The sequence below is a fragment of the Neofelis nebulosa genome, chromosome 5 (genome assembly GCF_028018385.1).
Source record: "Neofelis nebulosa isolate mNeoNeb1 chromosome 5, mNeoNeb1.pri, whole genome shotgun sequence".
Lineage (NCBI taxonomy): Eukaryota > Metazoa > Chordata > Mammalia > Carnivora > Felidae > Neofelis > Neofelis nebulosa.
Window position 1 is genome coordinate 71,577,789 of NC_080786.1, and position 144,179 is coordinate 71,721,967.

Genomic DNA, 144,179 nt, shown 5'->3' on the forward strand with positions numbered 1-144,179 from the left:
GTCAATTCAGTTAAATATCAAACTGAGTGACTTTTGCACTTCTAAGTATTTTTTTAATGCACGAGACTGTCATAACATTCTTTTATGTGTTGCAGTTTTTTGGGTTTGTTTTGGTTTTCTTTGGGGGTGTGTGGGTGGGTTGAGTTATATACATACACATAGTATACCTGTGATTGAAATACTTCCAAAATATTATCCAGAGTAGCTAAAGTTTATATTCCCATCAGCAGACCATATTTCCCTACATCCTCACCAAAAATTAGTATCATACCACTTTTTAATTTTCTGCAGATCGTAGGGGCATAAAGTAGTACATTATTATTATCTGAGTTTGCATTATCTGATTGCTAACAAGATTGGAAATGTCCGTATGCTTATGAGACATTTTGGTTTCTTATTTTATGGACTGCCTCTCCTGGTCGATTTTCAAAAGTTCTTTATAAATTGTAAATATCAGTCCTTTGTTTTCTATATACACTGCAAAAAAAATTCCCAGATTATTATGTTACTAATGTCTTTTGTTGAACAGAAATCTTTAATGTAGATAGATCCATTACATTTCCCCTTTACAAGTTATGCTTTCTGCATTTTGTTTACAGAATCTTCTCTAACCCCAGTGTCATAAAATTATTTTCCTACATTTTCCCCTAATAATTTTCTGGATATACCCTTCATGTCTACATCTGAGTTTCTTTGTGTGTTGGTATGATTCAAGTTGTTTGTTTTTTCATTCAAATGTGACAATTTCCCTAATACTATTTGTTAAATAATGCATCTTCCGCCAGTGATCATGATATCAATTTTATCATATATCAACTCCTCATGGGCATGACTGGTATATGAATCTTTGTACTTATTATATTCCTCTGTTCTAGCAACAGTATCACAGGCTTTAACAGATACAGGATGCTTACAATATTAGGGCTTTGCAATATGTCTTAACATCAGGTAGTGTGAACTTATTTCCTCTACTCTTTTTTTTTTTTTTTTTTTAATAATCTCTAAACTCAACGTGGGGCTTGAACTCACAACCCCGACATCAAGAGTTGCGTGCTCTTCTGACTGAGCCAGACAAGTGCCCCTCCTCTACTATTCTTTTTGAGAACTTTTTAGTTATTGGTGGACTTTTTTCTTCTTCCATGTAAATTTAGGATTAGTTCTAATTCCATCTAAAGTCTTGTTGTAATTACATGAAAATTATAAATCATTTTAGAGGGAATTAACATCTTTACAATGTTAAAATCTTTCCTTTTGTAAAAATTGTGTATTTCTCCTCTTATGTCTCTTTTTAACGTTCTTTTGAATTTTTTCATAAAGGTCATTTGTAGTTTTTGTAAAGTCAATGCCTGGATTCTTTACAGTTTGGGTTGCTTTGACATGTTTATTTTCTAACTGGCTATTACAGGTATATAGGAAGGCTTCTGGCTTTTTAACCATTGATTTTGTATACAAATACCTTGTTCAGGTTTAGTCTTCTTAGTTCTAATAGCTATCTTTGCTTAATTTGTAATGTAAATAATCATATAATCTGCTATAAATGACATAAATTTAAGGAATTAAATGTCCCTAATAGCTCTTTTTTTCTTATCACAGAATTTGGTAGTAACTTCCACTATTATTACTAATAAGCACCATTATTAATGAGGAGAAGTAGCAATAGCAGGCATTCTTTTTGTTTGTTTGTTTCTAGTCTTAGATGTAAGACTCCTAAAGTTTCCCCAGTAAGTATATTTAAAGGATATCTACTATAGGTTTTGGTAGGTAGTTTTATCAGGTTCCTTAGTTTTCTAAGAACTTTTATTATAAGTAGGTGTTAAACTTAAGCAATGACTTTTTCTGTACCTATTAAGATAAATATGTGAGGTTTCTCCCTTGCTTTGCTAATATAAATTACATTTGTTGATTTTCAGATGTTGAATTATCTACGTATTCCTAGGAAAATCCTATTTAGACAAAAACTTTGTTTTATTTTGTTTATTTTGAGAGACACTGAGAGCGTGAGTGGGGGAGGGGCAGAGAGAGAGGGAGAGAGAATCCCAAGCAGGCTTCTCACTGTCAGCATAGAGCCCGATGCGGGCCTCGATCCCACAAACTGAGAGACCACGACCTGAGCGGAAATCAAGAGTCAGAAGCTGAACCGACTGAGCCATCTAGGCATCCTAAAAGCTTTTAATCTAATGTTGGATTCAGCTAGCTAACATTTCATAGAGAATGTTTGCCTCTGTGTTCTTAAGTGTAATTTTTCCAGGAAGGCTGGAGGACAAGGGGAGAGAGAGTTGCTGAGTCCTGGACGACAGAGCTCAGCTTGGTGGGGAACAAAGACGCTCGCCAGCGCCATCTCCCTCGCCCATCCCCCAGCCAAGATCCCAAAGGGAACCAGTTCCTGTCAGGGAACTTGCTTAAGTGTAATTTTCCTTACTTATATCGCCTATCCAGTGTGGTATCAAGGTTATCCTTTCTTTTTAAGTTTATTTATTTATTTTGAGAGAGAGAGAGAAAGAGAAAACACACAGGCAAGCCAGGGAGGGGCAGAGAGAGAGACAGGGAGGGAGAGAATCCCAAGCAGGCTCCTTGCTGACAGTGAAGAGCCCTACCCAGGGCTCAATTCCACAAAGCACAACATCATGACCCGAGCAGAAATCAAGAACCGGACACTTAACCAGCTGAGCCACCCAGCTGCACCTCAAGGTTATTCTACTCTTCTGAGTTGGCTGTTTCTTCTCTTCTGTTCTCAGGAAAAAAAAAAAAAAAAAAAAAAAGTTTGAGATAAGATTAATCTCTTTTTAAAAGATTTGGTAAAAAGTCACCTCTGAAATGATCTAGGCCTGGCTTTTAAACACACACACACACTGGAAATTGCCATTTCAGTTTTTTGAATGCTTATTAACTTAGTCAATTTTTTTTTTCCCCTGGGACAATTTTGGTATTTGATGGCTTCCCAGAAATTTTACACTTCATTTAAGTTTTCAAATTTTTTGGTATTTATAGTATATATCTGGAGTTATTTCCCCCTTGCTTTATGTCTTCTCTTGTTTTTGACATTCTCGAAAGTGTGCTCACAAGTAGGGGAAGGGCAGACCGAAGGAGGGAGGGAGGGAGGGAGGGAGAGAGAGAGAGAGAGAGAGAGAGAGAGAGAGAGAGAGAGAGAATCTTAAGCAGGCTCCATGCTCAGTGCAGAGTCCAATTGCAAGCTTGATCCCACAACCCTGGGATCATGACCTGAGCCAAAACCATGAGTCAAACATTCAACTGACTGAGCCACCCAGGCACCCATTTTTTACATTCTTGAACAGATTGGCAGTGGTATGTCAAATTTGTAAGGTTTTTGAACAATTACATTTTAGTTTTTGTTAATCTGTATCTGTTTTAGCCTTTATATATATTTTCTTCTTTTTATTTATTTTTTTTAAATTTTTTTTTCCAACGTTTTTTATTTATTTTTGGGACAGAGAGAGACAGAGCATGAAGGGGGGAGGGGCAGAGAGAGAGGGAGACAGAGAATCGGAAACAGGCTCCAGGCTCCGAGCCATCAGCCCAGAGCCCGACACGGGGCTCGAACTCACGGACCGCGAGATGGTGACCTGGCTGAAGTCGGACGCCCAACCGACAGCGCCACCCAGGCGCCCCTATTTTCTTCTTTTTAAAAAACTGTTTACTTATCTACTTTTAGAGAGAGAGAGAAAACGAGCAGGGGAGGGGCAGAGAGAGAGAGAATCCCGAGCAGGTTCCATGTTCACCGTGGAGCCCAAATGGGGCTCAATCTTAAGACCCCAAGATCACAACCTGAGTGGATATCAAGAGTTGGACACTTAACAGACTGAGCCACTAGGCACCCCAGTTTTTGTCTTCTTTATGTTTACTCTGTTGGTCTTTGCTTACAAAGTCTGCTCCATTAAAAGAAAAGCAATGAATTAAATTATTTATTACTTATTATATTAAAACATTTATTATAATATAATTTATAACAATGTGATTTTTACTTTAAAATACAATAATTAGGGGCACCTGGGTGGCCCAGTTGGTTAAGCATCCGACTTCGGCTCAGGTCATGATCTCACAGTTCGTGGGTTCGAGCCCCATATCCCACTCTGTGGTGACAGCTTAGAGCCTGCAGCCTTCTTCATATTCTGTGTCTCTCTCTGTGCCCTTCTCTCTCTCTCTCTCAAAAATGAATAAACACTAAAAAATTTTTAAATATATATATAATACAATAATTACATTAAGCATGTAATTATTGTTTACAGAACTAATCATGATTTTTACTATGATGATTTTAAAAATTCAAACAATATAAATAAAGCGAAAGTTCCCTTTGAGATTCCCTATGCTCAAAAATGATTTTAGTAGTTAAGGATTTCACATAGCTATTAAGTGGCATAGTCTAGACTTGAACTACAGTCTTCAGATTTCAAGTTGCACACTTTACCATTAAAAGATTTCTCCTTAAATAGGTATTTGTTGAATGAACATATGAATAGATCTTAAAAGTGGTAAAGGCTTTCACCCTCCACATGCTGGTTGATGCTTGAAATTCATCCTTAAAATTTCATCCCTCTTTGGTTAATGCCTTAACACCATTGTAAACTATAGTACTTACGAGCCAGTATTGGTAATAGACATGTATATGTGTTATTAAGAATTTAAAAATATAAACTATGTGGGGTGCCTGGGTGGCTCAGTGGGTTAGCCTCTGACTCTTGATTTTAGGTCAGGTCATGACTCACAGTAGGTTTGTAAGTTTGAGCCCATGTCAAGCTCTGTGCTGTCAGCATTAGGACTCTCTCCCTCCCTCTCTCTCTCTCTCTCAAAATAAATAATTAAACATATAAAAATTTTAAAAATAAACTATGTATTATATTTTCTCATTATAGAAATACATGCTCAATATAGAAAATGTGAAAACCAAGAAGTACAAAGGAAAAAAAATCACATGTAATATCGTCATCCAGAAATAAAATATATGTATTACACATAATTTATGAAAATATTTTTATATACTGGTGAATAAGTCTGTGTACGTATTTTTCTAAAACAATCTTTAATGACTACATCATATTCCATCCTGTCCACATACCATAATTTATCTAAGCCCTCTCCTCTGGGGGAACACTTAAATTGTTCACAATTTTTCATGGTTTTAAATAATATTTTACTCTATATTTCTTTGTACTTTTAAATATATTTATAATATTTGGTTATACATTTCAAGGTTGTTTTGTTTTGTTTTGTTTTTTTATTTAAATAATCTCTACACCAGGGCGCCTGCGTGGTTCAGTCGGTTGAGCATCTGACTTCCACTCAGGTCATGATCTCGCGGTTTGTGAGTTCAAGCTCCGCATCAGGCTCTGTGCTGCCAGCTTGGAGCCTGGAGCCTGCTTAGGATTCTGTGTCTCCCTGTGTCTCAGCCCCTCCCCTGTTTGCACTCTGTCTCTCAAAAATGAATAAAAACGTTAAAAATTAAAAAAAAAAAAAGGGGGGGGCGCCTGGGTGGCTCAGTCGGTTAGGCATCCAACTTTGGCTCAGGTCATGATCTTGCGGTTTGTGAGTTCCAGCTCTGCATCAGGCTCTGTGCTGACAGCTCAGAGCCTGGAGCTTGCTTCAGATTCTGTGTCTCTGTCTCTCTCTGCCCCTCCCCTACTTGTGCTCTGTCTCTCTATCAAAAATAAATAAAATGTAAAAAAAAAAAATTTAAACAATCTCTACACCTAATGTGGGGCTCAAACACAACCCCAAGATCGAGTTGAATGCCCTACTATTGAGCCAGCCAGGCACCCCAGTTATATATTTATAGCTAAGTGTCTGTCCACATGTTTACTTTCCTGGGATTGCTACGTCAAAAGGCCTTCACATTATAAATTTTGAATAATTTCCCAAATAGACAATAACATTGTGATAGACAGTTTTACGTGTCAATTTGAATAGACGATGGTACCCAGTTATTCAATCAAACACTAATCTAGATGTTTCTGGGAAAGTATTAGTGATTAACATCTACAAGTCTTTGATTTTATATGAAGAAGATTATTTGGGGATAATCTGGGTAGGCTTGATCCAACCAGTTAAAAGTCTTTAAGAGAAAAATAGAGGTTTTCCTAGAAAGGAATGGTGCCTGTGGGCTGCAGTATCATCTCCTGCCCAAGAATTTCCATTCTGCCCTTATTGATGGCTTGCCCTACATATTTTGGATTTACCTAGCCAGCCGTCACAATCACAGAAGCTAATGCTTTGTGATAAGTTTCTTGCCCTGTGAACCCTGACTGATACACACTGTAACCCTCCTGCCAGAAAAGTATGCGACTGCCCTTGGTCATTTACATCATAATGTGAAGTTTTTTACATAAGCAGATCTTTATCTATTGTAGAAATAGAACTTTATTGGAAAACAAATTTTGATAGAGGACAATATAAGCATTCTTAGCAGAATGATTAGCTTACTGTATTTGTGTGTATTTGTTTATGGAGAGGTGAGAAGAGATAAGGGATTAAAAATCATAAAATACTGAAGTCAAATGATTCTAGTTTATTTTGCAAGTATGCCTAGGGCTTTAGTATATTATTAATATTAAAAGCCATTTTTAGTTTGTTTTAATAATTTTTTTAATTTGTATTTTAGAGAGAGATAAAGTGGGAGCAGGGGAGGGGGGAGAGAGAATCTCAAGCAGGCTCCAAGCTCAGCGCAGAGCCGATGCCGGGCTTGATCCCACAACCCTGGGATTATGACCTGAGCCAAAATCAAGAGTCGGACACTCAACTGACTGAGCCACCCAGGCGTCCCTAAAATCCATTTTTTAAATGAGAGGTCTCTAATTCCAGCCAGTGGACTGGGCCCTTTAATAAACATTGTCTGTGGAATCTTGGTAGAGTCCACTACCCAAGAGCAACCAAAGTGACCCTTTAAAAGGAAAATCAGATCATATCAGTCCCCACGTTTAAAACAGCTAGCCACTGCACTTACAATAAAATCCAAACTTCAGACCTTGACCTATATGATTCTAAACCTCCTGCCTCTCTAAACTTCCCACATTTTCTCTCCCTCTCTGTATTTCAGATATACTGGCCTTTTTTCTTTTCACCCAGCATACCACTCTCCTTTCTATGGGCCTTTGGACTTCCTGTCCCCACTATTTTGGGCACTCTTCCTCCAGATATTCCAAGGATTGGCTTCCTGGGAAAAATCAAGGAAATATTACCTTCTCAGAAAAGATCAACCTATGTGGCTGTTTTTCTCATTTTTCTTCATCTATCCTATCGTTATTTTTTTTCTTTTTCAGAATACTAAGCACGTCTGAAATGATGTAATTTATTTCATTTTTTGATATTCATCTGTTCCAATAGAAGATCAATATTTCTAACTATATTCTTAGCAATATTATAAGGACTTTACATGCTATCGACCCATTTAATTTTCACAACAACCTATAAGGTAAGTATTATTAATTAGTACTCCAGTTTTACAGGTGAAGTGCCTGAGGTTCACTTGCAAAGCTGCATCTCACTAGCTCTGGAAAGAAATCTCCAGGACATCTGTTAAGCTATGTACGGACCAGCAGCATCCAAGGATGTTAGAAATGCATGTTCTCAGGCCTCATCTCTGACCCAAAGAATCAGAATGTGCAGTTTTAACAAGATCCCCAGGTGATTCTTAAGTATAAAGTTTGAGAAGCACTAGTCACCAATACATCAGTTTCCTAAGTCTCACCTCGAAAGTAATTGAACACACACACACACAACACTGCTGTACTCCCAGCCCAGAAAGCAATTACACAACAGAAGAGAGTAGTGAAGTGGTGAAAAGGTTTTCCTTTATTGTGGCTAGTACAGCAAGCAGGAATCCCTCATCTGGCAGTCCTAACCCCACGTCATCCCACTTCACCCCAACTCCTTTTAGCTCTCCCTCGCTACGCTAGAAGCTACCCACGCCTAAACTAGACAGAGCTCTGAAGACTTTGAAGGGAGAAGAGACGGAAGGCAGAAATACGGGGGAAATGGAAAACAATTCCGGTAGCATTCCTTAACCTCAACAGGCCCTGCCTTCTGCCCTTAAGAAAAATGGCGCTCAGCGTAGATGCACTTCCGGTCACGGAACCAAACAAAATAGGGGAGGACAAGAGACCGGAAGTGATCGCCCTTTTGGCACCCCTCCTACCCCTTCTCCGCCTCCCAGCCCCTCTAGGGAGGCTGAGGAGGCCTAAGGGCTGAGGCTGGTCTGCGGTTGGCGGGTGACAAGCCGGAGCCGGGACAGTGTGAGTGCTTCCTGCCTCGGCTGCCGGCCGCTTCACTTCGCTTTGGGTGACCTTCGTGAGGCCAGGGACAGGGGGCGGAGAGTCGCGCGGGAGCTGTGTGACGAGGCGCCGCCGCGGTTCTGCGTGAAAGCAGCTAGCCGGCAGGTCTGCCAACGGGGCCATCGGCCGTGTGGGGCCGGCGGAGCCCGCGAGGCTCGGGCCTGAAGCCCGGGGGCTGGGGAACCCGGTCCGGGGCTGGCGCACTCGGGACAGCGGTGAGGTCCGGCCCTTAGCTCTGCGAGCGGGGTTCCAGCGCCCGGTGTGGAAGGCCTTTCCCCAAGGTAGGTGTTCACACCCGACTGAGCCGGCTCGTTGCCCTCACCCCGGTTTTCCCACGCAGCTCCTTCACTCAGTCATTTCCTGACCCTCGGGAAGGCTCGGCTCTTTTTTCATGGCCACTCCGTTTCATTCCACACGCATACACAGCAGGAAAGGACTGGCGTGTAATCGTTTTTGTTTAGTGTCTTTTTCGTGAGAAGTTGCCAGAAAAAAAATTTTGAACTTAAATTCCTTGAAGTTCTTGGTACTTTGGCTGGAAACGTTAATGGTCGCGTTTATTTGTTGTGATGAGAGGTGTTTGTTTTTTTTTTTTTAAAGTGTCAGTATTACATTATGATCTTGGAATTTTATTTCCTCACTCTGTATCCACCTCCACCCTCTAGAGCTCCAGGTTGAGAAACTTGTTGTTTGTGAACTTGCTCCTTCTTGCTAACCCTGTTCCTTGATGTGCCTAAGAGTTGGGAGTAGTCACAATTTAGCCACAATTAGTTTCATCTTCACCAAAGGGAAATAAAGTAGAAATTGGCAACCAAGGTTTTGTCCAATAGAGTTAACTTATTTTGGTGGAGTATCACAAGTTTAAAACACTTCTCCCCAAAATAAAATTATCTCAAAGTATTTTGGCAGTTTATTTTACTGGGGAATTAATGTGGCAGGAAGGTGTCATTCACTTGCATGTCTTTATCATATAGTTTAATTTGTGCTTTCTAACTTTTATTTTCTTTCCCCAGTAACATAATGGCGGAAACTGCTTCTCCACTGAAGCACTTTGTGCTGGCTAAGAAGGCAATTACTGCAATCTTTGACCAATTACTGGAGTTTGTTACTGAAGGATCCCATTTTGTTGAAGGTTAGTTTCTCTAAGTTTTTTAAATACTACTGTTGAGAATATATGAAAAATATGAAGGTGGGGCACTTGGGTGGCTCAGTTGGTTAAGCGCTCCATTTCGGCTCACGTCATGATCTCAATGTTTGTCGGTTCAAGCCCCATGTTGGGCTCTGTGCTGACAGCTCAGAGCCTGGAGCCCGTTTCAGATTCTGTGTCTCCCTCTCTCTCTGCCCCTCCCCCACTCATGCTCTGTCTGTCTCTCTCAAAAATAAACATTAAAAACAAAAAAATTTTTTTTAAAGAAAATAAGGTGTTTTATCCTTTTCACCCTTAGTTACAGAACGCATATATAAGGCATTGTGTTATAATCTAGGAGAGATGCCATAACAAAACCCATTTTTGCCCTCCATAAGAGGAAGATTAAATGTTATTAATAACAACTTAAGAAATAAGTGCTTGCATGTGAGGTACTATTCTAAGCACTTTATTATATCAATAATGCATTAAATATCAACACTGGAACAGATTTTAATTATAATTATTTTAAAGATGAAGAAACCAAGACACAGAAAATTTAAGCAACTTGCCCAAGAGCACCTAGCTAGTAAATGCCCAGACTTAAAAGTCAGGCAGCCCACATTTAAGCTATTATACCTCTCTTTTCCCCAAGTCAGCTGTCAGCCTAGATCTCAGACCTATCTTATCTTCTCAAATGAGGCTGGAATTCGGTGGGGAAAGGGCAAAAGAAATTTTCTTTGAGTGTCACTGTTCAATGTTGGTGAGGAATGTCTTATTAGGGAATACTGCTTTGGAGAGAACTATTGAAATATTTTCTGGTTCCTAAGATTACATGACCATCAACGGTACAATGAAAAGGGAGGGATTTTATAAACTTCTCCAGTGACTGTGAGGAAACATTTGGTAGGTTGGTAATATCAAACTTTGTCCTTGTCCCTCCTAACCCTCCCTCACCAGATTTTTAGCTTGAGGATAGGGATCATGCCTTATTATTGCATCCTTATCACCAAACCTGACACAATTCAAGTTTTGTTGAATGAGAGGGGAAAAAAGTAATGGTATCGAATCTCTGTTTCCAGTTTTGAAAGAATTTAAGCTGGCACAGTGACTTTTAAATTGTTTTTAAAAAGTTGATAGGTCAGCTATGTATACTCAAAACAAAGTTGATGGGAAGTGAAATTAAATGCAGTATCTTCTATGTATTGAACCCATTATAGATTGAGCATAATACTAGGAGCTAGTGAATGACAGCTTTATAGTCCGAGTTCAATTTTACTGCTTTTACAATCTCACAGAAAATCTCTTGCAAAAAAGAGACAAAAGGATAAATTAGGAAGAACATAGAAGAGAAAGAATAACATGAAAAACAAGGTGAATGTAATGATACTTAATCCAGTCTCATCTTTATTCACCTAATTGCATATATTTTACTAATGTGCTTGAAAAGGATGATGAGATTTGTAAAAGCTGGAGTTTAATTAGATGAGCACTGGGTAAGCTGTGTCAGTGTGTGTGTGTCTCATTAGTACCAGATAGCCAAACGAATATCCATGTTTTTACCTTTAAAATGAGATAATGAAAATGTAAGTTGTCAGTTCACTGGGGTGAAGTTAATACAACATTGTAAGTCAACTATACTTCAATAAAAAATGATAAAAAATAGAAAACTGTCTGTAATGGATACTGTAGTAACCACTTAAAATATATATGTAAATGTAAAAGTGTATGTTCCTGAAATATAAACAAAACTGAAAGGCTTCTGCTTTTCACACCCAAGTTTTTCCACCCACCCCCATCCTTGGAGGACAAGAGGTTATGTCTGGGATGAGCAGTTACCTCTAGCCTGACTGGAGTAGGATATAGTTGGTAATTCTCTTTTTATGTTAAATGAGCTGTTTTGCTCCATTCCTCTGAGAAGACAAGAAGTTTTAAGGTAGCGATGTCTTACCTAGCTTGGAGACCCACTTGAACCATATCTTTATTTTATAGGGGTGGCCATTCACAAACCTCGCTATTTCTTAGTATGTGGATCCCTCTTTTCCCTTTAGTCAGGATGGAACAATAATAGGTAGATAATTAGGTTCTAATTTCTCTGTTCAGAAAAACATTTTTGTCTTAGATGGGTATTTTTGTTTTTGTTTTTTTAGTTTAGTCATTTTGAGTGACAGTGTGCATGTGAGTGGGTGAGGGGCAGAGAGGGAAGGGGAATGAGAGAACCCCAAGCAGGCTCAACCCCATGAACCATGAGATCATGACCTGAACTAAAAACAGATGCTTAACCGATTAAGCCACCCAGGTGTCCCTGTCTCAGATGAGTATCTTGTATTTTTGAGACTTAGGTGAATAATAAATACCCTTTGGACTGGGCCTCTATAATTTTTAATAATTTTGAAGCTTTTTTGGGGCAGGATTCTTATGACCTGTTGCAATAAAGTATTCACCTTTTGCCAAATATTCAGATAGTATGGCATTTTTACTTTTTAAATGGCCACATTAATACAGAGCAAAGCCAAAATATATGCATACCTTAGCTATTCCTTTGTATAATTCACTTAATGTTCATCTTTACCACTTTTTCTAACACCATTTCAATTTTGTAGCAACATACAAGAATCCAGAACTTGATCAAATAGCTACTGAGGATGATCTGATAGAAATACAGGGTTATAAAAACAAGCTTTCCATCATTGGTGAGGTGCTGTCTCGGAGGCATATGAAAGTGGCATTTTTTGGCAGGTAATCCTTTATTATTTCTCTCAAGGGTAGTTTCCAGAAATCAGGTTTTCTAAGTCCTATCCACAACTTTGTTTCTGATGTTTCAGCAAGGGATGGTTCTCCCCCTTCTCCCTGTAAGAGTTTCTCCTTGTGTTAAATGCTAAAGCTATTAGCATCTAAAAGAATTTGTTCATTTTAGTTCTTGGTATAAAAGGCTTTATGAAGGTCATATTTTTATTTTTTAAGGATGCTCATCTCTAAGAATTGGATTCTTAGCCAAATCCTAAGCATAGAAATACGGGTTAATGATATGCATAATTTTTGACTTTTTAAAAGTTCTCTTATTACCAGGTATGTCTTCCGAAAGAATTCTCAGCCCCACGATTCCCAGAGAGAGGGAGAGTAGGAAGAGTCATTTGTTAACATAACTGTTGAGATGATAGTGTGATCTCTGCCACAGCTTATATGTTCATTTAGGAATCATTTGTTAACTTCCTTTGTGCCATGCACTGTATGAGGCACTAGGGATACAAAAACAAATGACTAGGCCCATACTTGTTTGCTCAAATATGTGCTGTGTATCAACAGAAGCATTTATTTACTCACTAAACTAACTTGTAGGCCTTTTAAATCCATCTTGGGGCTTTTTTTTTAGCACTTGGGATTTCCTGTACCTAGAATTCCCTTTGCCTTGTTTTATCTATGTCTGGCTCTTTCTCAGTTTTCAAACCTTTCCTAAATGTTACAACCTCAGAAACCTTTCCTGACCGCTGCATCTAAAGCATTTCTTCTCATTTATTCTCTGAAGTTTTTACTGTTCTATTTTGTCTTCATGATTTTATATATTCATTCTTCAGGACAAGCAGTGGGAAGAGCTCTGTTATCAATGCAATGTTGTGGGATAAAGTCCTCCCTAGTGGGATTGGCCATACAACCAATTGCTTCCTGAGTGTTGAAGGAACTGATGGAGATAAAGCCTATCTTATGACAGAAGGATCAGATGAAAAAAAGAGCGTGAAGGTATAATATTTTGACTGTTAGCAACATAATGTACCTGAAATAATGCCCTTAACTTGTTCTTTTTAAAAATTTTTTTGTAGGATGTCTGCATTGCTAGAGATAGAAGAACTACTGATGTTTTAATTCATAGGTTTTAAAGCCATCACTAATATTTTGAATTCTGTAAAATTCCTTTGCTTCAGAGCTAAATTATTAGAAAAATAAAATATGCCCTTAAAGTAAACTAGAATTAAAAGTTTATTACATTTTAAAAATAATGTTCTGAAAATAACATTATTGAAGTGTATTGTTGCTGTTTAATCTCATCTACTCTCATGTTTTAAAAAAAAAAATTTGTTTAAAAAATTGGGCCTTGGCATGTGTTTGATGCATGTCTGTGTCTTTAGAAACTGTTTTATCTTTGGAGTATTAATAAACACATTCGTGAATAAATGTAATAGTTTTATCAGATAAGGGTCAGTGACAATTCCCTACTTTTCATAAATTTCTTAAGTAGACTCCATGCCTTACATGGAGCCCAACATAGGGCTTGAACTCACGACCCTGAGCTCAAGACCTGAGCTGAGATCAAGAGTTGGATGCATGGGGTGCCTGAGTGGTTCAGTCAAAGATCCAACTCTTGATTTTAGCTCAGGTCATGATCTCAGTCTCTGGGATCATGCCCACATCAGGCTCCATCCTCTTAATGTTAAGCCTGCTTGGGATTCTCTCTCTCCATCTCTCTCTGCCCCTCCCCTCGCCTACTCTCTCTCAAAATAAATAAACAAACATTAAAAAAAAAAAAGGGATGCCTGGGTGGCTCAGTTGGTTGAGCGTCCGACTTTGGCTCAGGTCATAATCTTGCTGTTTGTGAGTTCAAGCCCCACGTTGGGCTCTGTACTAAAGTAGCTCTGGAGCCTGCTTCGGATTCTGTGTCTCCCTCTCTCTCTGCCCCTCCCCTGCTCATGCTGTCTCTCTCTGTCTCAAAAATAAATAAAACATTAAAAAAAATTTTTTTTTTAATAAAAAATTAAAAAAACAGATGTTTAACCTACTGGGCCACTCAGGTGCCCCTTTTTTAATAAATTTCTTAAGGAGTTCAGTGCCACTAAGTTCCTTCAGCCAAAAGAAAAAAGTGTTTCTCATTATGATCACTTTCTTTCTTTTTTTTTTTTTTTTTTAACGTTTGTTTATTTTTGAGACAGAGACAGAGCATGAACAGGGAGGGGCAGAGAGAGAGGGAGACACAGAATCTGAAACGGGCTCCAGGCTCTGAGCTGTCAGCACAGAGCCCGACGCAGGGCTCGAACTCACGGATCGTGAGATCATGACCTGAGCCGAAGTCGGAAACTTAACCGACTGAGCCACCCAGGCGCCCCTATGATCACTTTCTTAAGTCTTTTCTTTTTTCCACTTGAGTCTTTTATTTATTTTTATTTTTTTAACGTTTTATTTATTTTTGAGACAGGGAGAATCAGCACAAACAGGGGAGGGTCAGAGAGAGGGAGACACAGAATCTGAAACAGGCTCCAGGCTCTGAGCTGTCAGCACAGAGCCTGACGCGGGGCTCGAACTCACGGACTGCGAGATCATGACCTGAGCAGAAGTCGGCCGCTTAACCGACTGAGCCACCCAGGTGCCCCATCCACTTGTGTCTTAAGATCTCTTCCACAAGTGCAAAAGTTCAGTGTTTAAAGATCCATGCTGTTTTAATTTTTGCAAAACTGAGTTGAATTCATCGGTCTAGTTCTTGTTCTGTGAGTTTGTTGTTTGAGCTAGCTCAGGTAACTTCATCTGTGTAATACTCTTCAGATTAGTTAGAAGGAATAAAGGAGGTGATGTTTGTGAAAAATTTTTTTAATGTTTTATTTTTTATTTATTTTTGAGAGAGAGAGAGACAGAGAGTCTGAAGCAGGCTCCATACTATCAGCACAGAACCTGATGTGGGGCTTGAACTCACAAGCTGTGAGATCATGACCTGAGCCAAAGTCAGATGCTTAACTGACTGAGCCACCCAGGCACCCCTCTGAAAATATTTTCAAACTTTTAACCCATATAAATGAAGGAATCATTTATTTTGTGATCAAGTTTTTACCAAATCAAAATTCAAACTACCTGTGGCTTTAGATCCTTAAAGTAGTTACCTCCTATTTCTTGGTCTGTGCTCTCTACTTCTAATCCTTCATACTCTTTTCCTCCTCTCCCCTACTCCAAAATTTAAATTTGTTCACCTCAAGCAGTGGCCTGTGTTAAAGTATAGACTTTGAGTTTCATGCTGTAATAGTTTTCCTTAGTAAAAGAAATGCCTGGGGCACGCATCTGTGTCGGACTTCAGCTCAGGTCATGATCTTACAGCTTGTGGGTTCAAGTCCTGCATCAGGCTCTCTGCTGACAGCTCAGAGCCTGGAGCCTACTTCAGATTTCCTCTCTCTCTCTCTCTTTCTCTCTCTCCCCCTCTCTCCCCCTCTCTCTCCCTCTCTCTCCCTCTCTCAAAAATAAATAAGCATTAAAAAAGAAGTAAAAGAAATGCACTAATTACAGCTAATACTTTATTGCACACTTGCTAAGTACCAAACACTATTCTAAACACCTGCAGTAACTCCAGTCATACCACAACTATATCAGATAGGTGCTTTTTATTATCTTAATTTTATAGACCAGGCATCAAGACATTGGTACACATTTATAATTCTATCAAAAAGTTGAGGGGCGCCTGGGTGGCGCAGTCGGTTAAGCGTCCGACTTCAGCCAGGTCACGATCTCGCTGGTCCGTGAGTTCGAGCCCCGCGTCGGGCTCTGGGCTGATGGCTCGGAGCCTGGAGCCTGTTTCCGATTCTGTGTGTCCCTCTCTCTGCCCCTCCCCCGTTCATGCTCTGTCTCTCTCTGTCCCAAAAATAAAAAAAAAAAAAAAAAAAAAAAAAAAAAAAGTTGATGAAAGCAAACAAAACTAAAACCTAGCTAACATTGTCACTGTGAAGATTCACTTCAACCCTGATCAGGACTATTGTGCCCATTTGAAAATAGATGTTTCCCTTTAAAATTGGATACAAAGCACAGATTAATTGTAAAGATATGTGTGCTGGTGCCCTTTCCTTGAATATTAATTTTACTTTAAATTTTTTTTTTTTTAATTTTTTTTTTTTAACATTTATTTATTTTTGAGACAGAGAGAGACAGAGCATGAATGGGGGAGGGGCAGAGAGAGAGGGAGACACAGAATCGGAAGCAGGCTCCAGGCTCTGAGCCATCAGCCCAGAGCCCGACGCGGGGCTCGAACTCGTGGACTGCGAGATCGTGACCTGAGCTGAAGTCGGACGCTCAACCCTCTGAGCCACCCAGGCGCCCCTTAAATTTTTTTTTTAATGTTTTTTAGAGAGAGTGCGCATGAGCAGGGGAGAGCAGAGAGAGAGAGGGAGACAGAATCAGAAGCAGGCTCCAGGCTCTGAGCTGTCAGCACAGGGCTTGACTTGAGGCTCAAACCCATGGACCATGAGATCATGATCTGAGCTGAAGTCAGATGCTTAACTGACTGAGCCACCCAGGTGCCCTGGTGTTTTTAATGGAAAACAAAAAAATTTTTTAATGTTTATTTATTTGAGAGAGAGAATGAGACCATGGAAGTGTAGGAGGGGTAGAGGGAGAGGGGGAGGGAAAATCCCAAGCAGGTTCCTCGCTGTCAGTGCATAGCCTGACGCAGGGCTCGATCCCACAAACCATGAGATCACAACCTGAGCGGAAATCAGGAGTTGGGTGCTCAACTGGCTGAGCCACCCAGTCGCCCCTTGAATATTAATTTTATATTAAGCTCTTTGTATTTATTGTGTATTTAACATGTACACATGAAAGATACTAAAGTAACACATTAATAAATTAGTATATTTCAGAAGTTATCTTGAGAAATAGAAATATTTTAGTGAGTTTAAATGGAAAGAGAAGGTATAGTCATTGATGTTAAACATGCTTATGTGAGTAAGTGACTGGTGAGAAAAATCCTTTATTAAAAAAGTATGTATTGAACTTCTCATATTGCTTTGGGTGTTTTTTCTTTTTAAGTTTATTTATTTTGAGAGAGAGCCAGGGACAGGTAAAGAGAGAGAGGGAGAGAAAATCTCAAGCAGGCTCCATGCTATCAGTGCAGAGCCCAGTGTGAGGCTCGAACCCACAAACCGTGAGATCATAACCTAAGCCAAAACCCGAGAGCCAGATGCTTAACTGATTGACCCACCCAGGTGCCTCACTTTGGTCTTATTATTACTCTGGTGTTTTTAAACCTTTGTTAATAATGACGTTTCTTCTATTTTCACCCCTTATTAAGCAATACATTTTAGGGGCGCCTGGGTGGCTCAGTTGATTAAGCATCCGACTTCAGCTCAGGTCACTCATGGCTCGTGAGTTCAAGCCCCACCGGGCTCTGTGCTGACAGCTCAGAGCCTGGAGCCTGCTTCAGATTCTGTGTCCCTCTGCTCCTCCCCCACTCACACTCTGTCTCTGTCTCTCTCAAGAATAAGTTAACATTAAAAAAATAATTTAAAAAAAAGGCAATACATTTTAGAAGAGACAGAAAATACTAACGGTATTTCCAAAACTCACATGCTTCCCAAAACCAGTGGAAGTCCTTGCCTTTGGTATAGAGTTAAATGTGTGTTTCTCAGTATTTTGTAAACAAAATGGTTTCATATGTGCTATTTTGACTTCTTTTAATATATTGTGAATTTGTTTTCATATATATAATATCAGCTTCAAGAGTTGCATAGGATTCCATTGCCAGAGGTCATTTGTTGGACATTTAGAATGTTACCAGCTCTGATTATTTGTGCAGAATGATATGAGTAAACTGTTTCAAGGGTACCATTTTTTTTTCTACTTGGTAATTCTAAAACTCATTTTCTCAAGATTGCTGAGATGGTTTTATTTCAAGTTATTTAAACTTCTGCTTTTTATACATGTTTTGCAAAAGTGAACGCCCCAAATCATAGTGTTTTTTATTGAATTTTATTATAAGCACAGTTTTGTATTTTCTTTCTCTTCTACTTTAGACAGTTAATCAGCTGGCCCATGCCCTTCATATGGATAAAGACTTGAAAGCTGGCTGTCTTGTGCATGTATTTTGGCCAAAGGCAAAATGTGCCCTCTTGAGAGATGACCTGGTTTTAGTGGACAGGTAAAATTACATACATATGAATTGGTTTTCTCCTTTAAAGATTCATTTAATAGAATAATACTGCTTGTTTTAGCATGTAACACATAAAAATTTAAGTGCTCAATTGCTGCTTGGTTCTCATTTGCTAGATTGTTAAAGAACGCATAAGGTGTTGGTTTTATTTTTTATTGGTTACATAAAGTGCCAGTTTCCCAGTCTAATTCTATTACAAGAAATTTCAAGGATAGCCACTTTGTTTTCCCCCTCTATATTGACTGTAGTTTGGATAAATAGCTGGACCTTGCAGATTGTCTAATTCTAAATAACTAGAGAGATAAAGATAACTCTGATAGGTGAAGTTTTTAACTAGTAATAAATTCATTCTTGAGACCAAGTTTCCCAAAATAACTTTCCTGGACAGTTCACATAACTTTTCATGGTTCAAGAATTAAGTACTTTGGGAATTTTTTTTCAACTCTGCTGATTAGTCTTCATTTACGATGTGTTTTTTGCTACATTGGTGTTTAGTAAAATGATAATGTATATCTAAGTATATCTAATGTATATCTACCAAAAAAGGTAGTTAAATGATTTTTTTTAAAGTTTTGGTATGCTCTTTTGTTTTCTTCAGTTAAAATTTTAGCATTCTCTGGAAACCATGTTGGTTCTGGTGATGAGCTTTTAATTTTGCTTTATTTCATGACCAGACTATATCCATGACCCCCGCCTGTCATCTTGCCACCTTGTTACAGGGATACATCAAACCAGTGTATGGACAGTTGCATTATAATTTTTATGGTATCAATTATATATTAAACTTATGCCTAGCAGAGGGTGTTTTATTCTTTATGCTCACGAGCACTGCAGTATTTACTGAGCTGTACTGGACATGGGTGCTTGCACCTTCATTTTTGTTACCTATTTGCCTGTTTTTTTTCAGTACTTATTTTTCATCCTTTCAGAGCATAAAGATTTGAAAGATTAAAATAGTGACCATGTTACTTGCTTTATCAAAAATTACAAGGTTGTCTTCAGTAAGTAAAATTTTTTAGCACTTGTTGTTAATTGGCTAGGCTCTGAGAGTTCCTTGTCAGCAGAATAAATATAGAAGTTTTTAAAACAGAGACTCACCTTGCCACAAATGCTCTCTTATACATGAGAAAGTAAATCTCTTAGGCTTTGTGCTGAAAACTGGTAGAAATAGTTTTTAGACTTCAAACAATTTATAAAAGTTAAAAGAATTCTTTCTATAATCACATTTTCTTTTTAAAAAATATTATTATATAATACAAGTTTATCTTATTTCCATTAGTCCGGGTACAGATGTCACTACAGAGCTGGATAGCTGGATTGATAAATTTTGCTTAGATGCTGATGTCTTCGTTTTGGTTGCAAACTCTGAATCAACACTAATGAACACGGTAGGATTTAATCATTATTATGTTTGAATGGTAGGAAATGAAATGGTGTCTGTTAATTCTGAAAAGTAAGGGAAATCCAGATCCTGGATTCGAAAGAAGCTCTGGTATCAAGGGAGGGCAAAGGAGTTTGTGTTTCCATGGGACTGAAGAGCTGATTGTGGTCTTGAGTGTTCCCAGAGTATCATTGGGAATCTAGGGCATGATGGCTCTAGTTGCTAGTAAATCTTTATATTCAAGGTGTGATACATGTATGTTGTTGACATTGATTGTGGTTATTTGCCAGTTTCGGAAGGAATGGGCACGAGAATTGTTAGGATGATGACTTAAGCCTTTTGAATAATGTTTAACACTCCCACCTCACCACTGCCCCCCAACCCTCATGTCTGGCAGACAAGGCTTTTCATATTTTTAGTTTTGTCAGCCTTTTCCAGCTTTACCCGTGTACACACTAGGTTCCAGCTTACCTATATGCATTCTAAAGTGCTGTCAGACTTCACAGATTTTTGAGGATGTCTAGAGCCAGACTCATCCCAAATAAACTCGAGTTTATAGGTATCTAATATCCAAACCTATAGTATGATTTTCTTAAAATTGTTATTCCTGGAAAGTATATAAATGGGCAAAGATCATTTATAACCTAGGTGTTACCAGCCAGACCTCTGTTTTGTCACTGTTAGTTGTGTGCCCTCCAATAATCCGTTATCACATAGACCAGGCTACTCTGACAGCACAGACAGTTTATAGTCTGATGATTAAAAAAACAGATCTATGTTTAAAATCTTTGTTAGAGTAACTCCATTATTTGGGTAAACAAACTTTGATGTACATTCTGACTTCTCCGTCTTTGTTTATGCTCTTCTTTGCACACAGTTCTCCTGCTCCCAGCTTCTCATCTTTGAGAAAGCCATTGTCAGTACTTTTAAGCTCTTTATCTTTATCACCACTTTCTTAATGGAGCTTTTTCTAATTGTAGCTAGATATGGTGTCTCTTCTTTGAATAAGCATAGCATGTATTTGCAGCATTTATGGCACATACCTTTCTCTGTTGTTTATTATGATGTACACAGGTCTTAAATTGTTATTAATTTACTTAGTCTAAACATTGAAAGAGATTTGAGGTAGCTTTTTGAAAATATATGTTTATATCCAGCGGTACCTATTGTATTCAGCAAATAGTAGAGACAGATAAATATCTGTTAAATTGAATTTCAGAAAAGACTCATGGCAAGGGCAGAAAATCTTCACTTTTGCCTTCTTACAATATTCTCACCTTTGAGAATCTTAATGTTCAGAGTGCTTTGGGATCCTTTATCAGTGGGCATTAATCACTGTTGTCTAAATGGTTCAAACTTTTAGATTAGAGCTTCAGTTATAAATGTAAATATAAAATAGCTGTTAAAAGTGAACATAACACTGGTATTTGATGTTTTATAGGAAAAGCAGTTTTTTCACAAGGTCAATGAGCGACTTTCCAAACCTAACATTTTCATTTTGAATAATCGTTGGGATGCCTCTGCATCAGAGCCAGAATATATGGAAGATGTAAGTCATTTAAGTTTTGAAATATAGTAATGTACACTGTTATCTGAGAAAACAGTATACCTTATATAATAAAACATCATAAGCAGCTGTTCTCTTACTTGAGAAAAGACTGTAATTATAGAAACCCTGAAGTGGATACGTGATAGAGACCAGAATATTAAGCTACTTTGAAGGAAAAGTCTATTATAGAAGTACCATGTAATCATTTTATTTATTTTTTTTTTTTTTTAATTTTTTTTTTTTAACGTTTATTTATTTTTGAGACAGAGAGAGACAGAGCATGAACAGGGGTGGGGCAGAGAGAGAGGGAGACACAGAATCTGAAACAGGATCCAGGCTCTCAGCTGTCAGCACAGAGCCCGACGCGGGGCTCGAACTCACGGACTGCGAGATCGTGACCTGAGCCGAAGTCGGCCGCTTAACTGACTAAACCACCCAGGCACCCCCATGTAATCATTTTAGATCTTGAAACTTTGTTACAATTTTTTATTAAAGTATAACATACCAGAAAAGTATACAGATCATAAGTGTCCAACTCAAGAAGCAGAACATTCGCAGCACTTCAGAATGCACCCCCTCCATCCTCCGGCAGGGATGAGCACTTAACCATGACTTCTAATGCCCTTGATTAATTTTTTGGTTATTCAGCTTTATGTAATGGAATCATATATAGTATCTACTTTTGTGTCCAGTTTTCTTTTGCTCAACGTTACATTTGTGATATGTGTCCATACCTTTGTGCATAAAGTGCATTTCATTACTGTATATTTCAGCCTATAAATAACTACGTTTGAAATTTATCCAGTCTGCTAGTGATGGCCATTTGGGTAAATTTCCTGAATGTAGCTGTTATGAATAATGCTTCTGTGCACATTCTTATATATGTCTTCTTGGTGCACACAGGTTTATATTTCTGTTGGATATATACCAGTGGTTCTCAGTGTGAAGGATTGGGCATATTTGATCCCCAGGGAATATTTGGACCTGTCTGAAGACTTTTTTTTTTTTTTTTTTTTTTTTTTTTAACGTTTTATTTATTTTTGAGACAGGGAGAGACAGAGCATGAACAGGGGAGGGTCAGAGAGAGGGAGATACAGAATCCGAAACAGGCTCCAGGCTCTGAGCTGTCAGCACAGAGCCCGACGCGGGGCTCAAACTCACGGACCGCGAGATCATGACCTGAGCCGAAGTCGGCCGCTCAACCGACTGAGCCACCCAGGCGCCCCAAGACTTTTTTTTTTTTTAATTTTTTTTTTCAACGTTTTTTATTTATTTTTGGGACAGAGAGAGACAGAGCATGAACGGGGGAGGGGCAGAGAGAGAGGGAGACACAGAATCGGAAACAGGCTCCAGACTCCGAGCCATCAGCCCAGAGCCTGACGCGGGGCTCGAACTCACGGACCGCGAGATCGTGACCTGGCTGAAGTCGGATGCTTAACCGACTGCGCCACCCAGGCGCCCCAAGACTTTTTTTTTTTTTAATGTTTATTTTTGAAGGAGAGAGAGACAGAGCACAAGCAGAGGAGAGGCAGAGAGAGGGAGATACTGAATCTGAAGCAGGTTCCAGGCTCTGAGCTGTCACAGGCAGAGTCTGACATGGGACTCAGACTTACATGCCATGAGGTCATGACCTGAGCTGAAGTTGGATGCTTAACCGACTGAGCCACCCAGGCTCCCCTGAAGACATTTTTGGTTGTCACAGCTCAGGGACGGTGCTACTGGCATCTCCTACTGGAGGCTAGGGGTGCTGTTAAAAGTCCCGTAACACAGATCAGCCCCTCCCAACCAAAGATTTATCTGATTCAAAATGTCATTACTGCAGAGATCAGTAATCTGTGAGTATATATCTAGGAATAGAATCGGTGGATTGCATGTAAATATGCTGTTTCAGTAAACACAGCCCGAGTTTTGTAAAGTGCTTGTACCAGCTTATACTCCCAAGCAGTTTGAGAGTTCCAGGTGATTTATATTCTTGCCAAAACTTGGTATTTTTGTTTTTGTTTTAAATTTTAGTCATGGTGGTGATTTTAGAAACTGCTTTTTTTCTTTTTTAAAAAAAAAATTTAATGTTTATTTTAGAGAGAGAGAAAAAAAACATGAGTGGGGAGGGACGGAGGAGCCACAGAATCTGAAGCGGGCTCCAGGCTCTGAGCTGTCAGCACAGAGCCCGATGCGGGACTCAAACCCATGAGCTGTGAGATCATGACCTGAGCTGAAGTCAGACGCTCAACCCACTGAGCCACCCGGGTGCCCCTAGAAACTTCTTTTTAAAAACAATAGTGTATGTGGTATTTGGTCTGTGATCTATAAAAAATATTTAATTTACTTGATATTTCTTTTTCTGATTTTAATCAGTTTATGTTTATTTATAAAAATAGAAAATGCATAAAAAATTAAAATTTACACTGTCCCATCATTGTACACGTGTTAGATTATTTGCTTTCATTCTTTTCCCCCACCCCCAGAATTGGAATTTTGTTTAATATGAAGCTTTATATCCTTATTTATTTTTGTTTCATGTTTGTTTAATTTTTAGAGAGTGTGTGTGGGGGGGTGGATGCTGAGTGGTGAGGGGAGGTATAGAGAGAGAGGGGAGACACAGAATCTGAAGCAGGCTCTACACTGTCAGCACAGAGCCTGATGCGGGGCTCAAACTCACGAACTGTGAGATCATGCTGTGAGCCCAAAGTCGGGTGCTTAACCGACTGAGCCATCCAGGCGCCCCATATATCCTGCTTTTATTAACTGTTGTATGATTATACTCTTTTCAAATTGGGGTTTCATTTAATCAGAGAATTAGGAAATATCCACAGGTTCTTTTCCATTCCTATTTAGCTTTTTTTTTTTTTTTTTAATGTTTATTTATTTTTGAGAGAGACACACACGGAGTGTGAGCAAGGGAGGGGCAGAGAGAGGGAGACACAGAATCTGAAGCAGGCTTCAAGCTCTGAGCTGTCAGCACAGAGCCCAACATGGGACTCGAACTCACCAACTATGCTATCATGACCTCAGCTGAAGTTGGACACTAAACCAACTGAGCCACACAGGTGCCCCTTAGCTTAGTTTTTATTAAGTCTTAAGATAGAGATTTCTTATCGTAGCCACAATGCTAAAGGCTAGTACTAAACCCTAATTAGTTTCTAACCCTTAGTCCTATTTTTTTTTATTTTTAATTTTTTTAAAGTTTTATTTATTTAAGTAATCTCTATGCCTCCATGGGGCTTGAATTCATGACTCTGAGAGCAAGTGTTTCATGCTCTACTGACTGAGCCAGCCAGATGCCCCTCTTAGTCCTAATTTTAATTACCCAAGTGCTAATCTTAATCCTAACATTGCAGCTCTAATCCCTATCTGATGCATTCTCCCCAAATTTCTCATTTTTTTAAGAAGAAGAGACCGTTTGTGTTCTGATTTCACAATAAAAATGTCTTCATTGTAGCAAGTTAATTGTACTTATATTCTGATACCAAACTTTAATAGCTTCATTGTAGAACATTTGGAAAATAAGCATAAGGAAGAAATAAAATGCCACCTGTGCCTGCATGCCACCTATTAATTTTCACATATGTATACACGTATCATTTTTTGTAGTATAGTCATATCCATCATTAATACAAAATTAAGAACTCTTTCCTATGGCAGTAAGTGTTAATATTTGTCTATAATATGTTTTGTAATGGCTGCATATTTGGTGGTCCATCAGAATTTTAAATGGTCAAGGAAGGATCTTTAAGAGAAAAAGTCTGTCAGCAAGTTTAAAACTTCATTTATTAGAATTTTTGGATTTGTTAAGTATATGGAAACTATTACTATAATATCACTGTGAATGGAGTTTAGTATTACAGGCCTGTAGCTGTCAGCTATATTGTTGTTTAATTACTTGAATTATTTTAGTACCTTGTTTTCTCTAGGTACGTAGACAGCACATGGAAAGATGCCTGCATTTCTTGGTGGAGGAGCTTAAAGTTGTGGATCCTTTGGAGGCACAGAATCGTATCTTCTTTGTTTCTGCAAAGGAAGTTCTTACTGCTAGAAAGCACAAAGCACAGGGGATGCCAGAAGGTGGTATGTATTATTATGGATTGTCTTTCGAAATACAAGTATAGTTATTGAAACAGCATGCTAGAAATCTTAATGTTGCTGTATACTAGGTTTTAAACTCTTTACATAAATATTATAGGTGGGGCACTTGCTGAAGGATTCCAGGCAAGATTACAGGAGTTTCAGAATTTTGAACAAATTTTTGAGGTAGGAATTTTGCAAATGTATTGACTAATACAAAACCCTAGCATTGGTTGGAGAATGATCATAATCTTCTGTTTTTAGTGTTTATCTTTGTCAAATAACCTTTGCTGTTATTTAGTATAGTTTCTGCCACAGCAAGTGAAACAAGTTTGAAGAAAGGAGTTCCCTGCAAAATGGATGATCCGTAAGAATTTAAAACTAAAGATTGTAGTTTCTTATTTTTCTTATATATTTGTATTTAAATGAGAAACTATTTTCTAATATTGTATGTGTTGTGCAATGAGTGAAATTCTCTTTATTCAATAATTTGAGGCAAGATTAAATAAATGTTAATTGCCGTTGGGGTGGATAATAGAGCAAAGTGAAGATCATCTTTTTTCTTCTGTACCATACAGTTTATAGACAGAGAATGTAGTTAATGTCATATTAAGATACAGGTCTTGTACCTTAGGAATCTGGTAGGAACACCTGGGGCACATAACTAATGCGTTTGCAACATTGGGGAGGAAGGATACTGTCTTAATATTTTGGTGTTTTATTCAAAGACATTAAAACATCCTACATTTGACTGAAAAGTTCTTTAGATGTTTATCTTCTAAACTCTTATTTAGGTGTTAATCTTCTAAACTTTTATTTAGCCCTATTTGATCCAGCTCTGCTTAGATTGCATATCCCCTTCTCACCCATGAATGAACACAAAGACTTCAGAACTGAAAAAACTTGCATCTGCAGTTATTCTTCCTTATAAGTAATAACAGCTTTAATATAGTAAGGGTATGAATGTTGAACGTGTTCGGCAGAATTTTTTTAACTAAACATTTATTTGCTCACTATCCCCCATCTTTAATTTGGTGAGTTGGAGACAGACTATTAAGTAGATGAAGACAAAATATTTAAGAAGGAAAGCCCACTAGTAGTTATCAGAGGCCCCTGGGTTATCAGCATATGTCCTCCCAAGCTAAGCTATAGACTACATGAAGTCCCAATCACTCAGACCATTGTTTATATTCTTTCCCTTTCGCTTTCACAAGAGATTCAGTGCTCTCCTTACTCTTTAGATCAGTTATTTCATCCATAGGGAAAATATTGGGAAGAGGATCTATTGTTCTATCTCTTTTGTCTTACTGACCTTTTCTTCTGTGTGTATGTCATTTATTTCTCCTTTCAAATCATACTGTTCTGTTATGCATTTGTAATGTTTTTCATATTGATTCCTGCTACCCAGACAGAATCTCTCCTTGAAGAGGTGGGAATGAGAAGAATAAAAGCTGTGCTGTAGAGCACTAGTTCCTAAACCTTGGCTGATCATGAGAATCACATTAGGTGCCTTAGAGAACTGCAGACTACTGAATTATCCCAGAGACCGATCCAGTGGGGCTAGGATGGACCTAGGAATCCGTAAATATTCAAAGCTCCTCAAGGGATTGGAATAACCAGACAGACCTAGGAATTTTTCTTTTTAATGTTTTTAGAAGAAACTTGGCAGTTTGTTATAATGGTTCACTGGGAATATAAAAATTATGTATGAAAAACTATGCACGAGCTTTTACATAGAGAACATCAGACTTTAGACTTTGAAATTTTTGTTCAGTTAAAAGTATGATAGATTTAATATGAGAATCAGCTAGAAATTATTTGAACTTACCTAAAGAAATCATCAGATGTACAAAAAATTGTTTTGGTGGCCAAAGCATTTTTTGATGATTACATTGACAATTCTTTTCAGCTTTTTTCCCAGAGCTAACATTTGTTACTTCTTAAATCAATTTTGGTAATTTATGACTTCTATAAATTGGTGTATTTCTGAGAATTTATAACTTCGTAGGATAAAATTGTTCATTTTTAAAACTTTTATATTCTTTGATACATACACATGTATATATATTTTTTCAAATATTTACTTATTTGTTTATTTTTGAGAGAGAGCACAAGCAGGGGAGGGGCAGAGAGAGACAGAATGCAAAGCAGTTTTCAGGCTCTGAGCTGTCAGCGCAGAGCCGCCATGGGCTCGAACCCATGAACTGTGACATTGCGACCTGAGCAGAAGTCAGACATTTAATAGACTGAGCCACCCAGGCGCCCCAATGAGTATATATTCTAACTTTAACAGATTTGTCAGTGATTTAACTGCTCTGCTTTATCCTCCAACAACCTAGCCCCAGCCCTTGGTTAATTTTTCCATTCATAAACAGCATTTTTTGGTTTTTATTTAAGTTCTACATTAATCTTTAACCATAGTTTCCTTCTGCTTTTTTTATACTTTTTTTTTTTTAAGTGGAATTGTTTTTTGCTTTTTGTTCTTTAGGAAAGAATTTAGGGCTGTGAATTTGTGATGTAACATTGGGTGTATTCCATGGATTTCAGTATCCAGTTTTCATTGTTTAGTGATTTTTTTTTAGTTATACTTGTTGGTATTTCCTATTCATTACAGGAGATGTTAAGAATCAGATGTTTTGATTCTTTTCATCTAATTTATGGTGATATCTTAGTTTCTATGCATTGTGGTCACAGAATATGGCTTTTATACACATTTTCTCTGTTTTTGAATTCACTTTTTTTTTGGAAGTCTTTAGAAAATTATTTTTGTGGAAAGAAAAATTGTACCAAGTTAATCATTTTTAGCAATCTGATTCTTGCCACAGACTTTTTGAGATTCCCTTGTTTCCAAAGGATCAAAAAACCTTAGGAACATTTATTTAGAGTATCAAGTAAAATAAAGCCTGAAAATTAAACCACTTAAAATCAATCAAGGAAATCAATGTTAATTCTGTCAGTATGCTTTCTTATTGTTTTAAACCTGTATTTGAGCAAGTGTATATTCTAAAGATGATTTAGACATCTGAATTTCTTTGTTCAAATATTTGGCCATTCTTAATAGTTTGGTCATAAAATAGAAAAGAGGTATGTATAAAATAACTCTTTTCTAAAATGTCAGTGAATTTATTATAAAGCACATTTCTGGGACAACTGGTAAGATTTGAAAATTGACCGTGTGCTAGGTTGATAGTATTGACCCAATGATAATGTTCTGAACACGGTAATTATTTTGTGGTTGTATAGGAAAATGACCCAATTCTTTGGGACATATGTTAATATATTTAGTAGTAAAGCTGTGATGTCTGCAAAGAACGGTCAAATTGTTGAGTAGAAACAATATGTATAAAAATACATGTGTATTTCTGTGTCTTATATATAGATGTCTATGTCTTATATAAAGATATAGATATACCTATATCTATGTGGAGAGAGGGGAAAGGTAAACAAATGGGGCTGATTGTTAACACTTGGAATGTTTACTTGAAAGGTATAGTGTGTTATTAGTGTTTTTTCTTGTGTAGTCCTCTTAGTTAAAAGTATTTCAAAATAATAAGTTGGGAGTGATGAATAGCATATTATTATGAGCATCTGCAGTCTGTTACAGGGATTTGACAAATTTGTATGTCCTAATGACACATAAATGTTAATATTTACAAACGTGTAATTATAATTGACTACCAGCTGGCTTCTTAAGATGTTATTAGAAAGTTAGAAAACTATCTTAACTGATATTAGGATTATTGTTTTGGTTCCAGATCTTTAATAAGTTTTAAGATAATCTACAGGATACTCTGACAAGATAGAATTTAAATTGGTTTGGTGTAGTATTTTAACCTTCTCCTTGGAAAATTAGTGTTCCTGATAAAGTAAGTCTGGAAACTGCTGCTTACTGTATATGTTCCCTGTGGGGATTCATAAGCATATTAATGTAGCAAGGGTTCTGAGAAATAATACACTGAAAAACCCTGTATTTAAATTAGCATTTCCCACACTTCAGAATAGAATATTTCTTTTGCAGGTTGACTTGGTATTTTTCTGATCAGGGGGAGCATCAGTGTAGGATACTTCTTAATTGGAAGAAGATTTCCTGCTTTTTTCTTTATATTTATTCATGATTATATGTTTTTAAATCAAGGAATGACTTTTATATTGCCTAATAACTTTTGGAAATATTTTCTTTCTGCTCTAGCTCTAATACTGTGCTGTTATCTACAAATTTTGAGTCTTCATTGCTGATATCTAGATCTGCTTCATCGAGGAACATAGAATTTCTTTTAACCTTTTTTTCTTTTAAAATATTTTTATGCATGGGGCGCCTGGGTGGCGCAGTCGGTTAAGCGTCCGACTTCAGCCAGGTCACGATCTCGCGGTCTGTGAGTTCGAGCCCCGCGTCAGGCTCTGGGCTGATGGCTCGGAGCCTGGAGCCTGTTTCCGATTCTGTGTCTCCCTCTCTCTCTGCCCCTCCCCGTTCATGCTCTGTCTCTCTCTGTCCCAAAAATAAAAAAAAAAAATAAAAAAACGTTGAAAAAAAAAAAATTTAAAAAAAAATAAAATATTTTTATGCTTTTATTAAAATTTTTGTTGCAGTTAATTTGTCAATTTATGAGATACAGTTATTTAAAGAAAAAGCTTTGATTCAGTTAGAAATAAGCAGTTTATACTTTTAAACACTTAATATTGTGTAGTTATTGGTGGGTTTTCTGTAGGTACATACAGAAGGTGCAGGGGCGGGGGGAGGGGGAAATCCCCCCCCCCCCCCAACTTCCTTCAACTAATCTATTCAGGATTAGTGATGTTGAGTGATGTGTAAATAAGCTTAACCCTGAACAAAACTTAGGCTATGCGGTGAAGGAAAGTAATGGGCTTTGAGTTAAGGCTTTATAAACAGTTAACTAAATGAATTACCCTCATGTATCCTTTGGCTAAAGAAGTAAATCTCTTTTATTTTTCATATATCAAAGTACTGAAGAGGACACCTAAACTGGCAAAAGAAATTTTAAGAGTGTTCTCTGTCTTAGTGAAACAGATAATCACTTCAGAGATGTGAAGGCTAACCATAGGTTATAAATAATATATTGAGTGAATGTATAACATACTAATGATTCCAAGATGACAAATACTAGAGTATTAAGTGAATACCTTTTTAAAGTTTGAAAGCTATTTTGACAGAGGATAGTAATTACTACAGTTTTACTACTGGTTACATATAAAAAGAGGTTCAAGAAGATGAATTCATGGAAATTATGGAGATATATACCAGATTTTGAAAAATTCCTCACAGAAAATAAACGCGGCTGCCTACAAAACATCTATGGCAGTTATTGCTGCTGTGACCCAGACAAGCATTTCTTGATGGTTCAAAGACCAGATAGCCTTTCTCTGTAAACTCTTGTAGTTGTTTTTAAATGTTATTTCAGTACAGAATTTGACTTTCTATGAGGTAAAAATGAAAGGACAATTTTAATATGATAATTTTGCTAACATTTAATGATGAATCACAGTAAATATTTTAAATAACAAGTAGCATGCACATTGAAATTGAAACAAAATTGAACAAATTTTACAGTATAAATGTATCCATTACTATATGTGATGCATTCTAACGTATTCTGTTTTAAAAAAAACACTGGTCATGAAACAGATTTGTACAGTAAATGATTTATTAGCTACAATTAGCTTGAAGGTGAAACAAATGAGATAGGGCATCATTGGGACCTGTGTACACAAACTGTAGACCAAGGGCATTAACAGGGATTGTCTCTGAAATAGCTGTAGATATTTTTCTTTTAAAATTTTTTAAATGCTTATTATTTATTTTTGAGAGAGAGAGAGAGAGTGAGTGGGAGGGACAGAGAGAGAGGGAGACACAGAACCTGAAGCAGGCTCCAGGCTCTGAGCTGTCAGCACAGACCCTGACACAGGGTTCAAACTCTCAAACCGTGAGATCATGACCTGAGCCGAAGTCAGACATGTAACCACTGAGCTGCCCAGGCGCCCCGTTCTTTTTTTTTTAATAATTTAAAATATTATTTAGGTTGTTTGTTGCTAAAGAATATCCTTCAAGTTATTCAAGTTTTAATTGGTAGAATTCCTTTATAATAAATAACCTTATGTGAAACATGTCATTCAACTCATTTCTTAAAATGTAGAATTCTAATTCATAGCTCAGTTAAGAACTTTATTAGGTTATCTGTTGTAAGCATGAGAAAAATCAAGATAGAATAGAAGTAGATTAAAGGTAATCAGATAAAATTAGTAATTTTAACAGAGAAGCTTTAAACATTGAAAACAATACCCTGCTTATTTATTTATTTTTAAAAATAGTCAAAAAAACCATTGCACATTACTGTGTAAAATTACACAAAGATACGAACTTGCTGTTAAAGCCCTTTTTACTTTTGATTGCTTGTAGTTTTTTTAACCTTTGTTATTTTAACTTGTGTTTATCATGCATTTACTTTCTGCCTTTATTTATGTTTTGGTTAATGTTACATACAGCAAGTTTTTGTGTTTAAATTCCTGAAAATGTTGGGATGGAATTACAGTAATGTGTTATGGCTTGGGCCCCTCGCAGGAGTGTATCTCGCAGTCAGCAGTGAGAACAAAGTTTGAACAGCACACTATCAGAGCTAAACAGATACTAGATACTGTGAAAATCATAATGGATTCAATAAACGTGGCAGCAGCAGAGAAAAGGTATGAATTCACTTTATTGCAAAATAAAAGCCATTTTGTATCAATATGAATTCCTTAGACTAAGGTTTTAAATTGTTATATTTTAAGTACTTTCATACTAAAGTCAACAATTTACTTGCATGTTTTAAAATGAATATTTGAAATTATAAATATTTATTCTACAACCTCGCATACATCATTTACATTCCTTGGATCTCAGTATTCTCATGAGTAAAATCATAACATATTTCATAGTTTAAAATATGTTTAAAGCAGTGGAAGAACCATTTCTTCAAGAGGAATTTTTTGAAGAAGTCCAAAAAAGAGGTGACCCTCTTTTTTGTTAACATTCAACCTATGACCAATTTTTCATATATTCATACACTGATACCTTGAAATGCCTCTTTGATGCCAGTTGTGGTTTTTTTCATTAACTGGTAAACAAACAAGGTGATATTACCTGCCGGCCAGAAAGTCAGTTTGGTAAGCACTACCCTATATGTCGTATTGTACTGTGCTGTTATTCCATTTATTATCTTGTAAAGACAAAAATGAATGCATGAAATTGCCACCATTATTGAAGAAAAGGGTAGTTCTCACAAAGTTGGTACACTTGCAACAAAGATGATGTTATTAGATATGATGATAGTTAACAGTGTTCAGCCTTAATTATACCATCAGTGGGTTTCAGCCAAAGAAAGGAAAGTTATAAAGCATCAAAGATTAAGTTAAAGATGACATTAAATTGGGAATTTTAAAAGCATTTGATCTTACTGGGAAAACAAACACTTATACCTAAATCTATTGCCTAATGTTGCACTTTTAGTGGAATGCATTATGTACAGAATTAGAGATTTTCCAGCACATAAAACACAAGACTGAGATCTCAGGCTGACCTCAGGCCCTGCCCACTGTTTCTGTATGGGATTGTGTTGCCCATTTACACCCCTTTCAGCTCAATTGCTTTATTACAGTAGCCAAAGTGAGTATTTGGTCCACCAATTGACCTTAATATTCTTAATTTTAAAAATTCAGGACATTGAACTAAACATGCCACAAAGAAGATGTGATTTGAGGATGTTTTGTATCATCATGTCTTGGGAACTCTTAGCTAAAGATAATTTAAAAGTGTCTCAGGTCTTTGTTTTCCTATACCATCCGGTAGTTGACGAATCTCTATAAAAGCCAGATAGTAGATATTTTAAGCTTTGTGGGTCATCTGTTTCTTTTGCAGCTACTCAGTTTTTCAGTTTTAGAGCAAAGGTAGCCATGTATGAATGGTCATAGCTATATCCTAAGAAAACCTTAACAAAAACTAGCAGCTGGCTGGATTTGGCTTTCAGGATGTCATTTGCTAACCCTTGTTTATTAAATGAAGTCAATACTGAGTTTTGTTTTATTTTGACTGTTCATATCTGTGTTTGGAGAATCCTTCCTAATTCTTAGTGGGGGGGGGGGGTGGATTCTTTGTGGGATTCAGGTACTTCATGGGCAGAGAGACAAAGTAGTTTATATCCAGTCTTCTATAAATATTTTAAGATGAAATATTATTTGAATCCTTTTAGATGTTGAAAATACAAGATTATTTTTCTTGTTATCATGCTAACAGATTGTTCAGTGCATAAGTAAGTACCCTCACTTAACTGCTTTGGGACTTTAATATATCCTAAGAATTAATTACTCTTCATACTATAATAGGGTTTATTCAATGGAAGAGAGGGAAGATCAAATTGATAGACTGGACTTTATCCGAAACCAGATGAACCTTTTAACACTGGATGTTAAGAAAAAAATCAGGGAGGTTACAGAGGAGGTGGCAAACAAGGTGGGTTGGTGAATTTATGATTAAAATTTCTGGGAAGGGGGGCACCTGGCTGGCTCAGTGGGTGGGGTATTCAATTTAGTTTTTGGAGTAATTGGTAATCTTGTTTAATTTTTTTAACTTCGTATTTTCAGGTGTCATGTGCAATGACAGATGAAATTTGCCGACTGTCTGTGTTGGTTGATGAATTTTGTTCAGAGTTTCATCCTACTCCAAGTGTATTGAAAGTATATAAAAATGTAAGTTAAATTGTATTTAAAGTTATTTAGATACAGTTTCCTCACCTTATTGTACATTTATATTTAGTGGTATAGCATCTTCATGGCAACCAGCTTATGATTAAAGTGTTACACCTCCTGTGTACTCTTGTGATAATTACACTACTATGTATACAGAACACGCAGAAAAGTTATCCTCTAAGGATAAGATTTAGCATTTACTACATTTTTAAAGTTTTTGTAAAATCTATGTATGTTCTAGAGAAAAAATAATGGGCACATTTATCATGTTAACAGGAGTTAAATAAGCACATAGAAGATGGCATGGGAAGAAATTTAGCCGATCGGTGCACAAACGAAGTCAATGCTTCAATGCTTCAATCCCAGCAAGAAATTATTGGTAATATTTATATCTACAAGTTTATGTGTATTTTTTTATTTCATTGATAAAGGGTTTATTTTCCTTTAGGTTTTTTATACAACATAAAACATTATTTACTGTCATTTCTTAAATATAATTTTGTTTTGTCTAGAAAATTTGAAACCATTACTTCCAGCTGGTATACAAAATAAACTACATACACTGATTCCTTGCAAGAAATTTGATCTCAGCTATGACCTAAATTGCCATAAGTTATGTTCAGATTTTCAAGAGGATATTGTATTTCGTTTTTCCCTGGGCTGGTCTTCCCTTGTCCATCGTTTCCTGGGCCCGACAAATGCTCAGAGGGTGCTGCTAGGATTATCAGAGCCCATCTTCCAGGTATCCTTTTTTTTCTTTTTTTTTGAGTAAGCTTTTTATTTGATTATTGCTCTACTACACAGTTACGTATCTTTGATTCTATGAGTTGAGATTCTCCTTTTTATTTTGCTTATGTGATTTTCCCTAATAGAACTTCCTGTGTCTAATTTGCATATTTATGATTTAATGTCTATCAAATAGAGCCATTTCTGAATTAGGCAGACTATGCAAAGGGAGAGGTAATCCCAGCATTTTCATCCAGTACTGTTATAGGTTGTTCCACATTTGTTTTTGAAATGGGTTTTTATTTTCTCAGAAGTTTTTGTTTTCAAATAAAATTGAAGTTTTGACTTCAAATAAATTAGATTAATACAAACATTTTTTTAAAAAGTTTTGAATCTATCAATTTGATAATTTTTCAGAAAATTTATGGAGTTGTAAAACCGTCACCACAATGTAGTCGTAGAACCTGTCACCTTCAAATGGTACCGTTGTGCCCATTTGTAGTCCATCAGTCATACCTACCTTCAGCCCTATTGCTAGTTAGCTTTCTGTAACTATCATATTTTGCCCTTTCTGGACATTTCCTATAAATGGAGTCATTAAAAATGTGGCATTTTGTGACTGGCATCTTTCACTTAGCATAGTATTTTCAAGATTCATCATCATGGTACATGAATGTTGTAGCATATATAAATATTCCATTTTTAATGGCTGAATATTCCATTATAGATACCACACATTTTATTCATCCATCAGTTGATGGACACTTGAGTTGTTTGTACTTTTTAGCTACTGTGAATAATGATGCTCTGAACACTCATGTACTATTTTTTTTTTTTTAGCATTTATTTATTTTTGAGAGATTATGAGTGGGAGAGAGGCAAAGAGGGAGGGAGACACAGAATCTGAGCTGTCAGCACAGAGCCCGATGTGGGGCTCGAACCCACGAACTGTGAGATCATGACCTGAGCTGAAGTTGGATGCTTAACCGACTGAGCCATCCACGTGCCCCTCATGTACTGTTTTTATGTGGGCATCTGTTTTCATTTCTCTTGAGTATATACCTAGGAATGAAATTGCTGGGCCAATCGGTAACTCCATGTTTAACTTTCTGAGGAACTGCCAAACTGTTTTCCAAATCAGCTACGCTATTTTCTGTTACCAGCTATTTCTCAACATTCTCATCAAGACTTGTTATTGTCCGTCTTTTTTATTCAGTGGGTGTGAAATGGTATCTCATGTACCATTGATTTGTATTTCCCTAATGACTAAAGAGTTTGAACATCTTTTTATGTGCTTATATTAGCCATTTGTATATCTTATTTTGTGAAATGTCTATTCAGATCATTTGCCCATTTTTAAATTGGGTTATTTGGCTTCTTATTAACTTGCAGGAGTTCTGTATATATTCTCTAGATACAAGTCCTTTGTCAGATGATATCCAAATAAGTTTTTTTAGTCTGTGACTTGGCTTTTAAGCCATTTTCTTATGGTATATTTTGAAGTGTAGAAGATTTTAATTTTTAAGTCCAATTTTTTTTAAGGATGTGTTTTTGGTGTGAGAATTTTAAAATATGGTTTTAATTCCTCTTGAGGGTTGAGGGCCTACTATAGTGTGAAATATAGTGTGAAAATTCATTATTTGTCGTGATATCATTGGCTCAATATTGGTCACAGAAAATAATTTTCAGGCCATTTTTATTTTCTTAATGTATTTATTGGGAACTCATTGGAGTCATTCTTTTTATAGATTTACTACTGTAATTATAAAAGAAATACAATAGAACTTTATAAATGTAACTGTACCATTTATAGTGGTTTAATTACAATAATCCTTTTTCCCCAACCTTACCAGCTCCCCAGATCTTTAGCTTCTACTCCCACTGCTCCTACTAATCCAACAACGCCAGACAATGCATCACAGGAAGAACTCATGGTTACCTTAATAACGGGATTAGCTTCTCTCACATCTAGAACTTCTATGGGCATCATCGTTGTTGGAGGGGTGGTAAGAAGTCCTTTTTAGCATAATTAAAATTGGAATTTGTGCAGAGCTTTTTGTTAGATCATGAAAAGAAAGGTATATTTACTTTTATTTCCAGGATCTATAAAATGACACGAAAAGTTGTTGGTTAAATTAGTGAATAAAGAGGAATTTCACAGGTCTGATCTTAAGTTTTTAAAACTATATATTTTAAAATTTAACTACAGTTGACCTATAACATTGTATTGGTTCTAGGCATACAACATAATGATTTCATAAAAGCGGATATTGCAAAATGATTTCCACCGTATAAATTTTTACCAAATACTTCTTTAGGGAGAAAAATACCACCAACTAACTAGTCCTTTAAACAGTGCTTATTTTCACATTACAGCACATAAAGAAATGATATTTGTACATTGGTGTAATAAGAATGATCCAGGTTCCTTATCTAGCCTTCTCTGAATACCAAAGGGATCTGCCTTCACGTATTAAAGATTAGTAGTAGTACATATATGTAAAGTATTTTTTCACATCATTAACAATATGAGTTTGCTTGTTTTGGTTTTTTAAAATCTGTGACCTAAAAAAAAAAAAAAATTCACATGCCTTTTTGAGATAACATTAGATCAATTTACCAAATAAATGTCTGGCAGGTTATAAAAGTTCTTGTCTGATATTTGTTTAAAAATGGATCTGAGTCAAAGATCTTTAGGGAGCTGATGCGTTTGCTAAAATGCCTTAATATACAATGCCCCTAATGGTGATTTTCTTTCTCAAAGTAGCCTATGAATTTATCTTTACAGATTTGGAAAACCGTAGGCTGGAAACTCATATCTGTTTCATTAAGTATGTATGGAGCTTTGTATCTTTATGAAAGGCTGACCTGGACCACCCGTGCTAAGGAGAGAGCCTTTAAACAGCAGTTTGTGAACTATGCAACTGAAAAACTGCAGATGATTGTCAGCTTCACGAGTGCAAACTGTAGCCATCAAGTACAACAGTAAGTTGGAAGATGTGTCTTTGTTTCCTTTTTTTGTTTTAATTATTGAATTAAATTTATGAATTTAATATTCATAAATATTGAATAATTTGAAATATTGAATATTGAATATTCATAAATATTGAATCATAAAATAATGAATTTAATTATTGAATTATTGTGCATGTAAAAAATGCACAAGCAAAAGTACTGCTCAAGGAACTATCACAATGTGAACACACTTTGTAATCACCACCAAGGTGAAAAAATCGAATGATACCAACCAAGTAGGTTCAAAAATGCGTAACGACAAGTGTATTTATTTTTACTGTCACAGCCAGGTTTACAAGTTTAAAGGCATAACCCTTTTATTTTTTTATTTTTATTTTTAAAAGATTTTTTTTTAATCTTTATTTTTGAGAGAGACAGAGTGGGAGCGGGGGAGGGGCAGAGAGAGAGAGGGAGACGCAGAATCCAAAGCAGGCTCCAGGCTCTGAGCTGTCAGCACAGAGCCCGATAGGGGCTCGAACTCACGGACCATGAGATTATGACCTGAGACAAAGTCAGACACTTAACCGACAGAGCCACCCAGGTGCCCCTAAAGGCATAACTCTTTTAGAACTCAAGGGAATTTTATTATAATAATACTGGTGTCCACTAATTTCTTTTATGTGTCTTAAAATTTGTTTCATTGATCTAGTAAAAATATATAGAACTCCAATTAAATCAATGCAAAATAGCCAATTTTTGGATGCTACTGAGACCTAAATTAAGTTCTCTGAGCTGAAGATGATTGTAGTTTAGTGAAGGAAATAACATGTACATAATTATAATAAGTGAAAAGTGGTAAGTAAGCCTCATAATGTGAGGCTTTAGAATCTTAAATCAGGAAAGCCGGTGGGTCAATAAGGGTTTCCTACAAGGAAGGGTAGCCAGAATAGAATAAAAAGATGTAGGCAGAGAAAACACCCCAAAGCAAAGAAAGGGGAAAAGAAGTGTGTTCAGAAACATGAGAAAATTTTGATGTGACAGATATGTATATCAGAGGGGTACATTTGAATATAAACCTAACACTAGGACAGGAGCTTAGATAATTAGAAGTCTGGGGAGAGATGTCATTAACGTTTAGCTCTGGAACAAATAACTGCAGTGGTGTGGTATATAGAACGGTTTAGATTAAGGAGACAAGAATTGCAAGGAGATTAAACTTTCAGACACAAGGTCAAAGCCCGTACTAACATAGAGCTGTAGAGAATGGAAACAGGGCACAGATTTGAGATAACTGAATATTTACCAAATATTTATTGAACTCCTGTTTTATACAGTAGTTTTCATTTTATTTATATTAAGGAAGATCTTTTCTCTAATAAAGATACCTAGACCTCCAAAAGAAATCATCTCAGGTCACATATGTAAAAATAAAGTTAAGCTTTCCATTCATTTGGTCTTCATTAATTGCCTACCATGTGCTAATAATTCTGCTAGAGGGGGTTGTGGGAAATAAAAAGTTAGAGATAACTTGATCCTCTTTCTTAGAAGCCTTTACATTCTAGGGGCGCCTGGGTGGCGCAGTCGGTTAAGCGTCCGACTTCAGCCAGGTCACGATCTCACGGTCCGTGAGTTCGAGCCCCGCGTCAGGCTCTGGGCTGATGGCTCGGAGCCTGGAGCCTGTTTCCGATTCTGTGTCTCCCTCTCTCTCTGCCCCTCCCCCGTTCATGCTCTGTCTCTCTCTGTCCCAAAATAAATTAAAAATGTTGAAAAAAAAAAAAATTTTAGAAGACTTTACATTCTAATGGAAGCAACCTCAAATAATTATTCAGTTAATATGAGCTAAATATTAATGCAATATGAAATAATGCAAGATGCTTAATTTGTCTAATATTGATTTATGGTAGAATGGGGTGAGAATGGAGAGAAAAAAGGCCATGGGAAAGATGAATATGCACAGGAGAATAGTTGCAAAGAAAAGTCAGTTAATCATATTCCAGAGGTACACACCTACTAGACATCCTTCCTGTTGCAAAAATATGTTTGCCAAAGCTAACAGATTAGCACACAAATTGAGCCATTTGGTTGTAGGAACATGGTTAATGTTGCTATGATTTAAAGTTTTGTTTTGTTGTTGAGGTGCCTGGGTAGCTCAGACGGTTAAGCGTCTGACTTGATCAGCTCAGGTCATGATCTTGTGGTTCACAGGTTTGAGCTCCGCATTGGGCTCTGTGCTGACAGCTCAGAGCCTGGAGCCTGTTTCAGATCCTGTGTCTCCCTCTCTTCCCCACTTGCAGTCTGTCTAAAAAATAAAATAGACATTAAAAAAAATAGTGTTTTTTGTGCAAGTCACAAAAGCTCATGAAGTTTTCTTGCCTGTTCTCAGTAATTTATTTCTGTAGGCAAAGGACTCGTAAGTCTTATTGTGTTTCTGAGGAAATATACCCATCTTTTGCCTTTTTATAGCTTATTCATATTCACAACCATATAGTAGAGGTTCATACTGCCTATTGAGCATTTGTCTTGAGGCCAGATGAAATTAAGCCTACAGTGGTATTAAGCCTTAGTGCCATATCCTCCCTTATACCATTCCTAACAGTGTTCTTTGATACCTTACACTTTACGTATATTTTAAACTTGTGATCTTTTTATATAAGCTTTAAATTAAAGCTTCATTCATTTTTTTTTTTTTTTTAACGTTTATTTATTTTTGAGACAGAGAGAGACAGAGCATGAACAGGGGAGGGGCAGAGAGAGAGGGAGACACAGAATCTGAAACAGGCTCCAGGCTCTGAGCTGTCAGCACAGAGCCCGACGCGGGGCTCAAACTCACGGACCGTGAGATCATGACCTGAGCCGAAGTCGGACGCTTAACCGACCAAGCCACCCAGGCGCCCCAAGCTTCATTCATTTTCAAAGACATTCATGACTGCTGAAAACATCATTTTTTCTTTTAAGGGAAATGGCAACCACTTTTGCTCGCCTGTGCCAACAAGTTGATATTACACAAAGACATCTGGAAGAAGAAATTGCTAGATTATCCAAAGAAATAGATCAACTGGAGAAAATACAAAGCAATTCAAAGGTCTTAAGGTATTTGAACATTTTTCTTGATAATATGAATGTTTATTGGTCTCATTACCTAAATATAATTATATTAAAACTTTCTGCATTGGCTTAATTATTATATTCCATCCATATTTAATTCCATATGTTTTGCATTTTCAGTGAAAGCTAATTTCAACAAGAAAAAACAAATCTGAATTAGAAGGAATTTTTTAGGTCTTTATCTAGAACTTTATGTTGAGCTATATTAATCCCTGTTCACAGCAGATGTTCTAAAATTAAAAAGTGTGAGTTTTTAGTCCTGTATATCCAAGACCCATAACTTCCATTCTCATTGGGGGATGTGGATGTGCTTAAAATTTGAAGCAACAAGAGTAAACAAGATATCCTAATATGTGGAATTCTGGTTTAATATGATTTATCATGGATTCTGTGGGGTCTAACTAAAGTTTGCTTTTGGGGACCTAACCAGAAGTGTCACCATGAGGTGGCTGCTTGTTGGTAGTCCTGACATTCAGCTTTTACCAATTAGCTGGCTCACCTATGAGTATCATTAAGCATCATTTAATTCCTGCTGCTACTTATCAGGGCTTGTGTTACATAAAATGCCCATATAAGAGCAGCCTGCAATGTCTCCAAATCGTAGAGGCTGTCCTTGTGAGCTGAATTTTGGGACATAAACACCTGTGGTCGTGTCTATCCATGGTGTCTTAATCTGATCAGCAGTTACATTGTTATTGCACCTTGGTTTCATAATCTCTGCAAAAGATGACGGCCTATCACTTAGACCCCAGCCTCTTTTCATACACACACACACACACACACTCCCAAGTAAATTTCATTTATCCCATTGCAGCCCTTTTTTTTTTTTTTTTTTTTTTTTATTTATTTATTTTTGGGACAGAGAGAGACAGAGCATGAACGGGGGAGGGGCAGAGAGAGAGGGAGACACAGAATCGGAAGCAGGCTCCAGGCTCCGAGCCATCGGCCCAGAGCCTGACGCGGGGCTCGAACTCACGGACCGCGAGATCGTGACCTGGCTGAAGTCGGACGCTTAACCGACTGCGCCACCCAGGCGCCCCCCATTGCAGCTCTTTTAAGTTAGATCATCCCAAATACAGCCTTTAGTAAAACTATATCCAGTAGTTGTTTTTTTTTATTTAGGTTTTTTTTTTTAGTGTTTCATCTTGTTAGAGTAAAACAAATGATATTATTGGCACTTGCTGTAGCTTTTTGATTTTTGTAGGACTTAAGTATGAATAATTTTTATGTGCTAATCCTTTTTCTAAATAAATCCCATAATATTTAGAATCCCCACTGTTACTAATTAGGCTCCGCAATTCAGATAGAATTTAAGTTACCTAATTAAAAGACAATTGCCTGAAGAAGTATACAGTGTAGTTCATGTGTCCATTAACTTATATGACCTTGACTATATGCCCCCAGCAACAAGACCAAGAGAGAAAAGCTCACCCAAGTATGTGTGTGTGTGCCCTGGCATGGTATGAGAATGGGAGGCAAATCTGTGTTCTTTTGTCAGTTTTAGTTCCTGTTTTCATCTCATTAGGGTATTTGGCCGCGTCAAGTATGATTCTAGTATTTAAAAAGATTTTTGGTATACACGGTCCTTTGACATCTGACACCTACTTTATGTATACATAAAACCCGTTGTTCTAGACATTGTTTAACTTAAAGGGAATTCAGGGACAATTATGATTCTGTGACTTAGGATATAACTCCCATGTAAGGTAATAGGACTCCATGGTCTCTTAATGCTTTTCATTCTTTCTTAGGTTTTTGGTTTTTATCTCAGTATACCTTTTTAAGTTCTGGACATTGGATTCTGCGTTTACAGCAAAGCCATAGTAGCACATATACGTACTCTAAAAAGGTTGATAATATTTTAATAGGAGTTCAGATACATGTAGTAGCACCTGACTAGTGATTTTTTTGTTTTGTTTTGAAGATTGGATGGAATGCATTTCTTTCTCACTGGCCTTTATGATAATTAGATTGGTATTTTTATTCATTTTTTTAAATTAGAAATAAAGCCGTTCAACTTGAAAATGAGCTGGAGAATTTTACTAAGCAGTTTCTACATTCAAGCAATGAAGAAGAATCTTAACAGTAGAGATTGCTTTGGTGATCATCATAGGAGAAAATGGAACTTGGAAGATTGGGACAGTTTTTTTATGAAATGACTTTAAATATGAATTATACTAACTGTACCTAAATAGCAAATCCTTGTGTAGATTCTGATAATGATCTATCTCAGGGTGTTTGCATTTCTGAAGAGTATTATATGAGGTCTTTTTAATTTTACTTTTGGGTAAAGAAAAGGCTAAACTGTGTTTCAAATGAATTAAAAGCAACAGAACCAACTATGTGACCCCTGAGGGGTGGGGCCTTGTTCTTAATTAGGGCTCTCTTTGTTTTTGATTCTGAAAAAACTCTGCTTCCTGGCATCCAGGAGTTAGAGAATGCTCATTTCATCTTTTCTCAAAACTAATTTTTGATGCCTACTTCAATGGGAATAGTCATTTTTTTCTTTTATAAACTGCATTGCTCTATCAAGGAGAGTGGAATGTTCTTGAGTGTATTCTTTATGCAAGTTACAATCACTTTTGCCATCCTGGCAGGTATGTAAACCACTAATAAATACACTGTTTTTACTCTTTTTTCCCATTAAAATGGATGTAAAATAGTATAAAGATTTGTTATTATAGTCTCTTATAAAAGTATAAAAATTTCTGGGTCTGAATAGTTGCCTGATCTGTTTCTAAAGAAACATTTTCAGTTTCAACTATGATTACAGCGAGGAAACCTTTCTATCTCAGTTTTAGGAGCAAAGTTTGAAGTGATAAAAATAGCCAAAGATACGGGAGCTCTGACTTTTGGGTGGTTGTATTCCTGTACCAATGCCGTTGTTCTTCAGAAGGTACTTGCAGAGGATACTGCTGGATTGTCCCCCCGGGTGGCTTTACTTTAATTGTATGAATTTGCCAGGGCACTGTTAATATTACTGTACTTTTTAACTTAATGAAATGTTCGTGAGTTCAAGTATTGTCTGTTTCTGTGTAAAAACTAATTTAAACTTGTATGGAAACGTGAAAAAATGACATTCTAGGGCTTTGCTACACAAAATGTAGCCTTGAGGATCACCAAAGCAGCAGCATCTAGATGCTTGTTAGATGCATAATGGCTGCATTTGGCAAGGGGTACTTTGTGCTTTTCCGTAGAGGGATAACCTGTTAGGCTCTTTTATTCTTAATACTATTTCCTTTCTTGTGCCTTTAAGGCTTCTGGATGCTACTCAGTCTTTTCATAACAGGTGCAGCACTATTTTTCAGGATATCTTAAGGAGAAAATATTCTTTAGGCCACAGAAGCCTTTCAAAAATGTTTTTATGCAGAGCAGATACTAGGATGCACTATTCAAATCCAAATACTAGTTTATAGCTTGTTGTTGCTTTATAACCAAAAATAGTACAGGCTACCAACAAATGGGATTAGGTAACAAATTCCACATGAAAAACTAATGTCTAAGATTCTGGGTACTGCTAATTTAGGTTACAAGTTCAAGACCTTAATCTTTATATGAAAAGTACTTGAACTTTTGACACAGTGTAGTTTGGTATCACTGCATTAGAATGGTACAGTGCCTGTCAAAGTTTGACCTCTGGATTATCTGTGTATCACTTGTGAACTAAGAAATACATATTGCAGGGTCTCACCCCAGACCTATTAAATCCAGGACTAGGTTTGGAAACCAGCCATCTGTTTGAACAAGCCCTCCACGTGATCCTGATGCACACTAAAGTTGGGGTAATACTGGAATAGTGGTTCTGGTACAATTTATAGTAAGTTTTCCATCACTAGTTTGAATGCATTTCCACCTGATCAAGTTTGAAAATGCATGAATGTTGGAAACAGAACACTAAAATAATGAAACTCAACCTTTATGCCTGGAGATAAGTGCATCTATGACTAAGCCCGTGAATTATACAGAAATTATGTATTTCACAGCTGTAGTTCAAAGTTATTGCACATACTTGATTACTATACGTTTGCGAGATTATTTATAAACTTTGTATAACCTTAAACTTTTTATAGAACTACATTTTTATAAGTATGCAAGTGAAAATAAAACTTGTTTGCCTGATAGTTGATAAATGTAACATTTTTACTGGCATTAGTGAGTTTTAATCTTAAGTTTTGCAGCAGGGCTCTAGGTATCTTGGGTCATGGCTCATGTGCCTAGCCAAGTACTCAACTCCCTCCAACGGTGTGGAGATGAAATGACAACAGTGAATACTTTTATCTACATCCTATAAGCAATCAACTGGTTAATAAGTAAGCTGGCATTCATAATGCAGTAAAGTGAAGTACATTTATTCCTTGCTTCCAGCAGCCTATTTTTCATTTCATAATTGCCAATGTTTGGATAAAGGAAAAAAAGGCTGAGCATGAAATGACTAGGCTTGGAGTTTACTTCTGAGACTTAACTTTTAGTGTGATTTTTAAAATTAAAACATGGTGTATGCAGTCTGGTTAAAAGCACTTTATTGATTACAATATCAATTCACAGCAATATCTCACAGAGCTACTGTACAAATAAAGGAATGAATCACTGTGCAAGAAAAGATCCAAGAATACTATTAAATCATGGTACAAGTCCATAGTTTGGTTTAAAGCTTTTATAAGAGCTTTAATCTACTACGTTCACCTTTCCCCAAGTCATACTACTGACATTCAGAGTCAATTCACTACGAGTTTGTAGAATCCATTTTAAGTGGGAAAAAATAATCAGCTTTAAAAACCCACTTATTTGTGGATGCCTTTGGATAAGAATACACAAATCCAAGTGTTCAAATGCTTCTTTGAAAACAATAGAATAGAGCACCATTGTGTAAAAGACAAAAAGGCTTGAAATATCCACCAAGTATCACTGAAATTCCATTAAGTAAAAAATAAATACTACATGATGTAAGATTTTGTTGGGAACACTTAAAACCAGTTGAAACACATAACCAGTTTTTTCATGATGCTGCATTATCACTATTTTATAGGATCAGTAATTGGATTTAAGGAAAAAAGACTCAGGAAATTTTATCAACATGCAAATTGGCTAAATACAAGGTGTACCATCAATCTGTGACTAACTTTTAAAAAATACACTGCTAGCTTAGACATTCAACTACAAACCATCTTAATGAGTACCTATTGTAACCAATATTTTTAAATACACCACTGAATTTAAGACAATTCAAAATGAACGGGAGAAACACTAGTAAATAGGAAACAGTTCACCTTTTACTTTAAATTTCTCACAAGAAAGACGGTCTATCCTTGTGCATGTTTTAAATTCTCACAGGAGATAAGACAGTTTAAAATTTTGCTTTCCACAATGGCAAAGGGGAAATTTGAAGCTGAACATAGTCCTTAATTTAAAAGCAAAAATTTTTAAGCCTTATACTTACACCCTAAAGATGCTAGAAAGAATATTGTTAAAATGATAGGCCAATTTAGAAGATTGTTTAATCAGTTTCCGTAAGTTTAAATGTCAACAGATAAGCCGTAACTATTCAATATGTGAAACATTCAACAGTAATCAGAGCATAAATTTCCCTGAATGTTTTCACTTTTAAAAAGGTTAAAATTTTATTAAATCTAAGACCTCAATAGTGTCGGACAAAGTCAGTTATAATATTGGCACAGTATATTTTAGAAATAAAAGTTTCATTGTCACCTGGAGAAGTCAAGATCCATTTCTCTTAATAGGTTAACTTTAAAATGGCTCAACACATTCAGAAGCACCTACATCCATTGTGTCTAGGAGACTAGTTTACTATCATCGCAGTATGGGTTCAGCTGAGTCTAAATTACTAAATTAAAATAAGAATTGTCTATTAGACTCTTAAGATTAAAATATTAAAGCCAGATTTTTGCCTCTGAAGATAAAACTCAATATGGTGCATGTAACCATGGGATTACAACTATAAAAATCTGAGCTAGGGAGGGACCTTGGACATTCAGTCTAAACCTCTAATACAGCTGCCAAAAATGAGGCCTGTCCATCAAAGTAGAGAGGCCCTTAGTATCAGCTTTTGGGATGATTTGCTGAACCACATGGCAATCATGCTCACTTTTTTTTTTTTTTTTTTAGAAAAGAATGTTCTCTTAAAATATTCTTGCAGTGGGGCACCTGGATGGCTCAGTGTGTTGAGCATCTGCCTCTTGATTTAGGCTCAGGTCATGATCCCAGGGTCATAGGATCAAGCTCTGTGTCAGGCTCTGTGCTGAGCATGGAACCTAAGATTCTCAAAAAAAAAAAAAAAAAAAAAATTCTTGCCAGATCTGAAAAAAACACTTTACAAGGTGATTAATGAGGAGTCTACAAATAAAAATGCTGAGGCATATTATGTTTAAATGCTTCTTATAAGGTAAAAGAAAATTAATAGGCACCAAATAAATGCAACATTCTTGATCGAATTCTTTAAAACTGTATTTGGACATAATTTTAGTCTTGAACTAAAATTTATACAGTGCCTCTATATAGTATGTTATTCTTAACTGGTTATAGGAAGTCTTAATGCACAGCACTTAAATAGACCACCAGCTGAACTTGAGCTTCAGGAAACAAATATGTTTAGCAACTGGAACCTATATTACTGGAGAGCAAAGGTTTAACTAGAAAGTTAATGTGGTAATGAGGTCACCATTTGGTCATTATGTAGAAACCACAACAGTGGTTGGTTTTTAGTTGCCTAGTACATATTTAATTATGGGAGCTGCTTTTCAACTAATCTATGCAAGATTTTTTAAATCATTCTATCAAAATGCTTAAGACCATGGAAGTAGGCTGTGCTTCTGACGAAAGTATCTTATTAAATTTCAAAGTAGAAGAGATACTTCTCATATATGTGTGTGTGTGTGTATGTTACTTTGCTTCTCATACATATATGTTACTTGGCACATGGCAGAAATGCTTTCTTGAATAGGATTTTGGAATGAATTGCTGAACTACATGGCAGACCCTCACCTTTTGGGGAAATGAGTACATTCCTTTAAAATACTCTTGCCTTATCTCAAAGAACTGCTCTTTATGAAATGACAGTTCACAAACATTAACTGCAAAAGGTTCATAGAAATCTTATGTGTTTATAAATATACATTCATGCCTGCCACCTACACTGTATTTTTTTGGTCCTGTATCATAATCTTCCTGTATCCATTTTCCTTTTTATTATTATCAGCTGTTCTTAAAACTGATACATTATAGCTGATTCACTTACTAGCACATTCACAATATAAAAATGAAAATTCACAAGTACAGTTTGGGAGTATTTAGGTTAGGGTTACAGGTGATGAAAAGTTGAGACCTGTCTCAACAGTAACAGATGCAGTTCACTAAATCACAAAACAATGCACTTCTATATATCAGAATAACCCATGACTTCACCATCAAGCAAGACTAACAATCTTCTATTGTCATTTAGCTTCCTTTATAGAAGAAAATCCAAGGGGAAAAGTATCTTTGTTTAAATTTGACGTGAGGGAGGGGCGGGCAGGCATTCTAGTAACAGACACATTATACCATTTACGAACAGAGGAACTGCTTACTGTTTTCCTCTGATTCCTTAAAGAGCTGCTCTTAGAATTTTTCTTTTGGCTTTCAAGTGGAGTCACTTGGATCTAAGCATTCTTTGAGGCAAAAATCACTTAGAAACCAGTATTTTGTGCCAAAAGAAGAAGTACTACAGAAGAGCAAAAAGCTTTAATATTCCTTTCAAATTTAAGTCACAGAAAGTTTTTATCAATTCAGATTTTGTATTATCTGAACATAAATTCATAAAGCCACTTTGTTACACTACACAATTAGAACTAATCAAGTCTAGTGACTGATTAGATTTTACACTTCTTTCAACAATATAATGTCATCACATTATTTCCTATCTACGTGTAGGTCAATGGAGTACACTGGGGAAAACTCTTCAGATTCAAGGACAGTCCAATCGTTCATCAATCTGAAATAATGAGTGTACCTACAAACTCAGTTCTAGAATATCAAATCCATAGGAAAGTAAGCCCAACTATTTAGAGGTCTACTGAAAGGGTCTTGGTCATAACCACATTTTTAAAATGTCAATAATTTTTATGCAATTACTGCTATTAACATAGGAGTTTCTTATGTATGTCTAAAATTTCAGAATGAAATCTTGATTCCCTGGCCTTCAGATTATCTCCCCCTCCAAGGACTGAAAACAAGCACTTCTTTAAATTCACAGGATGGCCAAGGATGCACCAGAAACTACTGATACTCAAAAGGGTCTCCCCTCAGAAGTACCTAAGCCTGCTAGTATAAACATTAGGCAACCAAATGTCTTTTACATCAAAAAGGAAGGTCAGACTTCAAGAAGACTTTCTTCAAATACAGCACACATACATCTGGAATCACTTCCATCTATCACTGTGCCTACTTCCTCCATTACATAACTCAAAAATGTGATATTCTTATGTATAGAAAGTTAAAAATGTAGTTCTTAAAAAAATGCAAACACACAAACATGATAGACTGCTATAATGTGTACATTCTGTCCTACACAAAGAAAATAAAGAATCTGAGTACAAGCAAAAATTCATCAAAGTTAAATTAGCTCAACTCAAATTAATGCACTGGTCCTTTTGATCTCAGCAAGCACCCTTGCCTTTTTTTTTTTTTCCCCCCACTTTTTTGTTTTATAGTTTACTGAAAGCTTCTTTTTGTATATAATTATCTCAATAGAAAAATCTTCACCTGCAAATATAAGGTAGAATTTTCTTCTCACAGCTATAGGCTGTAGCACTGATTTCTCCAGATAGCAATGGAGAACAGAAAAACCTGCACATGCTATTAATTCCAGATTCTAAGAAAACTGTCCCAAGAGCCTGTTGCCACAGCCATGCCATCATCTGTTACACCTAAACAGCTGACCCGGTTATCGTGACCAGCAAGAACACCTGAAAAACAAAAAGTTCAGTAAAAAAAATTAGCAACAGGCAAGTTTCAGAATTAAACAACTATGTGCATAAAGATCTAAGAGAGTATTTAAAACCTAAATGGGGAGACTTGGTCCCAGGGGTAAGCTACATATGTGTACAAAATACAATTCTTTCCGTTATGTGAATTTTTGACATGTACGTTGGCTCATGCTTTTATCATTTCTGTAAAGTGATCTTATAATTATGCTTATATCTAAAACAGATTATATTTTACATTTCCAGTAAGTTCATGATACTCCAGATGCTGCCATTGCTCTACGCTATTTTCAACAAAAACAAAATTCCAAAGGAAGTTCAGTGAAGTAGCCTTTCACAAGAACAGAAAGAATGTAAGAACACAGGATGCCTGGGTGGCTCAGTCAGTTAAACCCTTGATATCTGTGCTGGACATGGAGACTGCTTTAGAGTCTCTCCCCCGCCCCTCAAAAAAAAAAAAAAAAAAAAAAAAAAAAAAAAAAGGAGGGGGTGTGGGAAATGTAAGAATGAAATTGCCTGACATTACCACTTCCAAAAATACCAACACAGTTTATATATTTTCGTTATTAAACAGCAAACACTGCAATATTTGGTTGTAACTTTGTGAAACCAACACATCTAGTTTTAGTTTTGTCTATTAAAGTTAAATTCATTTGAATAAATACAGTTAAATTTATCTGCTATTCACATCACCACATGGGCTATTCCCAAATAATTGGGAGGAAAATGAGAAATGTGAAGATGTAGAAAAAAATTGGAATATATCAAATTCAAGATTTTTTCTTTACTGTACTGTGTTTGAGTCTGCAGGATCTCTGTACAATGAAGCATTATCATTTTCACCCAACTTCAAGAACAGAAGTTCATCCTTTCTTAACTCCTAATATTCTCTGTAGTACTTCCAGTATGGCAATGTTTAGCAATGGGCAAATTTACAATTATAGGTTAAAATTACAAAAAACGAACAGTGACTAAATAGTCCAAGTCACGTTGGAAAGAAAAATGAATTAGCAATTCACAAGTCACCATTCAATTTTACTGTGAAAGTATACAGTTGAGCCCACTTGAAACCAAGCAGCTGTAAGCAAAGCAACACTCAAACTCAAATATAGGCTAAAACATGGAAAACAAACATTTTAAATTTTGTTATGGATACTGATTCAACCCAGGCAAAACACCTAATACCTCTTGAAAAAGTAATTGGCTTTGGACAAGAGTATCTCCAAATTTCTACAGGCAGAATGTGAAACTGTGAACTTTTCTGCCATCTCTTAGGAAAGGTTGTTATGTAGAAAGTTATTCACAGGAATGTTAACATTGCCCCTACTCCCTCGGAAGTCTCAACAACTGTATAGGAGTTTAAAGGTAAGAATACAAACCCACAAGGACAGGACCGAGCCGGCAGTGGTAACAAAACTATACGCTACATGGTAGTACTGTGTTAGTGGACCCCAAACAAAATGCTGAGTTCAAAGCAAATGCTGTGGTATGCCGAGATATCAATTCACACTATGGAACCTCTACAAGGGTTACATGCTAGTGGGACCAGCCATCTCTGGAAACAGAAAGGGGCAACGATGGGGAAATAAACTAAGACTACATGAGAAAGTGTTCAGGAATCGGACATCGCAGGTCTCTACTCTGAGTCAGATGACTGATCATCTTGTACCAGGGCATAAACCTAGAGACTTATTTGATAGAGAGAGAGATGATCTCTTAACGAGAAGAAAATGGATCTACTCCAAGATCTATTAAAACCAGCAAAAAGTTGGGGCGGCTGGGTGGCTCAGTCGGTTGAGCGTCTAACTTCAGCTCAGGACATGATCTCGTGGTCTGGGAGTTCGAGCCCCGCATCAGGCTCTGTGATGCCAGCTCGGAGCCTGGAGCCTGCTTCGGATTTGGTGTCTCCCTCTCTCTGCCCCTCCCCTGCTCACACCTCTGTCTCTCTCTCAAAAGTAAATAAACATTAAAAAAAAATTTTTTTTAAAACCAGCAAAAAGTTTGATGATTAATAAGTATATCAAAGCTAAGAATATAAGCCAAAAAATTAACGTAACCTAATATACACCAAGCGTATATTGCTCTGCAATAGGTACTGTTTAAAAAGTCCTAATCAGGTAAACACTGAATGATGGGAAGGATGTGGCTGTGGTGGGAGGAGCGATGTTAAAGCTGAACCCTCAACAGAGCATGCCATGAAATTAAAAAAAAAACAAAAAAAAACAATCATGACCCAATGGAATTGTTGTTTTTAAACTTCTAAGCATTTAGGGCCACCTGGGTGGCTCACTTAGGCGTCCGACTTCAGCTCAGGTCATGATCTCACCATTTGTGAGTTCAAGCCCCACATTGGGCTCTGTGCTGACAGCCCAGAGCCTGGAGCCTGCTTCGGATTCTGGGTCTCCCTCTCTCTCTGCCCTCCACCTGCTCACGCTGTCTCTCTTAAAAATAAATAAACATTAAAAAAAAAATTAAAAGAAAAAAAGACTTTAGCTTTAAAACAAACAAAACAAACTTCTAAGCATTTGGGGCGCCTGGGTGGCTCAGTCAGTTAAGTGTCAGACTCTTGATTTCAGCTCAGGTCATGATCTCATGGTTCAGTAGATCAGGCCCTGCATCGGGCTCCACAACCAACAGTGTGGAGGCTGTCTGGGATTCTCTCTCTGCCCCTCCCCTGCTCTCTCAACAAATAAATATTTTAAGAAAATAGCCTTATAGCTATTCGCTGTTGAGAGTTCAGCCTTAACATCACTCCTCCCACTGCTCCCCCATGTGGATACTAAATAATCCACACTGGAGGGTGCACATGTGTGTGTGCGCACACACACATCAAATAAAAGCGATACAGGCATGTTATTTAAAGATATGGAAATGAATACTTAGGAGCTACCTTTGGGAACAGAAAATGGGGGTTGAGGGCCAGAGGGCTGCTGTTTTGGGAACAAACCATGTACTTATTTGGTTCCATAGCATAATTTTGATTCTAAAAATATACATAATACCACTCTGTGTAAGTTGTTATTAATGACAGTCCCTAGGAGGACTTGATACTTTCACTAATATTCTGGAAGCTGCAGGGGAGAACTCAGAGCATGGGGCTAAGGGAAGAGAGTGCAGATCTAGGTTGTGTCCCAGACAGGATCTGCTCAGAAGGAAGATGATTCAGAGCAGTTAGTTTCCTGTTAGGTTAGAAGAAACTGTAATTTGGAAAACACCACGCTGAATTATAGTCACTATTTCTCTTTAGAGCAAAACTCACCAAACAAGAAGCTACTATAGAACTAGATGTTACTCTTCAGAAAACAGGAATGTAAATATGGTTTATGGGCTGGAAACGCACTCACAGGACAAGGACCATGAATGAGAACTGCCAGGTCATCATTCCCCACAGCTCTAAGGAGAGTCCAGGCCTCGACAACTGATAGGAACCTTGTTTCCTAACAAAATCAAAACCTACTGTGGACTTCTTTACTAACCTGCACGATCTCCTTTTAGCGTGTCCCATACGTTACAATTGAAGTCATCATAACCAGCTAACAGGAGGCGCCCACTTTTTGAGAAAGCTACAGAGGTGATTCCACAGATAATATTGTCATGAGAATACAGCAGTAATTCTTGGTCTGCACGGAGGTCGAAAAGCCGGCAAGTGGCATCATCAGAGCCAGTGGCAAAGGCATATCCATTTGGGAAAAACTAGAAAGAAAAGGAACAAACATTTATTCTGTAAAAGTACACAAAAACCACGTGCTAAGGTGGGATGACAGACTCTGGGTAAAACAGACCTAGATTTGAATTCCAACTTGGCTTCTTACCAGGTGAAAAGCTATTGGGCCCTGAAAATTCTTAAACACTTTGGGCCTTGGTTTCAGAGTGTTGGTTAGGATTGAATGAACTAACATGCAAGGTACATGGTTTAGCACATAGCAAGTATTCAGTAAATGCTGGCTCTGTTCCTCCTGCATATGGCTTATTAAAAGATTTAAATCGAACATTACTATTTGTAGAATTTATGTATGTGTACTCTTAAACATTCCAAAATCCCATTATGAGAAATAAATAGGAAACATTTTACAGCAAAGAACATAAATCATCCCAGCTAGGCTAGGCATAAAGTTAAGCTAGTTAGAAAGCTATGCATTATTAGTTTGTAAATCCCTTTTTCTCAGAAACCGGCACTACTCAACGTTTTTTTTTTTGTTTTGTTTTTTGTTTTTTTTATACAAAGGCTTTTTTCATATACCTGTTGGTCATCTGTATTACTTTCATAAACTGACTTTTCATGATCTTTGCTTATTTTAACTATGCTGTTAGTACTTGAAGGAATGAGATGAATATAAATTTTGGTTTTTGCAAACATTTTAGTTTTTTTATAGTTTTTTTAAAATATAAAGCAATGTTTTTTTAGCAATATTCATTTTTATGTAGTCAAGTTCATCTTTCCTTTTGAGATTTCCATTATTTTTATGAATAAAGTCCTTTCTCAGGATTATTACCTGATATTCAATTATTTTTTTTCTAATTTTTAAAAATAATTTCTTTTCACATCTTAATTTTTATCCATCTGGAATTTGATATACAGCATTCAGTATAAGGATCTAACTTAATTTTCTTAATAGTCAAGCAATTGTCCAGCTATTGACTAAATAATTTTACTGATTTTGTTGTTACACCTTTAATTCACTAAACTCTTATATACACAAAAACATTAGTTCTGTCTTTCTTGTACTTATACCACATGGTTTTTTTTAATCATAACTTAATAAATTTTTCTATCCGGTATGGCAAAATACTCATATTACTCTGATTCAAATCATTTTATTTTCTCCTTCCCCCCCCCCCTGAATTTCACAGATATTTGATCAAATTTCTTTTCTTCATATTCCTCTGACTCATCTCAAAAAAAATCCAGTTGGGTTTAAACTGAAATTTGTATTAAGCCTAAAAATTAGTTTGAGGAATAAATGATTGGTTTACAATATGCAGTCTTCTCATTCAGTAATAGGGAATTTTATTTACTTTTTAAATGTTTATTTTTGAGTGAGTGAGTGAGCAGTGGAGGGGCAGAGAGAGAGAAGGAACCACAAGCAGGCTCTGTGCTGTCAGTGAGGACCCCAACACAGGGCTCTATTTTACAAACCATGAGATCACAATCTAAGCTGAAATCAAGAGTCTGATGCTTAACTGACTGAGCCACTCAGGTGGCCCTTACTTTATTATTTTTTTAAGATTTTAAGTAATTTCTACACCCAAAATGGGGCTCAAACTCACAACCCCAAGATCAAGAGTCACATGCTCCAAATGAGCCAGTCAGATGCCCCACGAATATGGAATGTAAAAACCCCCACACTCCCAGATGATGGTGGAGGAAGGGAGTGGTAACAGGTTAACAGGTTCTCAGAAATCAAGTACTTGTATTTTAACAGTAATGTGAAACACTTCACCAAACCCTTACTGCTAGAGGTTAATGGTTTTGACCACTTCCTTCCATTCTACCAGCTAGCAAGATCCTCTGGTGTTGTTCCTTTGCTGGAAGTTCAGCAATGCCATTTGCATACATTTATCAGCATGTATGGATTCAACCCTGTTCTCTACCACAGACCAAAACAGAAGCTATAGGGCCTGCACTAAAGGACGCCTAGTGGAGAACACCCAATCAAGATGACCCTTTTGGCTCCGTGTTTGGGGGCCACAGCATGCCAACATTCTATGTTCAAGACTCAGGATGACCAGCCATCCCATTTTGCACAGGACAGTCTCTGTTTATGCCTTTCTCCCTGGCAAAATTAATAACTGCACTTTTTCACACTGAAAACTTCACATTTCCCAGTTTGGATGATATATGCTCACTCTACCAATACAATGAACTAGTTTTAACTGCTCTCAGAACTACAGGAAATTAGCCCTTAGGTAAGATAGCCTTTAGAACGACAGGAAATATATAGATTTAAATGCATCTGGCAGATTTAATATACACTCAAAAGTGTGTGTGATGTTGGCAGTTCATTTAAGTTGGGTTTTGTGGTGGGGGTTGTTTGTTTTTAAATGGCAGAGAAGAGCTTTCTGGTACTGAATTCTTTGTTTTTTAAGAATGGGTGTTTGGCGGCACCTTGGGTGGCTCAGTCGGTTAAGCATCAGACTTTGGCCTTGGCTCAGGTCATGGTCTCAAGGCTCCTGAAATCAAGCCCTGCACTGACTGGGCTCTGCACTGACAGTGCAGACCTGCCTGGGATTCTCTCTCTCCCTCTCTCTCTGCCTCTCCCCCACTTTCAAAATAAATAAACTTTAAAAAAAACAAAAACAAATAATGGGTGTTTGCTTTTTATCAGCCAGCTTTCAGTATCCAGAATACTGACAAACTGATACGGAAATTTTTATTAATATATTTCCTAATAATAAATCATTCTTTTTTTTTAAATTTTTTTAATGTCTTTTAATTTATTTTTGAGACACAGAGAGACAGAGCATGAGCAGGGGAGGGGAGGGGCAGAAAGAGAGGGAGACACAGAATCTGAAGCAGACTCCATGCTGAGAGGTCAGCACAGAGCCCGACACAGGGCTTGAACTCACGGACTGTGAGATCAGGACCTGAGCCAAAGTCGACTGAGCCACCCAGGCACTTATAACTATTAAATCATTCTTATAACTAATTTTTATTTAATATTTTTCTTCTTATTTTGACACATTGTTGGATTTGATTTGCTATAATTTCTCCTAAGATGGTTTTATCTAGTTTTAAGGGGTACCTGCTCTTGTGTTTTGGTGTAAGGGTTATGCTAGTTTGTCTGACACAATAAACTGGGAAACTTTGACCCTTTTTCTGTGTTTAGGAACAGATTTAATAGTGCTCAAATTTTCTGTTCCTTCAAATGAAGTATGAATTATTTGCCTAAAACATACATGGGTCTGTAAGTTTTTTTAAAGCTATTTTTTTTTGTTAAAGAAAATTATCAAGCTATTCAAGTTTTTACTTATTGAGACAGTTTTTGGAAAACTATTTAGAATGACCATAAGTTATACAGTATATATTTTAAGATTTTCAAAGTCTTTAAAAATTTTTTTAAATAAAACAAAATCTTTTATCTGTGAGTAATATAACCTTTACTATAGTATCTTCATTTTGTATATCTGCAATTTTTATCCTTTTCCTCTTAAGTTTACTAGAGATTTAGGGAGCAAAGTCTTAGATTATTGAATTTTAAAATTTTCTAATAGTTTTCTATTTTTGAAATTTTCTAAATGTTTATTCAAATATTCATTGAGCACCTACTGTTCTGAGTGCTAGTCAGGTGATATACAGAAGTCAACAAAACGGACAAAAATCTGGGGCGCCTGGGTGGCGCTGTCCGTTAAGCGTCCGACTTCAGCCAGGTCACGATCTCGCGGTCCGTGAGTTCGAGCCCCGCGTCAGGCTCTGGGCTGATGGCTCGGAGCCTGGAGCCTGTTTCCGATTCTGTGTCTCCCTCTCTCTCTGCCCCTCCCCCGTTCATGCTCTGTCTCTCTCTGTCCCAAAAATAAATAAAAAACGTTGAAAAAAAAAATTAAAAAAAAAACGGACAAAAATCTGTCTCCGTGGAGCTTATATTCTTGTGAAGCATACTATAAACACAAAAAGTAAAAAAAACAAGTATGTTAGATAAGTACTAAGGAGAAAAAAAATAAAGGAGAAAAAGGGAAAGGGAGCATGGCAAAAGCTTAGAGTGTCCAGGGAAGGCCTTACTGAGAAGTAATTAGTAAATACACCTCCCCTTGCCCCGTAGGAGGTGAACAATGGGCTTCTGCTGGGAAGACTGAGGGAGGGGGGAAGCAGTGAAGGTGACAGCCCCCATGGGGGAAATGTGGGGGTGGGGGGCAAGGAGGCCAGCGTGACCGAGGCACAGTGAGGACTGGGCAGATCGCAGGAAGAGGTAGGCAGCATGGGTAATGGGTGATCATAGGCCCACATGCCCTACCTAACAGTCTGATATAAACCCCTTGGGACAGTTGTTTTCCAGATTTTAGAAAAGTAATATGCTGTGTATAAAATTCCACTGGGTCCTGAAGTAGTGCACTGTAATAAATAAACACAACAGTGTGTATTGAGTGAGCAACACGGTCAGACTAAGCGGGGTAAGTAGAGACTACATACAAATAGCTCCTTGTCCTTCCAGTGAGGTTCTGCCACAGAGTAAGTCTACACTAAACTGAAGGGAAAGAATGTCTTTCAGAACTTTGCAGATGTGATAGGTGCAGCTGATCCAGGGCTGGATGGACTGCAGGTAAGGGGCAGAGGGTAGATCATGGAGAGCCAGTTGGTTCAGGTAAAGGCTCTCACTTCAATCTGTATTTCTGCTTTTCTCTTTACCAGCTCCTTCCTCTCACCCTCCTGGTGTGAACTGTTCTTTTTCCTTTTTCCGAAGTCCTGAGCTATTCAACCTCAGATTTATTCTTTCTTTTGTGGCCTACTATGTGAATGGTTATCCGTATGGTGCAGAGTGCAGTAAGTGTATTCAGTCAACATTATTAAACTGTATTATTTAATCCTTAGGGGTTTTTTCTTGACTACCTAGGATATCAATACCTCCAAGTTGTATACGAAACTCTCTTACACAATGGTGTTTTGGGTTCATTTCTCCCTTCATTTCTAATGGTTTTGGCTTTACGGGCATTTCAGTGTTATGGGTTCCCTACAGACCATCTCTTATTAACATAAAACTTCTTAAACAAAATAAAATTGAAACAAAAGTTAAATAGAAATATAGTAATATTACTAACATTTCTTTTAGTTTAAGGTGTGCCCACTTTTTCATCTTTACTGTTAGCCATCCTGGGCCATTTTGTTTTAGATGTAGCTCTTGTAAACACAGAGTTTGACTTACTCTGTTATCTTTTAATAGTGGCAACCATACACATGTATTGCCCTGAGTTATTCATATTTGGTCTTAATCTCTTATCCTATGTCATATTTACTGGAATTTTTCTCCCTACATTAAATATGACCTCTGATACTTAAAATTCTTGGGTCACAATATTTCTCCCTCAACACTCAGTGGATATTGTTCAGAAGCCTTTAGGCACTGTCTATTAGGGAAAAGTGTGAGGCTAGCCTGATTTTTTTTTTTTTTTTTTTTTTTTTTGTATCTAGGTAATCTACTTTTTCATTTTGAATATTTCTAGGATTTTTTGGTCCTTATGTTTTGATATTTTAAATTCAAGAGGATGGGTCTATGTTGGTACTTTCAAGTACTTGGCAAGCCCCTCAAAATTGGTTTCTTTCTTCAGCTCTCTTTATGCTTAAAAAATTATTTTTTGGCTATACTTCTGCTTTCAGCCAAAATGGAGTAATGCTGATCACATTTACCCCTATGCTGAAAAAAAGCAATTGAAGTGGACAACATATATGAAACATGGTTCTAAGGACACTGGATATGAGTCAACAAAGAAGAGTGGTCCCTGAGAGACAAGACACAAATGAGGTAAACTCCATAACTGACCCCCTTTCCTGCCTGGAGAAAGTTTACAGGTCATGGCGCCAGGAAGGGGAACCCAGATGAAGCCTGATGTCCCAGAGTTGAGGAGACAGAGCCAGGAATCCAGGGAGTCCAAGGCAGCTAGAGTTCACAGGCCAGAGCACCAGAGAGGACAATGCTTGGTAGACAGAAAAGTCAGGAGATGATGAGGGGCCTCTCAAGTACTCAGCTGAAAACTGATCACAGGTGTGTGAGGAAACTATTCAAGCAGGGGAGACACCCATGAGGATAACAGGAAACTGATGCCCACGCAGGGCCAGGAATGATGCTTGTCCAACTATAGCAAGAGGGAAACCTCATAATTCACTGGGAAGAGAGAGGTTTTCCCTCACTGGTGGGGCAAACTTAAGCATACACAAAATGCTGCTCTGGTCCCACCTAACAAAACTGAAATGTCAGGCCTGAAAGGATCACACTATTTCCAAATAACTATACCCTAAAACAAAGCAATATTTATATAAATAAAAAAATATCCAGCACCCAATAAGGTAAAATTTACAATGTCTGGCTGGCATCTAATGAAAATCAGACATGCCCTCCCCTACTTATGCTCTGTCTCTCTCAAAAATAAACATTAAAAAGAAATTTTAAAAGGGGGGAGGGGTGCCTGGGTGGCTCAGTCAGTTAAGTGTCCAACTTCAGATCAGGTCATGGTCTCACATAAGTTCAAGCCCCACATTGGGCTCTGTGCCGACAGCTCAGAGCCTGGAGCCTGCTTCAGATTCTATGTCTCCTTCTCTCTCTCTGCCACCCCCCCCCCCACTCACTCTCTGTCTCTCTCGCTCTCAAAAATAAGTAAACATTAAAAAAAAATTAAATTAAAAAAAAGAAAATCAGACATACAAAAAGGAAGCTATGACCCACAATTAGAAAAATCATTCAGCTGACACAAACCCAAAAATGTCATGGATGATAGATTAACAGACAAGGATGCAAGCAATGTCTGATTAAAACGTACACCATATGGGCTTAATGGCAGAGTAGACACTGCAGAAGAGTAGTAACCTGGAAGACCTAGCAACAGAAACTATCCAGAGTGAAAAACAGCGAAAAAGAAGGCTAAAAAATAAAAGTAACACAGCATAAGCGAACTGTGGGAACACTTCAACTGTGTTAATATATATGTATTTGGAGCCCCCAAAGGAGAGGAGACAAAAAATATATTTGAATGATAATGGCTGAAAATTTTCCAATTTTGATGAAAATTGTAACCCACAGATCCAGACACAAGAAATGTGAAGAAAATTACACAAGATACATCATAATAAAGTTGCTTAACCAAAAGAGAAAATATTAAAAGCAGCCAGAGAAAAACAAAGGACACACTGTATAGAGACCAAATATAAACATGAAAGCACATTTCATATTAGTACCAACATGGAAAACAATGGAATAACATCTTTACGGTATCAAAAGAAAAAAAAAGTGAAAATACCTTTAAAAAATGATGGCAAAAAAAACCAAAACAAAACAAAAAACTGTTTTAATGATTTTAAGTTAATCTGCACACCCAACATGGGACTCAAACTCACAACCCTGGGTTCACAGGTAACATGCTCTTCCGACTGAGCCAGCCAGGCACCCCAAAAATATTTTAGGCATACAGAAGCCAAAGGACTTTAGCAGATTTACACTATAAGAAATGTTAAAGGAAGCCCTTCAAGAAGGAAAATAGATGGAAATCTGAATCTATAAACAAGACTGAAAACAGAAAATGGTAGCTATGTAAGTAAACAAAGACTTTATTTTTTTAATGTCCCTTAAAGAGTATCAGCTCTTCAAAGCAAAAGCAGTTATCAATGTACTGTGGAGTTTAAAATATATAAAAGTAAAATTACAACAACTGCACAAAGGCTACGGGGGGAAATGGGAGTGTTATTACTCAGCCATCAAAAAGAATGAAATCTTGAGGGGCGCCTGGGTGGCTCAGTCGGTTAAGCGGCCGACTTCGGCTCAGGTCATGATCTCGGGGTCCGTGGGTTCGAGCCCTGCGTCGGTCTCTGTGCTGACCGCTCAGAGCCTGGAGCCTGTTTCAGATTCTGTGTCTCCCTCTCGCTGACCCTCCCCTGTTCATGCTCTGTCTCTGTCTCAAAAAAAAAAAAAAAAAAGAATGAAATCTTGGGATGCCAGGGTAGCTGGGTCAGTTAAGTGTCCAACCCTCGATTTCTTTATTTCGGCTCAGGTCATGATCTCATGGTTCATGGGAATACAGCCCCAGTTTGCGCTCTTGCTCTCTCTCCCTCCCTCCCTTCCTTCCTTCCTTCCTTCCTCCCTCCCTCCCTCTCTCTCTCTCTGCCCCTTCCCCAGTTGTGCACATGTGCTCTAAATAAATATATAAGCATTAAAAAATAAATAAATAATGAAATCTTGCCATTTGCAATGACGTAGTGGAACTAGAGTGTATTATGCTAAGCAAAATAAGTCAGAGAAAGACAAATACCAGATGATTTCACTCATGTGTAAAATATAAGAAACGAAATAGATGGAGGCACCTGGGTGGCTCAGTCAGTTAAGCATCTGACTTCAGCTCAGGTCATGATCCTGTGGTTCACGAGTTCAAGCCCTGCATTGGGCTCTGTGCTGACAGCTCAGAGCCTGGAGCCTGCTTCAGATTCTGTGTCTCCCTTTCTTTCTGCCCTTCCCCTGCTCACACTCTGTCTCTCTCAAAAATAAATAAACATTTAAAAAAACAGACAAAATAGATGAACAGAGGGGAAGGAAAGGAAAAATGAAATAACAAAAAAAAGACAGGGAAGCAAACCATAAGAGACTCTTAACTATAGAGAACAAACTGAGGTAGCTGGAAGGTAGGTGGGTTGGGGGATGAGCTAAATGGGTGATGGGAATTAAGGAGGGTGCTTCTTATGATGCACACTGGGTATTGTATGTAACTAATGAATCACTAAATTCTACTCCTGAGGGGCACCTGCTTGGCTCAGTCACTTAAGCATCCAACTTCAGCTCAGGTCACGATCTCAACGGTTTGTGAGTTCGAGCCCCACGTCAGGTTTTGCACTGATAGTGCAGAACCTGCTTCAGATTCTGTTTCCCTCTCCTCTGCCCCTCCCTGGCTTGCTCTCTCGCTCTTAAAAAAGAAAGAAAAATTTTTTTAAATTGCAATCATAATACTTTTGGAAATCCTAGTCACATCTATACAGTTTGGCATCTGACATACATAGAATAATTGTAACTACATATGACTAGTTCATTCTCATATGCACTGGGTACTTATTTGAGCTTAAACTACTTGTGGTTCCCGTTTGGAGTTTCTGTTGTTAAAATCATGTTGTAGACTTCAACAGTTTAAATGTACAATAAATTTTCCTTAGAAATTCTATTTACTTACACTGACAGCATTAATATCTGACACATGTCCAGTGAAAGACTGTCTACACATTCCATCTCGAATATCCCATAATTTTGAAGAGGCATCACAAGCACCAGAAACAAAAGTCCTCATGTCAGGACTCAGAGAAAGACTCATCACATCTCCAGAATGCCCAGTGAATGTGGTGGTCTGCTGGGCAGTTTCGATGTCCCACAAAGCACTATAATCAAAAATAAATTATTATAATGACAATTATATCTTGTTCTTATAAGATATAAGACTTATATAAGACTTATAATTCTTATAAGTAGTTCCTACTACCACCCTCAACCCCCAAATCAGTATTCTTGTGGGCCACACTTACCAAGTTGTATCTCCTGAACTTGTGACAATTTGGCTGTCATCTAAAAATCGACAGCAAGACAAGTAGCCTACAAGCATGAAAGCAACACGTTTTAGGTTGGCTGTGGTTAACTCAATTACCATGTGAAATAGTAATACTATAGATTTTTTTAAATCAATACACGGGCAACAAGTGTTAGTATAATCTGTAGTTCTACTTTTAGTTACTTCAAGTTCTATGCTGTCTGCAACTAAATTGTATCAAAAGCTCTGATATTTACTATGTCAATGGCATCTTATTGGACACTCTGAGAATTATAATTAAGGCAAGAGTCCCTTCTGTCTACTAGAATTACCTGAGAGATTCCTTTACACAAATATCTATCATCTATGACAGACTGGGCTGAGTACATAGAGAAATCCTTCAACAACACTGTGAGAAATTAGACCCACCTCAGGGAAGGCTTCATGGGGGGGGGGGGGGGGAGTGGGTCATGTGAATGTTCAGAATTCACCAGTATTTCAAATATGGAAATGGCAGAAAAATGACATTAGAGATTTTTGTAAAAAAAAAACACAGTCAAGGATTCAGAGAGGCAGAAACCTGGTGAGTGGAAATAAATTCCTTATTAACACCACTAAGCAAATGCTATACACTATTATATACACACTAGGGTGTACATATTGGCAAATAAAGCAATGCATTATCACATTTTTAAGTGTTTTACACTGTGTATCTAATACATACTTCCAGTTACATAACTAAGTACAGATGCCAAAATCCCATCATTGTTAGATGGTTGTAGAGAAAACAGAAAATTATTTTGCTTTCTTTTTATGTTTTTATTAAAGTTATGGTCATCATTTGTATAAGTATAAAGTATGTGTGTTCCTGATTCATAGTAATTTCTACTCTCACTTGATTGACACTCAACCTTCAGCAGCCGAGCACAATCTGTCACTCATTCCCCTTGATCGGTTTGGTTCATTCTTTAGGAGTCCTCCTACTTGGAAGGAAAGGACACTACTTAGTGAAGCTCACCTGTGTGACCTGGTAACTCTCGGCTCACTCTCACGTTTCCCTCTCTGGTTTTTAAGTTATATATAGAGCAGATGTTGTCCAGTCCTCCACATGCAACATAATTACCAGAGGGGGCATAGGCACAGGTCATCACCCAGGAGGACCTCAGAGGAATAGCGTGCATCTGTACAACAAATATAACACACAAAAACTGTTACCAAGATTACAAAAACAGTCCACTTTTCAAACCTATTTACAATGAAGCAAATATTACTAAAAATTAAATGCATCTAAAAATAAGCCGAGGGGCACCTGGGTGGCTTAGCATGGTTAAGCATCTGGCTCTTGATTTCGGCTCAGGCCATGACCTCAGCATCATGGAATCAAGCCCTCCATCTGGTTCCATGCTGAGCACGGAGCCTGAGATTCTCTCTCACTCTCCCTTTGTACCTCCCCCACTCAACGCCTGCTCTAAAATAAATAAATAAAAATAAACTGGATTAAAAATGCAATGGTTTAAGTGAACAATGAAAAATACTAATACATACTAAAATACCTATTTTTTTCTGTATTAACCTCAATTCATTCAGATTTAAGTGTTCTCATCAGAAATTCTCTTGGGGTACCTGGGTGGCTCAGTCACTAAGGGTCCAACTCTTGATCTCGGCTCAGGTCATGATCTCACGGTTCATGAGATAGAGCCCTGTGGTGGGGTCTGCACTGACAGCACGGAGCCTGCTTGGGATTCTCTCTCTGACCCTCCCCTAATCTCATGCGCGCGCGCTCTCGCGCGCTCTCTCTCTCTCTCAATAAATTAACAAATAAACATTAAAAAATTATTATTTTAAAAGAAGCAAGGACACAGGATGTTTCAATATCAATCTACCCATTCAAAATTTTAAATGAAAAATGTTAAAGAATAAAATTCTGGGGCACCTGGGTGGCTCAGTCGGTTAAGCGTCTGACTATTGGTTTCGGCTCAGGTCATGATCTCACGGTTCCTGAGATCGAGCCCCACATCTGGCTCTGCACTGACAGCAGCTAGCCTGCTTGGGATTCTCTCTCATGTCCTTTCTCTCTCCTTCCTTCTCTTTCTGCCCCTCCACCACTCTCTCTCTCTCTCAAAATAAATAAACTTCAAAAATTATTTAAAAAAAAAAAAAAAAAAAAGAATAAAATTCTTTGTTTTGGCAATAACACCCAAAAGAGGAATTTCCTCCACTATAGCACTGAACGACACAAGTCTCAGAAGCAATTAAAATGGTTCTTCCATGAAAAGATGGCAGTTATGTCCTTCTAATAATAGGATATACTCTGTGCTCAAACTCAAAAAATGGTAATAGTTTGCACTGATCTGCCCACACCATTCTGGTGCTTTGTTACCCAATACCAATTATTTCCAAGTAGGTGGCAAAATTTAGTGTATATGGGAATAGCAAGGCTAAGTAGTCCAGAGAATCAACACATTGTATTATTACTATTATGTTCTTATTTAAATCTAAAATATCTTTAAAACTCTATTTTTGTTCTAGGAAAATATAGTTGAAAGACATGCTGGATGGGTTGATTAATATAGAAAAACTGTTACAAATCTGTCTTGCTAGCTTTAAAATCTCAACCAGACTGAAGCTGTTTGCTTCACAAAACTGTACTTTTAAAACTTTAACAGGTATTTAATGTAAGTTTTCCTGAAGCTTTTCCCCTACCACTCCACACTTTTTCATCAAGGATTCCTTCCAAGGGACACAACAGCAAGACCCCCTGGGGTCTGCCAAAAGATGGGAAGAAGTTGTAATCTAGAAGTTGTAATCTACCTCTAATCTACTGCATCTTCTGAGCATTCCAGAAACAAAAATCAGTGCCTAGAGTACCAAAGAAAGGGTTCACAGTAGCATTCTGGCACACCCACACCTAGAAACAAAAGTCTCAGGGTCATTGCCACATTAGGAAATGGGAATTAAAAAAAAAAAAAATCATTTACAGGGGCACCTGGCTGGCTAAGTCAGAAGAGCATGTAACTATTATTTACTTATTTTTTTTTAATTTTTTTAACATTTATTTATTTTTGAGACAGAGAGAGACACAGCATGAATGGGGGAGGGGCAGAGAGAGAGGGAGACACAGAATCGGAAGCAGGCTCCAGGCTCTGAGCCATCAGCCCAGAGCCCGACGCGGGGCTCGAACTCGCAGACCGTGAGATCGTGACCTGAGCCGAAGTCGGACGCTTAACCGACTGAGCCACCAGGCTCCCCTACTTATTTATTTTTTAAGAGCATCCAACTTTTGATCTCGAGGTCATGAATTCGAGCCCCGCATTGGGTGTAGAAATTACTGAAATAAATAAAACTTAAGAAATAAAATAAAAAATCACTTATATTTAAAACTGATGCACACTCTTTTCTAATATTCAAATACAAAATATGAGACTCAAGTAAAACACACTGAACAATATTCCTGCGGCTGTCCTTGGGAACATAAAAGGGCTTAATATTAAAAACAAACACTAAGCCCAAAGAGAGGAACTAGATTAAAATAGAGAAAATAAATTTATCTTTGAAGGAAATTAAAGTCTGAAGTAACAAATAAAGGAAAAAACTGTTGGACACCAAGCCAAATAAAAGGTTATTTAATCACTCTCTTAAGAAATCCTACCTTATTTGTTGTATAGCTATCCCAAATAATTAATTTTCCATCTTGAGAAGCACTGACGAGTAACCTATAGGAACAAACACAAAAATAATTTGACACTTAGAAGAAAAAAATAGTTTAGTCATGCACTGCATTAATGTAGAACACTTCAGAAAAGAAAAATACAATTTTTCTAGTTAAAAACTTGATACCAGAAAATATCCTCTCAAATTTATTCTGCATGCCAAAGTTTTCAATAAATACAATTGAGTAAAATATAAACATTTTAAAAATGTCTCTGGTTACGATTAAACTTTTTTTTTAATGATTCAACTTTTTTATTGCAACATTCTAGTTCCTATTCAAGTTTCTGAAGATATCAGCTTACTGATTATTTACGGACTTAAATCTAAAGACAACAGAGTAGATATAAGCCTAACAACCATATTTCACTTCATATAAAAATCTCAACTGAGAGCCTGTGAATGCAACGCAGAATTACAGGTGTGGTACAGGATATGCCACCCACCCTTGAGGTCTCTAGCATCTAGCAGAGAAGAAGATACTCACACAAGTTCACAAGAAATTAAGTGAAAATTGTCAGAGGGGTGGTATATAATCAACACCACAGAAAAACAGAAGAGAGCCAAATAAGTGCTGGTTGAGTTAATCAAGTAGTCTTGCTAAAAAGAATGCACGATGAAAAATGGAATTCTGAGAGCTAAAGGCAGAGAAAAGTCTATATTCTGTGAGGAGGCTATGTTCAATGACAAAAGGTAGAAAAATACAGTGTTTCAAGAACTGTGAATTTTCCAGTTGCAGAGAGTGTGTGAGAAATGGGTATAACAGGTGAGAAAAGCAGACTGGGCTTCAACTGCAGAAGGCTTTGTTTGCTGGCTAAATAACTCTAAGTAACTATTAGCTATTGAACTTCTTGTTTTCCTTTGGAAATTTTTCACTATGGTATAAAATTTAAAAGGTACAAAAAAAAAAAATATCCAGTGACAAAAAGTCACCTTCCTATCCCTGTCACCAACCCACCCAGATCCCTCTTTCCTCCCCACAGGTATATAACATTAGGAGGATTTTATGTAGCAACTGCAGCAAATTCTTTATGAAAGGGAAGATCTAACTTTAGGACGCAAGACAGAACCAGAAATAGATTCTGTAAAAATCAATTGGCATCTGGAGCACCTGGATGGCTCAGAAGGTTAAGCGTCCAACTCTTGATTTCAGCTCTGGTCATGATCTCATGGTTTGTGACATTGAGCCCTGCATCAGGCTCTGCACTGACAGCAGGGAACCTGCTTGGGATTCATTTTCATTTTTCTCTCTCTCTAAATAAACTTAAAAAAAAAAAAAAATCAATTGGCATCATCAGCATCGTGGTGAGAAGAACTATTAAGTGATGAACTGATAAAGACAGTTTCCTTGATGTTTTTCTATGAAGAGTAATAGTCTTGAGAAATTCTGAGGAAAGTAATTATTCAATTATTTCAAGTGATTATATTTTGAGTGAAAAGTTCGCTGCAGCAATGGGCAGACTTTTTTTTTTTTATCTTAAACTTCTTTAAGAAAAACAGTAAAACATTTGGCCTAACTTTATGCCACCTGTCCATTATTTTTCCCCCTCCTAGGAGGCATTTTTTTTTTTTTTTTTTTTTTTTTAGAGAGAGTGGCAGAGTGACAGAGACACAGAGTGACAGAGACACAGAGAATCTTAAGCAGGCTCCACACTCAGCACAGAGCCCAGAGCCTGATGTGCGGCTTGATCTCATGACTCTGAGATCACGACCTGGGCTGGAATTGAGAGGCGATTGTTTAACCAACTGAGTCATGCAGTCACCCCATAGGAGGCACATTTCTATAATACTGTACCCAGGGGCGCCTGGGTGGCTCAGTCAGTTGGGTGTCTGACTTCGGCTTGGGTCATGATCTCACAGTCCGTGGGTTTGAGCCCCACATCGGGCTCTGTGCTGGCAGCTCTGATCCTGGAGCCTGCTTCGGATTCTGTGTCTCCCTCTCTCTCTGCCCCTCCCCTGCTCATGCTCTGTCTCTGTCTCAAAAATAAAAACATTAAAAAAATAATAATAAATATAATACTGTACCCAAGTATCCCATTTACACTGAGATATGCCAAGAAACAGGAAGACACCTGAAGTAGGCACAACCTTTTTAGTTTCTCCTGGGAAAGCATAAATGTGCAGCTTCTATTAAAAAATAATTTCTTGGGGCACCTGGGTGGCTCAGTTAGCTAAGCGCCTAACTCTTGATTTCAGCTCAGGTCATGATCCCATGGTTTGTGAGATCCAGCCCTGCATCAGGCTCACACTAACAGCACGGAGCCTGCTTGGGATTCGCTCTCTCCCTCTCTCTCTGCCCCTCCTCTGCTCATGCATGCTCTCTCAAAATAAGTAAACTTAAGAAAATAATTTTTTAGTTGGGACTTTTCCCAATGAGATTAATCAAATCAAAGAAACAAGTCAACCACTATGGCAGCAGGCCGATCTGCAATTGTAGTTACTCTGTAAGCCTATGACCAACCATCCAATGCAAACCAGACAGCAGCCATGTGTATGTGTGCACACATACACATGCACTTGCATACTGGGGTTAGGGAAACAGAAGATGTATGAGTATACTTGTATTATGTAATTCCATCTTTTGTGATTTTTAGGTAGTAATTATAGCAATATACAGTAACTTGTATATAGCAATAATATTCAAATATTGCCTATTAACTGAAATTAAGATCAATATACAATGAAGCTGCCTTTGGCACATTAAGAAAAACAGTAATAATAATACACTGCAAAGAAAAGAATTCCTAACCATTTTACATGGATCATCTGATAAAGGATATTTTTCAGAGGTAAACTTATTTTCCATTTTAAAGGCTTCAAAACATTTAAAGTGCCAATGAATGATTTTTAGTAAAAGCCAAATGTTCATATTTGAAGCATTTTCTATAAACACCTCATAATATTGCTTGTTTTAAAACAAAGAAAATGCAAATGAGGAATCTTAATGAAAATAATTCCAATAGTTGGATGATGCCAGGTACAAACCTTGAATCGTATCCCCAATGCATCGCATAGATTTTAGCTAGGTGACCCCTCAGCGTACGTCTCGTTCGCATCTGTATTCGACCCACGGAATCCATATTTGATGTGATCTTTAGAAAGCACCAAGAATGTTATTCTCTACCTTAGATGTAGCTCAGAAAATAAGATAGAAACAACAGGCATAAGACATAAAACAAACTGACAGCAACTGAAGGTAGTTTAAATAATTCAAGTCATTATAGATATAGGATCAGTAAATTCAAGAAAAAGTATGATTTGAAATTATCCTATTGGCACACCTTCCAGTGAGAATATCTACTACAGACTATCAACTTTTAAAAAGAATAGACATACCTCCCAACTTTAGTAAAAAAAAATAAAAATCAAATAAATGATCAAATGAAACATGTATAATTTTAACTGTCTATAGGAAAGCAAGCTTTAGCATACATTTCCTTAATAAAAATTATCAGTATTAGTTAAGCTAATGAAACCTTCCTAAGAGTTTATGTAAAAAAAAAAAAAAAAAATTAATCAGGGCATATCAAAACGAGTCAGAAGCTAACCTAAAAAATACATATGAATCTACAGGTTTTTATAGTATTTATTTTTCCACAGTCTTCTATTTTAACAAGTATGCTTTAAAAAGCATATATATAGCAACTGACAAATTACAAAGTGTTTTTAAATAGAGATCTCATTTTTTTTTCAATTAAATACTCATAAATACCATCTACATGTCATTTGTATCAGTGTTAAGCTATTTCATGTGAATTACTAAAATGAAGAAAAAAAATAACTTTACCTGAATAAGTGTTGCATCATTACATGCTTTCCTGGCATCCTGAAAGACGATTATAATACATTTAAACATAGAAATCTCTGAATAGGATTTAAAATGCTATTTTTCATTGAAAATGTAGACTTACAAATATACCTTTTACTGTACCACATAATCTTTACTTAAAATTCAGTGGTCAGTACATTCACAATGTTGTGCAACTGCCACCATCAATTCCAGAACATTTATCATTAAAACAAACAAAAAAACCCTGTGCTTCCCAATTCCCTCATTCCTTGATAATCACTAGTTTACTTTCTATCTCTATGGACTGCCTATTCTGGACATTTCGTATAAATGGAATCCTAGAATATAACCTTTTGTCTGGCTTCTTTCACTTAATGTAGGTTTTCAGGGTACCTCCATATTGTGGTGCATCAGTACTTCATTTCTTTTTATGGCTGAGTAATATTCCACTGTATGGATTTATCCTACTGTTTATCCATTAACTGATGGACATTTACGTTTCCATTTTTGGTTTTTAATGAATAACGATGCTGTGGACATTCACATACAAGTTGTGTGTACACGTTTTCAATTCTTCTGGGTATATACCTAGGAATGGCAGGTGATACGCTAACTCTAATTTTTTAATCAAATGTCAAATTGTTTTTATCACAGCAGCTGTACCATTTTACATTCCAGCCAGGAATGTATTAGGAGCTTTCCAATTTCTTCACATCCTCACCAATACTGTTCTCTTTATTATTATAGACATTTTCATGGTTGTGAAGTAGTAGTATCTTACTATAGTTTTTATTTGCATTTCCCTAATGATTAGTAATGGTTGAGCATCTGCACATATGCTTATTGGCCATTTGTAGATCTTTGGAGAAATGTCTATTCAAATCCTTTGCCCTTTTTTTTTTTTTTAAATTTTTTAACGTTTATTTATTATTGAAAGACAGAGTCAGAGCGTGAGCAGGGGAGGGGCAGAGAGAGAGGGAGACACAGAATGTGAAGCAGGCTCCAGGCTCCAAGCTGTCAGCACAGAGCCCGACACGAGGCTCAAACCCACAAACCGCGAGATCATGACCTGAGCCGAAGTCAGACGTTTAACCGACTGAGCCACCCAGGTGTCCCCTCTTTGCCCGTTTTTCAATTATGTTATTGTTGAGTTGTAGGAGTTCTTTATATACATTCTGGGTACTAGACCTTTATTCTGTAGAATAGTTGCAAATCCTAGATCTGATATAGTATTCTATACTATAAATTATTCTCACATTCTGTAGACTGTCTTTTCATTTTCTTCATTACTGTCCTCACATACAAGTTTTTCATTTTGATGAAGTCTGATTTATCGATTTCTTCCATTGCTTAGGCTTTCAGTGTCATATTCAACTGCTGCCAGGGGCACCTGAGTGGCTCAGTTGGTTAAACGTCTGACTTTGGCTCAGGTCATGACCTCACGGTTTGTGAGTTCAAGCCCTGCATCAGGCTCTGTGCTGACAGCTCAAAGCCTGGAGCCTGCTTCAGATTCTGTGTCTCCCTCTCTGCCCCTCCTCCACTCATGCACGCTCGCTTTCTGTCTCAAAATAAATAACAAAAACATTAAAATTTAAACTATTGCCTAATCCCAGGTCACAAAGATTAACAGCTATGCTTAGTTCTAAGAATTTTATACTTTTAGCGTTTATATTTAGGTACCATTTTCAGTTAATTTTTGTAAATGGTTTGAGGTAGGAGTCCAAATTCATTCTTCTGCATGTGGATACCCAGTTGTTCCAGCACCATCTGTTGGAAAGACTATTCTTTCTCTCTCAAATGGCCTTGTTATCCTCGTTGAAAATCAATCGGCCCTAGATAAATGGGTTCATTTAAGGACTCTCAATTCTATTCCATTGCGCAAATATACTTTTGGTTTATGATTAAAAGATTTTAAATTGTATCCCCATGAGTAAAAATGAACTAGGTTGGTTTAATAAGCCCACAGTATCCTGAGTTATATTTATTACTAAGCTTCAGCAAAAAGGTTCAGGGTTCCCTTTTGGTTTGTTCTGGCATTTAGAAGTTGAGGTGATGGGAAGGATATTTATAGCATAACCCAGGTCATTTCAGAAGTATTTTTTAATGTCTACAACACATCTTTAAAATGCTTAGTATCTATATACAGCATACTTGCAATTAGGAATAAAATATTTTAGCTCCAATATGAAGATAGAAAATAATTTATGTTAATAAGGAACAGCTGATACTGAGTCACATCTATATTTTTATATTAATAGCAAGGCCCTTCTATGTAAGCAGATGTTTATGCTTAAGCATTATATGATGGCATTTCAAAATGACCTTAAATCTGAAGGAAATTATCAAAAAGAAGATGGTGAAACAGGAATCAATATGACAAAATAACATTTACTAAGCAACAAAATGTTTTCAAAGGAGTTTCCCAACAAATTTAGAGGATTCATATACATGGGAAAATCAGAAGCACAATTCTTCCTACTAGACTTGAAACTGTTTTTTCCTCTCAAAAATTAGGGTAGTATCCTCTTTCAACTGCTTTTCCCTACTGAGCTTAGTCGACTCCTGTGCAAAGAGGCAAAACATGGTATTTGCTGAATAAATGCCCCAAATGGACAACTCGTTCCAGTCAGCCAAGGGGAAAATGCCTGCCTCTGCTTGCAGCAAAGACCAGATGGAACACAGGATCCTTTTAGCTGCCCTTTCAACCTATTTAGAACACTTAGAATATCTCTATGTAAGGATGTTCTTAAGCAGTTACACAAACACATGATTTGATTCTCTCATTCGTAGTCAAATTGTAGGCTGAGAAACTTCATTTGGCAAGGAATAATTTAGTCCATTTTCCGACAATGAAAAGAATTTCCAGAAAGGATAGTGATGGCCTGAGCCATGTTCCAAAAATGGTAGAGTACAAGACTATATTCTAAAAACAGGGTTCTCTGATTTTAAGCTTTATGAAAATCCTTGCTTAGGTTGTCTTTCTTAATTCAGTCATTCAGTAAAAAAAAAATCCATTGAACATTGTGTCAGGTACTATTCTGGGCACCACAGTTACAGCAGCAGACAAAACAAAAAATCCTGGCCCTCCTACAGGGCTTGTAATATTAACAGCACAATTAAACTGCACATGAAAATTACTAAATAGTGCAAATCAGTAAAAATCAAGATGTTGGAATATAAGCATACTACAAATAACAGTTACTTGCCAATCACGCAAAGACTCTATTCACATTCAGAGAACTTACTCTTATGAACACTTATCCATTATAAAACTGAATATAAAATTATTCCAAATAAAGGCTGAAATTCATATTGTCTACCGTAATACAAGACATCTTTGTACAAGAGAAAAGCGATATATTTCCCACTCCAACAAAGGAAAAATCTGTTTTTCTGTTTTTTAATCGGTTTTTAATTTAAAATAAATCATATTGCATAAAATTGCATACATTTCTATTGTGTCATGTGTTTATACCATACTTAAGTATACTGTTAGCTAATATTTCTAGAAGTGAGGGGGAAAGCAAGAGGGAAGGTCTTTAAATATAACATGTCATGATTTTGTCACTTTACATAAATGTGGTTAACTTGAAATCACAGGAGATGATTCAGTGAGCACCTGCACCCATGCAATTGTGTTTGGGAGGCTGGTGAGATATGAAGGGGATTAAGGCACAGAATTCTCCAGCCAAGTACAAGTAGCAGAGGCAAATGTGCACAAGGAGCTATATAAAACAAGGCCAGCTGTGATCAGCCCTATAACACAAGTCCAAAGTGCTACAGGAGTAAGGTTATAAGGTTCCCGCTTATTAGTAAGTTCTTTCCATGTCATTCCATTTATTAAATTTTTTTTAACGTTTTTTATTTATTTTTGAGACCGAGAGAGACAGAGCGTGAATGGGGGAGGGGCAGAGAGAGAGGGAGACACAGAATTGGAAGCAGGCTCCAGGCTCTGAGCCATCAGCCCAGAGCCCGACGCGGGGCTCGAACCCACGGACCACAAGATGGTGACCTGAGCTGAAGTCGGACGCTTAACCGACTGAGCCACCCAGGCGCCCCGCATGTCATTCCATTTAATCGTCTCCACCAACCTTTGCTTTACAGCAAAGCTACCAAGCATCAAAGAAGTTAAACTTGCTCAAGGCCACAGAATAATTAAAATGTGAAGCCCACGCACTTTCCACCACGCCATGAGGCCTTCCAATAAGTGGGAGAATAAATCCAACTGGAGGACTCTGGTGAGTCTTCAGATGATGGGGACTCAAAGAACTGGAGTCATAGGAGCAAAACTGGAGCAAAGATAGCATAATTCTAGGCAAAGGAAACAACTTGTAAAAGAGCAATAAACTGGGAAAGAGCAATGCATGTTCAGAAACTGGCCACCAGAAATATATGGCTACAACACAGGATGTAGAGCAGGATGTTGGTACAGACTGCAGAGCTGGGAGGCAGTGCAGCAGTGGTGTTGGGGCACAGGCTCTGGCACCAAAATATACCTAAGCTGAATCCTGAATCTGGACTTCAAAAAATCTGGATGAGCAGTTATGTTACCTTGGCAAGTTATTTAATCTCACTGAGGATCAGTTTCCTCAGCTGTGAAACAAAGCAACACCATCTACCTCACAGGGTTGCTATGAGGATTAAGTGAGATCAACATGTGACCGTGTGCCTGGCCAATCATTCCAGACAAGGACACCACAAGAAAATTACAGGTCACTATCTCTGATAAACACAGATGTAAAACCTCAATAAAATATTAGCAAACCAAATTCAACAATATATTAAAGCAATCACACACCATAATCAAGTCGGACTTATATCAGGGATGCAAGGATGGCTCAACATCCACAAATCAATGTGACATAGTACATTAAAAAAATGAAAGATAAAAACTGTATGATCATCTCAGTAGATGAAGAAAAGGCATTTGACAAAATGCACCATCCATTTATGATAAAAAACCTCAACAAAGGTGGGTATAAAGGAAATGTACCTCAACATAATAAAGGTCATAAAGGACAAGCTGATAACATCATACTCAACAATGAAAAGCTGAAAGCTTTTCCTCTGACATCAGGAACAAGACAAGGATGCCCACACTTCCCACTTTAATGTTACTGGAAGTCCTTGCCAGAGCAATGAGGCAAGAAAAAGGAAATAAAGGCATCCAAATTGGAAAGGAAGAAATAAAGCTGTCACTATCTGCAGATGATATGATATTATATATAGGAAACCCTAAAGACTTTACTAATAAACCATTAGAAATAAATTCAGTAAAGCTGCAAGACATACAAAACATACAAGAATCTATTGTGTTCCTATACACATATAATTAACTGTCAGAATGATATCAAGGGAACAATCCCACTTACAACTGCATCAAAAGGAATAAAATACCTAGGGATAAATTTAACCAAGGAGGTGAAAGACCTGTGTATTGAAAATAGAAAAAAATGAAAGAAACTAAAGACACAAATCAATGGAAAGCCATTCTATTCTAGTGGATTGAAGGAATATTGTTAAAATGCCCATACTACTCAAAACAAGCTATAGATGCAATGCAATCCCTATCAAAATTCCACAAAATACATTTTCCACAAAAATACAAATAATCCTAAAATCTGTATGGCTATTTACAGTCTTTTGTGGTTTCAAAGAAAACTTGAGACAAAAGAACAAAACTGGAGGCATCGTGCTCTCTGATTTCAAATTACATTACAAAGCCACAGTAACCAAACAGTATGGTACTGGCATAAAAATTAACATATGGATCAATAGAACAGAGAAACCAGGAATATACCCATGCATATGTGGTCAATTAATGACAACAGGGGAAAGATGGTCTCTTCAATAGTGTTGGAAAAACTGGAGAGCCACAAGCAGAAGAATGAAACTGTACCACTATCTTACACCATACACAAAAATAAATTCAAGACGGATTAAACACTTGAATACCTGAAACCATAAAAGCCCTAGAAGAAAACACAGGTGGTAAGCTCCTTGACATCTGTCTTGGTGATGATTTTTTGGATTGGACACCCAAAACAATGACAACAAAAGCAAAAATAAACAAGTGGGTCTATATCAAACCAAAAAGCTTCTGCACAGCAAAGGAAACCATCAATAAAATGAAAAAGCAACCTACTGGAAGGGAGAGAATATTTGTAAATCCTGTATCTGATAAGGGGTTAAGATCCAAAACAAAGAACTTGGACAACTCAAAAGCAAAACAATCCAATTTAAAAAAATGGAAAAATATACCATGCGCATGGATTGAAAGAATACTGTTAAAATGCCCATACTACCCAAAGCGATCTATAGATTCAATGCAATCCCCAGGCAAACACTAATAGCATTTTTCACAGAACCAGAACAAATTATCCTAAAATCTGTATGGAACCACAAAAGACCCTGAATAGCCAAAGCTGAATAGCCAATCTGAGAAAGAACAAAGCTGGAGGTATCACAATTCCAGATTTCAAACCATACTACTAAGTCACAGTGATCAAAACAGTATGGTACTGACACAACAATAGACACACAGATCAACAGAACAGGACAGAGCCCTGAAATAAATGTATGTTTATACGGCCAATTAGTCTATGACAAAGGATGCAATGGAGGGGGGGGGGGGGTGACAGTCCTTAAATAAATGGAGTTAGGAAAACTGGACATTTACATGCAAAAGAATGAAACTGGACACCTTACACCACAAACAAAAATAAACTCGAAATGGAGTAAAGACCTAAACGTGAGACCTGAAACCATAAAACATAAAACACCTTAAAAAAAAAAAACAAAACAAAAGAATAACCAGGGGTGCCTGGGTGGTTCAGTTGGTTAAGCACTCAACTTTGGCTCAGGTCATGGTCTTGCGGTGAGTCTGAGCCCCATGTATGGCTGTGTGCTGACAGCTCAGAGCCTGGGGCCTGCTTCAGATTCTGTGTCTCCCTGTCTCTTCCCCTCCCCACCTCGTGCTCTGTGTGTGTGTGTGTGTGTGTGTGTGTGTGTGTGTGTGTGTGTCTCTCTCTCTCTCTCTCTCTCTCTAACAAAAAACCTTAGCAACATATTTTTGAATAGGTCTCCTCAGGCAAGGGAAACAAAAGCAAAATAAACTATTGTAACTACACTAAAATAAAAAGCTTTTGCACAGTAAAAGAAACCATCAACAAAACAGTAAGGCAACCTACTAAATAAGAGAAGATATTTGCAAATGATCTGTCCCATAAGGGGTTAATGTCCAAACTATATAAAGAATTGATATAACTCAACACCAAAAAAACACAATCTGATCAAAAAATGGGCAGAGATTCACGACAACGTGGATGGAACTGGAGGGTATTATGCTAAGTGAAATAAGAGAAATACAAATATTATATGTTTTCACTCATATGTGGAATTTGAGAAACTTAACAGAAGACCATGGGGAATGGGAAGGGGAAAAAATAGCTTCAAACAGAGAGGGAGGCAAACTATAAGAGACTCTTAAACACAGAGAACAAACTGAAGGTAATGGGGGATGAACAGAGAAGAGGGGAAAATGGGTTATGGACATTGAGGAGGGCACTTGTTGGGACGAGCACTGGGTATTGTATGTAAGCTATGAATCATGGTAATCTACTCCCAGAAGCCAAGAGCACACTGTATATTATACACGGATGTTAGCTAACTTGACAATAAATGATCTTAAAAAAAAAAAAAAAAAAAAAAAAAAGGGGGGGGGGGCAGCTGACCTGGATAGACATTTTTCCAGAGAAGACATACAAGATGGCCAAAAGACACACAAAAAGGTGCTCAACATAACTAAATCATCATGGAAATGCAAATCAAAACCCCCACGAAATATTACCTCACACCTGTTAGAATGGCAAGTATCAAAAAGACAAGAAATAACAAGCGTTGGCAAGGATACGGAGAAAAGGGAACCCTTGTGCACAGCTGATGGGAATGTGAATTGGTGCAGCCACTATGGAAAACAATAGGGAGGTTCCTCAACAAAATTAAAAATAAAATTACCATATGATCCAGCAATTCAACTTCTGGTGTTTATCAGAACAAAAATACTAACTCAAAAAGATATATGCACACCCATGTTCAGTGCAGCACTATTTACATAGCTATGACATGGAAACAACCTAAGTGTCCATCAATAAAAGAGTAAATAAAGAAAATGTATGTACACATGCACAGAAATAGTATTCAGCCATAAAAAAAAAAAAAAAAAAAAAATCTTGGGCGCCTGGGGCGTTCAATCAGTGAAGCATCAGACTCTTGGTCTCAGGGTCAGGAGTTCAAGCCCTGTGTTGGGCTCTGCACTGGGACTGAAGCTTACTTAGAGAGAGAGAGAGAGAGAGAGAGAGAGAGAGAGAGATATCTTGCCATTTCCAACAACATGAGTAGACCCTGTCGGCATTATGCTAAGTGAAACAAGTCAGACAAAAAAAAAAAAAAAAAAAAAAAGCCAAGTTCATATACAGAGAATAGGATTTTTTAAATGACATGGTTGGTCATGTGACCATGTGCTTAGCCAAGGAGTCAGTCCTGTTCAGCATGTGGAGCAAGTGATACCAAGTAGAGATCACTGAGAATTCATTCTGGTGTTGGCAACATCATCTAATTTACAGATTATTCTATAAAGCCTTCGTTCATCATCACAGGCAAAATACATCCCTTCTTTGTTTGGACAGCTTTATTCAAACATCTACACTATCAAACTCAGAGTTCTTATTCACATCCAAATTCACTTCCTTGAATTCCTGGCAGTAACATTTGGTTATAATTTCAATCCAATCAGAAACAATGTTTTCTTGGCGCATGTTCTTCAGCCACCCCTGTTTTTCCTGCTCCTTTCCTCTCTTCTCTTGTTAATATCCTTCTATAGATCCTGTGCCTGTTCCTTTCTTCTTACTCTTCACTTTCAAACCAGAAGACTTCTTCTGAAACAGCCATTGCAAAAGGTTCAGAGCAGGGGCAGCAGGGTGGAGGGGAGCAGTCAGCAGTGTTCCAAGTTATCAGGGATTCTCCTCACTTCCCGCTGAAGTTCTTCATTTGTATCTGTTTCAGCCTTTGCTTTCCCTGCAAAAAGTAGGCAGCACCAGGCTACAGCTCAGTCTCTTTCCTCCACCCTGCTCACTAAGAGGCGTCCTAAACATGAAGGAATATAGACACGCCATCGTTTATCTCTGCTCCTTGATACCCCTCTGTCCAGGAAACATCTGTTTCCACTGTTCCCAAGAGGATTACTGGTGTTGTTGCTGAGGAGTGCTCCCCACTTTGCAGAAACCCTTTCTCTGGAGGCTTCTCACACCCTGATGCATCACTCCGTTTGACTCTTGGTGTGAAATCCTAAGTGTCTTTTAATTTTGTTTTAAGATGGAACTTTATTTGTTAAGATCTTTGCTGTTTTGAGTTGATTTCCAAGAGTGAAAGATGACAGACATGTCTTTATTATGCAACTAATAATTTTTAATGTTTTTCTGTAATGTTTTAGAGTTTCCTATTTTTCTAGTGTATTACAATTGCAATGTGATAATACCTGCCTCATCGTATTGCATCAAAAATTAAACTACAATTCCAGGTATGTAACTAAGAAGAGAATGAGGTTTGCCTTTCAGCAGGAATTCCATATATAATATTAACTTCTTAGGGACACAGAGGCCATTAGGTCCACAGAGATATTTTTCAGGAATAATTTTTATAGAATACTTCAGAGGTATGATAAAAACAAATTGACCATTTCAAGCCTTATAAATTTAATATACGTAGACTGATGAAACAATGAAGAAATTTTATTCATTGCTGGTACTGAATAAAAGTGTTAAAATTTCAAAACGAGAAACTTTGTTCTTACCTGGATCTGATTCCGAAGTTGTTCAGCTTCCTGCCTCAACTGTTCCAGTTCACTCATCCTTTAACTTGTTTAGCTCAGAAATTAAGAAGTGAAAGCAACTGTCAAAACAAAACAAAAACAGTGACAGAGACTGATTTAGTTGTCCATTTACATATTAATCTACTTTCAGGGGTGCCTGGGTGGCTCAGTTGGTTAAGCTCAGACTCTTGATTTCAGCTCAGGTCATGATCTCAGGGGTTCCTGGGACAGAACTGTTAGCACAGAGCCTCTTGGGATTCTCTCTCTCCCTTTCTCTCTGCCCCTCCCCTGCTAGAGCACGCACACTCTCTCCCAAAATAAATAACTTAAAAAAAAAAAAAAAAAAAAAAAAAGGTAATTATAAAAATAAAAAGACTAAATTACAGATCATTAGTACTAGAATACAGACCAGTGAGAAGTACTTTACAATACGTCAGAGGGCACCAATAGTTATCCCCACATACATGTCTAATCAGCACCTCAAAGTTCATACTTCAAAGCTGAACCCCACTCTACCCCAGGTCTTCCCTGTCTCCGTAAATGAAAGTTCAGCCCTTCCAACTGTTTCAGCCAAAAACCTGGGAGCCATCCTTAACTTGTTTCTTTCACACCCTATATGTAATCCATCAGCAAAGCATGCCAGTTCTTCCTTCAGAAAAGAATATTTAGGATCTGACCAACTCTGATTACCTCCACTTTGACTACCTCAGTCTAGGCCACCACCATCTAATTTGGTCTCCTTTCTACTGTGGATGACCACTTCCCAATCTATTCTAAATACAGCAACCAAGTGATCCTTTTTTTTTTTTTTTTTTTTTTTTTAACATTTATTTATGAAAGACAGAGACAGAGCACAAGTGGGGGGAGGGACAGAGATAGGAGAATCCAAAGCAGGCTCAAGGCTCCCAGCTGTCAGCACAGAGCCAGATGAGAGGCTCGAACTCACGAACCATGAGATCATGACCTGAGCCGAAGTCAGACGCTTAACTGACTGAGCCACCCAGGTGCCCCCCAAGTGATCCTTTAAAACACAAGTCTCCCGGGGTGCCTGGGTGGCTCAGCAGGTTAAGCATCCAACTTCGGCTCAGGTTATAATCTCATGGTTTGTGAGTTCAAGCCCCACATCAGGCTCTGAGAGTACAGAGCCTGCCTGGGATCCTCCTCTCTCTGCCCCTCCCCCATTCTCTCTTAAAACAAACTTTTTAAAAAATCAAAATAAACTTAAAAAAAAAAACAAAAAAACACAAGTCTCTCTTCTGCTTTAAGTCTTACAATGGTTTTCCATTCCCATTCTGAGGAAAACCTAACTCTACCTTAACCTACAAAGCTCTACACAATCTCTCACACACATCTCTCTGACCTTATCAATCACACCATCCCCTCACTCTGCTCCAGCCACTCTGAAGATTTCTTGACGTCCTTTGAACACACTAACTAGGATCTGGCCTCAGTGTTTTTTGCTTTTTGTTTTTTTTAAGTTTGTTTTTGAGGTAGGGGGGTGGAGGGCAGAGAGAGAGAGAGGGAGACAGAGTATCCAAAGCAGGCTCTGCACTGTAAGGAAAGAGCCTGATGTGGGGCTCCAACTCATGAACCATGAGACCATGATCTGAGCCAACGTCGGACACTTAACTAACTGAGCCACCCAGGGGCCCCAGCCTCAGTGTCTTTATATTTGCTCTTTCCTGGGTCTGAAATGCTCTTATTCCTAGTATTTTCATTGCTTGCTCTTGGATTTTTGTTCAAACGTTACCCCCTCAGAGTGATCTTTACTGACAGCACATATGTACGTGCCTTATCCTATAACATCACTTAACGCTGCCACCCAGCATGTATTTGCTTATGTTGTCCATTTCCTCGTGGTAGAATGAAAGCTCCTTTGAGGCAGGAACCTTGTTCGCTTTATTTTTTCTCTACATCCCTAGCACGCAAGACACTCCTCCGGTAAATTAACTTGAGATAGAAAAAATTTTCCTTTATTTATTAAGCTAAGTATTTAGGATGAATCACAGAACCACAAGGCAAGAATATTACTACCTCAGCACAAAACTATAAGCTGAAAACTGATAGTGTTCTCTACCTGTCCTGTTTTTCTCTTCATATTTTTGTTTTTCTTCTTTCTACAAAATAACTTTTTTCTGCTTCTCCAAGCGCAAGATCCAGTTTGTGTTTCCTCAGGTCAAAATTAGAGCCCCAAAAGACTATCCCAACCCCAAACTCCCATAAGAGAGACTCTGATTCCCATAAGAGAAAATTTGTTTCTGGTGTCTACCCTTCATTCACTTCAACTGTAGTATAAGTATCTGTTTATTTTTCAGAGTTAATTTTAAGTTTATTTTGTCAAACTAACAAAGTAATCTATTGGGATTGACTGGAATGGCATTAAACTGTAAATACATTTGAGAAGAGCTGACATCCTTCTAATATTCCATTTCCAATTTACTTTTTAATATACTTCTCCATTATCTAAATTTTCAGCAAATTTGGGTAACTTTCTTTGTAAGTCTTAACCATTTCATGACAAAGTCCTACTGTTTAATAATTTAGTATGTTCCTCAGAGACTACCAGACTGACTGGATTACAGCCAATCTGGAATATCATTCTGCCTAACTGAAGGTAAGTAGCATTCACAGGTTCTTTAAATTCACAACCTTAACTGCCCATGCTGGATCATACCGAAGATATCCCTGGCCCCCAAATCCTAAAAACTCTGGTTCTGATGCTTCTTCATTTCCTGAGTTCCAGAAACTCCTAAGCAAGTAAAATTGGTGTAAATCTTGCTTACTGAGTTGCTAATGTACTCAAAAGGAGTACCAAGGAGCTCTAACAGATCTCATTAGTTACAGGGTATTCAAAGCCACTTTTTACCCACTCACTACTGCCTTTCCACCCAAAGCCACCCACACACAAATGACCCTTCAAAGAAGAGCTTATCTCCAACTGTAAACACAAAGAGTTAGGGGTCCCCAGAAAAAGACCAACAGACATATCTTTCTTAAAAAGTCATTTGAGGCCCCCAGACATCTCAGGAAAGAATGTGAGAACAGCCACTATCAGGCCAGGCGACCTGACCCACATTCTAGAGTTAACTTTGCAAGATCTACACCCCTTTGAGCACTCAGATATCAGTCCAACTGGAGCCAGAGAACTGATAGAAGCAGAGGTCAGCACTACCGTTCCTTGTGACTTTGACCTGGACCTAGTTACCTTAAGAGGACATTTGCCCCAACTCCATGCTGTATTTCCCATTGCCTAAACCCCTTCATGAATATGTACGCACCCTCAGCTTAAAATGTCCTCAATTTTGTCAGTCAGGGAGACACTGCTTTGGGGAAGAAACAAACAAACAAAGGTATTCTCCTTTACTTATGACAAGTAAAACCCTTCCTTTTCCTGTTCTTTGGTTGTGTGTTTTGGCTCAACATTCATCAAGAGGCAAATCCAGTTTCAGGTAACAAGGCTAGTAGCATGTGGCAAGGGCTACTCAGAACAGACTATGGTATGTACCAAATGAATGAGATTTTCCAGCCTGGGTGTCCAAAAGGATGGAGGTACCATGAACAGGAATGACAAAAAGCAGTTCCCTCATCACCACCACTCTGTGGATGGGTTACTTTTGGGAGAGGCCATGGTCCCTGAAAGTCCCTACACATTTCTCCTGGGTGAGCCAAAATATAAGGCCCTAGTCACTTTCAATTGGGCCATTTCTCAGGGATGTATTCGGGGCGAGCAACCTTGAGGGATGACACAATGTCTCCTCAACCCCAAGACACAGCAGGCTTGCTTCCACTTAACTGTAAAAGCAGTCAATTCCGCAAGCTCAGTGTTTCTGGGCTGTGACACAAACCCCACTGTATGTGTGGCATCCATCTAGTCCCACCTGTGTTAACCTCATAGAAACTGAAAAGCATGGGGAAATTAACACAAACCAACACCAGGATATGCTACTTGCTGTGCTGTAAGGTGGTCCTTGGTCTCTGACCAAGGAGTCTCTGTGGTCAGCTAGTATCCATGAAACAGGAATAGGCTAACTGACCGTCCTGCAAGTACTTAAAATCCCAGACACTTTGAAGTCCTTGACTCCCCGAAGGAGAAGGTCATAAGAGAGATAAGGAGTCCAGTGTGAAACACAGTGAGTTTGTGGTACCTCTTGAGATATATTGACATATAATATTATGTAGTTACTGTATAAGTTTTAAAGAATGTGATTTCTACATTGCAATATGATTACCAAGGAGTTAACTATCCTATCACACAATTACCATCTCTTCTTTGTAAAGACAACATGTAAGATCCAGACTCTTAGCAACTTTGAAGCATACGACACAGTGCAGTTGACTGTAGTCACTAGGCTGTGCATTAGACCCCCAGAGCTTATTCATCCGCTACTTGCAAACTGCATTTTCCTCCTTATACGGATTAGTTTCCAGATCCAGCACTTGATCAACAATCTTGCCAGCACCCTAGTTGGTTGGTGCCAGCACCCCACCCTTTTATTCTGTCATACTCAACAGACAAAAATCACAACCTTCATAAACCCAACTACTTACTTTCTTTCAGCTAGTACTGAAGTGACCAAACATTGATCGAAAAAGTCAAACAGGGCATATTAGTGACACTACAAATTCATTTTACCCATCTCAAATAGGCCCTCAAAACCACCCGACAGCCTATGCAGCTTTTTATCACTTCTACTCTTACCATCAACTATTTCAGTTCCTTTGAACTCTTTAAGCTTTTGACCTTTCATACCCCCTCTTGCAGATGACTGCCTTCTACATCACAGAGAAAGCAGAAGCCATCAGACATGAACTCTTTCAATTTTCTACTACTAAATATATAAAACCACACAAACATAACTGACTCATCACATTCTCTTTCCCCTCTATTAAGACAGAGCAACTGGGGCACCTGGGTGGCTCAGTCGGTTAAGCAGCCGACTTCGGCTCAGGTCATGATCTCGCGGTCCGTGGGTTCGAGCCCCGCATCGGGCTCTGTGCTGACAGCTCAGAGCCTGGAGCCTGTTTCGGATTCTGTGTCTCCCTCTCTCTGACCCTCCCCCGTTCATGCTCTGTCTCTCTCTGTCTCAAAAATAAATAAACGTTAAAAAAAAAATTAAAAAAAAAAAAAAAAGAGAGAGCAACTGACTTTTTGGTCATTTGGTCCAATTCTTCCACCTATGATTTAAATCCTATCTATCATCTTTTCAGTAATGTTACACTTCTGATGATCTCTTCTAGAATATTCATGCTCTCATTTTTCCTCCATTGTTTTAGTCTTTTAGGATGATTTTCAAACACAGAAAAAGGTAAAGATATTAGTTATAATGGACACCCATAATACCCACCACGTGATTTACAAGTTGCTAATATTGTTGTATTTACTTTACCTTATTTTTGTTGAAGTATTACAAACATCAAGACGTTTCACTCTGAAATACGTCAGCATATATCTCCAAAAATATTAGGACATTTTTCTATTTAACCATAACTTTAACAATCTACCAAAATTAATAGTAATTAATTAGGAGCTAATACCTAGTCCATTTTCAAATCTCCCCAATTATTCCACCACTACCTTACATCTGATTTATTCAAAATAGGATCCAATTAAGGACTATGTAGTACATTTGGCTACATCTCAAGTCTCTCCCATCTAAAAGTATCCACCACCTGCTTTCTTTTTTTCCCCTAGAATACTGACTTACTGGAGAGAATGAGCCACTGTCCTATACAGTGACTCACATTCTGTTTACTTCCTTATGTTATTGTTGAACTTGTTTCTCCAACCTCTATCCTGCCAATCGACTGGAAGTTAGTGCTACATGCTAGATGATACTCAAGTTCAATGTGTCTGGCAGGAATACTTCCAGGTAACACTGCAGACTTCATATTATATCAGAATGAACTTAATGAGAGCTAAGATTAGTCAGTATATTTAGGTGTTAACAGCTTAGTTTATTGTAAAGTTGTAATTCCTCACTTTTACCTAGCAAACCACCACCTGTGGGTAACCTTTCACCTTCAATTGGATCCTTTCTATCAGGGTTAAACATGCCCAAGTCTCTCCCTTAAAAAAAAAGGGGGAGGGGGGGAGGAGGGAGGGAGGAGAGAAAGACAAAACACCTTGATTGACATTTCACTATCACTCATACTCCTCTTCCTGTCCTCATTATGAACTCTCAAAGAGAGCTGCCTATACATAACCCCATTTCTTCACAGGAAATATAAATTCTCCAGCCTCACTCATGCCCAGCCAACTTCCGGTAAGATTAAGCAGTCATCATGGAAAAGGCAGGGGGCAGTTATAAGGCAAGGGACTGTGTTGGAAAGGCTTCTAAGAGGCAAAAATCAGAGTCCTTGTGATGTTTGTACCAAATGAAAGCTAGCAGAATATGCCACCCCAAATATGGCCTAAGGATGTGGCATAGGATTATTCTGAGAAAGAGCAAACTAAGGAGAAACTGAAAACAAAAGAGAAGTCACCCCTCTGAAATGGAAATTTACATTTATAAAGAAAATTTCCATTTGTAAGGGTGTCTCCCTCTCCTACTAGGAAGAAAAAGAGGACTCTATCACCAGAAAATCTTAACCACCGGAGAACACACCAGCTTAAATCTGCACAACAAATCTTACCATTGTTTACCCTTGCTTTTCCTGATAACCTCCAGGATTTGGCCCCTCCCCATCCACTCCCACCGGTACACTTGGTACACTTTCTTTGGTGGTTAGCTGAAGACGGTATTTAAACTGGTGCCTTGGGCTATCTAAGGGAGTTTTTCCCTGGGAATCTCCCTCGTATACCAGAGAAATACGTGTTCACAAACTTGTTTTCCTCATTTATCTTTTACTGCAGGGGGTCTCGGTCAAGAACTCAGAAGGGTAAAGGGAAAATTATTCTTCCTCCCCTACACAGAAGACCATAATTTTTTTCTGGATGCCTAAAAAGAAATGTTCAAGCTGCCTTCCCCCCTCTTCCACATCTGCTGCTAAAAGGAGGAAATAATTTTTCACTCTTTATTTTTTTTAATATTTTTATTTATTTTTGAGAGAGAGAGACAGAGACAGAGCGAGCAGGGGAGGGGCAGAAAGAAAGGGAGAGACCGAATCGGAAGCAGGCTCCAGGCTCTGAGCTGTCAGCACTGAGCCCAGTGCAGGCTTGAACCCACCACCTGAGCCAAAGTGGGACGCCTAACCACTGAGCCACCCAGGTGCCCCATAATTTTTCACTCTTTAAAGCCAACTTTTTAGTTCTGTCACTAAGGAGAAAGGATTATTTTGATTACACAAGCTTTCTGTTGATCTTTTCTTCTCACATGACAATTGCTGGATTCCTGAGAATACCAATAAAGAGAAGATCTAGCATAAACTAGATTATAAACTACTTCCATACAAGCCTAGAGGCTGACTGGGGTTAAAAATCAATAAGACACCCCCAAATCCTACTACATTATGTTTTGAAAGGCTAAAGGACAACCTAAGTGGTCGGTCTGTGTATTGATTATGGCTATAAAAGTTCTGAATTCTTGAGAACAATACTGTTGCATCAGGTACAATTTTAGTAAGTAGCTCCCTCAAACTATAGATCTAAAGCCAAGTAAGTCTTCAAGGGCACATATTTGACTATAACAACAGAGTCATCCAACCACTTGCTGGCCCTCCTGCAGTTACTTTACAGCCACAGTTAATAACAAATCAAGGAAATGACAAAATATTTTTTTTTAATTGTGAATTCAACCTGAGGGTTGGGGGAAGGGGATATGAAAAGCAATGGCAGAGGAAAGAAAACCAGTAAAATAAAACAGTCACACACCACTAAAGAAATTCTCCATTGGGATGGCCAGGCCAACTGCCACATAAATTAACTCCAAATCTTCCTTAAAGTTTAAAATAATCAAGAATCCAACCTGAGAAGTAAACCAAAACATACTCTTTCACTGATCAGACCTTACATGAATTAATGACCAAAAAATGGAAGTGATTATAGACAGAAATTAAGGTTTTCATCTACGCTGGTCATGTGCCTAACAGAAAACCGAGTAGGACTTCTGAGGACTCAGATGTAGTGAACAGCCCCAAAGCTGAAGGCAGAGACAACAATTATGCTACATTTTCTTTTTGGAGATAGAGTAGGGAAGAGGTGGAGAGAGAGAGACAGACAGACTCCGCAGTGGCACCACGGAGCCAGAGCCCGATGTGGGGCTCAGACTCACGAACTGAACTGTGAGATCACGACGTGAGCCAAAGTCTGAGCCAAAGTCTGACGCGTAACCGACTAAGCCACCCAGGCGCCTCTATGCTGTTTTTTAAAGCTTCTAACATATGAGAGCAGAATCAACCTCAAGGCTTACTGAATAGCCCAACGGTCTGCAGCACACCACCACTACCCACAACACAACTGTTGACAATAATTCTTACAATGATCCATGCATACAAGAAGGCTGAGAAGAGGAGAAAAGGTCAGCTAGAAGGGTGAGCATCTTCTGTTGTGTAAGGACAGTGTATTCATGATGAGAAGAGTTTCTCTTCTACGGAGGAGGGGGGCAGGAGGAGAGGGGGAACCAAGCCACAGATAGTGAAAAGATAATTACAAGCTAAAATTAAGATAAAGGATTAGCATCTGGAGTTTAAAGGCAATTCTCCAAACTAAGAAAAAAAGATCAATGATCCAATTGAAAAATGTACAAAGATACGAATCAGCAAATCACAACAGGAAAAACTGTGGAAGCCAATATACAAATGAAAAGATATTCAACCTCAGTAATCAGGGCAATGCATATAAAAAACTATTTCATATCTATCAGATTGATAAAATTTTATCTGAACCCAGAATTGGCAAGGCTGGGGGAAAATGCTAACTCCATTCAGGTGGGAAAACTCTCGGGAAGCAATTTGGCCAACATCTAGCAAAGGTGGTGTCTATCTTTCAATCTGACCATTCCATTTCTGAGGGCACCTGGCTAGCTCAGTTGGTAGAATATGCCACTCCTGATCTGGAGTGGTGAGTTCGAGCCCCACACTGGGTATGGAGTTTACTTAAAGGAAAAAGAAAAAAAAGATTTAACTCCATTTCTGGGTATAGAAGCCCTAAAAGAAACTCAAGTACATGTGCTCATGTTGCTCAAGAGTTGGGTTCATACAGTACTACTTGTAATAGCAATAAACTAAAACACTAATGCCAACCAACAGGAGAATGGATAATTATAGTGTTTTCATGTTGAATTCTATTGCAATGAAAACAAATGAACTACAGTTGTATACAATATAGATTAATCTGAACAATATCATGGGGGTAGGGGGAAACAAGTTCCAGAAGACACATGCCAACATTATACTTTTTATAAAACTCAAAAACAACTAAAACGAAGAAATACATTGTTTACGAATGCATACATATGTAATAAAAGTTTTTCAAGGTAATGATAAAACAGTACAAGGGAGAAGCACCCAAGTACAGCAGTTACAAGTGATTGTTAATTTTTGAATTCCTGATTTGGGTATTTGCTTTACAGGTATTTATGTTTATCAATAAGCAACCAAATTTAAATACATAAAAGTAAGTCACACATGGATCCACAATAAATATTTTATAGTTAATCGAACTCTTGCACTAATTAAACAAGGAGGCTATTAGACTGAGGTGGTTCTAATACAGTAGAATACTATGTAAGCAAACCAAAACTAAGCCTGTAATTGTCTCAAGGTTAAGAAGTCAAAACCTAAGGACAACCAATCGCAGCCAATTAGGCCTTCCAAAGAGGGAAACCACAGAAGCTAATCAACTATTCAAATAATTTTCTTGTTTTGCTTCCAGCTCTATAAAAATCTTGCCCTACCACTGCCCAAACTAAATCGATTTTTGCTTTAAAAAAGTCTTAAAATATTTAATATGCCTCAGTTTATCTTTTAACATACCTCAAGTCCAATGGCAACCATAGTAGAAGTGGAATGACATAAAGACAAAAAGAGGGGCACGTGGCTGGCTCAGTCATAAAAGTGTGTGACTCTTGATCAGGGTCATGAGTTTGAGCCCCATGTGGGGCATAGAGCTTACCTAATTTTTTTTTTTTTTTTTTAAGCCAAAGATAAACTGAGGCTCAGACAGGTTAAATAACTTGCTTATTAAGATTAGTGGCACAGTTGGGAACTGAATCCAAGCATGGAACCCAGGATCTCAACTACCCTACCACACTGCCTCTTTTCAAAGGGCATCTCATTAGACTTCTCTGCTGAATATGACTGATGACACTCCCTTTTTATGCACTTTACTACTACAGCTTTCATCACCCCAACTTCCTAGATCCTCCTTATACTTCACTCACTATTCTTTTTCTGTCTTTTTGTGGACTCCTTCCACCCCCATTCACCTTCTTCAATACTTTGGTTTCCCAGGGTCTATCTTTAGCCAACTGGTCAAGAAATTTCCCTCCTGGGAGGAAGGAAAGATAGAGGAATAGGAGATAATCTATGAGCCAACTACATTCCTTTACAAAACAAACAACACAACACACACACACACACACATACACACACACACACACACACACACCAAGAACAAAACACACAAACAAAAAACATCAGAAGGGTAGAATGTAATTCTCAATTTCACCAATGGGGATTTTTTTACGCTAGGTCACACTGGAGCTATTCATTACAATCTCTGAAGTAGTACTGAAACTGCAGACTAAAGCAGTTTTAAATTAATAATTCAATCGAAATTAGTTTAATATAAGCACAGTGTCTTGCAGTTACCATAACTTCTTGACCAAGTTCTTTTCAACATGAACAACGGATTCATTTAACACAATTGAAATTATTATATAGTGAAAGCATTGTATGTTGAGAAGAAAGCAGCATACTGGTTATCTTTTTAAAAGTTCAGCTGTGCCAGTTACACATAATCAAAAAATACCAAGGAGTCACTGTATCCAAGCCAATTCATTAAATAAATCGAAAAAAAACACAGTTGTATAATTCAAACAACCTTCTCTCTCCACTTCTTAAAATGTCCACAGAATTTTTACTAAAGCAAGGCATTATGTCGCCTGTACAATTATATTGCTACACTGGTGAACAACCATCTTCATCTCTAGGAGACAAGGAAATAGGAGTATTTTTTAGCTACTAATATTTTTCATACTACACATGAAAGCTCGTAAGGCATGAAAGAATATTTTAAATTGTACTTAAATTTAAGCATAAAACGACTTTTGCTTACTATGTCTATTCGTCCGAAAAATTCAAGGCTGCTATTATAATTCTGTAATGTTCCACTTTTCTCTTTGTAGTCTTTATAATTTCTATACTTTGTAAAGCTAAAAAACAACTACAACAACAAAACCCAACCCTAAACCCATAATCAATTAGGTAAGGTATTCAAAGCTTTTATGATCATTCTTACCATGGAATTTAAAAACACATTTGCAGGGCACCTGGGTGGCTCGGTTGGGTAAGCGGACCACTCTCTAGTTGGCTCAGGTCATGATCTTGTGCTTCATGAGTTCAAGCCCTGCTTCAACCTCTGCATTGACAGTGCGGAGCCCGTTTGGGATTCTGTCTCTCCCTCTCTCTGCCCCTCGCTCTCTCAAAATAAAAAACAACAACAACAAAACATACTTGCCTATCCACCCCAAGTATTCCAAATACAGATCTTCCCATGTGGCTTTTACAAGAAGTTAGCCAAAAACCTGGAGCTGCATGGGGCAAATGGATGGATACAACAGAAAAACTGAAGTGAGAGCTAACGTTAGAGCTGCTGAAACTGTAGCACGGGCATCAAGGTTTTGTTTTTTTTTTTTTTTTTGTTTTTGTTTTTTTTTTTTGCTAGCAAATTTCTCATCGCAATTAAGTGCCCCCAAAGTAAAAAATTCCACCTCTTGAGAACTGAAGGCGGGCTGTTTTGTCTATGTTCCAGAAAATAAGATCCCACTCTTCAGTCTGTTTCCCTTCACCTAACGGTATGTTGTGGCACAGCTCATTCTTTCACCAAACGTTTACTGAATGCCTATCATGTACAATGAGTACACATGAGTAGGACAGTTCCCCAGTTCACAGTTAAGCAGGAAAAAGACATTTATGCGCATGCTTACATGGGTCCGTAACCCATTACCCTAAGCTGAAGCACCAGGTGTTTCAGATTTGGAAGTTTTCAGATTTTAAAAAGGTGTGTCCATATACTGCATAACATACCAATGGGACCCTGAGGCAGCACCCCATATAATCAAGGAGTATTTCTGCAGCAAAACATAAACACATTCACGGGGCGCCTGGGTGGCTCTGATGGTTAAGTGTACAACTTCAGCTCAGGTCATGATCTCACGGTTTGTGAGTTTGAGCCCCATGTCTGGCTCTGCACTGACAGCTCAGAGCCAGGAGCCTGCTTCAGATTCTGTGTCTCCCTCTCCCTCTCTCTCTCTGCCCCATCCCGCTCATGCTCTGTCTCTGTCTCTCGCTCTCAAAAAATAAATAAAACATTTTTAAAAATTAAAAAAAAAAATAACACACTCACAACTAGGGGGGAAAAATAGACTAGCAAGTTTCATGTTAGTTCAGGCCATGTTGTGGCACAAAATGAGTCCAAATCACATAAAATTTTGCCACTAAACAATTTATGAAAAAAAAAAAAACAAAGAAACACTGCAGTTTTCAAAGCATTTTGGATCTCCAAATTATGGATAAGAGACTACTGACCTATAGTATATAAGAGGAAGATTACCTGGCACAAAGTTAGGACAACCCCAGAACTGAGGAGTTAGTAGGAGTTAGCCAACCAAGAGATGGCATTTACTGAGCACTATGTGCCATGCACTGTTCAAAACTCTTCACAGTAACTCATTTGAGCACTTCAAATTGACCTCAGTAGGTAGGGGTTAGTATCATCCCCATCCTACAGATGGGGAAACTACATGTTATAGAGGTTACAGCACTACCCAAGTTCATACAACCTAATAGAGCTTGCTGACTCACTCACATTATACTTACTGTGTGATCCCAGAAATTGCTTAACAGCTCTCAGTCTCGATTTCCTCTTCGGTACAGTGGAGATACCCCATGGGATTGTTTTGGGAATTAAATATACACATTCACAAAATGCCCTTGGATATTTAAGTAGGGGCTAATTTGCCCAGCAAGGGAAATATACAAAGACACTCTAACCAGAAACACTACTCAGGCCCATATCTTTATCTGGATCAACAGATATAATACAAAATACTTGAAACAAAAGAGAAAAATACAATTATTACCAGAAAGAATTTTTGTCATGGGCTCAGCATCTCAGTTATGCTGCAACATAACCACTTTGTTCTCTCCGTAACTCCTTGAGAAGCACTGAAGATCCCTCCCTGGAAACTCTAGAGACTATATTCTTCTGTCTGCCAGGAAAAAACATTATCCCTATCCCCTACTATATACACCAAGACACTCTAATGAGTGTGGAGGAGAGAAAAAAGCTTCAAGGTGGGAAACAGGGTAAGAGAGAAAACATCCATTCACATGAAGGCCTTTCTCAAACTACACCCACCTTGTGAAGACATCAATTCCTGGCACACCCCAGCACGCTGCCTACCCCCACCCCAATGCCTTGAGTCTTAGATTGAAGCTTTTAATGTTATATATACCTTTCAGGTGCGTGAGGGAAGAAACGTGGTTAATAACCACTAATTAACTAAATAGCCCAAGCTGTGGTTCTCAAAGTGTGGGGACCAGAAGCATCAGCAGCACTGGGGAACTTGCTAGAAACACAAATTTTTAGGCCCTTTCCCACTCTGAGGGTGGAGCTTGGTGTTCAGTGCTCAACAAGCACTCCAGGTGTTTCTGGTGCCTCCTAGAGTTTGAGAGCCACAAGTTTAAACTCTTGTTTACCTAGGAAACCAATCTAAAACCATTTGATTGGATGAAAGTTCAAGAATGTGTTTGTTCATGCATTAAGAAGTTCCTAAAAATGCTAAATGGCATTTATATTATCTTCCTGGTCAAACAAAACATCTAAATGCTTTAAAAAATATATTTGTTGGAATACATAATTATAGAAAAAAATCATTCCCATTCTTATCAGTTTTTAAATAGAGCAGACTTATTTCCCATATCTGAATGGTGAAAATTTTTTGAATTTTTTTTTCTGAGGAATGGCTTAAGAATGGGAAGAGAGAAAAAAGACAAGGTCCCATATAAATTTCCTATTTTTCAAATACAACTTAACCATGCCTTTACAAAGAAATCGTTAACAAGTCCTTGATGTATTTCAGGTGTTAGCTTCCCTTTCCTCAAGGGAAATAATGTATTTATCAATAACCTGATTTTTTTTTTTTTTATTTTGGCAGCCACTGCCTTCTTTAAAACAATCCACCTGTAGTTGGTCTTGCTTTACTCTTTAAGAAATATAAGAATGAAATAAACTCAAGAGTTGGAAGGATGGCTTAGGAACCAGCTATCTTCTATCAGGAAATACCCATAACACCTGAAAAAAGAGATACTTGAAAAGTTTTTAACCTTCGTTAAAGTAACAAAGTATGTGAAAAAGACCCCCTGTGTTTCATGTACCTCTGGAATTAATTTAAAAAGGGCCTTAGATGCTCAAATGCCAAACAAAGCTTTATGGCTTTTTGTCTGTTTGTTTGTTTGTTTGTTTGTTTTAAGAACTTGTGATTAAATTTTCTTAAGTCACAACAAGATCAGGCCACACCTAGTCATAAATCAATCAACAAGAAAACAAATTCTTCATCCAAGTATCATAAACAGATGCACTGAGGTGAACACTTTGGATAAGAATCAGGGGGTCTGTCATTGAACAGGATTTGTCATCTTGGTAGAAATCTAAACTGAAGTAGTAAATTCCGTGACCCAATAAAATGTCATGAGTAAAAGGAAAAAAAATGGATAGGAATTCATGGAATTAAAAACAAACAGACTTTGTTTCATTCCCATACATTTTTACATTTGTGTTATAAATACGTGTGACACCTGTAGTGTTTTAGACTATTTGCCATTTATAAAAGCTGAGTGTTTAATCATAAATTCCTTGGGTTTAATTTTTAAATTACAAATTATACAAAGTATCCTTTAAATCAAGGAAAAAGGAAGGAGTCTTTGAGACAAAGGTAGTAACAAAGCTTATAATAATATCAGCTATTACATGAAAACCTAATGTAGAGTGTATGTTTTAAATATAGAGTGGATATTTTTCCATTCTTTTAGTGTATCCTACATTCATATACAGAAAGAAAATGGAAGCTTTAAGTGAATAAGTTTAGCTTTTTTCCAGTCAACATTTGGGGAAAATCTTTCAAAAGGTTTTTCTTCCTGCATTATTCCTATTATTTTTAGCTATAATTCTAAAACACGTAAGAAATGAACACTGTCCCAACCTACTGTCAATCCAACTCATGTGATTCATTCTTCTACTCAAGAAACATGTATTTAACACCTACTTACATTAGGTACAGGCACTGACCCACCGCAGTCAGAAAAGTTCATCTTCTCATGAGAAAGGTAAGTAATAATCATTATATTAGGATGTAAGGGTGGAAACAGCACATATTTAGGATGTTATGTCACCAAAATTGAATGTTTCCTGAGAAAATGGCTGAACTCACCCCACTAAGTTCCCTTAAACTGAAACCATTTTTAGTATGCTTATATTTTTAGCTGTACTACCTCTTAAAGCAACAAGTTCTATAAATTCACTGGCAGCTATGTAAAATGGCAGGGAATTTCCTTTTACTTCGTCTAAAAGGACTTCTCTAAGTCCTACCATTTCTAAGTTGAGACGCCTCTGGTTTTAGTATTTTTAAGATTCTGAACCAAACATTAGGAAAATAAATTATGTAAATCATAACTTTTTCAGACTATCTTTTCTCTTATGACTTCACTCAAGTATTATTACCTCTTGGATTTTTTTTATAGGACCATGTATGGTTCATCTCCGTATCACTACGTCACACAGTCTTAGACCAGAAACCCCTTATATTTACCAGAATTGGTTATGTATTACTCTTGGTTATATCTAAAAAATGTTTAAATGAATCCTACCACTAAAGGATGAAAATATGACAACTGTGGGGGCACCTGGGTGGCTCAGTCTGTTGAGCATCTGACTCTTGATTTCAGCTCAGGTCATGATCCCCGGGCCATGGGATAGAGCCCCATGTTGGGCTCAGTGCTAAGCATGGAACCTGCTTGAGATTTCTCTCTCCCCCTCTGCCCCTCCCCTGCACAGTGGCCCGTGCAGGCTCTTTCTCTCTCCCTCTAAAAATAATTTTAAAACTTTGACTGACTTTGCAAATCAAATTGATTTAAAATAAATATGACAACTGTGGCGATCAGCATTTCATCCAACAAATGTCTGTAAGTGCCCAACAGGCATCATGATCTAGCTTATTTGCTAATTTGGCTTCACAGGACAAAATGTGATGTGCAACTAAGATATTCATGGAAAGATAGCTATAATTCTATGTGTTCACAGCTTTAGTAAAAGTAAAATATGTTTTTTAAAAAAGCAAAATTAGGGGCACCTGGGTGGCTCAGTGGGTTGAGTGTCCAACTTCAGTTCAGGTTACGATCTTGCATTTCACAGGTTCAAGCCCCACATTAGGCTCTGTGCTGACAGGTCAGCCTGGAGCCTGCTTCGGATTCTGTGTCTCCCTCTCTCTGCCCCTCCCCCATTTGCACTCTGTCCCCCTCTCTCTCTCTTAAATATAAGTAAACATTAAAAAAAAAATTTTTAACTGGGGCACCTGGGTGGCTCAGTCAGTTAAGCGTCCGACTTCAGCCCAGGTCATGATCTCATGGTTCATGAGTTTGAGCCTCGCATCAGGCTCTGTGCTGACAGCTTGGAGCCTGGAGCCTGCTTCGGATTCTGTCTCCCTCTCTCTCTCTGCCCCTCCCCAGTGCATGCTCGCACTCGTCTGTCAAAAATAAATAAACTTAATTAAAAAAAATTTTTTTGATAAAAAATTAAAAAGTAAAATTATCTTAAAGTTACCAATAAGTGGAAATAGAGTACAACACTCAATGTCTTTCTTTCAGTACAGTTTTCATTCTAACACAAAGCCATAATGCCTAGGCACAAAGTAAAACTTTTTCTTAATAATTAAAAAGCAAATACACCTATGTGGTATTGGTCTGAGATGAACAGATATCCACGAATGCTACTTCAGGATCACACTTTATTTACAAAAACATCATATGATTGCTTTCCTGGGTTTAGACTAACAGCTAATAACCCACACTAGCTATTCGTGATTCCACTCCATCCTCAACTCCCTCCAGGACCACTAATGTTCTCAAAATCCATCAATACATCTTATCTCTCCCAAGCGGCTTGAACAGTGTTTCCTTTTTTTTTTTTTTTTTTTACATTTAGACACATTTGGTTTTATTCTATTGCTCTGATTCTCCTACTGATGTTTTCATCCTGCAACACTCACTATCACATATACCAATATAGCTCACTCTTCAGCAGCATTAAGGAAACATGCATTACTCCTGATGTTTCATCATCCCTTCACAACATGTCTCACCATCATCTCTAAAAACTTTACAAGGATTGTTTCCTCACTGAAAGTTAGCACAAAACCATGGGTGAAATTTAAGTATGAACATGTCTCCCCTTCTTTATATCCTAAGTCACAGAGGAGTATTTCTCTGTTTTTAAGTATTTTTTCCCCAAAAGCTTCCCTAGTGGCACATTAATTAATGAAATAATGAAATCCCTTGTTGATAAATTTTAGTTCCCATAAAGGTTAACATATAACCATAAAAATTAATATCTAAGGTTTAAAAATTTTAAATATCAACTGTTTTTGCTTTTCATATCATGGACACAAGACCACATTTTTTTTTTTAAATATTTACTTATTTAAGTAATCTCTACATCCAATGAGGGGCTCGAACTCACAACCCCAACATCAAGAATCACATGCTCTTCCAACTGAGCCAGTCAGGCACTCCAAGACCACATTTTCTCAAAAATTTTATTCCTTCCCCCACAACAGCTTCCCCAGAGACCCAATTCATAAGTAATGCACATAATGAAGATCCCTTGTTGACGAATTTCAATTTCAATGTCTACCATTTTTCCATCAAGCACATAATTTAATTTACAGAAGTCTAGCAAATAAAAAATGTTTAAATTACTTCCTTATAAAAACCTGGTCACTATAAGCCTTGTTAACTATCCTACATACAGTGTATAATCTATGCCAGTTAGACAACAAAGTCTCATTCTGCTTAAGCTGCATTACTGGATTTTTAATTTCACATAACCAAATAGTTAAAGCCCAATTTTCATTCGTTAAGCAATTCCAGGGTAATGGTGTGTAGGTGGGGAACTCATAAAAATTGAAGGGGAAAAAATGAGTCAAGCCATTGCTAAATGTAACCATAACAAAAGTATCAGAAATTCTTATACACAAGCCAAGAGACAAATAGCTCTTTGAGCACAGGAACCACTGTCTTCATCTTTGTCTATTCCAAAGTAGTGTTCTCATTCTATGTGGTACAGATTCTATCAATTTCTCCATAGCTACTAAAAAACTAGATGATGAAGAAGAAACAGTAAGACTTCTAAAAACACAGTATTTCTGAATAAGTAAGAATGAATGTTTAAGGACAGTCACTATCCAATTGTTTATATAACAAAAAATTGCAAAAAAAATTACAAACATAAAACAGCAAAGCAGATGTGGCATAACCATATGATGAAATATTATGTAGCTGTTTAAGATGAGAACATCAGAGCTCTAAATACTTGCAAAGATGCCAGTACTAATGACACCCCTGAACAAATGCTCCCTTCTGGGGTTCCAACTGTAAGATAAGCGTTTCAGTGGGTGTTTCCCCTTAATATATTAAGTTAATATATTAAGTTTCCTTGGTAAAAGCTATACAGCACAGGAAACAACCCTGCAAAGCCAAAATGGGGAAGGGGGCAGTAATTTAAGCTGTGTATTGCCTTAAATATTAAAGATGGACATTAAGAGAAACTTTAAATTTACATTATTTTAGCAAGTCAGTAGCACATGGGTGTTAAAATCATTTAATGTGATTGCTACTTCAAAACGAATTAAATAAGATATAATTTTCAGCAATTCTAGAAGGCTCTCCACAATGCATACTGGAAAAATGGTATTGAGGAACATATATTGTTCATCACAGCACAATAGGAAGGCTGTGATGAAGCATAAATATTAAGAGTGCTGCCTCTAGTCTAGACTGCTTCTAGTCCCTCTAGTTTTGGGGTTTGAATACTGGCTTCTCCATTGGTATATGTTACTGACATACGGAAAAGTCAAAAGATGAACTGAAATTAATATTAATATTACTAAAAGTGGAAAAATATTAAAAATATTTTAATAGAACGAAGTATATTTAAACAGGAATTATGTTAAGTAATCAAAACATTTTGGAGATAAATAGGTTTTTTTCTTCATCCTAGATATCTCTTGAAATCCAAATATTGCCATTTCTTGTCAATCTTTCCAATATTAATAGGTGAATTGAGAGGCTTATCAAAAATTAAAATTTTTTACATCTTTGTAATTTAGAAGTTAATTATCCAGTTTGTAGTCAAGGTTCTTCACTTTTTGTTTCTTCCTAGTAACCTATTGTTCTCCTCTGCTGGTTATCTGTGTTACCTCCACCAGAGGGCAGACAAAAGGAAGGTGAAGCTGAGAAAATTGACAACTTGATAACTTCCAGAGAAGCTAAGCAGTATCACCAAGAAACTTCAAACAGCACTAACATTACAGGATTCTCTGAGACAGTCTTCTCCATTTGAAATAGTATTAAATGAAAAAAAAAAAAGTTGGCAAATATTAATCTATGCATTTATTCATTCATTCAACAAATATCTGAGTTCTAACCACATGCCAGGCACATTCCAGGCTCTAGGGATTTAGCAGTCAACAAAACAAACAAAAGGTCCTGTTGTCATGGAGCTTTATTCTATATCTGTCTAGGAAACAGATAATAAAGCACATAAATAAACAACAATTTCAAGTACAGATAAGTTCTATGCAAGAGAAAAGAAACTGCAAAAAGTTAGTGACAAGGAAGGCTATTTTTAAATAAATTAATCTGTAAAGCCTGAATAAAATGATCAAATGAGCCATGCCTTAAATGGGAGAACAGCATTCCAGGAAGAATATACAGTAAATGCAAAGGTCCTGAGGCACAAACTAACCTGGCATGCAGAATCAACAGCAGAGATGATAGGCTAGAGGGGAGTACACAAAGCAGAAGAGATTAGGTGGGTGGGCATGTAATCATGTAGGCCTTCAGACCACAGTAAAACTTCAGACTTTATCTAATAGCAATTGGTTCTGCTGACTGAGACTGGAAGCAGAAAGACCAGTTAGGGGCTACTGCTGTAGTCCAGGCGAGGGAAGATGGTGGTTTGAGGCAAGGGTAGTGGCAGTAGAAATAAAATACAGCCAAATTTGAAATAATATTTAAGTCACAACCCATTATAATTGCCAATGGAGGAACAGATGATGTAGGATGAGTGAAACAGGAGAATTAAAGAGAACTCTTAGGATTGTTAGCCTAAGTGGCTGGGTAGATGATGACACCAGTTACTGAGGAGATTACACAGCCAGTGAAGCAGGATGAAAATCAGTCAGTGTCCCAGAAGCCAAGGGAAAAATGCTTCAATAGGAAGAAGTTATCTATCACCTGAGTTAAATGCAGCTGAGAGATCTAATGTGGAAGGACTGACATTGCTGGTGACCTTGAGAAGAATGGCCTCTTCTCAGCACAGGAAGGATAAAGTCTCTCTGGAACGAATTCAGAACAAGAGGGGAGTTGAGCAGGTACAGCTTACATGGACTCCTTCAAAAATGTTTTTGTTGTTTTGGGACACAAAGTAACTTTATTATTTTTTGAAGTTTTATTTTTTAACATTCCATTTTTTTAAATTTAAAACATAAAGTTGAAAAAAGTAAAGAGAAAAAACAGACGAACATTAAGGGAAGGGAAACAAAAATAATATAAAAACAGGGAGGGGGACAAAACAGAAGAGACTCATAAATATGGAGAACAAACTGAAGGTTACTGGAGGGGTTGTGGGGGGGGGGGATGGGCTAAATGGGTAAAGGGGCACTAAGGAATCTACTCCTGAAATCCTTGTTGCACTATATGCTAATTTGGAGGTAAATTTTAACAAAGAAAAAATAAAATTAAAAAAAAAGAAAAAGAAAAAAGTAGTATAGTGAATACTCTTAGATTCTTCACCTAGATTCAGTAATTGTTAATATTTGCCATGTTTGCTTGATCAAGTTCCTTCTTCATATATAATAATTCTTATTGCTCATCCGTTTGAAAGTAAATTGAAGATATTCTGGCCATTTAGTCCTAAATAATTCACTGTGTATCTTCTAAGAACAAGGACACTGTCTTACATAACCACAGCACAATTATCATATTCAGGAAACTTAACAGTGATATAATACTATTATTTAATATTTGGTACATATTCAAATTTTGCCAATGTCCTGATAATAGTCTTAGATCAACTGGATTTCCCAATCCAAGATCCAATCCAGGATTATGCACTTAATCCTTAAAATCCTTAAAATGCAGGATTTTACTGTCAGGTCTCTTAAATTTCCTTTAATCTGCAACAGTTCCTTTGCCTTTGTCTTTTATGATATTAACATATTGGAAAAGCACAAGCTAGTAACTCTGTAGAATGGCCCTCAATTGTTTCCTCTACATAGATTTTGATTATGCACTTTAGAAAAATACTGATGTCCCCAGTCCAAACACACCAGGAAGAATCTGTTTATCCCACTATTGGTGATATTAACACTGATCGCTTCACTGAGATGGTGTCTGCCAGATTTCTGTACTGTGAAGTTATTGCTTTTCCCCTTGGTCATTAACCTCTGGAGAGACCACTAGAAACTGTATTAATATCCTTTCCCCATCAAACTTTCTCCATTAGTAACATTTGCCTGAATCAACGTGACCATGGTGGTTACAAGCTAGTCACTTTATGAATTCTCTTGCTCCTTCTACATTTTTATTGGCAGTCTACTTGAGAGTGCTTTCCCCTTTCCCTTATTTATCATGAACTTGTGGGTTCTTATTTTATTCCATAGGTTACAATCCATTACTATCATTATTCATTTCGAGGCTCAAATTTTCCCAGATTTAGCCGTTCAAGCTAGTTCCTATGTCCTTTTGATATGCCAAAACCATTTTGGAGAACAATTCCTTACTTTGTGTTCTAGGCTCGTCTTCTACTTTCCCTGCCCCAGCCCTGGAACCAGCCACTTAGATATGGGCACTACTTGTGCTCACTGCTACTAGGGTGCCATTCTGTCTACACCTGATCATCAGGCAGAGCTAGGAAATATATGATAACTCTAATTCCAACCCAACACCAGAGAGTGTTTCACTGTCTTCTTCCACTCCATATCTTTATTTCCCTTCTCCCACAGTGTAAACCCTACCTCAAAAAATATCAATGAATTTACTCATTTGCTCATTCCTACAGCACATACAAAATAGTTCAAGAACTGCTTTTTTTCCTACAACCATAAAAAACCAGTTTGCTATACCAGGTTCAAGTTGGTTTTGTTGTTGTTTTGCAGTCCTTTCTATCTTTAGATTAAGGGTAGATAGTCCAAGTGTTGTGTTAAAGACTTACTTGGATTTTTCTTTTCTTCAGAGAGTTCATGTTATTCACTGAAATATAGCTGGTTCATTTGTTGCTGTTTATATTCAATTTTGGAGGTTTTTGCTTTCAACCTTGTTAATTTTATTTTTGAACATATAAAACATAAACAAGTTTCCAAAACTCAAAACTATACAAAAAGATATAATTGCCACAGTGCTGTTCCCTCCACTGCCTTCTACTCAGTTCCTACCCACCCCCTGTAGATGACTAATTACGTTCTGGTTATCCTTGCCTGTATTTATTTTTGTTCTATCAAAAAATTATGCTTTCTCAAAAAAAAAAAAAAAAAATTATGCCTTCTCAAAGTGGAGCCAGAGAAGTGGGGCAGAATACTGGATCAAGAAAATAATTTTAAGACGAGAGACATAACAATGTTTGTATAATGATATAAATGATTCTGCAGAAACTGAATTGAAATTGTAGTAGAGACAGGATAACTGCAGGGGTAAACATCTATCAAAATATCATCTGGCTTAATTTGAGGAATCTCAGAGGGTTCCCATAGTCCAAAATAGATTGCCATGCTGTGTATAACCTTCCAAAATAGTTGTATCTACGGCTCTAGAAAACCCACATTAATAGGGGGTTATTATTTTGGAAGAATCATCAAGCTTTCACCACCTATTAATGTCGACAGGAGAAAATCTGCCCTCGCAAGAGGGAGGTCTTGAACCCTGAGCCAGACATTTAACCAGGAATAAAGAAGTGAGAAGAGAATGGTTGACATGAGAATCTGTATAACAACACAGACGGATAGTAATGATAATGCTAGAAAAACAAATCTGTATCTCTGGCATGTCTTGGAAAATTTACAAATATGCTAACGAGTAATTGAGGGTCATTCCTCATGTCCTGGAACTAAGTCAATGTGGCACAGAGGAAAGAACGTGGACTTCAGATTCAGAGAGGTCTGGCCTTGTATCCCAGATGAGTTACTTAACAGCTACATCGACCATCAGCAGTTACTTAACATCTCAGGGGCACAGTTTCCTTACCTTTAGAACTGAATAATGTCCCCTTTGCCAAGTTCATGTAAGACATAAAGAGAAAAATGTATAGCATCACCCCCTGGACCAGAAGAAATGTCAAATAAATAGTTCCTATAATAAATACAGGCAAAACCAGTCAGCAAGGTAAAGAAACTAGTGACACAGTGCACTTTAGTAACATGCCTGAAAAAAATCAGAAATCACACCATCTCAGGCAGTACTTGCTAAGGGCAGAAAAATGTCCGATACTTTGTTCCAATTCTCAATTTTTAAAATGTCCCAGAATCTATTTTTAAAGTGTAAAAATATGTGCTGACATACTAAAGCGCCAATGACTTTAAAGAAACAATTCTGGGGAGATGTTGATCAAATGGTACAAACTTCCAGTTATAAGAAAGTTCTATGGATGCATGGTACCGCATGATTACTATGGTTAACACTTTATTCTATACTTGAAAGTTGCTAAACACACACACATACACACATAGGTAATTATGGAAGGTGATGGATGTGTTGACTAACCTTACTATGGTCACCATTTTGCAATACATGAGTATCAAGTCAACACGCTGAATATCTTAAACTTCTACCATGTTAGATGTCAATTATATCTCAGTAAAGCTGGAAAAAATAATAAAAGTAATTCTACAGATTAACAAAGACCGATGACTCAGAATAACCACCAAAATAATGCCTATGGCTCACAAAGAGATGAACCTGAATGTATTGCAAGCCACATTAACCAATTTTATAATTTTATAAATGTGTATGCACAAGAGGGTTAACCACGTTCAATAAAACGGTATTTTAAAAGTTTCCATTTCAGTTTCAAATTCATCTGCAAACCAAAATGCAACATGGAAAATCTTAAAATGATCTTTAGCCAAATACTGAAATACACAATAAACCTTCAGAGCCTAGGATCAGTAATAAACAAAAAGCCCCACACTAAAGAGTCTTAAAATGTACAATGGAAAAGGCACTCAAAGCATACAATTTTATGTATCCAAACCGTCCTTTTCCTCCACGTCTAGAAATGACTTCCCTTTCATCTTAAATAAGCAGTGTGTGCTCGGTGTTCTAGGAAAATGTACTCTAAGGTCACAATCTCAGTTTGCAACACTAAGAAGGAATGATAATAAAGCGTTCTGACCAACAATTAAATCTCGAATGTCTTAAGAAAACTTCCCAGTAGGGTGCTTTATCCAAACGCCGCCGAGCTATTCAGTCCGTGGCCGAAAGAGAGAAAGATGTATCCACATCCTCTACTAAAAGAGAAAGGGAAGGAGTGGGAGAAAAGGGGGAGAAAGACAGAGGCAAGATAACAAAGCATCGCTTCTATAAACAAATTCAAGTCTGTTTTTAAACTTTTGGAAATTCAGTCTTGCCTTACCGTATAGCAATAAACATCAAAGTAGAAGGCAATCATTTATGTTTTGAAGGAGAAAAAGAATGTGGAGAGAAAAGAAAAACATTTTACCATGTTCAGAATTTACAAGAATTCCTATCCACTACCCCCTCCCCAATAATGGACATATCATTTCCAAAATAAATTTAACACGAAACCACTAGTCTCATTTTTAGCACTAAGCGGAAAACTTTTATGAGCTTTCCCAGAGCTCTCCACCCAATAACCCTTCTGGGCAGTCCCGAATAACCGCTATTTTCGGGGCAACCACGAGCTCGCGCTCTGAGTCCTCCAGAGGGGCCTCGGGGCGTGGGGAGGGAGCTGGGGGGTCTGGAGGTCTGGAGGCCAGGGACTAATGGGCCGCTCCCTCGCTTCCCAGAGCGAGCGGTACGAGCCCCCCAGGAAGTGCCCGAGGCGGCGGCCGAGGGGCTGGCCCCCGCGCGGCAGCAGAGCGCGACCAAGGCGCGCCCGCCCCGTCCCTCCCGGGCAGGCTCCGGCAGCCCGGGACGCCCGAGCCGGCCAGCCCCGCGCCACCGGCCGGCGGCGTTCCGCCGGGACGGGGGCCCCGCGGCGCCTCACGCCCCCTGCGGGAAGCCCGGGGCCCCCGCGTGGGGCGCACCCACTAGATGCAGCTCGCGCGATCGCCGCCTACCTGAAAGGAGTTGGGCTCCGCGTCGACCGGCCGCTGCTGGGTCCGCGGGGCGCTCAGCAGCCCCCCGTGCGCGGAGCCGGCGTGCAGAGCGCAGCGCACCGCCGAGACCAGCGCTGCCGAGATCCGCCGGCCACACCCAGGCCCGCACCGCCCAGCAGCCAACTCCGCGGCGCGCCGGGGCCGGGGCGGAGACGTGGCTCGAGGCGCGAGGCGCGAGGCACGAGGCGCGCGGGCCCGCTGGGGACGCGCCGCGGCCACGCGCACACCCAGGAGCGCGCGCCGCCCGGGCGGGGGACGGGGGGCGAAGGCGGCGGGTGCCGCGCGCAGCTTCTGCTTCCTATTTTCTCTCTCGTTTCCTGCTAGAAGAAGAAGAAAAACATTAATTCCCAGGCAGTTTCGTTTTCTTGTCGTTGTGGCGCCTGGACGCCGGAGCACACTTCTGAGTTGCGCCCGAGTGGTGTGGCCGGTTTCCTTCCTGGCACCATAGAAGCCTCACTTTGCTCGTGGCAGGATGGGGGGTGGGGGGGGGCGCTGACTTAGAAGACCCCAAGTCCCCGTTAGGTTTAACAGTCTGGAATTCTCCGTGTAAGAAAGTCAACTGGAGTCCAGAGTCCTACAAAATTGTATTGCAAGCCCAGCTCTACCGTCGCTGGGCCGTTGATCGTGTACATCTCAGGTAGTCAGCTTGGTCATTGGCAAAATAGGGATAGTGATACCTGCCTCATAAAGGTGCTGACATACTAAATGAGGCACCGTTTGCACAGAGCCTGCCTCCAAATAAATGATCAATACTTGGAAGTTATTGTTACTATCGTCACTGATGAAAGTAGGCCTTTCAGATAACCCTGGCAAGTCGCTCATCTCGGCGTGAGTTAAAACATCACACAAAGCATCTCAACCGACTTTTCCCCCCCGACATTTCTCCGGGTGTTTTAGGTTTAAAATGTCATAAAATGAATGCAACTATCCAATTTGCTTCCTCTGAAGTCAGTACCGCCCGGGAGCAGTTTTCCTCTCCCCACCCCCATCTTTCTTCTGAGTTAATTCCAGTTTGACAGACTGTTGCTATAGCATTCCTTCTCTGACGTCAAACAATTTAAAGAAACCGCCCTGGGTAACGAACACTGCAGAGGAGTTCTTTGTGGAGTTTCTGTGCTGGAGAAAGGCTTGAACAATGTAAAAGAACTTTAACACCTCCGCAGCCTTCCATTCCTTCCTCCAGGGCAGCTTCCCACTATCACCTGGAATAAATCTTTTAGTACCTTAAAAGACATGATGCCATGCTAAGCACAGGCCGAGTGCAACTCTGGAGAAAATGTGGCCGTTTGGTATAAAACCCAGACCATGACAAAAATGGAAACTGTCATAAGTGCTGGGATTATGAAATTATTGGTGTCCCCCCCCCGCCCCGATTTTCATTTTCCCTTACGTGGGGTGCTTTTTCCACTTAGAAGAGGAGAAGTGTCAAATATTCTACATATCAAAATGTCGGAAAAATTGATGGGGATCTGAATGGTTTGCATCTCTCACAGTTTGCTTTAATGATTAAATCCTGAGCTTTATTGTGGTCATTTTTAGAAGAAAACAAAGGGAAATTATTTAAGGAGCTCTGTTATACACCAGTCTCTCTGCTTTCTTGTATTGTGCTTAGTTCTCATAGTGACTTTGCAATGTGCACTTTATCCCCATTTTACAGATAAGGAAACTAAGGCTCAGTGAGATTAAGGAATTTACCTAGAGTCCCAGGAGAAGGGGCAGAGCCTACATGGAACCCAGATTGGATTGACTTCGAAGTCCACTTTCCTCAGATATTTTCTGTCTTATTCTTGTGCACTGGAACTTAAGAGACATTCTAGACCTTTGAGAGGACATTGAGTTAAGTTTATTCATTGAAAAACAAGTTGCTGGTGTTTAGGAAAACCTGATGGAAAGTACTGAGATACTCTATTCCAGAAAAGATTAGGGGAAACATAAATCAACAACTACAACTACAACAATCAACAAGTACAATAAGTCCTAACTACAAAAACCTGAAAAGATATAACAAGAATTTAACTGACCTTTGTTTGAAGATTTGAGAATTAATTACACAAAATGATGACTTTGACCTTTTTGAAAATTTGATATGGACAGAGAAATTACTAGAAGAATAAAGTCCAAGTACGAAAAAGGAAAGTTGAATTGTTACCCAAACTAGCCCACTTCCAAGAACATTTCTGTTTTGCCATATCTGCTGCATATTTTTTTGAAAAGAACACTTAATTGTTAAAGGACAAGCCTGTATTGCAAATCTGAAAGTGGAACTGATGAAAAGAATTTCATTACCAGGAATAATTTCCTAAGAGTACACTAAAGCATCTAAGTGGCCTAGCAATTGGTAATATTGCAAATGATAATGTAATCCATGTAGAAAGCAAGAGAGAGTTGGGGAGGAGGAGAGAGAGAGAGAGAGAAGGGAAAGAAGAAAGAAAGAAAAGAAAGAAAGAAAGAACGAACAGAAAAGAGGGAAGGTCATGTTAATACTTTTGAAGACTGCTGATTTGTTTAGACAATTGCAGTGATATATCCTGCTTGTAATGCTTAAACCCAGTACTCTTGTGTTTAGGTGCCACTGGGTGGTATTTAGATTTCTAACGCATTAGGCTCATGTTCTCAAATTTTACTCTATTAAAAGAGGATGATGGGGTCCTGGCTAGAGAACCTTTGAAGATAAAACCCGTTTCATCCTTGTATTCTTTCAAAAAAAAAAAAAAATTTTTTTTTTATGTTTATTCATTTCCTGAGAGAAAGACAGTACAAGCAGGGGAGGGGCAGAGAGAAAGGGAGACCCAGAATCCAAAGCAGGCTCCAGGCTCTGAGCTGTCAGCACAGAGCCCCACACGGGGCTCAAACCCACAAGCTGTGAGATCATGACCTGAGCCGAAGTCTGATGCTTAACCGACTGAGTCACCCAGGCACCCAACATCCTTGTATTCTGAGTAGTGTTTAATAGAATACCTTACATGTAGTTGGTACTCAGTGAACAAATGAATGAAGGAACTTGGTCACTTTGGTTTACTCAAATAACCTTCATACCTAACCCCAGCCCCCTGCCCTATTCAGAATCGTAGAAAGGGAGACAGTGATCATTATTTTTCTGGGAGTTGAATTTCAGTTACTTCTGCAGGGTGTTTTGCTCTTCTGTTATCAAGTTCAGAGAAGCTCTGCTCTTGGTCCTATGTTGAATGAATCTGAATCTGGCTCTCAGCGAACCACCCTAAAATTCACAGTGCCCTGGCTTTACAACCTACACTTTTAAATGATACCTTAGAAATCATCTATTTTTTTTTTTCTGAACCTACTTTGCTCTCAATGACAAGTGCATTATGAAGAACAGAGCCATCAAAGTGTAAAATATTCCAGTACTGCTTTGTTGTATGGGTTGTATGCATTTCAATCCTTTGGTATTCAAGATGAGGCCAAATTTTATTCATGCACTATCCTTTATAGAACTAAAGTAACAGGTTTTCTTCCAACAACAACAAAATGGGTTTTAAAATATTAAATGAAAATTGTCTAACAGGATCTACAATAGATTTCCTCAAGGATATGAGAAGTTATTCTGTAGTCAATTCTATAAGAAGTTTTTGTGTTATTTCACACATCCTTGATCCCAAATGGTTATGTCTAAATACTTCCCTTTCTCTCATGTGCATTTCCATCTCAGATCTTTTTACAGTTTATATTTTGAGATTGAGTTTGCTGTATTCTTCTGACACTCCCAATATAAATCAGTTATAGCTCTTGCTAAGTTTATTTACTTTTGAGAGGGGGGGAGGGGTAGCGAGAGGGGGACAGAGAACCCAAAAGTGGGCTCTGTGCTGACAACAGAGAGCCTGATGTGAGGCTCCAACTCAGAAACCGCAAGATCATGACCTGAGCTGAAGTCGGACCTTCAACCGACTGAGCCACCCAGGTGCCCCAGTTCTTGCATCTTTCTGCTTAGATTCTTTAATGGTAGTTGGAGTCCACAATCTGCATGCTCATCGGTGACCTTAGGAGAGCGCTGTACTTAATTAATGATGTCTGTCACATGCACGAGAGGGGCAAAGAGAAGCAGATCCTGTGGTTCAGGTCTCTGGAATCTGTTATTGGGAAGGGACAGGCAGTGTGAAAAGAACACTAAACTGCATGTCAGAAGACTTGATTCAGAGTTTTGGCTCTGGTACAAAATATCTGTGTGACCTTGAGCAGATCACAACGCACCTTCACTCTCTTATTCAAATGTAAGCTGAGCATGTATATAACCTCACTGATCAGTCATGCATTCTTTTCCTCTAAGCCTCATCCCATCCCAGGAATGCCAGGAAGGCATTCTCATCTGTTGATGTTGATTAATAACATTCTATTAGCTATCTATTACCATGTAAAAATCCACCCCAAAATTTAGTGGATTAGAACAACAACAATCATTTACTTTGCTCATGAATAGCCAACTTAGGACTTGGCTGACACACTCTGCTCTAGACACACTCTGCTCTGCTCTAGACCGTTTACCTAGTTTGATTTTATTTTCAAGATGGCTCTCATAAGGCTGGCAAGTTGGTACTGGCTACTGGTTGGAAGATGAGCCTGTGCTGTGGACAAAGGCCTCCATTCTTCTCACATAAGCTTTTCCATGGCGTACTAGGAAGTCCTCACAATACACTGGCTGGGTTCTAAGAGCAAGTGTTCTAAGGCAACAGGAGAAAGAGCATAGCATTTCTCTGACTTAGCTTCAGGAAGCACACACTGCAGCTTTCTCAATACTCTCTTGATGTACACGATCTCAAATTGAAGTGATAGGGACACAGACCTCTTGATGGAGGAGTAGCAAGGTTCTAGAAAAGCACGTAGGCTGACACATATTGTTGCAGCCATTTTTGGAAATATAGTCGGCCACAAACAAGCATATTTGCTAACCCTGGATTAATCTATGAGTCTCACAGTCTAAGAATCTGTTTTTCCATTCCTTCTTTCTATTTAGCATTGACTTTGTTTATTTATGCTAATATACTCTGCCTGATAGATATTTCAAACAAGGGAAAATACCTTGCTTTTCTTGTTAATTTGTTTAGCATTGCTTTCTTGTTTTAATTTTAATTTTTAAAATTATCACACTATAAAATTGGCCTCTTTCTTTTGGTATACAGTTCTATGATTTTATTTTATTTTATTTTATTTTATTTTATTTTATTTTATTTTATTTTTTTAAAGTTTATCTATTTTTGGCAGAGACAGAGTGCAACCACGAGCTGGGGAGGGGCAGAGAAAGAGGGAGACACAGAATCTGAAGCGGCTACAGGCTCCACGCTGTCAGCACAGAGCCCAACACGGGGCTCGAGTTCACGAACTGTGAGATCATGACCTGGGCCGAAGTCAGATGCTTAACCGACTGAACCACCCAGGTGCCCCTCTATGATTTTAAACACAAGTACAGATTCATGTAACCACCTCTACAATCAGTATGCAAAATAGTTCCATCACCCTCAAAAAACTTCCATTATTGTTGTTGTTGTTATTACTATTATTTGTGGCTCACCTCCCTCCCCTAACTCCCAGCAATCTTTGATCTGTCCTCCATGCCTACAGTTTTGTCTTTTCAGGAGTTTATGTAGGGGTGCCTGAATGGCTCAGTTAAACATCCTACTCTTGATCTCAGGTCAGGTCTTGACCTCAGGGTCATGAATTCAAGCCCTGCATTGGGCTCCATGTTGGGTGTGAAACCTACTTTAAAAAAAAAAAAAGTATATATATATATATATATATATATATATATATATATATATACACACACACACACATACACACACACACATACATTATATAATATATAGATACATTATATAATGTAAATGGAATCATACAGTATGAAAACTTTGAGACTGACTTATTTCACTATAATGCGTTGTTCTTCCTCGTTGCTGAATAGTATTCCATGGTATGAAGGTACAACACTTTGTTTATCCATTCACCTACTCAAGGATATTCAGGATGTTTTCCAGTTTGGGGCAATTATGAATAGTGTCTATAAACATTAATGTGCAGGCTTTTATATTAACATGTTTTCATTTCTCTAGGTAACTGTGAGTGGGATTGTTGGGTTATATGGTTAGTATATGCTTAACCTTAGACTGCAAAATCATTTTCCAGAGTGGATCGTTCATTTTTCATTCTCACCAGCCATGTATGGGAGTTCCAGATGCTCTTGAGTCCTTGCCAGCACTTGATATTGTCAGTTTATATTTCTTTTAAATGTTGCCATTCAAATAAGCGTGGAGCGGTATCTCCTGATAGTGGTTTGTTTTGTATCTTGTTCAGCGTCACACATGCATGCTATCTCCTGCCTTTTCCTGTCCTGATCCATTCCATGCATTTCTGTCAAATTAATGTTCCTGAAACACAACACTGATTAGATCCCTTTTTGGCTCAAAGAGTGTACAATGGTTCCAATTATTCACTGAATGGAATATACCTTCCTTGTCCTGGCATGCAAGGCCTTACTTAATCTGGCTCCAACCTACCTCTCCAGGCCCATCTTTTACTACTCTACTCTATTTTTCACTCCATCCAGTCCTTTTGCTCTTCAGAGAGTAGGTTCTTTGCCTTTTTATCTTTCTCAGTGCTATTCCCCAGCCTGAGTCTTCCATCCTTCCTTCAGTATCTTTCAAGAACCAAAAATAGAAGGAGACTGTCCTTGCCCTTCTGTGCCTGGGGTACCACTATGCAATGCTATGCACTCTGTCTCAGACACTCTTCCCAGGCTTTTAGAGGACCCTCCTGCCTGGGAACGTCAGCAAAGCCAGGAGTGGACAGGTATCTGGCTGCGGAATGGGGCTCCTTTACTCATAGAGACCAACAACTTTCCAAAAGATTCTATTGGGTGCCCCTCCCTTGGAAAGGGGAGAGAAACCAAAGTAGAGAGGGGGTTAATCTCTCTTCCTGATGCTGCATTTGCCTCAGGACATTTCCTTCCCCAAACCTATTCCGCCTTTAACCAATCTCTGAACACTGGAAGGCAAAGAATGAATATATAGTAACGATACTCTGTCTTAGAAGTTCTCGGAGAGATTTTTGAAACATTTTTGAGATATGAGTTTAATGATATGGTAATTTTTCAAGTGACTTTCTGCTAAAGCATGAAGAGTTCTGATAGCTGTCAACAATATGTCACTTCCCTTTAACACTGGAAGCTGAGAAAGAATAATTTAACAACATTAATAATATTCTGTTGGAAACAATTGCTTTGGTTTGATACTAAGTCACTTTGCCTGGACTTTAGGAGGTTAAAAAAAAAAGTTGAAAAGAAATTCCATAAATCAATTATTGCTCTAAACATTTTTAGTTAGCGGTAGAAACATCATTCCTAGCATCAGTAACAACAAACATTAATGAACCTGTACTTTAGAACAAATCTCTAAGAGTAAGGGAATGACTTTGAACTTGCTTGCTTGCTCCAAGGAATATTTAAGAGAAAAAAGGAGTGGAGGTATGAGTTCAAACTTCCTTACCCGTCTTCTCCAAGTAGACCAGGATATCCAAACCATGTTTCCACCAGCGCTTATAAATTCTAAGGAAATCAAGTGAAACTGTTAATGATAGCAAATTCAGTTCAGGTCAAGTGTATGATGTATTCAAGTCACATTTACATAGCTTCCTTCTTGTATAATTATGCCCATAATTACTGTGTCTAGAACATAACATATTATTTTGTATGATCTAGAGGTTTGCAATTGCATGACTATTTTATGCCAAAAATCTCATTCTTAGAGGACTCAGATCTTATCACTATATCCATAGTCTTAGCACCTGCACATAGTAGGAATCCATCATTCTTTTGCAATGAAGGAAGGAAGGAAGGAAGGAAGGAAGGAAGGAAGGAAGGAAGGAAGGAAGGAAGGAAGAAGGAAGGAGGAAGGAGGAAGGAAGGAAGAAAGGAAGGAAGGAAGGAAGGAAGGAAGGAAAGAAGGAAGGAAAGAGAGTGCTAAGGGGAGGGCACTGGGAGCATCATTCATTCATTCATTTGTAAGTAATGAGTTATCAGATGAAAAGATATCTCCATAGCTATTTGGGAATGAATAGAATCAGGCTAACAACATGCTTCAGTCAACATCAATGCTTCTAGAAACTGCACTCTTCTCCTGGCAGGTGAGGTGGTCAAGTGGGGGGGTGGAAGTAAGGCACAAGTTCTTAGGCTTGGAATAGTTTTTACACTTTCCCTTCACTCTGAGGTAACATATGAACACTAAACTACCTTTACAGCTTACTTTTCTTTCTGATGTCATTTTAGTTCTTTAAAAATTTTTTCAAATGTTTTTATTTATTTTTGAGACAGAGACAGAACATGAGAAGGGGAGGGGCAGAGAGAGGGGGAAGACACAGAATCTGAAGTGGGTTCCAGGCTCTTAGCTGTCAGCACAGAGTCCGACGTGGGGCTCAAACTCACAGAGTGTGAGATCATGACCTGAGCTAGTCGGACGCTCAACTGACTGAGCCACCCAGGCACCCCTCATTTTAGTTCTTAATGTGGGGAAGGGCAAGGGGGCTGCTCTAACATTTTGTCATCCTAATGACTGCTGCTAATAAGGGCTTCTGGAGCAATTCTCTCTCCTCCGGGACCAAGCATGGGAGAAAGCTACTGGGCAAAAGCCAGCTTCTGTTCTCATAGCATGTGCTGAGTGCACTAATGGGTGTGATATCATTACCTGTTTCTAAGTGCTCTGTGGGAAAGCCCAGCCCTTTGATTTGAGACAGAATATTAGCAGGGTACTGATGGTTTAAACAAAATTGCTTTTCTCCTCTTTACCTATGGGGGGGGGGGAATAGCAACAACTGGAACAAAATATTGAAAATAAATGTCTAAAGTGCTCTAGGAACAAGGCAGAGGTAAGACTTTTCCCAATAGAAACAATTGTCTTTGGAACAGACATAATGCAGTATTTCCTCTTTGATATCTTTTAGGTTTATATACATTTACTGAGTATTCAGGAGCTAGCACTTCACATTGTTTACCTTATTTACTATCATAACCAATTTATGAGGAAATGTTATTCTCCTCTTGCAAAGGAGGCTCAGAGAGTAGAATCTTCCCCAAGGTCCTGAGGCAGCACCAGAGGGTGGCCATGCTTCTTACCCCTCCCTTATCCCCATCTCCAACAGCCCTTAAAGCTACTCTGGTGGGGCGCCTGGGTGGCGCAGTCGGTTAAGCGTCCGACTTCAGCCAGGTCACGATCTCTCGGTCCGTGAGTTCGAGCCCCGCGTCAGGCTCTGGGCCGATGGTTCGGAGCCTGGAGCCTGTTTCCGATTCTGTGTCTCCCTCTCTCTCTGCCCCTCCCCCGTTCATGCTCTGTCTCTCTCTGTCCCAAAAATAAATAAAAAACGTTGAAAAAAAAATTAAAAAAAAAAAGCTACTCTGGTAACTTTACAATCTAAAACAAAAGGTTTATGCAGATGTTATGGAAATGTAGCTTCTAAACATGCCCCTCCTTCTGCAATACCCTAGCCTCTGAGACCCTCCTGTTTCCAATCAAACATCTAATAAATGGCAGGCGTTGATATAGGGGCCAGAACTTTCTGGCTTAATTCTTGGGTGTGTTCCTGTCCCTGCTTTTAGGAGCCTCCCCTCCAAGCAGTAACACAACTGCTTTCACTTAGGTTTCATTTTGAATATTCCATTTCCTTCTGAATAAATCAGAGCAAAACTTCTGGCTAATGAATGCCTCAGAAGTTTTTCTCTCCCTTCAGTTGTAGCTCATAAATAAAAACCTGGCAGGTGGAGAATTTAACCACTCCACCCTCATCCAACTTGCCCCAACACTTACCCAAATCCCAGAGACTTCACAAATGCTTTCAATTTGGGAACATCAACTTCTTTGCTACTCCTTTTTGGCCCTCCCTTATCAGGATTAGCTACTTATTGCTCTTCCTGTTTTGCTTTAACTGAAATAAACTTGAGCTCTTATCCCCCCCGTCAGATAGATTTCCTAGCTTAAAAGCTTTGACTAAGAATGACATTGATCCTACCTTTCCTGCAAAGTGGCATTACTGCTTATTAGTGATGTTTGTACTGCTCCATATTACTTTTGAGAATTTCATGGACTTTCTCACTGCAGATGAGTCAGTGTTTTGGAATTGGCATCTCCTCAAGTAACAAGATTGATTGCCTCATTTTTTAAATCATTTTTTTTCAAAGAAAATTCTAGTCCAACTTACTAATTTTTAAAAAAAAAATATGATTTCGGGGGCGCCTGGGTGGCTCAGTCGGTTGAGCGACCGACTTCGGCTCAGGTCATGATCCCATGATTTGTGAGTTCGAGCCCCGTGTCGGGCTCTGTGCTGACCTCAGAGTCTGCTTCTGATTCTGTGTCTCCCTCTCTCTCTGCCCCTCCCCCGCTTATGCTCTGTCTCGCTCTGTCTCAGAAATAAATAAACATTAAAAAAAATTTTTTTTTTAAATCTGATTTCGTTACAATCAAACCCAGAATTCAATTAACTAGCATTTGCATGATTAGCATTGCTCAAAGGTAAGTATATTTTCTGTAGAGACTGACCAGTGGGGCAGCTGCACAAATCTCTGCAAGAAGGTTCCTCTTCTTTGGTGACAATGAGTCAGATTTGTATTAACTCAGAAATGAATTTAAGGAGAAAAAAAAAAAGAACTTTGTCATCTAATGAGTAACTGTTTCATCTTGGTTTAGTTGATAAAGCAGTAGCTCTAAAAATAAAACTTACTGTAGATTTGTTCTTTTCTCTTTTATGTTAAAAACCAAACCCTAACTTTGCCTTTCTGCACATCTAAATAATATACAATTTTTTTAAAATGACTTTAAATATTAGTAGTTGGAAGAAACTGCTTGGTTTGGGAATGGTGTGCTAATTGGTTAGGTCCACATATCAGCTGAAATATACATTTCAAGGAAGTTTTAAATGTCCCCAATTGAAATGTTTTCCAAGAAATCAGACCTATTTGTTTTGTTTTGTTTTCCTCATTGACAATGATTGCCTAAAAATCTACCCTGGACCGACTGAAAACATAATAACTTTCCACATCTTTTTCTTCCTCATCCTACAGATCCCATAGCATTTTGTACATTCTAATGGCAGTTATTAAATTCTGCCCCTTTTGAAGTTGTTTGATTGTATAAAAAGTGATTGTGTGAGAAGAGTCTTATATAGAGTCTTATATAAACCAAGTCTGAACCATCTTTGTGTCCTTTGTGGAACCAAACAGAGTTTTCTGACTTTTACTGCCCTAATCCATCTAATATCCTATTGTCAAATTTATTTTCCTAAAGTTCAGCTCTGCTTAAGTAACTTCTTGGATAAGAATCTACAACAATTTCATGTTGTTTACTGAATTATATGCTCCTGCCTCACCTGGTATGTGTAACCTTCCATTATCTGGCCCTAACCTGTCCTTTCCAGCTTTGTCTCTATGGTATTTTCCATTGAAACTTGGCTCTTCCTACTTCTGAGAATAGGTCCTGGGATTTCCCATTTTTCTCGTGGTTTCTCACCAACTAGAATGCTTCACCTCGTACAGAGACCCATGCACAAAGCCATGCCTGACCCTCCCAATTGAAAAAAAATCTTTCTTTGATTCTGATCTTTGCAGCACCTTGTTTATACCACTCTTGGGTACTTACATCACTACTGCCCACTTTGGGTTAAATTATAATAACCTGTGGAATTGTTTTATCTCTCTGATTTGAGAGTAAGCATAGTATGCTTGAAAGAATGTGAGCTATGAGGTTGGAAAACTCTAAGTTCAGATAATGCCTCTCATTTATGGGCTATGTGACTTTGGACAAGTAACCTACCTTTCTGAGCTTTTTTATTATTATTTTTTAATCTATATAAAATAATTGATTCACTTCCCCTTTCTCATGCATTGAGTTATTATAAGTAAAAAGAAGATTCTTTCTACCTAACCCAATCTCACTTATAAATAGCAAAAAAGTAATCAAGTTGGAACGGAGTAAACAGAGGCCAATGAATAAAAAGAGACAGAAAGCTTGTACTGAAAGTGTAAGAATTGCCAAAAAATGATGAGTTAAAGGAGTTTAACTGAGAAAAGAAAGAGCAGAAGAAGAGATTTTTTTTTTTTTCTTCAGTTTCTTTAAGGAGTTTTAATAGTGGATAGTATATTCACCGAGTCAGGGAGCAATATCTCTAGTCACTCAAAGCAACAAAGCCCCTGGAAATCAAATAGAAGTCAAGCTCACTTCTCTCTAAAGCTGTCCATCCTGTACTATGTCTTTCAGAAATAAAACATTGAAAAGAAACAGTGTCATCCCAGCATATGGTGGGAGATTGGCTATTTTGCCTTCCAAAACAGAAGAAATTCATCATATTTTTCGAGGACAATTTCCTGAAATAAATTTGTCATTGCTTCTACAGGAGGGGAAAAGAATTAATGTGCACATTAGTAATATTGTTACTCAAAGTGGTCTGTGGAGTTTGTTATACATTCAGAATCACAGACCCTGACCCGCAACTTACAGAGTAGAATCTACATTTTAAAGAGATACCTAGTGGGGCACCTTATTGGCTCAGTCAGAAGAGCATGGGACTCTTGATCTTGGGGTCAAGCCCCACATTGGGTGGGGCAATTAGAGATTACTTAAATAAATATTATGAAAATAAGCAAAAAGATATTAAGAAACCATAAATAAAATGAAAAGGCAACTTACTGATAGGAGAAAATATTTACAAATCATATATCTGATAAGGGGTTAATATACAAAATACATAAAGTAATCACAAAACCTAATACAAAAAACCCTCCAAACTACTTGATTGAAAAATGGGCAACAGATCTGAATACACGTTTTCCCAAAGAAGATATATAGATGGCCAACAGGTAAATGAAAATGTACTTGGGGCGCCTGAGTTGGTGAAGCATCAGACTCTTGATTTCAGCTCAGGTCATGATCTCACGGTTGTGAGATTGAACCCCTCATGGAGCTCCATGCTGAGTGTGGAGCCTGCTTGGGATTCTCTTTCTCCCTCTCTTTCTCTACCCCCACCCTGTGCATGCTCCCTCTCACTTTCACTCTCAAAATAAGTAAATAAACTTTCAAAAAATGTATTCAACATCACTAATCATCAGGGAAATGTTAAATCAAAACCACAATGAGAAATCATCTCACATCTGTTAGAATGACTATCAAAAAGACAAGAAATAGTAAGTGTTGATGAGGATGTGGAAAAAAGGAACCACTTGTGTACTGTTGGTGGGAATGTAAATTGATGCAGCCATAATGGAAAACAGTATGGAGGTTCCTCAAAAAATTAAAAATAGAACTATCAGCAATTCTACTTCTGGGTATTTGTTGAAAGAAAATGAAAACAATAACTTGAGAAGATATATGCACCTCTGTGTTTATTGCAGCATTATTTACAATAGCCAAGATGTGGAAACAACCTAAGTGTCTATCAGTAGATGAATGGTTAAAGAAGATGTGGTATATATACACAGTGGAATATTATTCAGCCATAAAAAGGAAAGAGATTTTGCCATTTGCAACAGTATAAATGGACCCTGAGGACCCTATGCTAAGTGAAATGAATCAGACAGAGAAAGACAGATACTTCATAGTCTCACCTATATGTAGAAACTTAAAAGAGAAACAAACAAACAAACAAACCTCATAGATAGAACAAATTGGCAGAGAAAGGGGTAGGTGGTTGGAGAAATGGATTAAAAGTTACAAGCTTCCAGTTACAAAATAAATAAGTCATTCAGGTATAATGTACAGCGTGGCAATTGTAGTCAATAATACCATGTTGCATATTTGAAAGTTGCTAAAAGAATAGATATTAAAAGTTCTCATCACAAGAAAAGCAATTATGTAACTATGTATGGTGAGGGATGGTAACTAGACTTATATACAAATATTGAATCATTATGTTGTACACCTGAAACTAATGTAAGGTATGTCCATTGTACCTCAGTTTAAAAAAAGATCCCGGTATTTTATAAGTACATTAAAGTTTGAGAAGCACTGATGAATAAAGTCCTTTGTTCATGTTAAGGATTCTAAGATCCTTAACACTAGGAAATCATTTTTTCCCTCTTTTTCCACCTCAGTCTTAGTCATTTGAGATTCTTTAGTGTCCATTAACAATTTAGACTAACATGGGCTTGTAAAATGCAAAAACATACTAATGTAATATGATTGCAAGAAGGTTCTATAAGTGATGGCTTCTTTTTCACTTGCACTATGCTGAGGCTGAGGAATGGCAGCCTATTAACTGGAAGTTCTTTCCTAGTCACTATACCTGGCCTTTGGGTGAGCTTGCATTAGTCTCACATGAAAGAGCTGTCGGTTGGATAGATGGAATAGACTGTGAGGAAGTCAAATGGAGAGACCATTGCTAGCAGAATTTCAAATTCAGGTGGATGTTTGTTAGTATACCCTTTCTGCAGGGCAATCTGGCAATATGTTTAAGAACACTAAACCTCTTTGACTCAATGATGCTCATTCCGAGAATTTATGTAAAATACATAATCAAAGATGCACAGAAAGATTAATGAATGAAAATTTAAAAAAAAATTTTTAAGTTTATTTTTTTATTTTGAGAGAGAGAGAGAGAGAAAGAGAGAGTACAAGCTGGAGAGGGGCAGAAAGAGAGACAGAATCCCAAACAGGCTCCATGCCATCAGTGCAGAGCCCGATATGGGGCTCGAACTCACAACCTGTGATATCATGACCTGAGCTGAGATCAAAAGTCAGACGCTTAACTGACTGCGCCATGCAGGCGCCCCAGGAATGAAAAATTTTTATGTGCCATTAACTATATTAGTGAAAACTTATAAATAACTTAGATATTCCACATAATAATGAAATGATGAGTTAGATTATGATGTGGCTGCATAACAGAATAATATGCAGCCAGTAAAATCTTATTTTTGACTTGGGAGAAGTTCATAGCATGCTAAATGTAAAGATAAACTCTCCAAATAAAAATGAAGTATGATCCAAATTTTATAAAAAACTATTTACGTAGGAAAGGAAAAAAGGTAAAGAAATATATAAAAGTATCAACAGTATTTTTCATTTTTAAATTGTGGGAGATTTTAATTAATTTATGACTCAATATTTATCATCTTTTTGTAATGAACATGTATTATTTCTATCATTAGGAAAAACATAAATTAAAACAAAATATGTAGTTGCTACTCTTTGATTACTGCTTCTGACTTCAAGTCTTGAGTTGGAAAAGGGAGGAAAGTTGGAAAGGGTTTTTGATGGAACATTCTATCCCTTTTTTAAAATAATTTTTTAAATTATTTATTTTTGAGACAGAGAGAGACAGAGCATGAGCAAGGGAGGGGCAGAGACAGAGGGAGACACAGAAGCCAAAGCAGGCTCCAGGCTCTGTGCTGTCAGCACAGAGCCCGACGCGGGGCTCGAACTCACGGACCACGAGATCGTGACCTGAGCTGAAGTCGGACGCTTAACCGACTGAGCCACCCAGGTGCCCCTCTATCCCTTTTTTTAACTGCTGCCACAGATTTGGAAGAAGGGACCCTCCGATGACGGACACCAAATGTGAAAAAAGACAAAGGTCTGACTACAGACATCCCTTTCCTTAATCTTCTGCTAAATTCAAGAATTAATAATTCTTTCCAAGGTTAAAAGTCCATTTCCCATACTGAAGGAACTTAAAAAAAAATTATTTTGGAATAATTACAGCTTTACAGGAAGTTGCAAAGATAATACAGAGAGATCCATTGTGCCCTTCACCCAATTTCTTCTTGAAGCAACTTTTAAACATGAATTATTTGATAGATTTAATTTCTTTATTCTAACAGTCTGAGATTCATGCTGAGCAGCAGTGTTGTACGTTGTAAAGGCAATTCCAGTCCCTTTGGTTTCTCTATTTTGAAAATAGTGTAATATTTTTTCCCCTAATTACCCATGGTTAACCCTGAGTCAGATGCAAGAAAAGAAATCTCAGCCTGTTATGTTGTATACTTTCTTCTATGGTATGGACGAGTAAATGTAACCTGTGAGATACAGTTTAGGTTCAAGAGTGCATCTGCGCTGGGCGTCTGCCTTACCAGGTACCCGCAATTCCTCTGCTCAGCTTAGCTGATATAAGGCAGGAGGAGACAGGGCAGAAAAGAGCACCTTAATTGATAAAAACTTCTCTGTCGTTTGTAAGGTGTTGAGGTTTCAGCATAACTTAAAACACTGAGAATTGAAAAAATGATACTTTGAAATGACATCTGCATGATAATGAGATTAAAATGAAATAAAAGGACAAAACCTGTTTCTTTTGCCAAATTGCTAATGGTGAATGCACCACAGCAGGGCGGTGACACTCTAGAGTCACTGCAGGGATTTCAATCGTGGCTATGCCACTTACGAGCTGTATGGCCCTGGGCAACTTTCTATTCCTCAATTGCTTTTTCTGCCTGGTCCATAATAGGCACTTAAGAAGTATTAGCTATTGTTTCTGTTGTAGAAAGTATAAACAGTTAATTCACCTTCTTTGAGATTCCTAACCACCTTACTTACATAATTCAGGATTTTTTTTTTTTTTTGAAGTGTTTGAGAAGGATTCTATTTATTAATTCTTTAAATGTTTGGTAAAATTCACCAGTGAAGCCATCTGGTCCTGGGCTTTTGTCTGTTGGGAGATTTTTGATTATTGAGCCCATCTCCTTACTAGTAATTGATCTGTTCAGAATTTCTGTTTCTTCATGATTCAGTCTTCGTAGTTTGTACGTTTCTAAGAATCAAGAAGTCTTTAAAACGACTATAAAGTTGCATATATACCATGATACTGTAAATTACAAGACACCAAGATACCCTTCAATTTTAGACTCTAGCAAATGATTCTATACAATCTCTGGTGTCCACTTCTTTTTAAATGATTGGAATTCTCTTCTTTAAAAAAATTTTTTTTTAAGTTTATTTACTTTTTAGAGAGAGAGAGAGAGACAGAGTGCGAGTGGGCTAGAAGAGACAGGGAGACAGAATCCGAAGCAGACTGCAGGCTCTGAGCTGTCAGCAAAGAGCCCAACATGGGTCTCAAACCCATGAACCATGAGATCATGACCTGAGCTGAAGTCAGACGCTTAACTGAGTGAACCACCCAGGCACCCTGGAATCCTCTTCTTTCAACACACATATCCAAGTGCCCAGCTGACCCAATTTCCTGCCTAATACTTGTGTTTGTCTCCCATAACTATTCAGACATCTTAATATTTTTATGTTCATTTCACGCAGATGTTGAAAAAATTATTTGGGAGAAAATCAAGTGAGATTATTGACCATAGGGCTACCACTTTTCAGGTCTAGAGCCCAGGACAGGAATAATTTGGCTTTGGCTATCCAATGGAAGGAGTGTCTATGTTGCAAAAAAATTCCCGTTATTTTTGCCATGGTGAGGGAGGAGCATTTTCCTAATCCACATAAAGGCATTCTCTGAGTTAATTGATTAGTTCAATTAAAAGCAGAAGAAACAGTTAAGTGCCCAGTGTATGAGTACATATTAGAGAGAAAAAAAAAAAAAACAACTCAGCTACAATCTCTTCTTAAATAGGAAATATCAGGATTAATACAGTTCTCAAATGTTCTGATGTGCTCCAGCATCCCTTAGAAATATTGCATATTCTTGGGTCATAGAATTGCAGAATTGAGCAACAGAAGAAATCCTAAGGATCATGCAGCCCGACCTGTCATTTCACAAAAGAATAGTAAGTGCCCCCAATGGAAGTACTTGCTTAAAGGTATTGGATACATCTGGTTGCTGAACTCAGCTATTCTGACTCCCTATTACAACCACAGTACTGATTTTCAGGTACATAGCTCTGAGCACTTTTTCATATGCTGTCTCTCTTTCACTCTTGTTCTTTATTTTTCCTTCTCTCCATTATAAACCAGTCATTCCCACGGACTTAGCTTCCTCTAGGAGGAGCCTGAGAAAGAGTCGTCTCCTGCACAGCTCTTGTCTCATAGCATGCATATCCCCACCCACTCGATCTTCAACTACAGAAGGGTTTATGTTTATTATCCACATCCACACAGATAAGGTACTGTGTGAAGAAGCAAAATTTAATGTTACATGAAGATATTCACTAATGAAATGACTGCTCAAAATCCCACATGGTTAACATGACGGCTTTTCCTTGCCCCTGGCATCCTCGGCTTGGGTAGTCATCTCTGCCTGATTTTCAGATACGCTAAACATCTGCTGAAGTAATGGAAATACAATGCCAACCGATTGCAAACTGAAGTTGTAAATCCTGGTAAACATGACAGGATCCTATGAGGTCCGTTGCTGTAAAATAAGTCCTGAGAAATAAAGATTATTACTTCCCTCCCTCTAACATCCTCTGATAATGAAGATCTGACAAAGTTTAAGATTATACTTGTTAATTAAAGAAGCGAGAGGAGAACCATAGCACAAGAGGCATTTTTAAAAGAATGCTTTAATTAATAAATTGATGAACCATCTTTTAAAATTATGCTGCAAAGATCATGTATATTTTGTTCCATCAATTGCTCCAAAACAAAGTCAAGACTGAATTCATTCTCAGACTTCATGCATGACCTGAGTTTTGTTCAACATTAGATAAAGTGAACTTACTTTCATAAGTTCCTTCTTCAAAAGATCAAGTTTCAATCAAACATTTACTTATCATTTACGGTAAAATTATGGTTCTCTCTTTAAGTGATCTTTCTGTAATGCCACAGATCCTCAGACAGAGAACATGTGCATACATGAGCAAAGATCAGAAGACTAGGACAGAGAGTCAGATGTTACGATAGGTTATCTCTTGACTGGTAGTGTGGCAAATAATCATTTTCTTCCGAGAACTTTTCTAAGCTTTTCAAAATGTTCTAAAAATAAGTATATTGTATATTTTGAAATGCAAACACATTTACTTTTAAGGGTTGCCTGGATGGCTCAGTTGGTTAAGTGTCTGCCTCTTGATCTCAACTTAGGTCTTGATCTCAGGGTTGTGAGTTTGAGCCCCACGTTAAGCTCTGTGCTGGGCATGAAGCCCACTTAAAAAAATAATAAAATAAATAAAATAAAATAAAATAAAATAAAAGACAGAATTCTCCTCGTACTTCATCTCTTCATAATCCTCACTTCCACCAAGAGCCTGAGGCATCGAGGCTGCAGTTCTTCTCTCTACAAAGACATTAATTACTCTAACTGTTTTATATTTCTGAGTAATTTTGGCCTTATTCTGAGGCTTTTTATGACCCTCATTCTTGAGGAAAGGGAGATAGCGTGGATTACATCAGACAGGTAGAAAGCGTAATTGGAGGTTTGACTTTTCCGGCCTCAGCATATGAAGTTGTCCTGAGAAACAAACCATCTTGTCTTCCTCCCCCTAAAAACTGGTGAGCATTTTTATGATTTCTATTCTTTACCATGTCAAGTACGAGAAGTCATTGGTCTGAATCTCTTTTTCTAGCTATAATTGGCTAGTGAGCCATTTATCTATTGGGGCCACCCTGGTTTATGATAATAAAACCATGATGCCCCCATATGTAAGAACCATACACATAGTTCTGCCTGCAGGAAAACAATGGCTTGTTCTCTTTCTATCCAAAAGCCAATTTAACATTTTTCTTTATATATTTATTTCCTTTATTTCTCTATTTTCTTGTGCACACTCTGCCCCCTTCCACAAAGGAGATGAAGATGTTTTCCCTTCTAATTCCAGAATTGTATGGCTGACAACAAAAGACATGTAAATGAAAGAATAAAATAGAAATAAGAGCTAAAGGTCAGGGAAAATTATAAACAAATAGTAGTAACTTTGTGATTAATTAATATATACTATATTGTAAGTACATTTATGTGAGTCAATTTATAAGTTGTATAAATTACCAATAAAATTAGGGATAGAAAAAGGCTTACAAAGGCACAGGTCTTGAGAAACTATATAGTTGTTATAGTTGACCTTCAAATTTCAATCTAAACTGCCTGGCAATTAAAGCTAAAAGAAAGAAACAATCAGTGTAAGTTCACTTTCCTTCATTAATTCAGTGGGGGACTATATAGTAGATGTATATGATGAAACAATTATTAAAATCACAAGTGGCAGGGCGCCTGGGTGGTTCAGTTAGTTGAGTGCTCACTTCTTGATTTCAGCTCAGGTCATGATTCCAGGGTCGTGGGATTGAGCCTTGCATCTGGCTCTGTGCTAAGCGTGGAGCCTGCTTGAGATATTCTCTCTCTCTCTCTCTCTCTCTCACTCTCTCTCTCTCTTCCCCTCACCCCCTCCCCTGCTCGCATGTTTTGTCTCTCTCTCTCTTTCAAAAAATAAATCAAATCAAAACAAATCAAATCAAATCAAATCACAACTGGCAGAAAACCTATGACAAACAGGCAATTATTTCTCATGCTACTAAACACAACCTCTACTATTAAGCCTGAGAAAGTGTCACCTTTGACCAGACAATGATTTAACTTACCCTCTGCTACCTCTGTAGTTAAATGTGGATTTATTTAGATTTCCATTTTTGACTTCAAAAGAATTTTTTTCTTTTCTGATAGGTAATCATAAAGATAAGGGTTAGAAAATGTTAATTAAAGTGAAAATATCTAACAAATATTACTGCAATGAATATAGTTTACATATTTCTGAATTATCCCTCACCTGTTTCTTCTCAAAGCTGTTTATTCCTTTAAAACTTCAGAATCTAGACCTGAAAGAAAAGACCTTAGAACTTTTGTCATTCAATCTCCTCATTTAGCAGTTATGGGCATATTTTCTCTGTGTCTCAGTTTCCGAAAACGGATATAGTACAATTTTCAAATGGTAAAAAAAAAACATGACTCTCAAATAAGAAAATGAACACAGGTCAAAAATTGTATTTAACTTGGTAATTAGTGAGGGAACCAGTAGGATATTAAAACCGATAAGAGCAATTGATAAACTAGACTTATATAGGCAATCTAATTGATGTCTTTCTTAAGTATAAAATTGTCTAACCCTCTAGCAGGACCACATATCATAGCCTATGGGGTTCTGTTTCATTGGATAGAAATCATTTGCCTTTCTACTAGACAAAAAGTCATTCCTTGTTATTTGTAGATTCTGTATCTGCAAATTCACCTACTCATGAAAATTTATTTGGATTTTTTAAATCAATATTCACCCTGTTTTCATGGTCATTCAAGGACATGCACAGAGCAGAAAAAAATTTGAGTTGTCTGACGTGCACATTCCCAGCTGAGGTCAAGCAAAGTGACATCTGCCTTCTTGTTTCAGCTCTCACATTGTAAACAAGTGTACTTTTTGTGGTTTATTTAGTGCTATGTATTTTTTTGTTCATGTTTGTGCTTTTTGGTTGGTGATTCCTCCGTTTATTTATTTTTTTGATTCCTCTGTTTAAAATGACCCTCGGCATAGTGCTGAAGTGCTGTCTAGTGTTCCTAGCACAAGAAAGCTGTGATATGCCTTACGTGTTTGTGAGTTTTGTTCAGATGTGCATTATGGTGCTACTGGCCGAGAGTTCAATGTTAATGAATTAACTATATATACAGTCAGTGTTCATGGTGACTTTACAGAATATCACTATTGGGAATAATAAGAGCTGATTATATCCACAAATAAATCTCTGCCCCTGCAGAGTTATAAAATAGACCTGTAAATAACAAGTCAAGCCTAGCACTGCACCACCAGAACACCTGTTACCCTTCTGTGTATTTCTAAATTTCAGGCATTTCTAGTAATATTTATTTAGCTTTGTAAAATGTCTTGGCCCCACCAAAGTTCTCTGCTTTCCCCTTAAGTTGCAAAACAAAAAGCAAGATATACTTCCCTGCTTACATTTTGACCAGTGCTGTGTGGAGTGCATTTTTCCCTTGTTCTAACTCCAGAACTGCATTCCAACATTCATAACTCAGTTTCCTGTGCTATTAAATGTCATGCCTTTATTTTTTTATTTCTGTTTACATTTATTTATTTATTTATTCATTTATTAAGCATCATCCCTTTAAATACATGTTAAGCTGTTACTCACTCTTAAATCCTTTCCTGCTATCCCTACTTTTGGGAAGGCTTTTATTTCAGTTATACAGTTATGATATCATTACTTTGCTCCTAGCCCAAATGTAAAGTGGTGATTCAAACTATGATAATGTCCCTAGATTTGTTTGTTTTTAGAAGTTTTGAGGATCTAATTTAGGAAGTACTACTAATGAGAAGAGCCTTTGCTGTAGTAGCACCAAAGAGGTTTCATCAAGTTGTGTCACTCACTCTAGTAGATGTGTGATCACAGGTAAATCATCAAATTGCTCTGGGCCTCAGTGTCCTCATCTCTCTCCTCTCTAAATAAAGTTAATAACTACCCAGCCTTCCGACCTCCCACTATTGTTTTAGCAGCCAACTTGAAGTGCGTAAAGCAAACAAGGTCCATCCTAGTTCCAGAGGTCAGGAAGTAATGTTTAAGCTGAAACTTGAAGAAAATAAGGGGAGAGAAGGAGTAGCTTGGGAAAAGGCTCTTCTGGTAGGCCATGTGTTGGGCTTGGGGAACTGCAAACCTGGGGTGTGGCTGGATTGGGATGTAGGTTCTGTACCACCTTCTTTCTACTAGTTGTGAATATTCTTCAATCCATTCTTCTGTTGAACAATTTAAAATACTCACAGGTTTATTTACCCAATAAATCCCCTACTATGTGAACTTTCCCAGCTTCTTTTGCATGGTTCTCCATCTTAAAATTGTGATATTAATTTGAGGAGCTCTTAATCTAGCTCTTCCAATTCCCATCTACAGTCATCAATTTTGCTTTAAGTTGACAAGTATTTGTATTTTTCAGTCAAACAAGAGTAAGAATATGTAAAAAGAAAACAAGTATATCCCTGACATCTTCTGCAAAAAGTCAATGAGCTGTCATAGGATTCTAATTTCAAGAAGATTCGAATTTCAAGAATTTCCTGTGACACAGGGAAGGTTTGATCCTATTTCACTTGAGGTGGCAAATTACAAGCACATTTAAGTTCAAAAAAGATCTGAGTAGGTTGAAGCTGGCCAACTTATCCACCCACCCTTCCATCCATCCATCCATCCATCCCTCCATCCAACCATCCATCCATCTAACCATCCACTTATTTCCTTTATGCCTCTTAACCCTGTTCACCTCTTTCACCCATCCCCCATGCCTCCGGCAACCACCAGTTTGTTCTCTGTATTTATGAGTCTGTTTCTGTTTTGTTTTGTTTGTTTGTTTTGTTTAAGTGGCTAACTCATTTTAATAAGCAAAGTTTTGCCTCAAATTCAGTAACGTGGGTGCACTGCCGTGTTACTGAATTACTAGGGAAACTCTAAGCCTTCTGAAATAGCTTTCAATCAACAATTAGGAAATTGTGTTGTCTTGTGAAAGGTGAGCCTGCAAATTCAAAACAAAACAAAACTGTTTAAACATCTGGCCTCACAACATAATCATACAACACTTTTAAAAACATACTGGCATAAATCAAGCTTGAGATACTGGGCCTGATATCAGAAAGCATTCTGTGTAAAAATGGCTCCTTCTAAGAAAAATCTGAACACAAAAAGAGAAAGCGTTCATTAGAATCATGAGACACTTTACTGTTCAAAATCTAACCAAACCTATTTTAAATAAGAGTCATTTAATGCAACATGTGCTTACTATGAATGTCTTTAGACTACAAACCAATTCCTACAGTGTTTAGCAAAGTTAACATACTGTTAACTGTGATGAATATGCTAATCACAGCTGAAGGAAGATTATACAACTGCATCTTATCACAACATCTTATTTTGTTAGAAAAATATTCTTCACGTGTTATCAGTATCTTATATAAAATGTTTTAAAAACAGGTCACATACAGGGGTGCTTGGGTAGCTCAGTCACCCGAGTGTCCTGCTCTTGATTTTGGCTCAGATGTTCATCTCAGGGTTGTGAGACTGAGCCCTGTGTTGGGCCCTGTGCTGAGCATGGAGCTTGCTTGGTATTCTCTCTTTCCCTCTTCCTTCCCTCCTGATCTCTCTCTCTCTCTCTCAAAAAAGGGGGGGGGGGATCATATATAGGAACAAAGCCAGTTTTGAGATCTAAAATGATAGCTCAGGGGTGCCTGGGTGGCTCAGTCGGTTGAGCATCCTACTTCAGCTCAGGTCATGATCTCACAGTTCGTGGGTTCAAGCCCCACGTCGGGCTCTGTGCTGATGGCTCAGAGCCTGGAGCCTGCTTCACATTCTGTGTCTCCCTCTCTCTCTGCCCCTCCCCCACTTATGGTCTGTCTCTCTGTCTCTCAAAAATAAATAAATGTAAAAAAAAATTTTTTTTTTAAATAAAAGGGGTGCCTGGGTGGCTCAGTCGGTTGGGCATCCGACTTCGGCTCAGGTCATGATCTCGCTGTCTGTAAGTTTGAGCCCCCACATCGGGCTCTGGGCTGACAGCTCAGAGCCTGGAGCCTGGAGCCTGTTTAGGATTCTGTGTCTCTCTCTCTCTCTGACCCTCCCCTGCTCATGCTCTGTCTCTCTCTGTCTCAAAAATAAATAAATGTTAAAAAAAATTTTTTTAATAAAAAATAAAAAATAAAATAAAATAAAATGATAGCTCAAAAAAATGATAGCTTAAATTGTAAAACATGAATTTCAGTTATAAGATGTGATTTTTCTGTGATGAAGTGCTCATGCCTCTAAAATAACTATTTTAATTCAAAGCAATTTATTTTATAAGGAAACAACTGCAAACTTTCAATTAAGGAATATGAAACATACAGTAATACCATGTAAATTAAAAGGCAAGGAACAGTATACACTAGCTTTTTCTGGCTGTGTTCTATCTACATCCAAAAAGCTTAAAATATTTTACCATAAAAGTCACATTATACAATTTGGCTATTTCAATAAAAAATGGAAAGTAAAATGCCATGTTACCATGCCATTCTACCAAGGCGGATATACTAATTCCACAAATGAACATACTGATTGCTTATTACACTTAGCTCTGAGTCCCCTGTCAGCCAAAGAATAAAAGAAAATGCAAGTTACATAATTCTTACCATGACCAAAAGAAGCATATTATTTCTTCAAGCACTCTTTTTCTGATACTAAATTCTAAAAGGAAGTAGAATTAATGTTTATTTTTTATTTTATGTATGGTGGGATATTTACATATACAATATGGTTTAATCATCTCAGTGAGCGTCAAATTAACCCATTTTGCATTCTATGAGATATAGATTCAAATCTAGGGCTGCTTAATTCCAAGGTTTATGCTTTTTCCACATTTCCCAACCACTTTGTACAGAACACTTAATTAATTATTTTAGTATGTATTTATTGCACAGAATGCTTTAAACCCTGTAAAGGATCAGGATACATCTTAAGGACTTTACTGGAAACTCAGAAAAATTCTCAGAACTATCTTTTTTTTTTTTTTTTAATGTTTATTTATTTTTGAGAGACAGAGTGCCACTGGGGAGGAACAAAGAGAGAGGGAGACAGAGAATCTGAAGCAGGCTCCATCCTGACAGCAGCAAGCCAGTGTAGGGCTTGAACCCACAAACTTGGAGATCATGACCCCAGCCGAAGTCGGATGCCTAACTGACTGAGTCACCAAGCAGCTTCGTCAGAACCATTCTATTTTTTTTTAATGTTTAAAACCATTCTATTTTGTTTAATTTATTTTTGAGAGAGAGACAGAGACAGAGAGAGAGACAGAGAGACAGAGCGTGAGCAGGGGAGGGGCAGAAAGAGAGGGAGACACAGAATCTGAGGCAGGTTCCAGGCTCTGAGCTGTCAGCACAGAACCTGACACAGGGCTCAAACTTCTGAACTGTGAGATCATGACCCCAGCCGAAGTTGGATGCTTAACTGACTGAGCCACCCAGGCACCCACCCCCACTTTTTTTTTTTTTTTTTTTAATTTATTTTTGGGACAGAGAGAGACAGAGCATGAACGGGGGAGGGACAGAGAGAGAGGGAGACACAGAATCGGAAACAGGCTCCAGGCTCCGAGCCATCGGCCCAGAGCCTGACGCGGGGCTCGAACTCATGGACCGCGAGATCGTGACCTGGCTGAAGTCGGACGCTTAACCGACTGCGCCACCCAGGCGCCCCCACTTTGTTTTTTTAAATGAGAACCATTCTTATGATAACTTCTATTTAACCTCTGTAGAAATTGAGGACACAAATTTCAAAAATGACTTAGTAAGGTTCTGTTCTGGGTAAGGTAACAATTCACTTTGTTTCACCCACTGAATATAGCTATAAGATCTAGATAGAATGCATGGAACAGAATACTTGGGTGGCTCAGTTGGTTAAGTGTCCAACTCTTGAAATTGGTTCAGGTCATGATCCCAGGGTTGTGGGATCAAGTCCCATGTTGGGCTCTGCCCTGAGTGTGGAGCCTGCTTAAGATTCTCGCGCTCTCTGTTCCACTCCCTGCCCCTCTCCCTCCCACTCTACAAACAGGTGTGCACACATGTTGTCTCTCTCACTCGCTCTCTGAAATAATAATAAAACAAAAATGCATGAAACAGCTATTTTAGTGCTCTGAAAAAGCAAGTAGTAGAAGAAGGATTAGAGAAGTCCAGAATTTGAAGTATCATTGAACTGGCAGTGACTTTCTGATTTTTTTTAAAAATTTTTTTTTTTTTAACATTTATTTATTTTTGAGACAGAGAGAGACAGAGCATGAACGGGGGAGGGGCAGAGAGAGAGGGAGACACAGAATCGGAAGCAGACTCCAGGCTCTGAGCCATCAGCCCAGAGCCTGATGCGGGGCTCAAACTCATGGACCGCGAGATCATGACCTGAGCCGAAGTCGGCCGCTCAACCGACTGAGCCACCCAGGCACCCCTTGACTTTCTGATTTTTACCCTTCCAGTATTCCCTTGTCTGATATGAAGTTGGCCTCACACCCAGAAGTGTAGTCAAAACTTATAGCCTGAACCCAACTAGGTCAATTTGCTGCTAAAACGAAAATATCACCATCCTCCCTAAGATTTCAATAAGATTTCAATAAGACCCTATAATATCCAAAATGTCCAAGACACAATCCAAAATTACTCAGCATCAAAAGAACCAGTAAAGTTTCAATCCAGGTGGGAAAAGATAATCATTAGGTGCCAGCACCAAAATGACATGTAATTAAAATTATATGATAAAGTATTTAAAGCAACTATTATAAAAATGCTCTAAGAAGTAAGGGTAAACACTCCTGAAAAAGGGTAAATAGAAAGATGGAAATTCTGAGCAAAGAAATAGAAAATATAAAGAAGAGCCAAACGGAAATTTTATAAAGATGTGTAAGAAAAAGTCCGTGTGTTCAAAGTCTATGGAATCTAACTGGAAGGATAAGAAAATTTTAAATTACAATAATACAAAAGAGAATAAAGATCCAAATTGACAAATTGAAATCCATTTATAGATTTCAATAAAACCAGATCACCTACTAAAATACCTAAATCGTAACAATAACATTAGGAAAGTGCTGTGATAGTGGTATGAACAAAGAGAAGCAGGGCCAGAAAGAAGGAGTGATCAACCTGGTGGGTGAAGGGATAGAGAAGGATTAGGGTAGACATATTAGGATTAGATTAGCCCAAGAGTGGCAGAGATCAAAAAATTAAAAAATTTAAAAAATCATTATTTTTGCTCTTATAAAGGTCTGGATGAGGGCGTTCCAGTGCTGGCATAGAGATTCTACCATCATCTGATCCTAGACTGACTGCCACCTCTGTTTCACCATTCCTAAGTATGGCCCTTGTTGTCCCTGTGCAGATTGAGTTGTAGTCATCCCAGACAGGTTCCAAGCAACAGGAAGGAAGGGACAGAGAAGGGCAAAGATTTTGTCCAGTTGTTTTTTTTTGTTTTTGGTTTTGTTTTTGTTTGTTTTTTGTTTTAATAAGGAAATTTCCCTGAAGCAGCCACTGACATATCATTGGCCAGAACTTAATTGCATCATCACACCTAGCTTTAAGGGAAATTGCAAAATTTTGTCTTTATTTTGGACAGCCAGGTTGGCCATCTGAAATCTGGGAGTTGTAAAACAGAGAATGAAGAACAGATATTGAAGGACACCCAGAGATCTCTGATGTAGGCTACACGGAGTAACCATTTGAACTTTTGGCCTCTAAGTCGCCCCTTTTTCTCTTGGTTATTCTCCAGCTTCAAAGGCCTCTCTTATCTGGTCTCTCCTTGTTTTTCTGTTATAGGTTAAGTTCTCTGAAAGCAGATACTGAGATTAGTGTGTGAGATATATTAGAGGGGTCAATACCTCTGAAAGGAAGAAAGGGAAAGCAGAAATGGGTCAATGCAGACCCAAAAGGCTGTGGTCTATCTACCCAGTGGGATGCCTGGAACAAATATTACTGGTCAGAGTTGTCCTGCAATTGGACAAAAATGGTTGTGCTTTCATGAATTTAGAAAGGCTGGGACCTAGTACGAGGTGGCTCTCTTAGCTGAGGAAGCTCCTGAAGGAGCTAACAGCTGAGGCTTCCTGCTGACTGCTCTCCCAGGAGTAGGGTTGCAAGTCTTTCCCTGAAGGGGAATCTGGCAATACCTATCTTTGTCTTCCAAGCTGTTAGTACTCAGACCCTTCTCTTCTTCCTTTAGGGTTACTCCATAGGTGATCTTATCTTGTATTTACAACTCCAGCCTGAAACATGGACTTCTTCACTCCTCCAAACTTCAGACCCAAATATCCAATTGCCTACTTCATGTTTCCTCTTGGAAGTATAATGAGCATCTAAAGCTTAACACTGAAAACTTAAAGTCAAACTTCTGATTCCCTCCTTCTCCCTTCTAATATTTCCTGAGATGTCTTCCCCATTTCTAAAAATAACTCACGTAAAAAACTAGGCATCACCCTTGAGTTCCTTCCTTCCTCTTTTACTCTTTCTCTCTCTCTTTGATCTTTCTCTCTCTTTCTTTCTCTCTTTCTTCCTCCCTTTCTAACTGGAAGTTTGTACCTTTTAACCCTTTCACTGAGTTATTTCTTTTTCTCATGCTGTGTATTCATCATCAAACTCTGTTTTCTCTACCTATAAAATGTTCAGAATCTGACCACTTCTCACCACTCCCATTATTACCTTTTTATTCCAAGCACCATCATCTTCTGCTGTAATTATAGCACATGAATTTATTTAATAGAATTAGATCCCCTCTTACTCTTCTATTTTAAACTTTACTGTCATAAAAATTCATGATAATTTTATTATATTATACACAGAAATGTCCACTGATATCTCAATTTCAATGATCTTAAGCCTATGAACTAAGTTGGGGAGAACGGACATTGTTACAATGTTTAATGCCTTCACTGAGGAATATAGCATTTTTTTTTTGTATTATTCAAACCTTTCATCTTTCAGTAGATTTAATTTTTTTTAATGTTTATTTACTTTTGAGAGAGAGTGTGAGTGGGGCAGAGAGGGAGAGACACAGAATCTGAAGCAGGCTCCAGGCTCTGAGCTGTCAGCACAGAGCCCGACGGGGTGCAGGGGAGTTCGAACCCATGAACTGTAAGGTCATGACCTGAGCCGAAGTTATATGGTTAACCTACTGAGCCACCCAGGCGCTCCTATCTTTCAGTAGATTTATAGTGTCCTGTATTTATGTCACACACTTCTCTTATAAACTTATTCTGAGGTAGACATTTTTGTATTTTGGATGCCATTGGGAATGGCATTGTTCTTACTGTAATTTCTAGTCTGCTATTGCCAGTATATTTGTTTAACAAATGGAGAGAATAATGAGTAGGTCGTGGTAGCCTGAGGTTTATTCTTCTTGGTCTTTGAAATTCAAGGTTTTGAAAAAAAAAAACCTGAACTTCAATAATTTGATAAGATGAAATATGCAGCCCAGAGAGAAAAATATAGCCATTCTATTTTTAAAAAATGTTTATTTATTTATTTTGAGAGAGAGAGAGACAAAGAGTGCAAATGGGGGAGGGGCAGAGAGAGAGGGAGAGAGATGGGGATGGATCCCACAAAACATGAGATCATGACCTGTACTGAGTCGAGTCAGACACTGAACCAACTGAGCCACTCAGGAGCCCCCAGGAGCCCCCAAATATAGCCATTTTAATTGGAGATTAAAACTCGATGTTCCCGGTGTATGCATTTGTTAAAACTTATCAAATGGGACACTTAAGATTTGTGTATTTTGCCATATGTAAATTTTACCACCAAAATAACCCATAAACAAATATTCAATTCTAGATAATAATAGGCATGCTGAAGTGTTTAGAGGTGAAGTGTACTGATGTCTGCAACTTATTTTGAAGTGATTTAAAAAATGAGATGGATTGGTGCATAGACAGACAGAAAAATGAATACATCAGTAGATATCTATCTAATAAGGCCAATATAGCAAAATGTTAATTATAGAATCTAGGTGGTAAATATGTGAGAGGTTACAATTTTATCAACTTTTTGGTGTGTCTGAAAATTTTCATAATAAAATGTCCAGAAAAAAATTCCTATTATCAACTACACAGTTCATTACAGTATTCTGGCCTTAACAGCTGGTCAATATCTCAGTGGTTTTACCTCCAACAAAGGGAGCCTCTGCCATATGCGGTCTGCCATTTATTTACTAGTGGCAAAGTAAGAACATCTTTGATTTTCTGTTCTGTGTTTCTATTCTAAGGCCCTTATAATTAACACTGTTGGAGGCATAATGTCATAGCATTCAGTGTTATCTGGTGCCGGCAAGCAGTCCCAGACACAGCCTTCAGCATTCATGGTGGGTTGGCTTATTATCTGAATACAAGGATGCAAACCTACTATAGTTGCATTCAAAAGATTAAATTAAAGGGCAGTGGCTTTCAATTGTGGGATGAATCACAAGCCTAACATGTTCAATCTGCTTTTCATTTGCTAGTATCCAAGATTTGAAACATTACTGTCAGGTTTCTGCACTGCTTTCTTTCAGTTGTAAGATTCATAACAGATGAAACTAAGTTGAATTAAACAGGGGAATGTTTGTGAGTTCCAAACTCCCAGATCTTTCTAAGTGTACTGTTTTTTCCCTTTTCATCATAGTCTCCGGGGATGGATGGGACAGGTAAGCTTTCCTCTGACATCATAATCATTTTCATTAATTATAATGCTGAACTTTCCACCTTGCTGGAGGTTTCACAAGTCTGTGCTTTTTAAAACAATAATAATAATGGTGGGGTGCCTGGGTGGCTCAGTTGGTTAGGCATCCAGCTCTTGATTTCAGTTCAGGTCGTGACCTCACGGTTTGTGAGATCGAGCCCCTCATCAGGCTCTGTGCTGACTTGAGCCTGCTTGGTATTCTCTCTCCCTCTCTCTCTCTTCCAAAATAAACAAATAAACTTTAAAAAATAGTGACTTTCTTTCATGCAGCTATCTTAGATGTAAGAAAGAGGCAAAATTTTATAAAAATAACTAGATATCATCTTTTCCCATCTCTCACTCAGGCCTGATGCTAATCAGGTTAGGTATAAAATATGTACAGGTGGAAAATATATATTCTAAATATATACAATATCCTTTTGTCTTGGTTTTGGCTTTTGCCCCAAAACCGTAAACAAAAGGAGGTGCTGACCTAGCTTTTAGGACCTGCAAAGAGGTTGTAAAAGTCACTTTGTGACTGTAAGCCTATCTCCCACCTCCAGCCTATTGTTGAGATGAGGACCATTGGAGGTTAAGAATCATTTTTGGAAACAGTTATTGGAACACTATGCATTGCAGACTCCCCATTCCATCCCGGCCTTAGGTGAGATAAGGAGCAGTAGGAGAACATCTCAGAGAGCTTGCCATGTGTCTTCAGATGTTTAGAGGACCCAGAGGCTGACTTGCACCTGGAAAAGTCTAAATTCAAGAGCTGTCCCTGATAACAGAGTGAAGGGTGAAGGCTCTCATTCTAGCACTTTCAGAATTAGTGGGAATAATCAGCACTTTCAGAATTTGGTCGAGCAAAGATGTGAGTATTGCCATGAACCAGAGTGGACACTGCAGTAGAAGTCCAGCATGAGTGGCCTTAAAGCCACTCTAGAGGTCTAGAGGTCTGTCTGCCTGACAAGATGGCTCTAGGAGAAAGGGTGGTCCTGGAATGGAAAGCCAGAAGCAGGCACTATGGGAACAGTTGCAGGGTCAGCAGGAAGATGCCTGCCCATATCAGGGAACAGCACAGCAGGTAGCTCCAGAAAGGAGTCTTCAAACGACTCACATAAACATCCCCTGAAAGACATGGCCAGCAATTCTGCATCCGTCAGACAAAGGGCCTATACCAATGTGGCACCAGTGAAGCTAAATGACTAGGGGGTGAGGCAGAACGAGTAGTGAAAGGCAGACCCTCTCATTAAGCGTGTCCAAACCTGGGTCTGGTTAAAAGCCATGGAAGAGAGAAGGAGCTTTACGCTGAATGAGAGATTAAAGTTCTTACTTTGATCAAATTGAGCTTTTTAATTCATGAAGACAAGCCTGTGTGCTAATACCTTAAAGTTTTAAGAAAAGCTTTCGGGCTTCCTTCAGATAATGTCCATAGTCGGGGAAGGAGATGACATTCAGGTATATTTAAAAGACATTAAGGGGGGAAAAAAGCTATTTAATAATTTTGTCCCACAAAATCCAGCTAGTTCATAAAGATGATACATAAGGAACAAACAAAATACATGTATCTATAAGAATTTAGAGCTGAGGTGGACTTTATTATTGTCTCCAGTAATTTATTGTCTCTCCATGTGACAGGGTGATACTTCCCTACTCACTGACATCAGACTTGACCATGTTGTTTGCTTTGGCCAATAAAGTATGAGTCGGAGTGATGTAAAACACTTTCAAGCAAAATAAAAAACACAAACAAAAAGAAGGAGAAATGTATAATTTAAAGGAATAGGAGGAAAGTATCTGAGCTCTGATGATAGCAATGAGAAAGAAAAGGAAGATGCAGGAAGTTTTGTAAAAACAAAATTGACAAGACTTTAGTTGACCAGCCTGTAACACTCTCTGGGGCTTCAGCACTCATTCATATTGAAGCAATTTTAGGTCACTGCACTATTTGGATTCTTGAGATGGGTTACTTCCTTTAGACTTTTTACATTTTTTTAAAAAAATGTTTTATTTATTTTTGAGAGAGAAAGGCAGAGCATGAGCAGGGGAGGGGCAGAGAGAAGGAGACACAGAATCTGAAGAAGGCTCCAGGCTCGAGCTGTCAGCACAGAGCCAGACGTGGGGCTCAAACCCACAAACCGAGATCATGACCTGAGCTGAAGTTGGACGCTTAACCGACAGAGCCACCCAGGTGCCCCATCCTTCAGACTTTCCACATGTGAGCTCCCTACCCTCATCCCCAATACTACTCATCCCTCTTCTCTTTCCCATCTCTTCTTGTCTAGGTCACCCTCTCTAATCCTCTCTCTCTTTTAAATAAACTACAGATCCTTGTCCTTACCTTACAATCTGTTGCTCACTTCCCAGAAAACATGGTGTCTTTCATGTTGTAGATGCTTAAAAGAGATTTGTTAAATAAATACTTTTTTCCTAGTGTTATTCCAACAATGTGGATACTCTCATGATTGCTCTCTACCCTCCAACCTGTGGCTTCTCCTGTTGGGCTCCTATTCTAAGTCAGTGGTGCCACCATCCATGTAGGTGGCCAAACCAGAAGTCTGAGAAATGTCCTGGAGTCATCATCCACTTGTCAACCCATAACAGTTCTGTCTCCTTTATGTCTCCAAGTTAGTTTCCTTCCCACCGTCTTTTCCACCACCGCCCTTAGTTCAGCCCTTCATCATTTCTCCCCTGAATTACTGTGTTAGTCTTGCTTACAGATTTTCCCTCCTTCATTCTGTTTTCATTTTCTGACGAATATCCGTGGTGATCTTTACTTTGTTTTTTAAGTTTATTTATTTATTTTGAGAGAGAGAGAGCATGCACACATGTGCATGTGAGTGGTGAGGGGCAGAGAGAGACAGAGAGAGAATCTCAAGCCGGCTCTGCATTGTCAGCGCAGCGCCCTACATGGGGTTCAAGCCCACAAACTCTGAGATCATGACATGAGCCAAAATCAAGAGTCTGACACTTAACCAACTGAGCCACACAGGCACCCCAAAGGTGATCTTTTTAAAATACAATTCTGATTACATCACTGCACAATTTTAAACTCAGACTTCAGATAAAAACAGCAAAATCCGTAACATAGTGAGGGGACAAAATGCTTCACCATCAGGTCTCTAATTATCTTTCTTCTTCCACCAAACTATGACACTCCATGCATGTTGAAAAATATGTGGTTCTTTGAACACATCTTACTCTCATTTACCTCTGGCCTCTCCCTACTGGACTGTTCTTTCTCCCATCTTCCTCCCCTTCTCATGATTAAAATCCCACTTCCACTTTCCCCAAAAGCTCAGCTCAGGCATCACCTCCTCTGTGAAGTCCTTCTTAGTTAGCGTTTTCTACGCTCCCTTTGTCTTCCCAAACCATCTCCTGCCTACTTTGATTACAGCACTTCCCACCACACTAGGATTGGTTAGTTATTCGGTGTCTTCCCACTGCAGTGTAAGCTCCTTGGGGTCACCAGTTGTGTCTGATTCATCACATGCTGGGCATAGAGTCCATGCTCAAAAAATGTAGATATTAGATGTCTTGGTGGTTGATAGAATATGATGACCAAACAGAATGGAGAAATCCAAGGTAACCAAAATTTTGATATTGGGTGATTAGGAGCTGAGAACAGATACAGGGAACTGTGGAAGCAGAGTTAGTTTGAGAAGACTGCTGCTTTGGCTTTATATATGCTGAATTTTAACCCACAGCATCCAAATGGAAAAGAGAAATATGGGCATTTTCTTTTTTTTTTTCAGGTATACATAATAGTGATTTGATATTTTTTATACATTGTGAAAGCATCTCCATGATGAGTCTAGTCACCATTTGTCACCATACAAGCTTATAACAATATTGTTGACTGGATACCCTATGCTGTGCATTATATCTTCATGGCCTATTTATTTAATAACTGGAAGGGTTTTTTTTTTTTTTTAAGGAGGTAAGTTTTGTTTGTTTGTTTGTTTTTAAATTTAAATTCGAGTTAGTTAACATACAGTATAGTCTTGGCTTCAGGAATAAAACCCAGTGATTCATCTCTGACATATAACACCCAGTGCTCATCCCAAAAAGTATCCTCCTTAATGCCCATCACCCATTTAACCTATCCCTCTACCAACCTCCCCTCCAGGAACCCTCAGCTTGTTCTCTGTATTTAAGAGTCTCTTAGGGGCGCCTGGGTGGCGCAGTCGGTTAAGCGTCCGACTTCAGCCAGGTCACGATCTCGCGGTCCGTGAGTTCGAGCCCCGCGTCAGGCTCTGGGCTGATGGCTCGGAGCCTGGAGCCTGCTTCCGATTCTGTGTCTCCCTCTCTCTCTGCCCCTCCCCCGTTCATGCTCTGTCTCTCTCTGTCCAAAAATAAAATAAAAAAACGTTGAAAAAAAAAAAATTAAAAAAAAAAAAAAGAGTCTCTTATAGTTTGCCTCTCTGTATAACTAGAAGTTTTTACCCGTTAATCCTTTTCACCTATTTTGCCCCTCCCCAGCCCCATTCTCTCCCTGCTCTGATAACCAACAGTTTGTTAGATTATCTATGAGCCTGTTTCTGTTTTGTTTTGTTTGCTCATTCGTTTTGGTTTTTAGATTCCAGATATAAGTGAATCATATGGTATTTGTCTTTCTCCGTCTGACTTATTTCATTTTGCATAATATCCTCTAGGTCCCTCCATGTTGTTGCAAGTGACAAGATTTCACTCATTTTAATGGCTGAATAGTATTCCATTGTGCTTATATACCACTTTTTTTTTTTTTTTAATCCATTTACCCGTCAATGGACACTTAGGTTCCTTCCATATCTTGGCTGTTGTAATGCTGCTATGCACATAGGGGTGCATGTATCTCTTCAAATTGGGATTTTTGTTTTCTTTGAATAAATACCCAGAAGTGAATTGCTGAATCATGATAGCTCTATGTAATATTTTGAGGAACCTCCATACCGTTTTCCATAGTGGCTGCACCACTTTGCATTCCCACTGACAGTATATAAGGATTCCCTTTTCTCCACATCCTCACCAATACTTGTTATTTCTTGTCTTCCTGATAACAGCTAGTCTGACTGGTGTGAGGTGATATCTCATTAGGTTTTTGATTTGCATTTCCCTGATGATCAGTGATGTTGAGCATCTTTTCATGTGTCTGTTTGCCATCTGTATGTCTTCTTTGGAAAAAAAAAAGTCTATTCAAGTCCTCTGCCAATTTTTAAATCAGATTGTTTAAAGACATTTTCTTATATAACTGGCATGCTCCCACTCATACAGACCCATGGCAAATGCATCATTATAGGGGACACATTGGCACAGCTGACCTCTTACTGGCATGGCAACATCCCGAGTAATGTGAGCTCCCTCCCGCAGTATCATGCAAGGGGACTGGGTTAAAATAGATACCTACCTGCTTATATTTGAAATAAAATAAAATAAAGCAAAGCACTGTAAAAATAAACACTGCAAAGATACATAGTTTTGGATTTGGTATCTTGTTAGTATTTTATATATGCAAAAGATAGCTAAAAAAGCAATCCCTAAAAAGGTTTTTGTAAATACTTTTCAAGTTTTTATTTATTTATTTTGAGAGAGAGACAGCAAGAGTGAGCAGGGGATGGGCAGAGAGAGGGAGAGGGAGAATCCCAAGCAGGCTCCACACTGTCAGCGCAGAGCCCGATCTGGAGCTTGAACTCACAAACCATAAGATCATAACCTGAGCAGATCAAGAGTTGGTTGTTTAACCAACTGAGCCACCCAAGCACCCCAAAAGTTTTTAAAAATTGAAATGAATGTTTCATTATTTTTAGCTCTAGAACAAGTTGGTGATAGAACTACACAGAGAAAACAATTCAAGTTATTAATACTGTAGTTTTAATACATATGTTCAGTGCGATGTATTCTAAGAACAAATAGAGCTGCAAAGAAATTATGAACGGCATGCATTGAATAGTTGTGTTAACAGTCACATTAGTATTATTTTGAAACTATTTTTTACATTGCAGGATAAAGCAAATGTTAACTATGTTAGTGTTGTTAGGAATCAAGATTTCCCACAGTAGTATATATATCTCCCCTGTAATGTTAAATTTGAATTGGAAATATCAGTAGGAGCCTGTGATTTTTTTAATTTCCAGAAATATGTATTTTATAGCTCTGACCACTGAAAAGGCCTAGATGTAATGACAGCACAGATTGTGGCCTTTAAATACCATTTCCCACTCAAGAAGCCAAGGCTCCATGCAGAAATGAGTGATTCCAGATCTAGGACCTGAGATACATGTGTGTGTGTGTATATATATATACTAATTCATCATATAGAAGTTTAATTATCTAGCATGTCTTAAGCGATAAGGCCCCGGGGAACACACTTGGTTTTTTGTTTTTTTTTTTGTTTTTTTTTTGTTTTTTTGTTTTTTTTTTCAACGTTTTTAATTTATTTTTGGGACAGAGAGAGACATAGCATGAACGGGGGAGGGGCAGAGAGAGAGGGAGACACAGAACCGGAAACAGGCTCCAGGCTCCGAGCCATCAGCCCAGAGCCTGACGCGGGGCTCGAACTCACGGACCGCGAGATCGTGACCTGGCTGAAGTCGGACGCTTAACCGACTGCGCCACCCAGGCGCCCCGGAACACACTTGGTTTAACCAAAAGAGGTCAATTTGTAAAATCAGAATGACTATTACTTTAGAAGGTAAAGTTAAACTACCAAATAAACTGGCTATTTATATTTGCATTCTCTATCTGTGGACAGATCTGAGGAAAGCAAATTATAAGCAAAATTAGCCTGGTGAGCAGCAAGCCAGAGTGAGTAGAGTTTGCTGGATAATCCTAGTGGCTGATGTTATCAAGCCATGATCATCTGATCAGACGTTTCCACACAGGTGACTCAACTCGATATGTATCTGCTATGTGGAGAGGATTCTTTCACTCTTCTGATCTGGTATTGCAGGAGTATAGCCCCTTGGCCTCCGTTCACTCTCTGTTCACCTCCTCACGATGTTTTTGTTCTGGCCACTCCCCTCCCAGCGAGCAGTCTTTTTCTTTCTACACGATGAGACTATCA

The 144,179-nt window shown here is 38.0% G+C and overlaps 2 protein-coding genes and 1 long non-coding RNA gene across 6 annotated transcripts; 1 reads left to right on the forward strand and 2 right to left on the reverse strand.

Moving 5' to 3' along the window:
* The first annotated feature begins 8,107 nt into the window (after positions 1 to 8,107).
* Positions 8,108 to 60,722, forward strand: MFN1 (mitofusin 1). Of its 3 annotated transcripts, none has more exons than XM_058730563.1 (18): positions 8,108 to 8,243; positions 9,293 to 9,411; positions 12,009 to 12,144; positions 12,981 to 13,143; positions 18,159 to 18,283; positions 19,575 to 19,683; positions 21,118 to 21,225; positions 25,137 to 25,290; positions 25,406 to 25,473; positions 31,862 to 31,983; positions 33,661 to 33,787; positions 33,919 to 34,023; positions 34,300 to 34,402; positions 34,536 to 34,765; positions 36,603 to 36,755; positions 37,538 to 37,734; positions 40,660 to 40,794; positions 42,811 to 44,928. In XM_058730563.1, exons 2-18 carry the CDS (start codon positions 9,300 to 9,302, stop codon positions 42,890 to 42,892), a joined length of 2,229 nt encoding a protein of 742 aa, XP_058586546.1. In that variant the 5' UTR covers positions 8,108 to 8,243; positions 9,293 to 9,299; the 3' UTR covers positions 42,893 to 44,928. The 3 variants fall into 3 exon arrangements, with proteins under 3 accessions (XP_058586546.1, XP_058586547.1, XP_058586545.1); XM_058730564.1 differs by lacking the exon at positions 42,811 to 44,928 and adding an exon at positions 59,092 to 60,722 and having other exon boundaries at positions 8,143 to 8,563; XM_058730562.1 differs by having other exon boundaries at positions 8,145 to 8,563.
* Positions 45,313 to 106,217, reverse strand: GNB4 (G protein subunit beta 4). Of its 2 annotated transcripts, none has more exons than XM_058730568.1 (10): positions 106,078 to 106,217; positions 80,333 to 80,430; positions 70,480 to 70,518; positions 69,678 to 69,784; positions 66,634 to 66,697; positions 64,003 to 64,165; positions 62,983 to 63,049; positions 62,637 to 62,838; positions 53,261 to 53,477; positions 45,313 to 49,766 (listed from the first exon to the last, which is right to left on the reverse strand). In XM_058730568.1, exons 2-10 carry the CDS (start codon positions 80,387 to 80,389, stop codon positions 49,660 to 49,662), a joined length of 1,023 nt encoding a protein of 340 aa, XP_058586551.1. In that variant the 5' UTR covers positions 80,390 to 80,430; positions 106,078 to 106,217; the 3' UTR covers positions 45,313 to 49,659. The 2 variants fall into 2 exon arrangements, with proteins under 2 accessions (XP_058586551.1, XP_058586552.1); XM_058730569.1 differs by lacking the exon at positions 106,078 to 106,217 and adding an exon at positions 83,629 to 83,649.
* A 111-nt stretch (positions 106,218 to 106,328) lies between these two features.
* LOC131512196 (uncharacterized) lies at positions 106,329 to 116,182 on the reverse strand. The gene is made up of 5 exons (XR_009262019.1): positions 115,917 to 116,182; positions 113,607 to 113,665; positions 112,276 to 112,490; positions 107,812 to 107,935; positions 106,329 to 106,436 (listed from the first exon to the last, which is right to left on the reverse strand). It is a non-coding gene; the product is annotated as an uncharacterized LOC131512196 (long non-coding RNA).
* Between the last annotated feature and the right edge of the window lie 27,997 nt (positions 116,183 to 144,179).

What these genes read in the sequence shown, in the direction of transcription:
- GNB4 (XM_058730568.1), bottom strand. Translation starts at nt 80,389, where the DNA reads ATGAGTGAACTGGAACAGTTGAGGCAGGAAGCTGAACAACTTCGGAAT. An exon ending in AACTTCGGAATCAGATCCAG is followed by an intron (nt 70,519 to 80,332) that starts GTAAGAACAAAG and finishes ATCGTCTTTCAG; the next exon opens with GATGCCAGGAAAGCATGTAA. An exon ending in CATTGGGGATACGATTCAAG is followed by an intron (nt 66,698 to 69,677) that starts GTTTGTACCTGG and finishes TTGTTCCTATAG; the next exon opens with GTTACTCGTCAGTGCTTCTC.
- MFN1 (XM_058730563.1), top strand. Translation starts at nt 9,300, where the DNA reads ATGGCGGAAACTGCTTCTCCACTGAAGCACTTTGTGCTGGCTAAGAAG. An exon ending in GTGGCAGCAGCAGAGAAAAG is followed by an intron (nt 31,984 to 33,660) that starts GTATGAATTCAC and finishes ATACTATAATAG; the next exon opens with GGTTTATTCAATGGAAGAGA. An exon ending in TCATCGTTGTTGGAGGGGTG is followed by an intron (nt 36,756 to 37,537) that starts GTAAGAAGTCCT and finishes TTATCTTTACAG; the next exon opens with ATTTGGAAAACCGTAGGCTG.